The sequence below is a fragment of the Agelaius phoeniceus genome, chromosome 16 (assembly GCF_051311805.1).
Source record: "Agelaius phoeniceus isolate bAgePho1 chromosome 16, bAgePho1.hap1, whole genome shotgun sequence".
NCBI classification, from domain to species: Eukaryota; Metazoa; Chordata; class Aves; order Passeriformes; family Icteridae; genus Agelaius; species Agelaius phoeniceus.
Genome location: NC_135280.1, coordinates 11,137,526 through 11,274,908, shown reverse-complemented (window position 1 = coordinate 11,274,908; position 137,383 = coordinate 11,137,526). Strand labels below are relative to the sequence as shown.

The window sequence follows — 137,383 nt, the reverse complement described above, 5'->3', positions numbered from 1 at the left end:
GGCTGCAGCACCAAGCTGGCTAAGGAAGGGGAACAGGGCACAGAGTTCCCAGGAATGTGGAAACCCATTTGGCATTGTCCTTGTGCATCAGCTTTGGTTTTGTGTGAGTGGCTGATGAGTGACTCTGTCAGGAGTGTAAGAGGCTTAAATCAACATTTCCTGCCTTTGTCCTGGAAGTGATTTATTCCCAGAGGATGCCACTGGACAGGGCACTGATAACCAACCCTTCCAGATCAGCTGGGTGGGACAGAATTTTTCACACTTTTTGTGTGTTTGAGTGTTTGCTGCTTTAGTTCCAGTAATTCCTCTGCACAAAGCACATCACAGGCAGGCACAGGCCAGGACACTCCTGCCAGCAGATCCTGCTACAGCCCCTCCCCAGGAGACACTGAGAGCCAGACCTGAGCTCCCTGACTCTGCTGCCCAGGGAATGTTTCAGAGCAGAGCAGGAAGCTGACAGCTCAGGCAGAATGTGACTGCTCAGCCCCTACAAAAGCATGGATGAGGCAACTCTGGGTCTTTCTCTGTCATTTGGGTTTTGTCAACAATGCTGATTAATGCTGTTACAACAATCCAGAGACTTACAAAGGCAGATGGGAAAGTGTCATAGCTGACAGACAAAAAAGGAAAAAAAACCAGTATTTCTGAGCTTCTTAATGCACTGCTCTGACTGCTCTAGGAAACTCTGAGCCCTTTTGCCATGAGCCACTGAGAGCAGCACTCAACCAACAGCACAGCAAGAGAAATACTCCATTCGCTCTGCAGAAAAATTTCTGTATTTCACAGCATTAATCAATTAATCTGTAATTTGACCATTTTCTGAGAAATAAAATGAAATGGATGCCAGGAGAAAAGGGGGGTCAAGGAAAAAGACTAGGTTCAGCCATGAAAGGTTTTATCATCTTTTAATTTCTTGCATAATGTCATTGCTCCTAATTGATAGAGGCACCATGAAACAGATGAGTTATATTTCTCTGACCAGTAATTTTGCAAGAGCTAATGAGAGACAGAGCAGTGCAAAGCATATCCAGAGGTACATAATCTAACTCACTCTTGTTTAATTATTATTTTTTGAGAAGAAACACTTCCCCTCCAAGCAGGGCTGCTCAAGAGAAGCACACTGTGCTCAAATTAATCTGCTCTCTGACCTGTCACTTGCATGAGTTCCTCATGCTCTGAAAGTGAAATCATTTGGTTAGGAGCACCAATGTGTCTCTTGATCTTTCAGTGCATAATCACTGGGCATCTTGCCTGGCAAAATATCTGAGAAGCAAATAGAGCAGCTCATGTGCAGCACTGAAATCCTCCTGAAACCAGTGTCCAGTGAAATACAGCTGGCCCAGGTCAGAGTTTTGTGCTGAAGGAGTCCTCTGTATCTTCTCTTTCAGCCTAACATACTCAAAACCACTTTAAAATTAAAAGTGGCATTACAGAACTTCAGACACTTCAAAACTAAGCTGAACTCACAACTGAAGCACTCAGCTGGTGCTCAAGACACCCTGTGCTGGCACAAAGTCATCATCTCTCTCCCACAGTGCCTCCTGACAACACTCACACAAATTAGCTTTGGATGTGCTCTGCTGGAGTTATCCCCATCTTCCTGGGTCAGGATTTTAAGAACCCTCCACAAGAACAGCCCAAGGAGTTTAGAGCACAATAACTCTTTCTTTGACATATTCTTTTGTCTTATTCTCTTTTCCTTCTGTGCACATAGCTCACACACATAGCCAGGAGAATTCCCAGTTCCTGCACTTTTGGATTACCCAGCCTGGTCAGCTCACCTGAGTGCCTCACTTCTGGTCCTTGGGGAGGTTTAGTTATTTTGCTGTCAGCAAATGCAGGGATGTTGCATGGCTCACCCAGCAGCTGGAACAGCTGCCATCCAGCTGAGGGACACAGCAGCCCAGGCAGCTGGTACCCACAAGAGTAAACAGGGGCAGAGTTTGTCTCTTCAGGCCAGGAAAAACAAAGCTGGATCAGTGTGGTTTTCACTTGCCCACAGTGATCACAGCTACCAACATCTGCAGGGCACCTGGCTGCTTTTTCACAGGGCTTGCAGAACGAGGACTGCATTAGAAAGGGCGGAATTTCAGCAGTTTTTTGGGACTGAAACCTGAAATAGCAGAAAATGGCTTTAAACTGAGCAGAAGTGACTTGTGAATTAGAAGGGACATACCCCAGCATAAAGATGTGGTTTCACAGCCTGACAGGAGAGCATTAGGCAAATTCTACAGTACAGTAAGGACCTTAACAACCATCCTGCTTACAGCTGATTTCAGGATAATTCCCTCCCTGATCTCCTGGACTACCTGTGCACACCTTTAACTCTCTACAAGTCCCTCTTGACATAGTTTCAAGACAGATAAACACAGACTGATAAACATTTGGACATTGCTGGACAAGTTTCAGAGAATTGTTCTGGCCACAAGACCAACTTCCTGCTGTGACTTTTGTTTCTGTCAGAAAAAGCACTGCACACAAAGTAGAAGGGATCACTTCAATAAGGTCTTGATACCTCAGCTGCTGCCCAAGGCTCAACAACAGGGTCATTCAGATAGGAGAGGGCACCTGGAGCAAGGCCAAAAATAACTTTAAAGGTACCTAAACTGTGAGGAAGGGATTATGGAGGGCTGCAGGTTCTGGCCCCAACTTCAGCTACAGAAGAAAATCCCATTATCCTGTCCCCACACAGATCTTTGAGTGGCCTACTTTGAACTCATGGAAAGGATTCATTGCTTTTAAGCTGTAATCTCCATGTAAGAGATCCTAGGCTACAGACCTTGTGAGTGACCATTAATAGGCAATATTATTTCTTGTTTTATTTCTGATGGAATAGATGATAAAAGATCCAAGTAAATGGCTCTGGGTTTTTCATTACTTCTGTTTGGTTTTGTAATTCCCTAATTTTGTTAACTATTCTGTAAAACTACTTGGAGGCAGATATTTTGGGATATCAAATACAAATACATTTTAACCTGAGGCTTGTAAAAGCAAGCAGCAGATGGGCCAGAGGTGCCCTGGTTCTGTCAGCGCCGCCGTCCCGAGCTCTGGAGCTCTGCAGGCTGCAGAGGGCAGCAGCCTCTCACCAACCCCAGCAGGGCAGGACACACCAGGAGCTGCCGTGTGTGCCCCTGGGCTGGATCCACTCCTGCACACCGGCTGCTGGGCTGGCTGAACGGTTCCAGCCAGAGCTTTCCATCTTAGCACAGCCTGCTCATGGAACACTCACGTGCATCCTAGTTTTTGGTTTTATGACATTGCTGTCTACATATCACACTCACAATCTCAACAACTGGAGTTGTACATAGTTAAATTTACATGGAACTTGTGTAAATTGCTCTTTGGCCAGCACCATCTTCATCAAGACACCAGGCACACAGAAAAGCTGCTTTGTCCTTTGTGCAAGTCAGAGCACAGGGAATGCTGCTTTCTCTAAGTGCAACCTCTTTTCTGGCAGATTTTTTGTTAAGTGCTCTAGAAGTTCAATGAAGGGAAAGAGGTAAGAAAAGACATGATTGTGAACTATAAAAGAGGAATATATGTTCTCTTATAAAATGTCATTCTTTACCTACCAGGCAGGTGAAGCGATCTTCCAAGAAAATCTCAGTGTATAAATTCCAAGAACACTTTGCATTTCCAGGGATTTACTGGCTGGGATTTGTATGGCAGTAATTCAGCCATTAACCTGCCACAACTACCAGCAGCTGTGCTGAGCTCTTCCCATCCTTTCTCTCACAGGAACGATGTTCTACCCAGCTGCTCCTTGCAAATGAGGAAATTGAAGCAAGGTCCAGGTGCTCAAGATTTAAATTTAATTCTCTTGGAAAGAAAAAGAAAAAAGCCTAATTTTCAGATAATTTTGTTTGCTTCCAGAAGCTGACACAGAATATTGCAGGTTGGAAGTGAACTATGAGGATCATCAAATCCAGCTCTCTGCTCTTCACAGGACTGCCTAAAATTAAACCTAGGAATCACAGACCTAAAAAAAATCAAACCAAAAAGTCCATCTCAACTCATAAACTATGGATGCTCAAAATAAACAAAAGGGTGCATTTGCCATTGCAGAGCCCCACGCAGGGACTAAGGTTAATTACTGCCCCAGTTAATTAGAGCCCTCCAGAGTCTTTGGGAGCCTCCCCCAGGCTGAACCCGCTGCAGCTCCCTTAGCTCAGGCTCCTCCTGGCTGCAGGAACTTGCAGCCCCTCTGCTGAGAGGGATCAGGCACTGGCACTCTGTGGTTTGAGCCTTTTGCATCCTTAGAGCTTGTGGTGGAAGACAGGAGTGCACTCACCCCTCTGTGTACAGCAGCATTCCCTGGGGGAAGCAGCCTTTAAAACATTTGGATTACACTTGCAAAGGCTGTGCAAAGTCAGCACAGTCACATCTTGGCCTGTTTGAACTGTGCTCAATCTCCTTTCCACGTTGTCCACTTGTATAATTAAAATAAAACAGAGTTCTAGGGACAGCTGGAATCCTGAGATTCTTATTCCTGTGGTGCACCAAAGTGTGCAATTAGACAATAATTCAGGCCTCTGACCACACACTGTTTCTTACATCAGAAACATCCCAGACTTGCAAGCCAGCTGTGCTGATCAGCTCCTTCCAGCATCTCAGCCCTCACCACTGAAGTTAATTAGCTGGATGTGGATAACGAACTTCCCAAATGACCCTGAGGGTTAAGGGTCCACTGCTCTTCCTTCCCAGATCAGCATGATGATCTAGAAGGTGTTTTTGTCATGTGCACCATGCAGGTGGCAATCCTGTGGATTCCCATTGTTAGAGAAATCTGAAATCCCTTTAATTCAAGCAGAAAATGTGACACCTCTTGGACATGCCAGGCACAGCCCAGCTGTATAATCAGCACTGTCAGCACCACAGTCACGTCAGCAGAGCAGCCTTTGTTCTCCCTGCATGAAATTTCACAATTCCCCTTTTTTTTTTCCAGTCTGTGAGTCTAATCCTTCATGATTCTGGCTCTAGCAGTTGTTAAGGTGTGATAATAACCAGGAGATGCAATCCCAGGCTGTGGCAGGGTGGCTGCTGGGGTTTCACACTGTGCTCCATCACTCCAGGGCTCAGCAGTGACCTCGCAGCTCCCACTGCAGCTCTGCCTGCCCTGCCCACACCAAACTCTGCTCCAGGCTGAAAGCACAAGAATTTCTCTCAGTGGCAGGGGTGTATTTGCAGAAAATTAGAATTTGTTATGAGTGCAAGGGCTTCTCACATAACAGAACAGTCTCCACTTGAAAACCATTAACAGCCATGGTGGTCAAAAACAGCAAAAAATTTTTTTAAATTAATAAATTTTGAAATGTTCTCACTGACTTTTCCCATGTATTGTTTCAAAACTTTTCAAATACCAAGATAGGATTGTGGATTTTTTTCAAAATCCAAAATAAAAATAAGAAAACAATGATTTTCATAAAGGTATTCCTTGCAAACCAAGAGGGACATTCACTCATTTCCCTTTGATTCAATGATTAATTTTGAATTAAACTGTTAAGTGTTTTCTGCCTCACATAATCAATGAGCAAGACTACATGGATGTATAACCATCCTTCTGACACCAAGCTCAGAGCTTTTAAAACTGTTATTTTAAAAGGAACAAAAAAAAAACAAAAAGAAAAAAAAAAAAAAAAAAAAAAAAAAAAAAAAAAAAAAGAAGGAACCCATGACAGTTGTGCTGTTAATAAAACTGGCCAATGGCTGAGGTCTCAGATCAGATGAGTTGCAGAGGGTAAGATAAGAGGGTACAGTGATTTTTCAGATTCCTGCACGACGTCATGATGTGCTGTAGGTGCTCTTTCTACATCTTATTTCAGTAAGCAAATTACCAGAAGAAGCCAGCACCCAATTTGTCATGCTGGAGATAATTTTTCATGTGGAAAGCATTGCACAGAAGTGGTTTCTGCTTTAAGCTCTGTGCCACGTGTCACCCAAATATTTACTTTGCACATTAAAGTGACTCATCTCTAGATCTTATCAGAGAAGAATAGTGTTTCATATTTGAGTCACTCTTACCCTTCTTGTGTAATCAGTGCTCCAAGAAAATGCTGCATTCAGATCCTGAGCAGGACAGGTGAGTTCCAGCCAGGGGCAGCTGGGTTCACCTGTACTGAACTGCATTTTACCTGGGAAAGGAATTCTTCCTCCCTGCACTGTATTTATGGCAGACAATAGCAGGGATATTCACAGACACTGAATTTCTTGAATTACAAAACACAGCTCCAGATCCCAGTGGCTGCACACAAATACCTGCTGGTGTAAGCAGGGGGGAATTGCACAAGGGCTCTGCTTTCTGTAACTGGAAAAGTGGTTCAGATTTTTCTCCAAGCTTTATTAGCTGAAGACCTGTACCCATTGTTAGTTTTCCAGTAACAGAGAAGCCTTATCAAAACATGAGTTATCTGTAATAAGATCTCTATTCAACTTTATTTTTGTCATGCTTTAACACAAGATGCAGTCAGCTGGGCTAGACCTGAGCACAAAACAGCAAGAAAGAGGCAATCTCACTTCAAAGAATATATGAACTATTTAATGGGATCAAAGAGGGAATTAAATCTCAGTTTCACCCACCTACAAGTCAGAAGCACAGCATGAGCCACTTGTCTGAGGCCCCCCTTAAAGTCAATGGAGAGCCACAAAAATCTCCTCACAAAGGAGGAGGTTTTGCACAGATTTCTGCACAGGTGGGTGATCAGGCCCTGTCCTGCCCTGGGCCAGGTTCCAAACCTCCCAGAGCCTCCCCAGGGGCAGCTTCCCCTCCCTGGGTTGGGTAGGGGTTGATATCCAGCCGTGCTCTGCAGCAATCCCCAGGTGAGAATTGACAATTGTCAGTCTTTATCTCACACTGAGATCCTTCTATCTTAACTCCACAGTTACAATATCCACAGTCAGAAACAGGGCTACCAACTTCATGCAAGAAAACAAACAAACAAACAAACATAAAAAATCTCGAATCCAGTTTTCCCATCCTATGAGAAACTGTAAGCAAAAAAGGGAAAGAAGCCACCAATAATGGTGAACAGCTCCTAGATGCAGTGGTTTGGGTTTTTTACAAGGATAGGAAAAGCAGTCATCACTTGATGGACTAATTTATAATGATCATTGCACCCTGGTTTGTCCCTGACAGCACACATGATATTCAGGGGGCTGATAGCATCTCTCCCCTCCCAAGCCTCACAGTGTTTCTCCCAGAGCAAGCACTGTAATCAGGGTTGGGAAACAAAGCCAGTGATACACATGTAAACCAAAGTTTAAAACCCCCACTTCCCCCACAGGCTGGGGCATCACTGGCAGGGCAGCACAGAGGGACAAAAGCAGCTTGGCAGGAGGATCTCTGCACCCTCCAGCTCAGCTGCACCCTAGGCTGGGGTGACAGAGCAGCCAGGGCCACCAGGAGCAGGGCACAGAGCTGGCACCGCCCCTGCACCAAAGGCTGGGGGTGACAGAGCAGCCAGGGCCACCAGGAGCAGGGCACAGAGCTGGCACTGCCCCTGCACCAAAGGCTGGGGGTGACAGAGCAGCCAGGGCCACCAGGAGCAGGGCACAGAGCTGGCACTGCCCCTGCACAGAGCCCTGGGAGCTGCAGCCAGGGCAGGGCCTTGCCCAGGTGCCAGCTGGGCAGCAGACTGAGGGAATTAAAGCTGCTGGAAATATTTAAGCACTTAAACCATCCTACATCAGAGCCAGAATTTCTTGTGCATGAGTACTTCTGGATGCACTCATGGTTTCATCATTTCTTCTCCTCTGCTGTTCAAGGACAAGGAAAGACACCCATCCCCTAAGAAATGGCCCCTTTCCCCCACACTGATTTCCTGATAAATAAATATATAAAAGGACTCTTCTTAAATCCATTTTTTTCTACAGATATTACTATTTTGACACTTCTCCCTTTTTTTTTCTTCCTGTTTTCCCTAGACCTTAAAGCACCTCTTTAAGAAATTGTAGTATGAACATGCAGTGACTTTCCTAAGAAAATATTGTCAAAATAAAGCCTTTCCACAAAGTGAGTTTCAATAAAGCAGCATCTTAACACCTCTACTGAAATTGATTTATTACAATCAGTCTATTATTTTTCTTTCTATGAAGACAACACAGAGGAGTGAATAACTTGCCCAATATCACATAAGAAACCTATGAAAGAGCAAAGATCTGAAAGGCAGAAATGGGATCAGCCACAGCTACTGTCAGCCATGCTTTCATATTTTTGGTTTAGCCTGGAGATGTGACTCTTGGGAGGTGAGTCTGCAGCTGCTCTGATGATGTGTGCTGTGCACTGAGTGCTGAGCCTCCTCTTTGGCAGGGAAGCAAATCTGAGTAAGGGCTCTGTACCTGTCCTTCGTGTCTGGGGAGAGGCAGGTGATGTGCTGTCACCATCAGCAGCCTCCAAACCCACCAAAACATCCACAACAACAACAAAAAATCTGTTTCCAGAGTGTCCAAGTTGTGGTGACAAAAGGGACATGAAAACTTGGAGTCCACAGCAGTTCCCTCTCTTCCTCCTGTTCCCATGACAGTTTCCCAGCTGTACTGGGAAATATAAAATTCTATTTTGCTAATTATTGTGCAATCCTGACTTTCCAAGCTCAGGGGCTTCCTGCACTGCTGCAGCCCTTTCTTAAACAGGATTTTACCCACATTCTGTGCTGGAGATGTGAGTCTGCCAGACAAACCCAGGGCATCCTGCTCCATCCTTGCAGGGAGCTCTGGGGATGGGCTCCTGCTGTGGAGGAAGATCTTTGTGCAAAACAGTTCTGCAGGAGGTTCAGATGAATAAAAACAATTCTTACTGAGAGGGTCACAGGCCACTTTATACTTGGAGGTGCCAGATGTGTGGCATCTGAGGGAGATGGTTTTGTCTCTGTTTCTTGCCTTTCAAATCTATTTTAACTGGTAATAAATTCAATTAGTTTTCCTCAAGTCAAGTCTGCTTTGCCCGGGATGGGGATTGGTATGTGACTCCATCTCACCTGAAGAGCATTTCCATCTTATTTTCACTGAAGAACATTTCCATCTTATTTTCACTGTTGAAGAGGAGAACAAGAGCATCTGGGTGGGCATCTGGCAACCTAGCACAAAGCATCTATTTAACAAAAACCCAGTTCAGCCACAGACCTGGTTACCAAGAAGATCCCAGCTAAAATATCAATATTTACCAGCCTGCCCAGAGATCCTTGCTGATCTAAGCACACTTAATTGGTCAGAAATTTAAAGTGATCACTGATCTCAGTAATAAAATACCAGAGCCCCAGATCCACCTGTACCTGTGGTTTTTCATCCTTCTTTTCTCATAGAGATGTACACACACTTTTCTCTCCCATTCCCTCAAGTTATTTCTCTGCTGCTTCTCAGCATCTCCTTCAGCTTAGCACAAAGGGAAATTTCTGGGATATTGGGAATAAAACCAACCAACAAAAACAACCTCTGGTGGAAGCCAGTCCCACAGCATTCCTTGTGTGACAGAGCAGGTGTGAGCAGAGGCTGGGGCAGTGACAAACTGGGCTAATTACAGCCTGTGCAGGGCTGGCTGTCACAGCACAGTGGGGCCATGTCCCTGCCCTGCTGTGGCTCTGTCCCCACGCACAGCCAGGCACAGACATGGCTGGAGTGAGCCCCTTCTGAAGCTTTCCCCTCCCTGGATTTGCCAGAGCTGCAGAAAGGTAAGAGCTGCCAGATGGGCTGGGATTATCCTGTGCTTGCTCCTGGGGAGGCAGAGGAGGGGAGGCACAGGGCTGGGGCAGGCACTGAGCTGGGCATTGTGGCACCTCTGGCTCTCCCTTGTCGCTGTTCACTTTTCCTGATTAAATTGGCAAGCTCTGAAAATCTACAATCTCTTGTTCCTGAAATCTGGAGGCAAAGATTTTTCTCAGGATATTGTCTCTTTCTCCTAGAACAGATCAGAGATGGAAGGGAGGAAAAGGAGCTTTTCTGAGAAGGTGGAAATGAGCAGTAATAAGGATAGAAATTCAAACTAATGCACCATAGGAAAGATCTTAGCTCACGCCTAAAAGCAGGGCACACACCTGCTTGCTTTAAGTGGATTTATTCATAATAACTTTGTAAGAGTTGCTAAACCAGCTCCGGATGCTGTAGGACACATGACTTGGGCTGCTCTATCAGCTTTCATTTGAAGGACAAGTTATGGACATTATTTTTAAAAGGGTGTAAATGAAATGCTGGCTGCCCATGAGTCAATGCTGCTGGTAAGGGAATGTTCATCTATAAGGGAATTAAATTAAAAGTTGGCAAACATCAAGTTTTAAAGTAATGATGAAGTGCTGGAAACAACTGTGTGAGGCTGCCCTCAACTTTGAAAGCTAAAAGGGAACGTGAAAGACAAAATCGTGTTCATAGAGGACAAAGGCTGAATCTAAACTCAGCATTTCCCATCTTCTGTTGGGTCCAGCTTTAAGGCATAACCAAATGTGACCATGTCACAGCAGAATTGATGTAGTATCTCCCCAAAACAGCATTTCTGTCCCCAACAGAGCTAAGGAAAACCAGGATTAATTAACTGTTAAACGTCACTGTGGCAGAACAGGAACTGAGCCCATTTTTTTTCTCCAGTCCAGGTTAATGCACAAACCACTGGACAATACTTCCCTTTGGTGGTTATTACTCTATTTTTGGAATGGTAATTAGGGAGGGACCAGTTCTAATGCAATCCCAGAGCTCAGCTGTGCTCACCCTTCACAGCAAGTGCCCTTTAAATGTGAATAAAGTTGGTCATCTCAAGGGAACAAGGGATTATACTTCAAACAGTAAACTAAGGAACAAGGTTTAATAGATAAACCTGGCTGGCATCAAAGGTTAGCACAGGAAGCAGTGATGGATCTTATTCAGTATTTTAATTAATAACCTTGGCAGAAATACAGGAGTGGCTAATAAAATGTATGACTTGAGAAACAAATTATGGAAGCAGAAAATCTATAACACAGAACAAGAAAAGTCAGAGACCTGCTGTGGCAGTATTTGTGTGCATTATAATGCAACAAAGCAGCCCACTTAAAAAACTACCCCAAATTTCAGCTGCAAGCTGGGAGTTCATTAGTACAGAATGACATTGGAGGAGAAGGACCTGCTGCTGGTTAATGACAACTTAAATACAAACGACCAGCGTGAGGTGGCTGGGAAAAGGAAATAAGTGCTGCTGGGTTATTCTGCAGACAACTTTTCCATTAAACACAAGATGACATTCATGCCATTCCATGGGCTGAGGACAGAGGTCACCAATCACTCATGGACAAGAAGGATGAATTCACTGTACAGAAATGAAAAGGACTCAAACCTTGCTCATTCCTGTGAGGGACAGGAATGTTCTCTGGGCAGGCTCGAGGGGAGGAGGTTTTCTGTAAAAGCATGATGCTGGCACAAAAGCACACAGCAAGAAACTACTATTAATAATTCCAGACTAGAAGGCTTGTGAAAGTTTACAGTGGTTTGAATTGCTTTAAGGAGAGAGCAACAGGAGCAGTAAATGTGCTGAATTATAGACCAGGGCTCCTTTTGTGAGGGACTAACATAACACAAACATCTGATGTGGGACAGGACTGGAAAACCCAGGCAGTGCCTGCCTTTGCAGAGCCCTGGGAATGCACATAGCAGGGAGAGAGCCAAGGCAGTCAGCAGACAAGGACAGGGAAGCAGGTGAAGGGTTTGCACCAGGAAATATGGTGCATATTCAGCCAGTCCCCCTCAGCTACATCCTCTCCATTTGAAGAGGCTGGTAACCTGATTCAGGCTTAAAAGCCAGAATAAATGTAATATTAAAAAATTAATTTCATGAGTAAAGAATGGGGAATTGGCAGAGTGTTCATCTCCTTGAAAAGCTTGTCTACTCCAGATACAATGAATGCTTTCTAAAGTCAAAATTCTCATTTGCTGCCAGCAGTCCTCTCTTTTAGCTTCTATTTAAGAAGGAAAATAGGCAAATACCTGAGTCCTGCTCCCCAATTATGTTTGTCTGTATGAGAGCTGGAACTATTCCTTTTTGAACATCTGAAAACCCTCAGCACATTGTGAATGTTACCTGAAATGACCAACTCTGGACTAAAGGGAAAAGATCTCTCCACTGAGGAATTCAGTGTTTCATTGCTAGCCAAAAACTGCTTCAATCAGGTGAAACAGGCCCTTGATATTGTTCAAGCCCTGAATGCAATTGCATGCCAGCAATGGCATTTTATGGCCACTCTTCAAAATAGCAGAAATTTAAATTGCCTCATAAACACAGCTGGAAGGGCTAAATGCCCAGGAAAACATTAAACTAGTGATGGCAGGAGAACCAGAACACATTCAGCAAACTGAAAGCCTTTGGGCCAGTGTCCTGGAAGCCAACAGGAGAAAACTGCTATTCCTCCACACGTCCATGAAATGTGGAGATCATTTACTATAATCTTTTAATACTAATCTTCCAAAATACCAAACTTTTGAATGTAGCACCCTATATCCTTCAAACACCCGAATGTTAGAGTTTCCTCCCAAATTCCATGCTCCCTTTTTTCTGTCTCTGAACACCAAATCCCACAGTGACAGCAGATGAAGCTGGAATGGAGATCAAACCCTTCTGATAAAGCCACTGCTGGCTGAGATGCCATCCTTGCCAGCCAGGTATGACCCTGGAAGAAGGATGAGCACTGCAGGGAACTTTGGTTTTCAAATGAAACCCCTTTCCAAGCAGAGATGACTCTGAGTGAATCCCGTGCGGGGTCATTGAGCCAGCAGGGGCATCCAGGGGGGACTGCAGAGCTGCGGGTGGAGGCAGAGCGGGGCTGAGACCTGGAATTTCACAGCTCATCAGCCTCGCCTGCCTGCACCAGGCTGCTCCCCACACCCCACACCAGATCCTGGAGCAAATCAGAGGAAGGTGATGGAAACTGCCCGCCCATCCTTCCCTGGGGTCTCTCCTTCCCGAACAGAGAGGAGAGATCGGCGCTTGCTTGCTCTGAGCTGGCTCTTTGTGCACATCCCTCGGGCTGTGAGTTACTTCTTGTTTTAAATACTGATTTGCACAGGACTTAAAGTCAGCTTCATTTTCCCGTGCAAACCGGTTTATATCCGTGTGTAGACAAGATTAAAACTTGAGAGAACACCGGGAACTGTTTGAGTGCCCCTGGACTATGCAGCTCTGCCGCAAATCGAGCAGTTTGCAGGAGTTTGAGTCAATCTGTTGGACAAACCCAGGCCCACGCCAGGAGAGCCCCAGGGGCTCTGCCCTTGCTCTGTTTGCTCAGGGTGACTGCAGAGAGGGAGCTCACATCACCCTGAGCCGTCCATTGTGACCCTCCTGGCTGTCACTGCAGGCCAGTTTAGAGGGCATTTTCCTGCTCTTCAGGAACTGCTACCTGGTATTTCCCCTTATGAGCTTTTTTCTGGGGCTACTCACACTGTTCTCTCTCGTATCTTCCTCTCCAACATCTGAAAAAGAGGGAAATCCCTTTCTCTAATTTATGGCAACAACAGCTGCAGGTCTGGGAGTCACAGCCCTGAAGGGGCTCTCGGGCACTTTGTGCACGGCTGGGGCCAAGAGCTGTGAAAGCTGTGTGAGCGCTTCTATGGCAAATCAAAGGGTCTGCAGAGCTGCATAAACAACCCTAAAAATGCCTTTCCCGACCTCTGGACACTCAGCATTCAGGCCCAGAGGGTGCCCGAGCCCCTGGTGCTGTCTGAGCCCTCCCAGCTCACAGAGCTGCTGCAGAGGAACAAGGCAGCGAAAGGAGCGAATTCAAATACAGCCTCAGCCCCTGTCCCTGTGCTCGGCAGCTCCAACAGCTCCAACACAAACCCGGCACCCCCAGCATTCCCCGCTCTACTGCCGGCTCCTTTTGCACCTCGTGTCCTGCACATTCCCCCGTGGTGTTGTCCCATCCCTGCCGGGTGGAGCCGGGATTGCTCCGAGTTGTGCTTGCCAGGCTCTCACCGTGTGAGCCGTCATTACCGCCTCCTACCCCTGCCTCTTGCAGGCTCCTGCCTGGGCTCACAGCCACTGGATGCAATTCAAAAGCTCTTCCCTCTTTTTCCTGTTTCGCAGCGAGAGGAATTCTGCAAAAGTGTCACCCAAATGGACACCACCCAGTATTTAGCGCACCAAGATAGGAATAAGACAAAAACTTGGAGACTCCCTGTAATTTTCCCCACTAATCCCTGTCCCAGGGGAGCAGCTCTTGGCCAACACCGGATAATGTAACATTCATTATCTATCGCTGCTGACAAACTCCTTCTCTTCTCCCTTGCTTCTCACAGCTTCATCCTACCCAAATTCTCTTGACTCGCCTTTTTTCTTCTCGGTGGGATCCTCACGAAGCTTCATCAATGGCCTGTTAACGCCTCTGCCATTCCCAACGCCCTGGTTTAGCTCCTTTGTAACAATTATAATGAGATGCACCTTTGTCCAGCCATCCTCTCCAGTCCATGTATTTACAATTTCCTTTGGTATCTTTGGCCTTATCATGGCCAATGCTTTATTTCTGATTTTTTCTCCACACCATCCTACCTATTCCCTCGGTGATTCATTCTGCTACCATTTTTCATATCACCTGCAATTCATTCAGATTTGTGAAAATTAGGGCACATCTTCCCTGGTGATATTTTCAAATCCCTTTTTGTTTGTTTTTTTTCTTCTCCCTGAGGGGCTGATGCTTTAACTCAGCACTACTGATCCTCCCTGTTTTGTCCTGCCCCTCCAACACCCCTTGCAAACAGACCTGTTGGCACCATCCTGCCTTGCCCAGCCATTCCTCTGCTGCTTTTCTTTGATCTCACACATTCGGGCAGTTTGTGCATCTGTGCTCCTTTTTCTCCCCAAAACTTCCCTTTTCCCCCAGAACACTCACTGACTTGTGCAAAAAGGCTGTCCCTTTTTTCTGCAAAGGCCTCTTCCAGTAAATATTGATTAGTAGGAAATCAACCAGTTAATACTGCTTGAAGGGGCAGCTAGGAATAATTATCGCCTTTCCGCTGGCAGGGATACAAACACACATCTCTGTCCCTGTCCTCTTCCTCCCACCCGCATTTATTGCGAGGATCAGCTCCTGCTAACACCTGCAAAACACACATTTTGTGGTTTCATCCTGCTCAGAGCCTCAGGCAGCGCAGTCACCCATAATAAGGATGTTTCCCAACAAAAGCCTGTCACCTACCGATGAGACAATAGTTTCACAGGACAAAACTGGTCACGATAACAACGCTGATAAGTTTGCACAACAACCCGAAGAAAGACGGATCCAAATTGCCGCTGATTGCGCTGACTTAATCACACGTGAAGGTTTTTCACAGGGGCTCCAAGTGTGCTCTTCCCTTTTTTTGATTACTTGAAAAAAAAATCTTCTTTTCTGCACAGGTAACTCTTTCAGTCCCGAGTTTGCACTCTTTGAATAGCGTTTTCTGGGGAAACACCCTTAGCTTCCCAGCACAAAGAAATGCTGATATTTCTTTTATTAAGATGGTATTTTCTGCCTTCCACCTTCCTCATCACGAAGTGTTACAGGAGCTGACTGCTCTCTCTCCACCCTACAAAAAACCAGTGTGAGAACTGCTAATTCCCCTCTGAGCACCACCCGAGTGTGAGAAGCAGGAGCTACAGGAGCACTGGCAAACCTAGAGCAGGGAGAATCAGGCAGGGAAGATTTTCTTTTGCCCTTCTCTAGCAGGTGAGCCTCAGGGGAGGTTTTCTTTTGCCCCTCTCTGGCAGGTGAGCCTCAGGGAAGGTTTTCTTTTGCCCTTCTCTGGCAGGTGAGCCTCAGGGGAGGTTTTCTTTTGCCCTTCTCTGGCAGGAGAGCCGCGGGATGGCGGCGGAGAAGCAGCGGCCGCAGGTGCCCGTGGTGATGTACGAGCCGCACCCCGAGCGGTACCCGGAGCCCTCGGCGCCGCCGCTGGGCCAGGACGGTGAGCGGGGCTGGGAGGGGATCCCAGGGGCTCCCTGGGGTTGGTGTCCAGTGTTGGCATTCCATTGCAAGGGTTCCATTGCCATTACATTGCAAGGGTTCCGTATTGCTGGAGTTTTGTACCTCTGTGATGTTTCTTGTAGGCAGCTCCTCCAGGCACTGACTCTTCCTCATCCTCACAGCACCCAACTGGCTCCAGTTCCCCCTTGGCCAACCAATCCACTCTTTTATACCACTCTTCTTATTGGCTACAGCTGTGGCCTGTTAACATCAGGCCTGCTCCTAATCTTTAGTAATTGGTTCAGCTGCAACTCTTTAGGGGATAAGATTACATTCTATACCACCTTCATTTACCCCTACTGTACCCCCCTACATTCCAGCTCATCACTGAGCACATCTGGGGCCCAGCCTTGCCAGGATGTGATGATTTAGAAAGTGCCTGTGCCAGCATATAAACCCCCGGGTGGGGATAGGGTCTGCTAATAGAAACATCATTAAAATGTTCCTGTGCCTTTAAAGTTCAAAATTCTCAGCATCCACAGTTCCAACTAATGGCAATAAATATTTTTGTTGGTTCAGTTAATATTTTTTTTTAAACCACGTGCTTTATTGCAGCTGTATCACTACCATATTTTCATATTTCTAACGTGCAAGTGTTCAGCCAGCAAACTCTGTACGTGGATGGGCTGTGTCCTGCTTAAATTGTCATCTAGTTTTAGAGTTCTGGCCTTTTCCCTACTGTCCCTGCTGCCCTCCCCAGGTTCCTACAGGGATGAAGAGCCCCTGCCCAGGGGGATGCCCAGGGATATTTCAGCTCCTGGGCTGCAGGAGGTGCCAGGAGCTGCTGCTCTCCTGGGTGGGCTTTTCCTTCTGAACCCCAGGCACTGCTCTCACACCCACACAAGCACCTCACAACACTCCCCATCCTCAGTGATTGTACCTTTGTTACCTTCCTGCTGCTGAGGAAATTGTCATTTACTGGACAGAGCTGGAGAAAAAATCCAAATGGGAGATGAGGCAGTAACCAATAATGATGGATGTGTCAGCCGTGGGCCTCTAAACCTGACTAATTTTCAGATATTTCATTTGGATCAGCTCTCTCTGTAAATATTTTTGTCCTCAAAGATCTCTCAGGCCTTTTTCTAAGCTCAGCAGAGCTTGCAAGAGGCTCTGGAGGAGTCTCACTTGGAGCCACTCAGGCAAGGCACAGGCAGTGCCCACACCCAGCCCTGACTGCAGATCCTCCACTAACACACAGCAAGTGGGAGCTCACCTGTACTAAGCACATTCCTTTTCTAAATCAGAAGGAAATTATTTCAGATTTTTTTTTTTTTACATTTTTTTCCTTACAAATAACACCCCCTTAAAAACTAAACAAAAAAACCAAACAGAAAACTCCTCAAAACCAAAAACTAAACACCAGCCAACCACCACAAACCCCAAATGCCATTGCAAATCTCTACCACTTCTGGCAAGCCATTCAAGAAAATATTGCTAACATTTTTTTTCACCTTTGCCACTATATTTTATCCCACTCTGGAAAATCCTGGTTTTATGTTCCATTGTATCCCTGTGGGCTCATTCATTCCCTGGTTGCACCCACATCCTTTGTGAAAGGTTTGAGCACAGGCTGGATTTAGGGCTGCTCTGCCTTGGGGTGAGAGTTTCTCCAATGCTGTCCAGGCTTGACCAACCAAGATTTCTCTCAGATTTTGTCCTCCTGTCCCAGAGCAGCCCTGTTTGGTACCACATCCACGCCAGCTGGCTGTAAAGCTTTTTACTTAGATTTATTTTGAATGTATTCATGAATGTATTTTTTTAATACAGTCATTTATTTCACCTCAGGTAGGCTGATTGCATTCTTAATTTGAAAGATTAGCAAAAGAACTGAAAAAGCTTGAGGTGTCTTAGTCACCAGCTTCCCTTCTCCCAAAGCAAAAGGAAAAAGATATTTTAACTTTTTTTTTCTTTCTAGAACAGAGTGTGAGGAAATATCTTTGTTGAAAGCTGATTAAGTTTGAACTAGTAAAAAGGCTCTAAATACTAAATAAGGGTAATTACCACTGAAGGTAGAAGTGGTAATTCTACCACTAGAAGGTAGGCTGTGGGTCCTTTATCAGTGGAATCCTTAAATTAAGTTTGAATATCATGACAGTGTTATGCTGCAATGATGGAGTTGCTGCCTTTCATAAGAAATCATTTGGTTTCTCAGCTTTTATAAAAGTGAGGCCAGCAGCCACTGCAGCTCTTCTGTGGCTGCTTCCCCCTGTGCTGGACTTGGCACTCCCTGCAGGCCCCTCTTGTCTCACCCCAAGGGTTTTTGGGAGCCAGAAGCTGCTGTTCCTTACACATTTTGCCCGGTTTTTCTTTGCACAGGGAGCTATGAGTATCCTTCTCCCCCACCTTACTCCTACCGAGAAACCACCATCGTGGAGGAGCCGGGTAAGGCCAGGGCTGTGCTCTGACAGGGCAGGACAGCAGGAGGGAAATGGGCTTGGTGTGAACATCCACACACAGGGTGGGACTTTGCTGACACAACCACAACCTCATAAGCTGGAAAATTTCCACAGAAATGTCAAAAGATAAGCTAAGGATAATAATGCAAGGAATTCAGACTTGATTGTCCAGCATTAGCCAATCTACACAAGTACCCAAAAACCCCAAAAACAAACCAAACCAAAAAGGCCAGAAGCCAGGGCTCTCAGAACAAATAATTTTAAGGCCAATGTTCCTGTTCTAGTCACTTTTATGAAGTGGAGAATCTCAAAGGATTTGCTGAGGAGAGGCTTTGAAGAACAGTCAGTAACACCTCATACAGGAGGAAAGGAGACACATTTTTAAATATCCCTAAAACCAGAAGGCACTTGAACTCAGACATGCTCTATCCTATCTATCTAACAGATACCTTCCCACTCCTCACATTTTGCCTCAGGCTACAGTGTGAAGTTGTACCCTAAACATGATTTAGGATCCTTAAAATGGTATTTTTTTACTGAAAACATTTCTGAAAAAAATATCCTTCATGTATCTACAAGGGGTGTGCCCCTCAGGGAATAAGACAGTCAAGTCTAGACTGCAAAAACATGAGCTAGAGACTAAGTGAGAACAGCACCAGCAGCTGTAGCTACAAACACCTACAGCTGTTTTGTAGGTGTAAGAGAAACTGCTTTGATGACTTTCTCATAACTACTGAAAAGCTGATCCAGAAAGTTCCCCAACCTCCTTCAAATCTCTTCTTCAGGGAGAACAAGGATTTTCATTTCATTTTAAATATCAGAAGAGAAACCCTCAGAGTCAGAGTACATCCACAGAGGGTGGTGGGGACACACAGAAACAGCACAGTGGTTCTTAGAAATACACCTGAAATCAACAATAATAACATGGATGCCACGTTAAGAACCCACATTCTCTGAATTTAGGCTTTTTAACTTGCAAAATATTTCCTGTGCTTCTAATTTGGCTGCTTCTCCTCTCCTCCTGAACTCAGTTTATTTGGTGCCCCAGCCTCCCATCATCGTGGCAGGGATCTTCTCCAGCAAACCAACATCCACAATCTGTCCTTCCTGCCGCCAGCACATCACCACCCAGGTCACCTACAGACTGGGCAAGCTCTCCTACCTCCTGTGCACCAGCCTCTGCATGGTTGGGTAAGTTTTCACGGTCACTGTGCAGATTCAGCACAGCAGAAGGTTAAAAATGAGTAATTAAAAATCAAAGTTCTAGTTAGTGCCTATACAGACAGTTTGCCCTTCTCCACTTGATGAGAAGCCATCCTGTCCTTTCTAGATACAGTGATCATGGCTACAGGGGATGCAAACTTGCTAAATTTATCCCAGTATGTTTCACTTTTCATAAAACAAGCAGAAATTAGTACAACACTGTCTCCTTCCCAACTGTAATTTAGAATCAGGCTCAGGAACAGACTCATGAATACGTCAGAAGCGAAGATAAATTTTTTGGAAGATATTTTAAACCTTAATAGACTTGGGAAAGAAGAGGATTCACACAGTGAAAAGGCAGACAGAACAAGGCAGGGGGAAATCACAGCTGTGGCCAGCAGGAAAGGGAAGGCAGAAATCATTCTGTGCATGTCCATCTCCCCTTTGGCTCCAGGTGCTGCTTCGGATGCTGCTTCGTCCCTCTCTTCATCAAGATCTTCAAGGATGCAGATCATTACTGTCCATACTGCCAATTTCACATTTATAGATACAAAAGACTATAGAAACAAACTTTATGCAACCAGATGCTGTAAAGCCTCTATTTCCTAATGGCATAAGATTCTGCACATAAAACTACTGCTAGGAAACTCCCAGGACTATGCTTAGGTTCTGCAGCTCCCTTGCTGGTGAACCCACCTGGTAAACTCCAGTTTAGCACCATATGGTTGGACTGGCTATAAAACAAAAAAACACTTCAAGACTAATTTGCACTATCATTTAATTTATGCTCTGTTTGATTCGCTGCCCTGTGCTGTGAAGTTTCCAGCTGGTGAGTTCTTCAGATCCTCTCAAATCTCCCACCCAGCTGGGACACAGACTCCTCTGGACCTCCCAGCCCACCACTACCCAAAGTTTGGACATGGATGTTTCAGAGAAGCTTTTACCTTCTCTGCACTGGAACTGACTGGCTGGGATTTCATTTCTCTCTGCTCTTCTCCCTGCAGGATCTACCCCTGCAGGGCTGTGGGTGGTACAGTGTAGCTGATTATTTATTAACAAAACACTAAGTTATGAGACTGTCTTTACTCTGTTATGTATGAGGTAAGAAAATAAACCTGTTATTGTTCACAACACTGGCAAATCTGCTGTGTGCATTGCTGCCATGCCCTGCTGCACCCAGAGCAGAGATGCAGGTCACTGGGACACCCCCTTCACATTAACAAGGTACAATGCAAAAGGCAAACACACAAAGAAGAAAAATCAGCAAGCACAGCTTAAAAAAAGTCACCACAACACAAGGTCTTTATTTTACCTCTCAGCCTTCTCACTGCAGTGCATCATCTCCCAAAGCAGGATTTATTAGACTTCACCTTCACACAGAACTTCACAGTCCCTTACCTTGTGCAATCAAATACCTGCAATTACAATGCCCAGGAGGTGCCCAGACCCTTCTCACCACTGACAGCAGCAGCAGCTGCTGCAGCTTATTGCTGGCTGGAAAAATAAACAGAGGAAGAGAAGAAACTCGTGCACTTCCATGTTATAACATCATCAGTGCTTTCACATTGGCACACATGAGGGCAAGGGCATGCAGGGCAGCAGCACCGGGGCTGCTCCCCAACCCTGCACTACGGGCACCTAAAGAGCTGAAAGAGATCCTAATCCAAACTGTGCAGGTGTGTGACCACGCTCCCTGTGCTGTGATCGGTGCCCGGTCCCTGGTGTGACCAGTGTCCCTGTCCCTGTGCTGTGATCAGTGCCCTGTCCCTGGTGTGACCAGTGTCCCTGCAATGGCCAGTGTCCCTGTCCCTGTGCAGGGTCCCTGTGCAGGGACCAGTGTCCCTGTCCCTGCGCAGTGTCCCTGTGCACTGCCCCTGTCCCTGCACAGTGTCGCTGTCCCTGTGCACTGCCCCTGTTCCTGTGCAGTGTCCCTGTGCAGTGCCCCTGTTCCTGTGCAGTGTCCCTGTGGAGTGACCAGTGCCCCTGCCCCTGTCCAGTGTCCCTGTCCCTGTGCAGTGTCCCTGTGCAGTGTCCCTGTCCCTGTGCAGTGCCCCTGTCCCTGTGCAGTGCCCCTGTCCCTGGGCAGGGTCCCTGTCCCTGTCCGGTCACTCACTGACCGTGGCCGCCGTCCCGGGGCACCGCCTGCCACCGCCCCCTGCTGGGCACGGGGCGCACTGCGCGCTCCACCCGCGGGACACCGGGACAGGAACAGGGACAGGGACACCGGGACAGGGACACCGGGACAGGGTCAAGGACAAGGGCAGGGACACCGGGAAAGGGGCAGGAACACCGAGTCAGGTCAGAGCCCCCAGCGGCTCCTCCGGCGGCTGGCACAGGACACAGCAAAGGCAAGGTCTGGCTGCTGGACACTGGGGTTGAAGGCAACTGTTAGAAAAGAGCTTCAGGAACGGCGCTGCCACCAGTCCTGTGACCCTAAGCCATCTGTCACAGCCTGCACCACAAACTGCCCCTACTGAGCTGATCCCAGCTCCCTTAAACTGGGCTGGGCATATGCACGATTTTTATTTCAACACCTGCACCACTGCAGCCTTTAGACCACAGAAACCCCAGACTTCAGACAGTGAGAGGTGAAAAACCATAACCAATACATGTAAAAACTGTTTAACAACGTTTTCCCAGCCCTACATGAAACCCAGAGCCAACATTCCACAGCCCCCTCAACACCCAGCCATCCCCAGAGCAGCTGCCACAGATTTCCCTCCTCTGTACCAAGGTCAGGGACTGTCCCCCACAGCCACCCAACCTGCTGTGACCTGATGGAACACAAACCCTCAAGGATGGAAGGCACACAGATGGCAGCACAACAGGTTTTACCAATTCACACATTTTTTTAGGATGTTAAGATTTTTCTCTATTTTAAAATGTGGCTGTGAAACCACAAGTGTTGCTGTTAATTAGTGGTAAATAATGCACCAAGTCAGTGACATAATCAGGAAAGGTGCAAACCCCAAATCCACACGTACATACATACAGCAAAGAAATTACATAAATATATGACTTGAGATGTGCAAGAGGTATTTAACAGAAGTAGCCAGGACATTTTTACACCACTATTTATAAGTACAATAGTTTTACACAACTATTTAATAAAAAATAAAAGCTCCCAGCATAGCAAATTTAATTTAATTAACCTGGGACAGAAATTAAATAGAACACAGATTTGGAGCCGGATTAGGACATATCACATGTGAACATTTCCCCCTTTTTCTGATCCCTAAGACCAGGCAGGTTTAACAGCCAACAATCAATGACACTTGCTGCTCTCACACCAAACAGTGACACTCTGCACCGCAGTACCAAAATGCTTCAGGAAAAACACAGGCTCAAAATGTGGAAGCTGAAGTACAAGTCAGAATTTACCTTCTTGTAGGGGCATAGAATATAAGTAAATAAAGGTAATACAGCAAGTAATCTTACCTGCTAAAGAGTTGCAGCTGGGTTAATTATTAAAGATTAGGAGGCCTGACTTTAACAGGCCACAGCTGTAGCCAATAAGAAGAGTGTTATAAAAGAGTGGGGATTGGTGGGTTGAGGGGAACTGGAGTCAGTTGGATACTGTGAGAAGAAGGAAGAGTCAGTGCCCAGAGCTGCCTACAAGAAACATCACAGAGGTATGAAACTCCAGCAATATGGAACCTCTGCAATAAAATGACAATAGAACCCTTGCAATGGAATGACAACACCTTCTGGCCAGCACACCTTACATTATTAATGCCACTCCTAACACACAATTGAGCTGAATTTTGTAAACTTCATCTACTCGATCTAACCAAAATCTCCCTGAGTTCTGAGCGACCCAAGAGCTGTAACTCCCACTCCTGTACAGAACGAAGAGCCAAGACACCAAAGCAGTGCTTACCCCGGGCTATTTTATTTACAATATGTACAGTTCCTACAGAAAACGATTGCTCACAGAGGATTTCACACAGCAACCCCCCGGCGTGGCTCCGATGGGCGCTGCCGCCAGCGCAGCCCCACGCTCCGGGGCCGGGTGGGGACACTGCTGGCACAGGTGGGGACGCTGCTGGCACGGGTGGGGACGCCGCTGGCATGGGTGGGGACGCCGCTGGCACGGGGATCCTGGAGGAGCTGGAGGGCAGCAGCTGAGGTAGATCCGGGGTGCGGGAGGCGCTCGCTCTGCTCGTCCTGCCCGGGTGGCTGTGCTAGCCTGGGCCAGCCTGGGCGGGTGAAGGGGCTGGGGCTGGCAGCACTCTCTGGTCAGCAACTCTCACTGGTGTGATCTGCTCAGATTGCACAGAATGCTTTGGACTCCTTTAGGATAAAAGGCACTATGTAAATCTACAGGAACCACGCTCTGTTTTGCTAGGGAGAATTTGGATGGGCTGTTAACATGTTGCTCTGATGCTGTGTACCATGAAATTACATCCTTATTGCTTAATACTTATATTACCATTACCTTAATTTAATGCATTCACTGTCTACTATCCAGATAATTCCAAAATCTAAATAAAGAAATGGAAAGCATGGCAATTTTGAAGAATGTATTCTTGTAAATTTTTTTCAATGAACTAAACAAACATACTGCACCTGAGAAACCCTCCTGTCCTCCTCTTCATAGGTATTTCCACAAGTTACTTCAGTAACAAGTACAATGTGCTCCAAAACATTTTTTTTTCCAGAAAATCCTTCAGTAATTGAAAACTGCATATGGAATGCCTCAAAGTATGGACATCACCAAACTAGCATAGGAATAGCACAAATACTGAAGCACATAAAATCCAGTCATCTAAAACCCAAAAGGCACCCAAAATCTACTGTTTTTTCTTCTGAAACAGGAAGGATTACGTTTCTTAAGATAGTCCCTAAAAACTGCCACCATCCCATAAATGAATGTGAAAACTTAGTGACATTCAGATACAAGCTCAATTTCCTATCAGTCTAAACAATGCTAAATAGAATTAGGGCTTACTACTGCTGACCAGAGCCTCTGATTCACAGGAACAGTTTGGAAACCAATCCTGACATTTACTGAAAGCCTGCAGAGACAATCCAAGTACCAGTAAAACCAGCCCTGGGATGGTGCAGTTGTCACCAGCCTGTGGAAATGCAAAGCAAAGAAAGCTTTCTCACTTAAGGCATGCCAGATAAGCACTTCCCTCTATGCTAACCTACACACACAGACAGCAAAACAAAAGTAAACAACTAGTTTGCCTTGACTGGAAATAAGAGACAGTTAAAAGCACTGCAAGAAACAAACTAAAACAAGAATCAAACATTCCTAGAACTTGCACCTTCTGTTTTGGTTATGAATACAGGGAACACGTTACAGAGGGAATCTATTACTCTATGAAGTGACCTTACCTTTAGAGACTCCAGATTTCACTTTACACCATTTATAATATTAGACTTGAGAATCTGGACCACAAAATTTTTTACAGGCAGGCAGAGTCCAGTCTACCACAAAGACTCTACTACAAGCTTTACAAACAAACTAGTAAAATAATTTTTCCATTTGTCTTTTTTGTACATGGCTCCTTTCCTGGAAAACCTTTTATTTGTTAAACTCAAATGTGACTAGTTAGGATGTAAAAAAGCCAAACCCCACAAAAACCTCCAAACCCCAAAACTATTAAACAGAAACCCCCACAAAGTTTCCCCAAAACAACAAATGAGAATTATACAATTGTCAACACTTAAGGAAAAAGAAAACCACACCTTTAGCAAAATCTCATTAATGAAAACGTTTCCCAAAACTCTATTTCCAAGGAGAGGAGAAATCTTCTTCAATGTCCATGTCATCACTCATCAAAAAAAATTTTATAGAAAATTTTATTCAACATACAACATTTTCCAGCAAAAAAAGGCAATATACAGGAAGAGGAGTTGTACACTGCGGCTACAGAAACAAAATAAAATACTGGAAAAGAATGTAAAATTAAGTGTGAATTGCTGATTCTATCTTTACTGCACTCAAAACTAGACACGCGGCTGGCATTAGCTCCAAAGAAAAGGAAGCAGTCTGGGGACTGAAATAAAACTACACACAATGAATATCAACATCAGTGAAATTCACTTGCAGACTCACCCAATAAAATTAACCTCCAAGTGTTAAATTGTACATGTTCATTCATTAAATATACAATTGCTTTTTTCAGTTTTTTTTTCTTCTTTTTTCGTTTTTTTTCCTCCTTTTTTATACAAAGTCAACAGCTTACTAAACACTAGTGAGCATGCCCTCTGTGCTAAAAGGCTAGTTCTTGTGTTTTCCCCATCTCTTCCCATGGTAACTAAATTAATGATATTTATAATCTTTTCACTTGCTTTTGCCAACTTTTGAGTGTCATTCTATTTGCCAGGAGATGGCATAATCAATCACAACGGTATTTCTCAGTGGTTGGAAATTTCATAAAAAGACCCAAATATCTCTTTTTAGGACTCGGGGCATCCACTTGGTAAAACGGGATGCACAGTATTGACTAAATTAAATGAAAACTAGTTTATTAAAAAAGATTCTATGAAGCTGGAGGAGACAAAAATCCCGAATAAGTGCCAACAATGTACACAATAAAGTAGAGATTGCTATTTATTGATGATGTGAGTTTTTCTTTTGCATTTACAAATGCACAAAAATGTCATTTAAAGTATAACTGAAGGAAATAAATCTGATGTGAGTCTAAACATAAGACTTACTAGCTGCAGTGATGGTGAACACCACATGGGAAGGGCAGCCAGTCAGCTTATGCCATCTATAAACGTACTACAGACAAATAATTTTGCCAATGTCAACTGTTCTACTAAACTCTTCCCTCATTATGCTGACAATTGCCTTGCATTACGTTTACCATAAAATAACTCTCATTGGCATCCAAGCTTTTATAAAAACACCTTCATTTTGCTCAAAAAGGGCAGTCAATAGATACAGAGAAGCCAAACTGAACAGCCTCAACAAAATAAAATTAACATCAGCAGCAAATCCTCTTGCTGAAGACTTCAGATATAGTGCACGTGTACCAAAGTTCTACAGTTGTTAAAAAGGTGCACACACACACTTATTTTTGTCCCTTGCCTTGACAATCTGGTTAAGTAAGTCAGTTATGGATTTTAATAGCTTTTTCAAGGTAAGTGTAGCGACTTCTCTTTGGGGCTTTATTGAAATGGTCAAGCCCTAGCCATGGCCTTGGATGAGACATGTTGCCTAGAAAAGAAAAGAGAAAAAAATAATGAAGTTTTAAGACTAAATTGGAAAAATGTTTCCATTACACAACCTAGTCCTGTGTGCCCTGCCCACAGTGTCCACAGGGAGGGCAGAGGAGTGCGCAGCCAGAGGGGCAGGGTTTTCCTTCCAGCAGCACATTCACAGCTCCTTCTGCAGCAGGTACCTGCTTTTTGTCTTCTTAGTCACCTACAGGACTTCACAGCAGTGAAGGCTGTGCTAAAGCAAGATAAGCACTGTTATGGCCAGAGGCACATCACAGTACCAGCTCTCACCAAAGTGCTGAGCCTGTTTCAAACAGGGAGGATCTGCCATTGAAACAGCATTTGACAACCAACAGTATTTGCCATAATCTCTGCTATCCCTATCATCTGGTTTTAGTGGAAATATCTGTTTAATTCATGTAAAATGCAAATAATGCTAATTAAGAAATCATGAAACTGACCCTCCTCTTTATTTTCTAAGAAAAAACCCTAGTCACTTAGATTGCAAAGAAAATATACAGATTTTTTTTCATTTGTTCAACCCAATATTATTTATTCTACTGCTAATTTTAATGAAAAACCACAGTCCACATACTTCTTGCAAATGGGAGAAATTCTCTTTTAAGATGTTCTCAATGCAGAGCATCCAATGTTCTTTGAAGTGAAATGATAAAGGCAGAAACCAAAGAGGCCCCCAGCAAAGAAAGTACATTCTACATTCAAAGCCATCAGCTGCAACCACTAAAGCATAAAACATGTGACCTTGTTGGTTGCCTGCATCTGCATTTTGTGATATATTTTCTTCAATCAAAATTATTTTGGGGTTTTTTTTCTTGTTTGACATAATGGTCAATATCAAATTAAAAGAGAACTGCCAATCTTAGTGGGAGAATTTGAATGTTTCTGAAGAAAGAAATGAGATCCTACATGGTTGGTGCCAGCACAGTCACAGCTATACTTGGTGTACCTTGGCAACAGCAGAGGGACACTACTGACATCAGCTACACCAATCAAACTGTGCAGTGCCCCAGCTTTGGTTCCATCAGTCCAGTGTGTGCTAAAAGCTGGCATTTGGAGAAATTAATTCTATCAAAGCAATATTTTCTCACAGGGGTGAATTCCATGAACTCTCAAATAAAAACCTTTTGCTCTTACATTCCTTACAATTCCTACAAACAGTTCAAGTTCTCCCTTCTCCACATTCTGTGCCTCTGACCTGGTCACTGGTTGGTTTTTCAAGCTGTTTTGGCACCACTGGCTCTGCCTTGCTCACCAAGGCCAGCAGCTCATTCCAGACTATTGCCTTTCCCTCCCTGACCCATGAGGGATGGATAAAATCAGGACTCTGCCTGCTCTGACCACAGCAGAGAGAGTTTGTCTGTCTGGAGAAATGCCCATCTCCAAGCTGACCATCCAGAGAGCCTCCACCAGCAGTGCCCAGAGGTGACTGTGACACACTCCTGGGCTCTGGGGTGACTTGTGCAGCTGCAGACACTCAGCTCTGGAAGCCAAAGCCTGCCTGTGCTACCCACACAACAAAAGGACTGTTTGCTAGGCTCCTGCAAGTAATAACACATGTCTAACTCTCTGCAGGTTTTGAAATAAATGGACAGTTACAGGATTTCTTTACAGCTGTTACACCAAACCAGAGCACAGCTGGGGAAAAATAGAGAAAGCTCAACCCTAGCAAAACCTGCCAATAAAAAATCAGAATTCCTAATTGTCAGAAAAACAGAACAGCAGAGAGTCAGTGCAACTCACAGAGAGGAACACTCAGCTAAGCTGGCAGAAGAAACCCCAATGAATTCAAGGGTTTCAATGGATCCCTGATTGTGGATGCAAAGGTGCCATTCCCAAATAGAACTCTCCAAAGAGGAACAGGAGAGATTTGGATTTAGAAGCACTGCTGCAGGTTGCCCAGAGGAGCTGCAGCTGTCCCAGCCCTGGAAGTGTCCAAGGCCAGCTTTGATGGGGCCCTGTGTGACTGGTCTGGTGTGTGGCATCTGGCAGCAGGCTGGAATGGGATGATCTTTAAGGCACCTCCCAGCCCAACCCATGCTATGGCTATGAAAACACTCCTGTGGTGGAACACCTGAAGGATTAACCTGGTTTCTCCCATGTGTAAATATCTAAGAAAACAGAGGTTTAAATGTCAGTCAAGTAAACTAGATGACAGCCAATCCAGAGACAAATTTAGAATGGAGCTGAATTTGTACCTTGGTGACTCATTTCTTATGGAAAAAAAATCTAAACAGCATCTAATTGACATATTTAATGTTCTTATTAGAATCTTCAGGTTCATTGAGGATACAAAGAATAAACAAGAATCAAATATGCAAGGGGGCAGATGAACAATAAAGACAAGGTGCAACTGATGCTGTAAAGTGTGTTATACTGACACTGGACCCATTTGGTGATGCACATGCAATCTCTGAACTCAAAAAGAAACAGATCATTTATCTATATGCCTATAAAATACATTTTCTTGGACTAACACATTCATGTAACACTGCTCAGTGTGCACACTGGTGTATATAAATACTTGCTTGGTCACTACATCTCATGTAATTCATGCAAAAAGAACAAACTCTTCCTGCATCCTGAGTTAAGGATGAACACATTATAACAAGTGGCAGAGCAGCTTCAGCAGGCCAAAAGAAAAGTGAGGTTGTTTGACAACTTACCAGGTTGGGACTCAAAATCTTTCAAGTTCACTTCATACTCATCTTCATTGAGATACTGGTGTCGGCCCATCATTACAATGGCAAATTTAAACTGTGCAAAGAAAAAAAATACTCAAAAACCAAGTGGTAGGATATGACACTAAAATTAAGTCTTCAAGCCTAAGTTCACAGTCTAACTTGCAGCTGGTTATAAGTAGAAAACTTGTAACTTCAATTTATAATTTTCAGCTTCAGGAATTGAAAAAGGCCAATCCTGGTTAAAACCCTCATCAACAACCTGGATAATGGGACAAAATAAATGCTCAGGAAATCATGAACCCACATCCTGGAATACTGTGTCCAGGTTCAAGCCCTCCAGGGAAAGACAGGGCAACAAACTGCAGCAAGTGCAGCAACAGTCCAGTGAGGCTGTGAGAGGACTGGGGGGAACCTGGCATTCAGGAACCTCTGGGAAATGGCTTCTGCTCAGCCCAGAGAAGAAAAGGCTGACAGGATATCTACAGTTTTCCACCACCTGGAGGATGGTGCACAGGAGCAGGCTCTTCTCAAAAAACTGCACAGAGGTGACCTCCACAAGTTGCAAAATGAAACATTCTGATTATTTGCATTTCCTTTGCAAGGAAAGCAAAGGCTTCCCAGTGATAGTGGAATACTCTAAAACACAGTGTCCAGAACAGGGCAGAATTCCCACCCTTGGGAGTTTGCAAATTGCAACTAAAAAGCCCTGCACAACCTGACTGAGTCACGTTCTGCTCTGAACAGGAATGTGATCTGGGGGTGGCTTCTAAAGGTCCCACACCAGCTACACTTTTCTGGGTTACTTTGTTTTGCAGAATATTTCTCTTGATGCAGTACAGAAATACTGATCCTACCCATTCTAACTAATTAGTCCTAGAAAAAGCATTATTTCAGTCAGGCAGCTGTTCTATCCCACAAAATCTACACTTATCCCAAGTCTGGAGTGTTCCAACCTACTACAATAAACTCATTTAGGGTTTACAGTCAGCAATAAAAACTCTCCCAGTTTGAAATTACCTTCTCAAATTCTTTTTCTTGTATGTCCAGCATTGTTTGAATCCGCTTCATAACCTCTCTGAAGTGTTCACCCTAATAATTACAACAAGATTTTTAATGTCAAAAAAATCTAGGAAAAAGAAAGGAAGCTGTTAGTATCTCCTGCTTTAAACTTCATTGAAATAGACTGCCTCAATGTCTCTCCTATTTACAAAATTACACAAGTGTCAACATCATTCTCTACAATATGGAACAACAGCAGGCAACTTGCTCTACATTCAGAAACTTTAAGTTTATTGATCTATCATTATGCAAACTGCCCCATAAATTGGTCAGGCACTGCCACTGATATGTGCAAGTCAGGTTAAAGTAAAGTAGCAAAATCAGAAAATTAGCAGCAAAATAGGAATTTGTAAAAAAAACCCCATATTCTTGCTAAACTTGTTGCTACTTTTTGTATGTTTCTGCTCCCTGTCTATGTAAAGTGCCCAAAAAAGTGACAGATACTGTCAACTTAAAGATGAACAAAATATATTAACTCAGAACAAGGAAATGCAGAACAAATGGTTTTCACCAAAAATCAAACAAGTGTTACTGTCTGATCAAAAATATGGAAATTAGTAAAATTATAATTTGAGAGATAGAGAAATATGGACACAGTTCTCATTCCCAAATTTTTAAAGTACATAATTTTCATACAAAGTAACACACATGAACCAGAAAAAGCTTAGAAGGAAATGGTAACTGCTCCCAGAAATACACTTTGATATTAAGAGAATCAGGGTGACATTCAGCTGGAGCAGCACCACAGGAAAAACTTGAGAATTTAAATTAAGCTTTCAAAATTAGCTTTTGTTCTTGTACCAACTTTCAGCCCTAGAAGATAAAGCACATCAAATTACAGAAGGGATGAAATGCAAAGTCATCTCAGAAAGTGATGGAGAAAGCGACCCCATTTTCCATAACCCTGTCTCAGTGAGAGCAACCATGGCAGGGCCACTTTTGCCAACAACTCTGCACTGCAGATACTCAGGTGCTGTTGGAAATAGGGTTCTGCTTTGTTGGGGGCTTCTGCAGGGGGCAGGGGATGGCAGCTGCTGCCAAGTGACAGCTTTCTAGGTGTTCACAGGCTCCCTGAAACACTGAACAACCTGGATATGCAAAAGGAACTGAGCTGGGAAATGACTGAACCATAAAAAGGCACAGATTGGGCAGAACCTTTGTGTTTTCCTACTCACTTCATACATGAATGCATTTCTTCAACAGTATTTATAGAAAACATCATCAGTATAATCCCACAGAGGAAAAAGGGAGGGATACTGCACCTGGTGTATCCTCAGCAAGAATGGAATTCCAAATGTCCCGAAAACCTCTTTGTGGAAATGTGCCACTGTGATTAGCATCTCATTTTCTTTATCTATATCTACCTGGTCCAGAGGAATTTCCTAGATCCAGACAGAGAATTGTGACTCCAATCAGCTAAACTTGCACAAAAAGAAACTAATGCTTTGAAGTTATTTTTCTAGTTATTAAGAAACTGAAAGCATTATTGATGTACAGTTACTGATTTCAAACAATTCTATTCAAAAACAATTAAAAGAGCCATGTTGTTTGACAGTCTTTTACCAGAGTCCCTCATCCCTGGCATGACAGCACTTCAGCTTCCCCTACTCAGGAAATATTCTCCTGGCTTCCCTGAATGGCTTTTTTGACAAGAAATCTTCTATCAGTGCAGAACTAGCTGACAGTAACACAGGCCTCTTGCCAGCTCCTCATTACAGTTTACACTGGAAACTTTTTTTTTCATTTCTGATCTTTGAAGCAAGTTAGTAGATCTAAATGATGAGATGTTTAGAAAAAACAAATCACATGTTAAGTATCAAATTTGCTTCAAGAACCTCAAGTGTAACAGAAATGGAAACAAAACCTTCTAGAATATTACAGCACAAAAGTGGGTTCTAAGCATAAACACTTCTATCATTAACTCTCAAACAAACCTTGGAATTACTGCCAAGACATTAAATGTCCTTTGGACAGGCTCTTGCAAAGTCTTCACGTATTGTTATAAAAACATTTGTAAAAATGAAATAATGAAACCATTATAGGGAAACAGATGGAACAAAGGATGATCTCTTTAAAAGCATTATCTTAAAATAAATAAATAAATATATATATATAATATTATCATGTAATCTTAATACAAACATCACAGTATTTGAAGAAAAAGAAAATTACCAGTTGAAAGAGTTTTTTCTCTCCAAGTCAGGTTTTAAAGCTTCTCTAAGACAAGCACAACTTACCTCTATTCGAAACGTTCGACTTGTTGCAGGTGACAAACACTCTAACAGCTCATCCTCCTGATGGACACCAATTATTTTGTAACTTACAATTTCTAGCAGCCTTAAAGATAAACAGAAAAGTATTTTTTAAAAGTGAATTTAAAAAATTCAATGCAGCATTTCTTTCTCAAATCTTAAGAGAGATTAGTGTAGAATATACACGGATGCTGCTATTGTATTTATAAAATTCTAAATTCAATCTTTAGTAAAAATTAAGCAGTAAAGTCATAAGAGGGTAAATTATTTCTGGCTCATGGCAAAAAGCTGTGCCATTACAAAATATAGGTTTCTAGTGGAGATTATTTTATATATCCTCTTTAAATGACCTCACTTTTAACCCCTGTAACTCCTGAGAAGTGAATAGCATGAAATGCTTGGATTTGAAACAATTAATAAGTCATGACTAAAAAATGCAATTGATGAAACTCAAGGATGTATTTATTAAATACAAAATAAATAACTGTGTAAAATTATATTTATAGTTAAGAAGAACTCTTAACAGTGACAATCTGGAAGATTTTAACACAATATTACACTTCATCTGTTAATAATGTACAGTATTTAAAATACTGTATCTACAGTATTTTAAATTCTACAGACACTTTGCTGCATAAAATCTACACGTTGACATAGAAGAAATCAGAGTCTTCCAGCTTTACCTTAATTTCCCTGAACCTTTTTCAGAGAGTTCTACAACTTTTTTACATTCTTCTAACAGGTCCCGCACACACCCATGCTTATCTGGATATACTGTTATTTCCTGTGGAATTTGAAACACAAAAATCATTAGAAAAGCTGAAAAAGTAAACAACCACATTAAAGCACAGAACACATTGGATTGTTCCCCTTAACCACCCATCTTGAAAAGATAACTGAAGTCAACACCTATGTCATCTTCAACATTTCTGTTAAGGAATGTGATTTTTTTTAACATCTTTTTGTGCTCTTTGGGGTTTTTTTGCTGTTGTTTTCATTAGGTTTTTTTACATCATGTATAGCTTTGTTCTAATTCTCAGGGGTTACTCAGGGGGAGACCCATATCCACAGCCATAACAGCTCTGACACAGAAATAACAGCAAGTGTGTAATGGCTTCACTCACCTCTTCCCTAAACTGGCTATTTAGCCATATGCATTTAAAACTTCTTCTGTTTTCAAAATCAGTTATCTTCATTTTGAGCTAAAGAAATAAAAGAAAAACACTTTAGGCATACTTTGAATAGGGCAGAATTATTTTTCATAACTCACCCCAATAAAAAGAAAAGACTCTTACCTGTTGATAGTAGAGTTTTTTCGGTTGCCTAGGCTTGAAGAACTGCAGAAGATCTCTTAAAGTACCTTCATAATTATGTCTAAGAGGATTACCAGGGCCATCCCTATAACTACAGAAAGAAAGAAAACATGTTCTTAAAATCCATCTCTTCAAAATCCATTACTGCTCAGCAAATTGAAGCACCAAGAACATTTTTATTACTGGCTTTCAGTTTCACATAATTGCTAACACAGCCTAAGCAGCACAACACCCAGAACTTTAGTGATTTTTAAACACAGCTGGGCTGTGGGAACAGAAAACCATTCAGGTGTGTGTTAACTCTCCTGGATGTTTACAAGCTCACTGATGTCAGTGCTGCAGGCTGGCAGACCTACATTCCTCTGAAATTACTGGCATAGCAGCACATGCTTTAGATTGTGAAAGGTTAATTTGTGGAGCCATATGACACAGCAAATTCCACAGTGACCACAGCACTGCAAACTACAAAGAGCTACTCAAATTCTCACTGATGATGAAGGGAGATAGCCTCAGGTAACTAAAGAGCATTTACACTTGCATGAATACAGAGAGCTGTAAGTTTTGTGTGTGCATTATTCCTGAAGCACATACACAGAGCTATAATACACTACTTTCTGCTCTAGTTTTATACAGATTCAAGACTAGTTTTACATAAACATGTGTAAAACCACCACTTTAACCAGAAATATCCCTTTGAGCAACTGAGAACTTGTTAGATTGTTGTCATCTTCATAAAACCTCATTTGCAGACTTTGAGGGAGGAGAATTCAGTGAAGTAACTCCTGCATTTAAACTTGCAAAATCAGCAAAAATACTGCTTTTATGTGCATTTGTTTCTGCTCTCCTCCATTCTAGAAATCTGCATTCACTGAAACAGCACTTGAATTAGCTTAGCAATTTATCCCATAGCATCAGGCTTTGAAGTAATTAATGATTTTTAAAATGACATTTACTAAAACTCTTCTAAAACATGCAATTCTTTGAGGCTCTAGAGACAGACATTGCAATACTTCAACTGTCAAAGCAACCTGCTGTGCTTGCCAGAAAGGTAACATCTTACTGGTACAGAATTAGTTAATGACCTGGAAAAGGCTAATTTTTGAGGAGCAGCTTAGACAAAGAATACTAAGGAATTTGTCTTACCCTTGGGACTTGAAAAATTGTAATAGCATTGGATCCGTGTTAAGTCTCTGAGCGACTGTCTTTGCAACCTGAAAATAAATTTTTGGTAAGTTCTGAATTGTTTCACACAGTTATGACATTGCTCTACAATCATACAGTCATTATTTCATGAGACTCTAATTTCCCTGACAGAGCAGAATGGTCTACAAAGAAAGAATCCAATTATCAAATAACTAATTTTTAATAATACTGGGGGTTTATAGTATTTTTTCCCCACAAGCCTTAGTGTCTTCCTTAAATTTTTCATCTAAAATGAAATCTACACAACGCAAAAAACACAGGCAGTTTAAGAACTTTTCTAAAAGTATGTATAATGCATTTGTGAGCCAGTGCAAAAATTCCTTTCCAAACAGGGAAACAAAAGAGAAACAGGAGACATGCCTGAAAGTAATTCATCCTATTGGATAAAGTAACAACAAAGCCTGGGTCATTGGGGATGGTTTTGTCACAGAAAATGACATCCACGCGGTGATAGAGGTCTCGGAAGTATTCCTTAGCTGTGGGGAGCTCGCTGTTATCATTTTCTGGGTCATCCCTACAAGAGCAAACAAATGGTGATACCATTACACATCCCATTGTTACACACACAGGCAGCTGGAGCTTTAAAAACATGTTCTACAGTGAGTCAGCAACAGTGAAGAGATACAGAGATGAAGTTTAGAAACCTTCTGCAAGAGCCACCGCTGGCACCCAGTAGGACTGGTGCAGTCAGCAGTGACCCAGAGCCCGCCGTGGCTGTGTGCTGCAGCCCTTGCCTGCTCTGCTGGGCTCCTGGGGGTTCACAGCACCACTGCAGCAGGAGCTGGCCCTCCCTCCCACCCTGCACATCCCTGTGTGTCTGTACTAATGCTGCACAGCTTTCCATGAACCCCTGTATCGACCGCTTTGCACAGAGGACAGATGGACGGCATTCCTTGGCACAGAGAGGCAGAACAGTGGGCACAGGGGCTGGTTTGGGTCACTCCTGACTGGTACCCCAACTTCTCTGCAGAGAAATAGCACCAGGGTACAAGCTGTGCACTTACCCAGGAGTCAGCAGCCAGCCAAGGGTGCATAACACCAACTGGGTCAACTGGGACTGCGAGTTCCAAGGCATGACATGAGAAATACATTCATCTCACATAATCTGGGGTAAGAGTGCTGAAGATAGACTAGCTGGCTTCCACCCACTGTCAGCCCATGGAGAGAAACAGAGCAACACAGTTGGGTGTGACCATCAGGAGTGAGAGCATAGAAATGCTGATTTATAGCCCTGCCAAGCTTATGAAAGATCCCTTCATTGGATACAAGATGCAGGAGCTCCCCTTTTGCCTTGGAGAAATCTCCAGCTGAAGCACCAGTACACCTAGGAGTGGCACCTCAGGCAAACTAGGAGCATCTCATCACTGCAGACCAGTAAGGACCTGACTGTGAGCACAGGGGAGAGGCAAAAAGGGAAAGCAGTTCAGTGTAGTTCTGGGCTGAAAGAGCTCCAAGAGCCTTGTCCAGTGGCCATGGTATCTGCAATGTTGGAAGGCTCTTCAGTATCTGTGTTACAGTGGCTCCAGTACAAAGCTGCACAAATCAGATGCATTGCTGAACACACTCTGGTAATATTATGAACTATTTTACGTTATTGGTTTTCTAAACTAGGAGGACACCTTTTCCTTAATTAATGTGGCACATGATACCCAAACAGGACTGATATTTGCTCATTTCCCCTTTGAATAAACAAATGAGAACTGCAGAGAACACATCTACTATTGGAATGTAATACTTAGCTCTTGATAAAAAAGCTTAAAGGAAGTTCAGCTTTCAAAGTGATTTTTCCAGGTGATAAAATTGCAATAAGGTGCCCCCTTACAATACATACTTCTGAAACACTATGATGTCACCATCCATGAGTTCATCGAGAGCTTTATCAAGAGATACATCATAGTCTTGAATCCTTTCTGTTAAATTGGGTTTAACTTCCTGCAACAAAGAACAAAAATTATTGATCACAAAATAAAAGACAAAAATAAATGTCACAAATAAGTCACCATAGTGAAGAAATCATCAGCTAAGGTAACCTGTACATTCTTTTAACTGAAACAAATGGATAGATGTGTATCTATTCAAATTCAATGCATGTATTATTAAATATCTATATGCATATTACATATTTATACTTGCAGGCTGAGCTTTGGGCTGACCCAGGGATAAAAGCACCTGTGCAAACAAACTGGAATGGCACTGTAACCCTGGCCTGCCCAGAACAAGTACAGCTTTGCTTTTTAGGATAGCTCTGTGTGTGCTGCCCTGGAACCACCAGAGAGAGCAGCAGGACTGCTACCAGAAATTGCAGCAAAAACCAAATTCCTTGTTCTTACTCTAGCAAGGACTTGGCCTTGGCAAGATCTGCATCATCAGCACTCAATAAATGTAGCAGTTATGAAGATTCACTGCTTTGGGCAGAAACAGCCTAGCAGTGTTTGCTGGCTTTGGCTTGGGAAAGGAAGGAGAAGATGCAACATTTTCTCATCCTCACTAAGGTGGGCACTGAAAACACAATGGCCAATAATGTGAGCAGCATCAGCTCTTCTAACTCAGCAACACAAGTCTAGCACAACAAAGCTGCTCATATAGGACTCTCATGGAGACAGTTTTTGGTTTTAAAGCTTTACACTTCTTTCTGTTTAATATAAAATCTGGTTTTTAATCTGCTGCTACTCTTTTGCAGCACTGTAGACTTCAAAGTTACAGATTACAGTATGGATAATTTATAAATTACCATTGTTATGAGCAACTTTTTAAAATTAATTTTTTTTTCTTTACAGTATGCAAAAGACAAAAAAGTTACAAAAAGTCTATCAATCCAAACCTCATAGAGGATAAGGTTAGTTTCTTGTGGAAATCCTGCTCTCTCACACATAACTGGAAGCAAGTCACCTGTTGGAGAAAAAAGAAGGAATGTGAAATGTGTAGCACTAATTGCTAGTGAGACCAACCACAGAAAGGAGAGAATCCCTTTCTTTACCCTGGGTAGGTGGTAAAGATGCCTAAGAAAGAGCCTTCCTTAAGCTTCCCTTGTTGACATTCAACCAGACACACATTTATGGTTCCTTTCCACTTCATCTGAACAACAAAAATATGTGCGAGTTCACTGAAAATCCAAGAGATTAAATAACACTGCTCCATCCCCAGAAAAAAAGGTTTAGTATCTTTAAAAAACCCCAAAAACTAGCTAAAATATAGAATTAAAAATATGTATAGGTTAACAAATGAGACATTCAAAACAAAAAACAAAAATATTTTTAGTCAGTGGGTATTTGCTGAATTCCTTAAATGGACCCATATGAAAATCCAGGCTCACACACAATTCAGGCTGAGCAGCTGCTCAGGCTGCCATAGTGAAAGGCTGTAAAAGAGTTGCATGAAAAGCTGTTGGGAGGGAAATATCACATCCCAAAGCTTTACAACAGGTCTGAAACAGCTGTAACACCTGGTGAGTAGAGCAACAATGAACTGACCACCTGTGGGGTTTTGAGGCTCAGACCTGCAGAAAATGTCACTGACACCACATGGGGGAAAAAAATAAGGATTTGCTTCTCTGGTGTAACTTTGGTTTCAGTGATGGAATTATTATGAAAGGCAAAGTATGTGTCAATCTACTTTTAAAACTTCAGTGATCAGAATGAAATTGAAATTCAGAACTCACGTATTTTACAGGATATAGGGGTGTAGATATGTCCACAATAATTCAAACTCCGAGTTTTCGGATCATACATCTTCAAAAACAACATTACATCATCTACAAAGTAAAAAACAAGATTTAATTTTAAGTAAGGCTTGGGGAGGGGGAAGGAGATCACCTAGATCTTTTTATTTACACAAGAACAAATATGTGTCTTTATTATCAGTGCCCTTAAAATATAGAGAGAAAATTATTCAGTGAGTTTAAAAACATGCAAAGCATGCCTTCCACTTCAAGAGAAATGAAGGAAAAACTGCATGAGAAAAACTAATTTCAGTCCTGTAGTAGTTTGATGGATACATCAATGACATTGTTGAAGAAAAGGAGTGCACAGTGGTTTTGGAGATACACCCAACATAAAAGCATTTTGTATTTTAGAAATGTTTAGCCCATATGCTTACGATCTTTATCAAATTTGGGTAATGTTGCTCCAGTAGCAGCCATCTCTGGATCTACTGTTTCCAAAAATATTGTCCATGGATTCTCATTGTCACTGAGCTCAATCATCTATGTAGAAAGAGAGAAGAAAAAAAAGTCTCTGAAGAACTTAATACAACCTGGTATCAGCATTTTAATCAGATTCAAGAACTTTATGACATTGTACAAATGGGAGAGGCTTTTTTTTTAAGTTGTGTTAAAGGAAGTTTATGAAATTTATTAAGACAAACAAATATGGATATAAAACCACCAAAAACTTTGATGAAGCAGTAACAGTAGGTTTTACTTAAAATGAACCCACTTCTTTATCTTTCACAAGTTTACCTACAGCTATCTTTATAATGGCAAGGCCATGACTCAATTTTAGAATAAAAGGAAGGTGAAACCATCCTGTGGTATTTAGACACATTTTACATTTTAAGCAATAGAATTCCTTAAATCCAGAGGGTTTGCCCCTTTTGTCAAAGGGAAATTTCTGTTTTAATCTACTGTAAGAAATCATGATTACACCTTTTTTTCCACAGCAGAAAAAATATGCACCACAACACTCCTGCTTCCTATCCAAACCAATCCACTAAACACCAAGTCTTCCCCAAGTATCAAACTTCACCAGATACACTGAAATGAATTTTAAATTAAAAGCCTGAAAAATCTTATGTCTCAAAGTTAGATATTCTTCAGGAGAACTAAGAATCTCAGGAGATGTAAGAAGTACTATCATCTCTCAGTGACTGCTTACCGTTTTATTGCCATCTGCTTCATTATCTAACATTGCAGGTCTTTTTGTTCCATTACTTCTAGCTTGCATTGGCCATAATCTGATTTGATCCTGGGGAAATCCCTAAAAAAATAAAAATTGTGACAGGAAACTAAATCAAAACAAGAGAAAAATAGGCTAAGATGTTTTCATGAAACTCAAACAGATATTTTGGTTTAAAATTCTAAATTATGATTGCTGTCAATATGTGGAGAAGGTAAGAGCTAGAACACAACCATAATGTAACAAAATAAATACATGCAGGTATTCAGCTACAGAAAACTCACCATTGTTTGAGAGAGGTTTTGAACAAATTCTGTAAGTGTGGAGTTTTTTAATACTTTGAAAACAGTGTATTTCACTTTTTCTTCATCATACATATCATTGCCTTGGTGACCACAGAACTGATCCTCTGCCACTATCTGAAAAATGACATTTAAAGGTTACTTTTCAGATTAGCCCAGGTAATACCTTCTCAGGATGCTTTACTATGCAACCTCCCTGGCCCTCTGGCACAGTGCTAACACAATTCATGTTCTCAGGGAACAAATTTGCAAGAACACAGATTACAATGAAATTAAAAAATCGTGATTGATAATCTCATCAGTGCAAGTAATTAAAATACATTAATTCTTACAAATCCCGAGCAATTAAAAACCAGTCGTGCTTAGATCCCAAGTCTTGGAATGTGCTCTAACAATCCTGACACTTGGAGAAAATAAAAAGGCTACATAATTCTGTGACTGGGGAATGCAAGGAGGCCACTGAACCCTCTCCCTGTACTTCCCACAGCTCCCCTGCACTCTTTGGTAACAGAAGCACAAACAGTGCAATGCTGCCAGTGTCCCACTGCAAACTCAGTGCAAATGCAGGGCAGAACAAGCTGGGCCTGACCAGTATCTCTGCTTATCAACACCAGAGAGAACAGGCAAGGAAACATGGAGGCACACATGGAAAATGGGTTCTATTTCCCTGTGCCAGATGGGCTCTGGAAAGAGCCATAAACAGGGTTTCTTAAGGCAATTCATAACAATCTTGTCCATCTGGCTTTTCCAAAAAGATAATTGCAAATATAAACACTCTCTCCTCCTGCTTCTACTTGATGAGCTCCATTTGGCAATAGTCCAGACCTGCAGCCTATGGCTAGATACATTCTAATTTTAGAAAATAATTCCTGAAGGAGATAAAAGTGCAGTGGCAGGGCAGCCATTTGAAATAACCTGGTCCTTCTCCCTTTCACCTGAACTTACTATATTTACTCACAAGCATAATAAATTCTAAAGAAAACAGAAATGTTTATAACATACAGTACTGTGTGTTTTATTACAATTTGTTGCATATGTAAATATACCTAAAAGCACTAAAATTATAATTTCTCTTCAAACGCTACTTCAGAAGAAAAATTAAAAAGAAAAAAAGAAAAGAAAAAAAAAAGAAAATCAAGGTTTGCCTCCAGGGTGGTTCAATATTCTAAATTTTCATGGTAAAGTAGCTGTAACTTAATCTGGTTCAAAAGCTGACCTGCACTTGCATATAGAGGTGAGCTTCCTGCCTCTCCTTCCTCTTCTGAGCTTCTATCCTCTTCTCTTCTTGTAGCCTTTCTACAAGTTGTTGAGGAATATCATGGTCGGTTACAGGCTGCAACACTTCACCTATAAAGCAGATTTTATGATGTTATTTCAAGATCTACATCAAACAGTTTCTTCTTCATACACACTTGACTTCCCTCTGATTTGAAGTCAAAACCAACTTTCCTTCATCTTTCACTTAAAAATATGGTTTGATATCATCATACTTTGGCAAAAGAAGCACTTCTACAACAAACCAAAGTGCACTACTCCCATGAAATATGTATCATAGACTTTTGAATGAAATATTCAGTTCAGAATTAAAAAAATATTTTCCACTACTCCCTTTTTAGAGCATCTATGTAGCTACACGTTTACATTCAATTTGACTTAATTCCATTATTGTAAATCAAAGGCGTCTCCAATGAAGGAGAGAGAATGATGCATCTGACTCCATCATCAGAAGGCTAATTAATTACTTTATTATACTATAAACATTTCATCTAAACTGAATCTGCCAAGCACCCACTCTGCACACAACTGCTCACACTGCACTGAATCTTGTGACTGTCACCTGACAGTCCCAACACACACAGAGTTGGCCCTGATAGTCCAAGGAAACAAAACATCCTCACTTTGGATAAAAAATCTCCATATTGCATTCTACTTTGGCACAACACAGGCACAGCAAGTGATAAGAATTGTGGTTCAGAGAATGTGAATCTCAGAAATCCTTGGGAAGAACTGTGCCTTGCTTTTCTCTGTGAAGAGAAATGTGGCAACACTCCATGACCCAAGTCAGTTCACTAAGTCTTCCATCCCATAAAGCAGCCAAGGTTGAAGCTCTTTGCAGGTGCCTTACTGAGCTAAAAGGTGACCCAGAGCAGCACACACTCTCCCCAAGTGAGAGAACGGCAGGCTGATCCTGCAGGACCGCTACCTTCCCTCTGTAAATAAGGCAGCCCTGTTGTGCAGGACCACAGCCAACAATCCAGAGGTCAAGCAGCCCTGCCTGCCAGTGCCCTTGGAGCACAGAGAGGACACGTACTGAGCTTGGACTCCCTGATGTAGACCAGCATGTAGGCGTTGGTGCAGTGCCGCACGGACAGGTCGTCGTCGTGCCCGCCGTAGTTGTGCTCGATCGCCTCCTCCTTCGTGCACCTCGACACGACGTCGTCATCGAATTTACACCACTAGGGAGCAAGTTTTACAGAAAGGTGATTTTACACGTAAAAATATGCTCCTGAATGATAAATTAATCCTATTTCTGGCATGTCTTTCAGCTCTTTGAAGTAACTAAAATTACCTTCGAGGGGCGTGACTTTTAAAAGGAAATCTAGTTCAGTATAATTGGTGCTACCTGCTACTTGTGCTCAGCATAAGGAAGTCCATAAATACCAAACCTTTACTGAACATTTTACAGTGAGAATCAAAAGCACAATAATTATTCCAATTATTCCAATTATTTCTTAAGATTTCAAATATCTAATATTTCTGTAGGAAAGAGAAAATTGATTTTATCTGTTGTAAAATGAAATAAAAAGCAGAGATACACAAGACAACCAGTAATTCTTTGTACATGTAGAGCAATATACATCAAATTTCAAATTAAAACAATAAAGTCAATTAAGAATCAATTACAAATAGCAACAAATCCACAGCAAAATCTGACTTCTACTCTTACTGTGAACAATCATGTACACACAAAACCAGTCAACTCAACGGAAGAGGCACCTGACCTATAAATGTCCAATCCAATCAAGTCACCTAAACCTGGAACAGTGGGACATACACAAACATGCTGAACTTGAGTCACAGGAACACTGGAAATGCTCATATTTGCTTTAGCAAAGTCAGTCTCAAAAAAATGCTGGATAAAATCTGATTGCAGAACTTCAACACATACAAGAGAAGGGATTTCCTCAGTTAAAAAGTCTTTTGTTAAAAGCTAAGTGTGCATGCACTCTTCTTTTAGGGAAAGAAAATACTGAAGATTTGCCCATTATAAAAACTGCAAGTATGCATTTACAACACACAAATACTTTTAGATGCTTTTCAATACTCACTTTGCCATCGCCCTTTGGATTTAAGTAAACAACATAATGTCCACCATGGTTATCTCCACTGTGTACTAGAACTGCATGGAGAATGTAATTTGCAGGATCTTTAGGATCTGTTTTTTGCAAAAATTCATCTAGTGGCAACTGTTCAGGAAATTCAAACCTAGTTTCAAAAAGAATGGAGACAATTGTATTTGTAGTTAAGATAGACACACATTCTTAGGCACTATTATGGAACACTATGTGTATTCTAAAGCAAAGAATAAAAATTGAACATGTTACTGTTACAATGCCACTTCTAACCAGGACATGCTGCATACAGTGGCAGAATTTATACTGTTTAAATATGGAATAAAATAAACTTTTCAAGCAGCTCAGGAAAGCATGCCCGCAGTAACAAAGGCAAGAGCACTTCAACTGAATTAGGGCTGGTTTGGATTCACTGTGTCAAGGCAAAAGCTTTAAAATCTGTTATTTTCTAGCAGACAGATGAGCTTCCCTAGCACAGGTACCACTGGACTGGAACATTACTCTGAAATATCTCACCTTGGTGAGAATGAGATAATTGCAATAAACATTTAGTTTACAACCAACCATGTATCTCCTGGAGAAATTATCAGCCTCTGCCTACAGTGAGGGGGCAAATGGCTCTCTATCCATCCATGGAAACAGAGGGAGGGCAAGCAGGTAACTCCTTACTCATCCTGCTTACTCTGGTGGCAGCCTTGCCACACACTGCACAGAGGAGCTACACAAGCCATTAAAAGATGCAGGCACCTGTTCATGGTCAAAACAATCACTATGGATTACTAAACATTCAATCTGTCATTCTGAACCTCAAAGTTCAACCTGTGCACCTTTAGGGGACCTCTACTGTGTGTGACTGCACATGCCTGCCTCAGAGCTTAGTCAAAAGCAGGATTTTGGGAAGCTATTTTTTGCTAAAATACATTCACAGGTCTAAATTCTCCAAAAAAACGCCAACCCACACAGTAAACCAACCAACCCACTTACCTATCATTTATCTTGATGTTTTGGTCAGTCTGAGGATCATACATAAACCTCATGAGCTGTAGGTGTAATACTGGTGGCAGTGTTAGGAACTTCACACCTTTCTCTGCCTCCTAGACATTTTAAAGGAAATAGAGGGTTGAAATTGTAGGATTTTTAGCAACTCAAAATATTGTTTGTTGTAGACGTTCTTCATATGGACTTTTATAGACTTAACAACACAAAATGCACCAGAATGGTTCAAAATTTGGGTGCAATTTGAGTATCCTAATGCTGCACCAACCTCCTATGAACTACTCCAGTAACACAAAAATTCAAATTAAAATTAGGCCACTGATACAAGGATATGTGGATGCCTCACTGCATTAAGAGCGAGTTACCTGCATAAATAAAATTGGGAGAATATGGAGGCAAAAGCTCATTTTTGATCAATTAAGAATTTCATGTTCATTGCACCCTGCCAACAAGGATTTGGCTACTGTGCTATCCCTTCCTAAGAACAGCTAAAGAATATATAGAACATTACTGACAAAACCTGGTATGTCAAAACTGCAGAAATAAGCTTTAGTAAAACATTATTTATAAAGGACTTCAGTTTACTCCAGTGAGTGCAGCAAAGTGCAACTGAAGAGCTCAGAAACACGTGCACACACATAAATGTTTAATTTCCATGGGTTCACTTGGTTTTCTTGCTGAGAATACAAACATGAGCTCTCCAAAGTTACTTTTAGAGCTATGCTGCTTTTTTACTTGACACATGGAAAAACAAACTACTCATAGAGGAAGAACTTCTCAGTCTTGAGATTGGTGGAAAACTAAACCATTCTAGCAATGGAAGACTTGGACCTATAAAACTCACTACAAATTAAATTGCTATAAAATCTGAGCTCCATTTTAAGAAACCTAACACCAAATAAGAGGAGCTGTATAAAAAGCTTGTCTAAGAAGAAACACCACCAAAATCAATTGATAAAATCTAGAATGGGTTTTGCAACATTGTTATTTTATCAAAGATAAAGAAATAAGATTTAAAACCTGGTTAAAAAAAAATAATACCTGCAAGCCATGTTCTCCTGCATCATACTTGTTATCACCATCCAACTGCTCCACTGCAACGTAGTCAATGAAGGACTCAAAAACTGAAGGAAAAAAGATTGGGGAATTGTACAGAAGAAGGAAAAAATGTAAATTTACTCTAGCCTACAGTATATAAATCAAACAAAATTTTAGTACAGGGGAGTTTGTGTTTGAACATTTCTGTCCTTACTTTAAGTATAATTTTATATTATTTAAGAATATCAAGAAATGCACCATATTGCAAAGGCATATCTAAGAATTCCAGCAGATTTTAAAATCACACAGCTACAGCTGTCTGCCAGAACTCCTCACTTCACAAGCATCCAGCCAATGTCTCTGTCTGCTGGACTCTTACACATCCTTTCCCATGCCCAGTTGCTCAGTAAAGAGATGACAAGGGACTCCTGTTATAAGTAGTTAAGTCTTTTTTTTTCTTATTACTATGGCCAGGTCTAAATAAGAATCTATTTTATCCAAGTTCATCATTATATGTAAATTATAACTACTGTGACAATACCACTGTGATCACCATGGCACAGTCTTATGACACCAGAAAACTCCTGAAGTTCTTAAGAGTTTTATGAAAAGATACCAGTGAGAGAATGAGGGAGAAAGAAGCAGGGAAAGGAAAGGGAATAAGGAAAAAAAAGAAATGTAATGCAGGCAGAAACATTCTCTGCATTGAAAATGTTTTCTATAAGGTGTCCTAAAGCACAGATTTCCAATCACTGTGTACCAGCAAAGCCATTTGAAAACAAGAGGCACTGAATTTGTCCAACATGCTGAAGTATTGGATGGGTGCATATCACAATGTATCACTTACTGTTTTTCTTTCCCTTTATACTTAGCTGGATGTCATAATAATCTTCTATTCGTTCAGATCGATAGTCTACGTGCTTGCACTGGATATAAGACTGCAAACAAAACCAAAACAACAGAGAGTTCAGTTTTACAAAAGTAACAAGAACTAATTTAAATTCTTTTTGAGAAAGGTATAAAATACATACCACCATCTTCCCTCTGAACAATTTAGGGATAGTGCCTTCTACACATGTGCCTTTCATTTTATTTTCCACATTATCAAGCAGCTGAAAGAAAAATCAGTTTTCACACAAGATAAACTTGCAGTTTTTAAATTTATTCATCACACACACATGACTACTTAACTGATTAGAGGCTAAGTCACTTATACAGAAATGAAATGTTAGTCCATTTGTACTGGCATCTCTTTTCTAGCCCTTTAAATCCTCCTCCTTCCCCTAAACTGAGGGCTACTCCAGCTACTGCATTCCTTTGAGTCTGGAAACCCCCACAGATGTAACAATGCATTTCATCTTCAAAAACTGCACTTCTCTCCATGGCTATAAGAGTACCACTAGCACATGTTCCAGCAACTTTCAAGCTTCACTACTCTTTAAAAATTCCTCACCCAAAAGGTCACAAGCAATCCCATTCTTAAAGAGAAACCAGGGCAAAAACTCTGCCTTTGAGACCTAATTTAAATTAATCAGGGCCACTATTAACTCTGATAGTTCCTAAACTATATTACATATATATATATATACACACACACACATACAGAATATCAAGAGAAATGCATAAATCAGAGACCAGCAAGAAATAGTATAAACATACCACTCGACATAATTCCTGGACATCATGTTGCATGAAGCTGTCTAAAGTTTCCCACCTTTGTAAGGCAAATAAATAAAAAATTACTAATTAGGGAAAAAAACCACCTCAATTTGCAGATCAAGAATGTAATACACAGCAAGCTGTACAGACTGAGATTTAGGACTGGCTGATGCACAGGTTCTCTAACTGTGTAGGAAGAAGGGGCAGTGAACTTGTGGGAGATTTTGGCAGCTGTTCTGAGCCCAGCCCACTTCTCCTGGTGGGACTGGGGCAGGGACAGCAAAGGCTCGGGGTGACAAGGCCACAGCCAGGCTGCTGCCTTTCCAGTCTACAACCCAGCCTCAGTTCATGCCAAAAAACCTCTTAAATAAAAGTTTGGGAGCAATTCAATGCCATCAGTTTCCACAGCAGGTTTCCAGCTGCCTCTCTTCTGAGGGCCCTTCAGGTGCAGTCAAGTGGTGTTCAGGGATTATTTCAGCACAGGAAAGGAAGAGAATGGATTTATAGGAAAGACTGGCTCCTTTGTGCTCATCTAAACAGTTAATCCTGGGCATGCAGTAACTCCAAGGAGGCATTCAGCTTTCTGAGCTGTCCATGTGCAAACACAGGCTGTGAAGCAGGGGTGAGGGCAGCAGGATCTAAATGCCTCAAAGCCAGCATGGCACACTGCACTGAGGGTGTTCAGCACTCCTGCCTTCAATAAAACAAGAAGCACAAAGTGTTTCTAGTTCCAGCATTAAATACACCTATGAGAATGTAATTTCAACTCAACAAAGCTTTTTAAATTCTAAGTCTCTGACAACTTTTTTTGCAGCAGTCACCACTCCCAGCTGTATAAAGTAAACTGTGCTGACTGTAGGCTCCAGGTTCAGTGTGATGCTCCACCCTGCCCCTGGAAGCAGCAGCAGGGTGATGAGGAGCAGGGCTGACTTTATCCTCCCTCCTACTCTCTTCTCACTGACTCACCCCCTCTGTCACATGGCAGCAAACTCATCTCCAAAGTGTGCCAACAACTGTGTGGGGTCCACATTAAACAAGCTGAATCAAGTGGCCTGTCAGATAATTAAGAATAGAAAATAATGCCCTGACTCTCTAGGCTTTAAACACTAGCCAGCTCATAGGACAAACCAAAGAAAAAGGTCACACACTAAAATTAGGATAAAGAAGGGCACCTTCAGACATGGCATCATTTTCTACTTAAAGAAGTCAAACCTAGAAATTCACACTCATTAGAAAGTAATACCTGAGCACCTAGGGCTCACAAGGCCAAAAACCCCTCTCTGATTCAATGATGGTGGAAGAGGGAAACCTAAATCTTCAAACACCTTCTAAAATTCTTTTCCAAGAACAAAAGCAGGCATGAACACATTTGTTAAACCCTGCTGTTGGATACAAAATTAAGCACCTGCAACACCCTTGGGAGAGGCCTCTTCAAGCCACTGAATATGACACAGTTGGTATCTTAACTGGAGATGAAATATTTACTTTATCACCAAGTCCTGTCCTGTTACAGGACAGCAGGAGCACTGATACACCAAATATACAGTGTGCTAGTAGGAAGAGTTTATGACCAGACAAACAGACAACACTGAGGCTACTGATTTCCTTTTAAGATTCCCCTAAAGGGGAAGAGTCAAGGTTGCAAAGAGGTTGTTTTGGGACAGAGCACAACTACAGGTTGTAGCAGCAGATGCAGGATGAACAACTGTATGAAAAAGATGATACAAAGTGTGCTTTGAAATAAGATGTGTTCCTAATGTGTTTTGAAATAAAACAGTGCTTGTCAGTATTACTACAAGACTAGCCTATAAATACAGTGAGACAAAATAATACAAAATAATACAAAATAAAGTGTTTTAGAATGGATTTTAATAAAATCCTACTCCACACTTACAAGACATGCAAAGAGAAGACTTGCAAAGGTTATACTAAAGTTAATCTTTCTGTCCTAACTTGTGTCTTCAGTACATTGTAGGAAAATGTTACAGCAGCCATCAGTGTTCAACAGCATGGACATGCAAATTACTGCTATTGCACTAAATCTAAAACAGATTCAATTTTTTAAAGACATTAGCAATACATGAACTGCAATGTTTCAATGACTATTTTCTTTCAATTTTACTTAAGTCAAATGCATCATACAATGTTCAGGTAAATGATTACTCTGCTTTTAGCAGCTCTGTTTCTGTACCATTCCCCTTCCCAAAAAAATCTGACTTTTGGACCAGCTGTCTTAGTACTGGCTACAAATAAGGACCTATGCAAGTAAACTACAGAAAGTTAACAATTAACACCATGTCACATTAACACTTCTCTGCACCTCCTTAAAAGTAACCTTATTTAAACAGTATCTTTTTCAAGAAAAGCTTTATGAAGTCCAAGTTCAATAAATAGTCCAAATTTCTGAAACTTACCCAAATGATTTTGTTAGCTTTTTAGTTCCAACTGGTTTGTCACTATGTTGCAGCTCATAAAACACTCTTTGCAATGCTAAAGGAACACTTTTGGATGAATCATCTCCTTCTGTGGGCATCATGTACACAGCCTGAAAAAGCATTTAGTTCAATTAGTATCAGAAAAGTTTATTGCTCATCCTGTTTAATGCATTCTTTCCTCTTCAGTGACTTCCTTCATAGAACTCAATTTAATCAACACTTCAAAAAAGTCTGAAAAAAATCTTGTACTCTAGTGTAAAAACATTAATTGTCTGGAACAAGTCTTCTTAGAGCACAGTGGTTAGAAAAATGTGAGCAACAGATTCCATTCATAGTTATTTTATCTAAGTAGCTCCCTTATTGCAGCCTAGAACAGTAAATGCACTAAAGCATTTAACACCTTCAAAGACCTTCTCATGCCCAGTATGTCTCTGCAATCATCACAGTAGGACCAGATATAGCAGTCAATACCACAGACTTGAAAATAACTGGTTTTGTGAAAAAGCAACCACATGAAACCATAAAGGGCAACAAGTGAACAAAACCAGAAAGGGTCCACATGGAGAAAGATGTCAGAGGAAGCTCTGAGAGTCCCTGATTCATTCATTCATTCATTCATTCCTACTTAATGTCATTGCTGTCCAGCAAATAAACAGCTTAACAATTCAATTCACTGATTATACTGATCTGGGAAGGATTTGGAACAAAGAAATTACACAAATACACCAAACAAGGATTAGGAGAGTTCAATAGTCACTGAGATGAGATTTACTTTTTAAAAAGTGTACAGCAATACATCTAGGGGAAAGGAAGAGCAAACAAAAGGGAGACGTTCATTTGAGAAGCGTAAATATAAAAAGGAACAGACAGCCCTGGAAGGAGATTAGGCAACAAATGAAACTAAAAAAGACTCCAATATTAAGCAGCATATGAGAAAGTAACCTGCTAAAACCAAAAAAATTGCCATCTGAATTTCTGCCTGTGAAACACCAGGGAATGATCCATTTCTGTGAGGTGGGCAGCACATCTGGCTGACCCTGGGCCCCTGAGGTGGGCAGCACATCTGGCTGACCCTGGGCTCCCGAGGTGGGCAGCACATCTGGCTGACCCTGGGCCCCTGAGGTGGGCAGCACATCTGGCTGACCCTGGGCTCCTGAGGTGGGCAGCACATCTGGCTGACCCTGGGCCCCAGCTCCCCACACACAGCAAGGGCAGCAGTGCCCACAGGCAGCTGGGAACTCTGGGCAGGCACTGCTGCAGGACAGCTCAGGGCACAGGGATGGGAACCACACGGGACAGGCACCAGGGTAAGGAAACACTGACACAAAAACAATACAAGTGTGTGGCAAAAGACAAAATAAGAAAGAAAATGACAAAAGAAGTGCCTAAAATGTTGCCAGGTCAGCTTTCTATTCCAGTTCTGAGGATCCACTACATTTTCCAAAAGTACAGCAACAGAAATACTTCAAAGAATAAAGAATACCATCAGATCGTCTACAGTAAGATGTAATAAGAGAAACAATTTCATTAAGAAGGCAAATCCCTTCTGACAAAAAAAACAATGGTTAATTATGCAAATGCAAACTAATATGATAATTCACATGTCTATATTCACGATTTTTAATTTAATTTTCAGAAGGTACCAATTAATAGAGATGATCTAAACAGAATCATGAACACAAGTAACTTCCAAATTTTATTTCTCCTCAGTTGCGAGCTACACTGTTAGTAGAACTTACACATATTAAAAGGAAGCATAAAAATTCAAAATTTATCAACTTTCTTCTAAAGGACAGGCAACAGAAGTCTTTGCTAGGGTAATTTAAAGAACAATAGCCCAACCTCACCCTAATGACAGCCAAAAAAAAGTTTTCTTTTGCTCCACTTTGAGATTTGTTTAAATTTCTTTTATGAATTTTATGAATTGAAGAAAATTGCACCTTCAATTTTATCACTGGCAACAGGTTTTAACTGTTGAAACTCAAAACCTTCAGTGTGTTAGGCACTGCTTCAAGAGCTTCTAGTGATGCAGTCTGGAAAAGAACTCTGTAGGTTCTGATCTCTGTTTCTGCCTACAGGTGCCAAGGTCAGACTGGGGTGCAGCTGCTCAGGATCAGATCCAGTTAAGCTCTGAGCATCCCCAGGAATGGAGATCCCACCACCTCTCCACACACCCTAATATAAAGCTGGACCACCCTGATTATGAAAATTTCCTTCCTAAAATCAGAACATTCAATCTAAGAACTATCCAAATAAGCTAATAAAGTCAATAATTCCCAACTGCTTTACTTTTATCATCCCAATGCAGAATCCCAGTTAACCAGGTCGATCTGGGCAAACCCAAATATCACTAGATAAGACTTACAGCTTCAATTTCACAAGCCAAAGTTATTTCTTGTTTTAAAATACCAACACCAGAACAAGTCAGCACCTTGAAGAGTCAACCTTAAACCTCTTCCTGCAGCTGTTTTATGAACCTTTTAAAGAGTGGGTGTCACTAGCTAAAGGTAGAAACAGAAGTAGTTGAATGACCAAGTCTCAGATCTTCCAAAATTCTATCATCACCCCCTATTAATTTTTTTGAACATCTTATAAATGCTTTTGTAAAAAACAAATATATAGATACTTGCTATGGCTAAACAAATAGAAACAAGGCATGAAAATCAAGTCATGAAAGAATGCAAATATAGGCAGTGTTGATATATTCAAAAAAATAAATACTAATATGCTAAACCTGCATCAGGCTAAAAATCAATCTTGTGATTGACTCTTCCTTCAAAAATGCATAAACTGGAGTTCAGAATACCTTGATAATTAATAAAGTTCTTTGCTTTTAGTTCCCATTTTTTAAAATGCTTTTCTCATATACCATCTGGACAATTAATTCCCTTCCTATATCTCTCAAGTAACACTCAAATAATAATTTACAATTTACTTATAATTACTATATTCCAGCTGTCATTGAATAAAAACACCAGTTTTATTTCTTTGGAAATTCTACATGCGTTATGACAAAGCAGACATTTAACACAGCCTTTCTTGGCTCTTTATTCTGCTTCTGTATTTAGGTAATATTGGAGCTCATTTCTCTAAGTTTAAGTGTTTCTCCACACTACCACTTTTTAAATATTATTCTCTTCAAATCTTTATTTTTTGCCTTACACCCCCAGATTCTGAAAGCTTGACCTCTTGATAAAGGAGTGAGGCATTCTGATCCATGTAAAAGAGCAGGGTCTCTTATTTAACACCTGAGAAGTTCCCTCAGGAAATGAACATTAAAGAGGGATAGGGACATGTACAGGCATATTGAGAGATATGAGAAAAATTTTAGATATTTATATAATAATAGAATGCTACAGGTAACTTTGAACACATTGCTTAAAAACAGGAATTACTTAAAGAAGGGAAATAAATACTGTGCATGGAATTCTAAGGTTAGGTAAAATATATTGGATAACTTGAGTAGAACCAGGTCAGGGAGAAATGGACAAGCATTTATTATTTTAATGTATTTATATAAACATTCTGTAATGTTCTCATGAGTTGTAGGGACTTTTACAAGGGAACCAGCAGAAAGTTCCAAAAGGTAACAGAGCCCAGGGTCAGACCTGGGCCCTCTGGGAAGTCACCCCTGCCCCTTGCCTACTGGACTGTGATAAAACACACATTTATCACTCCCAAACAACAAATAACAATGTGCTCTAATGTCAAAGTTCCTTTCTTTATTCCCTGCCACTGAAGCCACCTCTTGTTGCTTAAGAGGGAGGTCTCATTTCCAAGCAGAGCCTCCCATGTGCCATGTGGAAGCAGAGCAGAGAAGAAAGGACCTCTCCATCATCCTCACCCACGCTTCCCCAGGGCCTGACTTGCCACAGGTACGTGCCTGCCTTTGCTATTGTTCATTGCTTCCCCAGCTCTGCTCCTGACAGCAGCTTCTCTGTGAACAAAGCTGAAGTAACAGCAACAGGAATCATTGTTTCTTCCAAGGAAGGAGGATTCACTGAAATTATGGAAATGGTGAAAAGCAAACCAAGGATACTGTGCGTTTTGTTTTATTTTACTTTGGTTCAAGAAGAACAAGTTTGGTCAAAGTGAAAACAAAAATGTAAAAAAAATACTTTTTTCAGACAAGGCAACAACTGCTTCTTCCTGATCTGCACCAATGGCAGATAAGTGCTAAAGCTGTCTAAAACTGACACTCTCACCTGTTCTGTTTGGAGGGGCTCTGAAAGCCTGAGGAATGAGCAAGGAATTGAACATTCCAGCTGATGTCCAGGAACACTTCCATAAAGGAAGATGCAGCTACCAACTCTATAAATTAAGTTTTCTCACATGGTCACTAGCCATATACTAAGAGATGCTAAAAGTTGCTTTTATTTTGGGGCTGGGGAAGAAGTGCAGGGGAATGCCTGGTAAGAATAGTTCAGTTGAAACCAATCTGTATTACAAAAAGAATTTCTTCTTCACTACTTCATGGTACATACTGATTTAGTGACTACAAGACAGTCTTGAACAAACTACTCAACTGCATTAGATGGAGCTATTACAAAACCACTTTTTTCTCTTCAGAGCAAAGTGAGTTATCCAAAAGAGTAAAATACACAAACACTGAGTGCTGAGCAAAAAGAACAGGCACTATAATGAATGATAAACTGAATGAGTAAATTCTACCTCCTGCAAAAAAGGAACAGGTGCATCATGTAAAACAAGTCAAGTATTTATCTGTTGTCCATGGCATTAGGAAGATCTCAGTTACATTCTATTCGAGTTTAAAGTGTTATTTTTTTTGCAGTGCTTCAGAGTAAACAGCATTACAAAGAGAAAAAAGAAATGCCAACTGGGACACTTACCACAGGGATACAAAAAGTAAGATGGTGGGAAATTACAAACAGTGGAAAGCAGGTACATCAAAAAGAGAAAAGAAAGCTTAACTGAACTGCAACTAGTCTACATAAGAGAAAGTCCAAGTTAGAACAGTTCATTTGCACTAAGAGACAGTAAGTGCAGAAATGCACAGAAGGATGAATTAGGATCAATAGCAAACTCCAATACACTGAATAATGACAAGTTGTTTTTTTCTCCAAGTACATCCCCTCTTCTAAACAGCCACCTCCAATATCTAGCCATCACCTCTGTTTTTAATCCCAGTAAGGGTATTGCACTGTTTTAAAATGATACTTTATCTAGTGTATTTTATCCTGGCTTTAGATGAGATATTTATTAAAAAGGTATTTAAAGAAGTTCTTTCCAGCAAAGAAATAGCATCTACAGTAAACAAAAAATTCTACTAAAGTAAATATATAATTATGTTGTTTAAACTACTGAAAATACAATGTCTTCCATCACTACAGAATGGCAACCATAATAACAAAAAAATTCCACTGCATAATAGCAATTTCAAGATGGAGCAAATGTGTATCTTTGTGCATTGTTTATGGGCTGAGAAGTCATAATTCCCTATTTTAACTATTTCAGAAAAGGGAAATTGCTTCCATCTTTTATCTGCAAGATTAAACTGCTTCCCCTGCCCCCAGCAATTCCTAGCAATATTAACATATAATACAGAATATAGAAACACCCCCTAAGCTCACTCTTCTTCAGGTGCTCTGCCTGCTTCCACAGAAAACAAAAGCTTGTGTTCCACCAACTACAAAAAGGAGCTTCCTGTACTCTGCCTGCACTAAGACAGGCATCACCATATAAGTCACAACTCCTCTGAAAGGATAAAGGAGGCAAAAGGATCACACAGGTCTGTTTTGAAGCATTTAGAAATGCTAATTAAAACAGCCAATGTTATAATCTCATGTTCTTTCATGTACTGCTTACCTTTCGTAGCTGATTTGTGAAAAATAAAGTCTGTAACAAACTGTTCATGTAACAAGTTGCTCCCTGGTTCTTTAAGCCAACATATCCTGTGTGCTTCTTTGAATCCCACCTAGAAAATAGTTTGTGGTTAAAAACAAGGAAGTTCTGTATTCCAACAATAAAGAGTGTTTGTTCTAAGGTGGTGCTGCTGGTAGGTATCAGCTACTCTCCACTGCTACTTAAGGTTCAAATAAACTCCACTACTGCCTGCCAGTACCAACAGGCTTGCAATTAGATGCTTAGTGATTTTATTACATCTTTTTTTGCAATTAGATGCTTAGTGATTTTATTACCTCTTTTTTAAAAATATGTTCTATATGGCAGAAATATGATGTCCTGTGAGAGTGTCCTGGAGCTCAGAGCTGTACTTTCAAGAGCAAGTCTGCACTTCTGTACAACCCCATTGTTTACAAGTGCCATGAAGGAGAACAACTGAGATGAAGCAGTTTTACAACTGTAAACCAAGGCAAGTTAGCCAGCACTTGGCTGCACATGAAACCCCATCAGCTCCCACACCACAAATGCTCAGGCCACAACTGCAGAGGTGTTCAACCACAAACCAACTCACACAGAAGTTGAGGCTCCACAGCATTTTGCTGACTGATGCAAACAGAAATTTAAGCTATACAAAATCTCTATGTGACTATGAAAAAATTGCCATGTAAGAATTCATCAAAAAGTAGTGACAAAGTGAGAATGTCTGATGGGAGCTACAAATGACAATAACACAGAATACTTGAATGATCACAAGCAACATAAAAATATTAGAATTAAGAATTTTTAACACTGCTCTGTTTTTAATCAAAGATACTTACGCTACTCCGTGTGGAGCATCTGCTTGAACATAGACTTCAAAAGTAACTTTGTCCTCTTCTATAAAGCCTTTTTCAGGATCAGTAACTTCCTGTAAAACACCAATGACACAGGAACATGAAAAGTGGAACATGCAACATGACTGCAGTGAAGCATCCTGTTAGACATCACTTTCTCATTTCCAAGCCTGAGTTATCAGTAGTAATAAACTGAAAAAGAAAAACTGAAGAACATCAAAGCAGTTGCTTTTCAGCTTATTAGATTTTAATTCTTTTTTAGGGTCTCAATGAAGGAAACTTGTTCCTGCCTTCTAAGATTTTGCAGTAGTTTTTTGGTTTTTCGATGATGTAAGAGTTGGTAATCAAATATTCTACTTCTTCTGGACAATATTCCAGAACTTCTGCAAACGCTTAAAAAGCTCTCACAATTCAAAAGAAACGTTAATAGTATTATTAGGGCATTAAATATACATGTACATATACACAAAGAACATATGGAAATGCAAGCAAATTTATGTTGCTTCAGAATGTCAGTGACTATCACTTAGTGATAACAAAACACAAGCACTCAGGCAGAAAATAGTAATGAGGGAATATTTAAATTACAACATAAGTAAAAGCACTCTAAAAAAATCAAATTAACAGAGTAAGAAATTGAAAAGAAATCTACAGCAATGATAGAAAAAAAACAACAGCTTGGGGGAAAAATCCCTTTGCTATCAGCATCTCAGTATGCAGCAGGACAGGTACAAAACTGCTCCTACCTAGCAATAGATTAATATTTGTCCAGTTACTTACACTCCAGGCCATGAAGTTAGAAAAGCCCCAGTCATTCTCCTTATGAAAGAACAAGTGACTAATACGACGACTGAATGATTTTTCATCATCCTTGTAGTTTATTATCTTGAGAACTGCTTGTGCATGACAGGACCATGACCTATAAATACAGAAGAAACACTTGAAACTCTTTCAAAACCAAGCTTAACATAATTTTTTTTGTTCGGGATTTTTGGTACATTACTTTCACACATCTGGGTTTTTTTTCCTTATTAGATGTTAATTGTTATCGAGGGCATGAACCTCTGGGGCTTTCTGAAGCCACAATTATGAACCTGGAATGGAGATTTTCTTATGGCAACAGTGTTGACAAGGAAGTGTGTCAGTGGCTTGCAGGTTGTTTAAAAAGCTGAGGGCTCCCCCAGGTGATTTAGTTCTGATCTGCCTCACTGCAGAGGGATGGGCAGCTCCAAGTGCTCTTGGTGTCCACAGAGTGGGAGGTCTCAGCCTTTGGGAAGCAAAGGATGGGGAGCTTCCACCCTCCCTCCCACAAATAAACTCCCCAACACTAATTGTCCCAGCAGCACTTCTTCATGACCACTGGTGTTCAAAACCACCACTTGTGCAAGGCAATCAGTGTGGACACAGCTCAGAGCAGGTCCTGTCACTGCCTCATGCAGTGGCACTGCTTGCTCAGCTCCACCAGCTGCACCTTGGTTGGTACTTCTGAAGATCACCCTTTTTCTGTAAATGGCTGTCCTGTGACTTGTTAACTTTTTCTTTACATTCTGCCCTCAGCACTCACCTCTAAATTCTAAAAATGATGAAGAAGTGGAATTTATTATTCAGAGTAAACAACCAGCTTTGTGAGATTCAGGGCCAGAATGGATTGACCATATTGGAAAGGACACCTCAGGGGTCTGCACTGTTCCTGGATAAGCTACAGGAATGCTCCAGAAATTTGCAGTTATCTTTTAAATTTTTTCTGTTATTTACAAAAGTGATCAAAGGTAGTCAATGCTGATTAGCATGCAGGACCCTAAGAACACACACATGTTCATGTTCAGATCTTTCTGGATGAGTGATGGACTCCACTTAAGGAGAGCACTCATGCCCTGCTCTGCCTGCACTGTAGCAGTTACCTGCTCACACGCTTCACTGGGCAGCATTTATAGCTTGGCATGGGTAGAGAAGCTCCATTTTCATTAGAAATAAACCCAGAACTTTTTCCATGCCAAGAAAACTGGCAGTCAAGGGCTTCTCCTTCAGCAAGCATATATCTAAATTCTTCCACAAACTTCTAGTCACACAAGCTGATTCTAGTTCATGCTAAAAAGGGGATTATTCTTATGCTTTGAGATTTAGAAAGGTGGGGGGTAAAGGGCACTCAAACCCTTGCAATTCTCTCCTCTTGCAGAAAGCAAGGGTTTGTTTGTGTTTCTTGCAATAGATTAACCCTGTACAAGAATTAAAAGGCTCTTACGTGGAATCAGACTCAGCATTGCACTGAAGGAAGAATCCTACACTCTTCTGGTGTGGTCTGTCCGGGTAGAGCCGAGGCATCACCATGATCTTCCATGGCAAATTCCGAACGAAGCACGGAGGGCTGAGCACTGACTCACTCAACCTGTTGAAGCGTTCCACTGTAAACTGAAATGTTGCTTCTGATCGCCAACTTGTATCTGTAACACATACACACACACCATTGCTTCAAACACCTCACCTTCTTCACTCCAAAATGACCAACAGCATGTAACATGAGCATGTTTCATGTAGTGGAATATTGGCAGCAACAAAAACATCCCCATCCCACAGGACTTAATTACTGACATCTCAATTTTTTCATTTTGAAAAACACTGCAGCTCCATTCAGGCAAACATGGCACTGCAAGACACATTCCTTTTGTACACTATTTCCTTAAATGCTTCTTTAGGATTTGTTACCACTCCAGTTTCTTCTAAAGCAGCAGGTGCAGTAAGACAGAGACATCAAATGCTCTACAACTAAATCACAGCCCACTCTAACTCTTCTTGTTGTGTAGCATCTCCACAGCCCAGTTTAAGTCACTTCTCTGCGTGAACCCATATGCACAATGGAGTTTCACAATCTGTTCAAATGCCCTGTTGTGATATCATGTCACCATTTAGTTGCTTTTGGCTTGCAATAGTAGATTTTAAAACAGATGAATGCCAGAGGATGGTTGTTGGATTTCTGTAAAATCCTATCAGTTTGCTGAAAATCAGCTCAAGTGTAGGGTCTTGTTTCTTTGTGCTACGCAAAGACTTTAGAGATTTTTAGTGGTCTAGCACTATATCAAATGAGACTATTTTTTTTCAAAGAGCTTATTTTGACACACACAATTAAAGTAATTTTGCCTTCTTCCCACATACCCAGTTCTTCACCTACCACAATCTGTTCTGCTTCTGTAGTACACAGCTATAACAGGGTGCTGGAGACTGTGACAGCTTCAGCAAGGCGCAAGGCCAGGCTCTCTTTACTGTGACATGCCTCATATTGCACTCAGAGAAAAAACCTGCAACTTATCCCAATAACTTGACAGGCCAGGGATGCACAAGACAGTCTCATGGTTCCAGTCTGACACTGGTGTAACAGGGAATCCTCCTGGCTCTAAGGAGCTTGGATGAGCACAGGGCAGCAGGCAGCAGCCATGGTCACCCTGCTGCTCTCCCTGCACCCACAGGGGATGCACAACCACACGTGTGTCACACATGCAGTGACACGGAAATCAAACAGCACTGAGGGACAACACCACTGAGGCAGAGGTCAGAGTGTGAGCTGTGACAAGGCACAGAGTACAACAAAGGTGTCCCTGCCATACAGGGAGAGCAGTGGTTTGCTCAGCTTGGCACGGCACCAGACACTGTGCTGAATCATTTTTCCAAAACACAGGTGAGTCCTGATTGCTACCTTAATTTAAAAATGGAACACTCTTGATTACAACATGCAACAGGGTAAAGATTATACATTTCATACAGAAAATTACCAAGTTTTAGCCACAACTGCCAGGGAGCTATGACAGATTTCATTCTTCTCCCTTGTGAAGCAGTTTTTAAGCAGCTGTCCTACTCCTGAACTACAACACACAATATTTTTTTGTGTATGGCCTGACAGCCCCAAGCACTCCAATTACCTCTTGGAGGTACTACAACCCAAATCTGCTTCCTGTCCCCTCCACTCCTGCAAAGACCTTCGTGCTGCCCTGTGCTGTCAGCTTCCTCAGTAACACCAGAGTTCAGAGGATTACTTTCTCCTTTTTCCCTGCCTGGAAGTGCAGCTAACTACAGTCTGTCACCTACTTATAAAATGCTCTCTTCCCAGTTTCACTACTCACTGCCCGTTGACAGAGTGAAGAGCTGATCTTCTACCCCTAAGAACCTGACAGGCTGCAGACAGAGGAGCTCTAACTTGATTTGCAGCCAGGATGAAACAAATCTGTAACACACCTAACAATTTAAAATCAGTCTTGTATCACACGTGTATCTCAAACCAACTTGAGGCCACCTCCCTACTCACAATCATGATATCAGTGCTTCTGGGCTCAGTTTGAGCTTCCAAAAGATGAGCCAAGTTTGCTTTCTGCCTCCTTTGATGCAGCTTTCAAAGCACTTCAGCACAAGGATGCAGCAGTGCTGCTACAGTGTCAGCTAAAAAATGCAGCCCACGCAGCATCTGCAGATGCCTCAGAGAAAGTTTGCCTGTATTTCTTGATTTCTTTTCAGGAAAGCCTGTGCATGAGAGCTCACCAGGGAATGGGAACTCTTCTCTGTAAAATATTGGAGCAAGCACTAGTAACTGCTCCATAAAAATGCAGCCTTGTAACACAGGTCAACCCTAAAATAGAAGTTATTTTAAAAATAACAACCTTCCTTTCCTGTCAGTAAGCCTATTTTTTCTTAGGAAGTATAATGGATTAAAGGATGAATTTTATTAGAAAAAGAAGTTTACATAGCAAATGTGAAAATTATTTTGAGTACCCCAATAAATAAAGCCTTTTTTTGCTATCATGAACATGTCCTCCAGATGCCAGTAAAGTCTGCAACTGGCAGCAGGATAATTTAGTAGTGACTGGCAACTGAGACCTTTCTAAATCCCAGAAATTGAACACAAGGTCAAAAGGACTGATCCAGTTGAAAATACTTGGACAAATTACATGCAATGGACTGTCTTTGCTATGTGGAAAACATTTTTTTCATTGATGTGATGAATGTCACATTCAACATCTTCACAGAAGAAAGATCCTTCAAATCAGAGATCCAAATACTGAATAGGATCCATTTTAAAGCTGAAACACATATTTAAATGTTGATACTTTGGGGAAAAGCAGATTTCTTTCTTCTCTTAGTAAACGTTGCTACCTTGAAAGTGCACTGGAGTTATTAAAATATTCTGAACCTGAATTATTAATGGAGAAACTGGCTGAATATTCTATGAATATTTTAATAATGATCCAAATACAGCATGCAATACCAGCATATGGCTAAGACTGATGCTTCTGAAAGCCTTCTTGCCTCTGCAATTCTTCACAGAAATGAGACTTCAGGAGGCAATGGCAAAGCTGTGAGTTTATGTTCAGCTAGGGACCTTCTGTTTGAACTTTAACTTCTAAGAGAATTTACTCTCTATGTTGCTTTGAATACTGATGCACTTGCAAACAAGTTTTGATCAGAGCCTTGTTTTTAATATTTTTTGCTTTATTTGCAGAGCTGCTATTCCAGCTTTTAAAGTCTGGTTCATTTAAGTCCTTCTCCATACAAAGCACAGCACAGTCCTTCTGCTGGTTTTTTTTAATTGCTAAGACTTCACACAGAGCAGCAACAGGTACTGGTCACAGCCTTGAGAGAACACAGCCTTATCTGAAAGTCCTGCTGCAGGTCCACTGCTGCTCCCATTCCCTGTGCCTCACAATGCCTGCAGCCTGTTGCCTAGCAAAGGGGATGAGAGATGCACTTTTTTTTTCCCAATCTTATCAGTCATTTCTTTATGTGCTAAGCTGGAAGAACAAAACCAGCTCAAAAGTTTCTTGAACTCAGAAAATCACCAAAAAGCCAATTTCTGTGATCCAGCTGGCCACATCAACCTTTCATTTTGCTGTTCATCTCTCTCACAGGAACCATTAAATTCATTAATTTTGCTGAAGAGGTATCTAAATTCTCCTCATGCATTCTGTATCAACTAAGATTGATGCCCCTTGCTATGAGTAACAGCAAAGGAAAACTGCATGTTTATCAGAGAAGCCTATATCTCCCATTTTCCCTGTCTTTGTAATCTCTGAGCTGTCCATTACCCATGCACATCATACTGCAAACCAGGTTAGCAAGAGCACAAACAGCAAGAGAACAATTGCACTGATGTGTAAATAATGCAACAGCAAGCAATTAATCTGATTTACAAGACTTGGAAAAGAGGCACCATCCACTTACATTATGCAAGTCTTCAGGAATGTTTTTGCAACTCTAACATTTTGCAATAACACTCTTCTCTATGTGTGTCAATGCACAGCTGTAGCAGCACCAACATGTAGCCAGACACTCCTTATTCAAATATAATGAGGAACTATTAAGAGGATTGCTTAACAATCACACTTGCAGCCTGAAGGGTGTCCCTCTGCAGAGTGGGGCCAAGCTCCTGACCATGCTGGAAGTCCTTAAAGGCACAAGAAGCTTTCACAAACCTTCTGTCAAACGCCTTCAGATACTTTTTCTCCCTAGTGCAACACCTTCAATACCCAGTTCTGAGAGGAGTCAAACAGTTGGGAATTGATACAAACAGGTTCACAGCAGTTTTTTGACTAATGGGTCAACACTCCTCTGAATGAAGAGGTGAATATCTGATTACTTGCCAGCCCTGACACATCCTGGCTTTCATCAGCTATTCCTGCAGTTTAAGTCCCTCTTTTGGCTAATTTGTACAAGTATATACACACCAACCAGTGGACAAATTATTTTTCTAATTCACCAATGTTTTATGCACTGATTGTATCAACAGCAAACACTATCAGGCTTTATATATATATATATAAACATCCCTACCAAGAACAGAGCTCAAACAGATCTGTTCTAGCCAGTTGGTGTCAACCCATGTGGCCTTCTCTTGCCACCCTCTAAATACCAGGGCCTAACAGACATTTAACATCTTTTATAACAGCTTTTGATAAGAAAAGACTCTGAGCAATAAATCAAAACCCTCTGAATGAGATTAGGTAATCCCACAAATAAAATTCATAGGCTAAGCACATTTTTCTTTAATAGCAAGACTCTGGTCATTGAAAACTTTATCTTTGCCAATGATACAGAGGTGATTCAACCATGATATGCTTTTGTTCTGAATTTAAACCCTATTCTCTTCATGGAACATCACTATTTTCTATAGTATTCTACATTCCTTGAACACATTAAAGTAAGCACTCTTTTGACCTTTAACCTCAAATTCTGATTTTTCTGAAAAAAATCACCCAACATTTTTGCACAAATCTAACTAAAAGTTTAAGCCTAGTCCTAAATGCACTCTCACAAGACAGCACAAAATATGGAACAAATCCCACTCATATGATGTTTCCCTTCTCCCAGCTCAATTTTACTTCATTCTTCAAAATGAGCAGTCCCTGTCCATATCCTTTCCCAAGAAAAGAAATATCACTGCACATTTTTCTCACTAAACAGAACAGATTTACAAACTTGTTACCTTTGTTTAAATATACCCAGAGTTATGGTTATTTGATCCTCTGCAACAAACTGTACACCCTTACTTTCATTTAATGGACCAAGAAAAAGACTTCAAAAACACATGTCCCTTTTATTAACAGGACATTAATACATAATTTTTTTTTTGCTTTTGCAAGTAAAATTAGGTGTCAAAACTGAGAACAAAAGATGTTCATCAACAGAATAGTTACCACTGACTTACCACACAAAGACAAAACCAGATCACAGCTGCCACCTGACAAGAGAGCAGGACAGATAAGGATTCTAAACACCCTGAAGGAATTGCATAACTGATAAAATTACTATTCAGCAAAGCCCAGCTGCAGCACCTTTAAAGGGCTGTATCACAAAACATGACAATGGACAGTAGCACTTTCAGCAATTTTTAAATGAGTACCTAGAAAGAGTACAAGAAAAAAATCCCAAGCCTTCAGAAGTCTAATCTTATTGTACAGCTATGCCAAAAGGATGCCTACACAGAAAACCAGCAGCCATAACTACAGAGGGATTCATTTTTTTTAATGAGCTGCAGATCACAGGACACAGGTAAGAGATGGACTATTTTCTCCTCAAAATCATACAATTAAAGAAGCCAAATAAACCACATGTTTATCAAATATTTACTTACCATCTTCCATGTCTTCCTCAGTGTTGTTATGTCCGTCAGCCATCGCTACATTCCCATTAATGACAGGATTTTGAGTAATTCTTGGAGGATCATCTGTATCTCCAGCTAAGACAGAAAAAAATTACGTAAAAATTAAACATGTAATTAATAATCAGAAATTAACTTTTTTGTCTCAGGTAGTGTTTATGAGACAGATGAATAGTGCACACTTGCACAGATCAATATTTATTTAAATTATTGCTCAAAAGTTGTACTGGTATGTGTCTAAAAAAAATCCCCAGATAGGTGAATATTTATGGATGCAGAAAAAAGTCCACATTAATGTGGAATACAGACACAAAGAACATAAACCGACTTTTAAGTTTCCAGATTGCCTTGCAATCAGTATCTCATAATCAAGTCTCATTAAATAAGAAATTTATATTTACTTTTTCTTGCATTCTTAGAATGCAAGAAATTTTTACACAAGTTCAAGTTTCTAAGAGCAGACTTTCTAAACTAACAAGTTGCTTTAAGACTTCTTCGGTGTTGCTGGTTTTTAAGAAAAAACCTCAATCTCTAATCAAATGTAACTGTAAGATTTAAATCTTGGGTAAAAATTGCAAAGGAAATCTTTTAGGATTAAGGAACATTTTAGACATAACATTTTCCAGTTTCCGGCCAACACTGCCATTATGTTTTGCTCCAGTGACCATTACATATGTAAATGCCACTAAACCAAGAGATATGAGACAACTTGATGAACTGGAACCCCACTATTTCCAAGTTGCATTGCCTTGATTGAACAAGCACATTCCTGATTCCTCCAACAACTGAGCAACACCTCCTTCCATTGCTTCCACACCAAAAGCCAGTGGAGAGCATGACTCCAGCAAAGTGGGTATGTTCTTGGATAAACTAAACTGCCTTGTATCATCAAACTGCAAAACCTATAAGCCCTTGCAACCATCTCAAGGACAAGCACTACTTAAAAGACACTCTAATTTAAAAGGTCTGCTGAGTTTCTCATTGCTGTACAAGTCATGCTATTAACTTATATATTCCACTACCCCTCAAAAGCCCCAAGGTCACTGATTTGTGTAGCCAGGAGCAGTTTTATACCTAAAAGCTCCACACAATATCAATCAGTAACACAAGTTACTGACAATGTGCACTGCTGGGGATGCAGGCAACCTGTGCCACAGCATGGAAAGTGCTCCCAAGGGACACAGCCCGATCCCAGCCCCAGCACAGCAGCCCGGCCGTGCCCTCGCCCGTCAGCACCCTGGACAGAGCCGGCCTGGCCAGCGGCCCTGCCGAGCTCCCGGGCGGCTCCGTGCTCCTCACGGGCACGCAGGGATGGATGGATGGATGCCCACAGACCGGGTGCCACGGGCCGGGGTGCCCGGCTGCTTGCACGAACTGCCAGCCAGCCCGGACACTTGCCTTCTACCAGACTGCAGCTGAGTTTCTCCTGGGCAAAACAAACACAAGCGACGACAGGAATCGCTGTGTGATCGTCTCCGAGTCTTTGAAAAGCCAGCGAGCTCCCACCAAAGGCAAGACAAGGCACGGGATAAGTGCAGCAGGAGCTTCGGAGCGCTCCCTCTCCTCAGAGCACACACCATGCTTCTGCAGCCTCATTCCAATTCACAGCACACAGGAAGACACTTTCACACCCAGCACTTCTATTCTGATTGTTTACTCTCCCAGTAAATCCGCACAAGTAGTAACCTCTGCCCTCAGCACCACAGAAACAGCTCAGGTTAGAGACTTACTCCTGGATTAGAGCTATGCTAGATCACAACTCAATGCTCACCCACGGCTTCTGGACACTTCGTAGGGTGCAGCAGATCTCACTGAGGTACCAGTGAAAAGGGTACTGGGAAACACACGCTGCAGCACTAACACGTGCACTTTGCTAAATTTTCAGCTTTAGAACAAAAGCAAAATCAAGTATGAGTTGAAGTTTTGACTTTGTAAGGAGAAGGTTAGCAGAAGATTGGGTCAGGTGTGGCAGAGCCTCAGGGGTCCCTCAGCAGCAATTGGCACTGGCAATGCTGCAGCAGAACAACAAGTTAAAGATTTACTACAACAAAATTATGGGGGGACAGGTTTGAACTCCTGCAACTTAAGAGTGGGAAAAATGACAAAAATCAAGAGTGAGAAGGAAAGATCTCCAATTTCATTTCAACATCCTGCCTTCCCCCCTGTTTTTTGAACATTTTAACAGCACGTGCTGGTCTAAACAGAAAGCTGTCCTCTGGGTCACTGCATTCTAGAAGCATACAGCATGTTCTCAAAATGCAACAATTGTTTACACTAAATTAATACTAACTTTTTTTAAACTTATTTTTCTTCCTAAAGTTATCATCAGTGCAACTTAGTATCTGGAAACAAACTGAAGCCAACACCTTAGGAATAGTTTTGTTCTTCACTAAAAGCATATCCGATATCATCTTTAAACAGGGAATTTAAGTATTGACACTATGTTTCATGGGGAAGAACTGATCTTAATTAAGAAAATAAAAAGCTTTCTATGAGATACTGCTCTAAATTATCTGAAAGTATGAGGAGTTAGAGATCATAGCAACAGCAATCAACTTAAACAGAGACAGCTTCTGAGATACTGTTTAGTGATAAGACAAATGAACCATGATGAATGCCCCTGCTGCTTCTTCTGACATGGATGGACACAAAGTTTGTGATACAGCTTTCAGATATGGAAACCAGATAACACCAATCAATGTTTCTGGCTACTGTGAACAAAGGAAATGTTTTAACTGCTAATAAAAGTGAAGTAATCCTTTACACAAACAAAACACAACCCCTCTTCAACAGATGTACTAGCAAGCAGTATAACAAAATACATTTTCTAGTAGAGCATTGAAAACCTGTAATTTGTGTTTTTCTCTCTTTTCCTTAAGAGCTCATAGGAAAGAACTGTAAAATTATACCAAGGTTTAATTAAGAAACATGTTTTCCTTTGCCTCAAGCAGAGGCAATGCCAAAGACTTATTCAAATTATACATTACAGGATTAAGAAAAAAGAAAAAATACCTGTCCACACTGGCCAGGAAAACCTTCCTACCAAACATACTACCTAATACACTGCTGTCTTTAATGCAGCTTAAACCAGTGTGTCAACATCACTCCAGTCATGTCATCTGTCCATTCCCACATCAGAATTCCCAGTTTTAATGACAGCCCTGGAATAAATTTGAGATGCAGTCTATGAATCAACTGAAAGTTAACATAAACCACATCAATTAAGGAAGCATCACAACAAAGTGACTTTAGGAATAGGAAATGTTTTTAACTCTTAAAATACATTACTGCAATGTTCAATGAATATAGCTTTCAATAGCAAAATTGTAGACATTAAAAGACTGTTTTGTAAGCATTTATTTTTCACCTCCTCAAAATGCAACACATGAACCTCTGTAGATATTCTTTTGTTACAAAAAGGAATGCAAGGCAACATGAAAAATAGTGATGACAATTTCTTCTGAAACATTTAACATCACATACCTTTTTCTCTTTGCCCATGGCACTGTGTTACAAATGAAAAATACAAAGAGTTTACAGGGGGTCTCTGAGTTTGGAGCTAAGACAACTTCCAAGAAGAGATATTTCAGATATTAGTGAGTTAGTGCACAAAAAAGAGCTTTCACTTAGTTACTGAAATATCATGAATGCTGAAATAAGTCTAAACACTGAGATGCACACTGGAACAAAACTGGAGCGTGATGCCACAGTTTGGGATGCTGATAAGAAGTGTCAGTCATCTTACACAAAAAATTACTGGATTATATATAAGTGACTCTGCAGGTGCACACTCCTCATCCCCCATTGACTAAGTCTGTCACTGAAGTGCTGAGATGAAAACCTGAAAGCAAAATGATTGTGGCAATTGCTGCAGGGGAAAGAGGGGTAGAGAAGGAAAAAACCAATCTATAAACTTGCCATAAACTATATAATGACAGACCCTACAGAAAGTATATATATGAAAAAAAATCTGCTTGTAATGGACTCTGAGATCAGTATCATCATATATAAATACTCACACTATTAAGCAATCAGAATTAAAAGAGCAGCACTGATTTTTAAAATGACCTCTGTATTCAAAAAAAAAGCTTTTCTGATGGATTCAGCCTGTTCAATAATATGAACTCAAGTGTCACAGTACATTGCTCTGTTGTTCTACTGTTCCCAACAATTCAAATCTACAAGGAAGGAATCTCAGTTTGCCATTTTTTTTTCCTACTGATGAGAAAGTGGAAAAAAATTTTGTCAAGTTCATGTGGCTTCTGGCATAACTTAAATGCAGTTCTAGTAGAGGAGCAGAGCAGAGTGCTCTGTCCCTAAGCTGCAGGACAGAGCTCAGCACAAACACGTGTTTGCAGTCACATGTGGCCAAAAGCTACAGAATGACTGCACAAGCACAGCAATTCCACTACAGCAGGAACTGCCTCTATTGAACACGATCACAGCAAGCTATAGCCTCACTAAGCTTTCAGTCATGACTCACATCACAGCCATAGTCAAAGTCTGAAAGCTTATCCATAATGTTTGTCATTAGCTTCTGGAGCTGGCAGCCACAGAGGAGAAACTGAAGCAGTCTGGGCAGCAGGTTATGAAACATTTGTTTCCTTTTGAGGTTAAGGAGACCACAGCGGAGGAGTAATAGTGATACTAAAAACTTGGTTACAGTTATCACACACATCCGCCTCACGCTGGAAATCGCTGGCACTGAGGGCTTTCACAGCCCCTGCACACAGCCTGCACAGCTCCCCATGCAGCAGGGCCACAGCAACCCCAAAACGAGCAGGGAGCTGTCCCAAGGGCATCCTCAGCAGCCTGAAGGGAGTCAGTCATTCACTGCTGGCAGCAGCCTGGAGAATACCATGAACTTTCACATCCAGGGTCTTGCTTTTAGTGAGGGAAAGCAGAAAACAACACAACTTTCTCCTCTTCTGCTGGACTAAATGGACATTCCAGAATCAAAGCCTTCATGGAAGTTTTAAAAGGGCATTTTTCTTTTCAAATACAAATACAACACTATATACAGAGGGGTGTGAATTCCAGTGGATGAGCAAAGCTGCCATAAACACTGGGACAAGAACTTAGTGAGCAAAAATATCAGGTGGCCGGAGATAAGAATAAAGTCAGAGAATGCAAATGAGCAAAATCCATGCTTCAACAGTCGACCTACATCAGCATCAAGGATATCCACTGCATGCTTAATACACAGCCCAGGTCTAGCTTTGCATCTCAGTGTCAGGACCCAAAGCTGTTACACCCCTTCAGGGCAGCCCAGCAAAGCCACGGTCCTCTGCACTCACTACAACATCTACTGTGGAACAAACCATAATCTCTTCAAAAGTTTCTAACAATTATTATTTTTAAATGTAGCAGTATTTTAAATAAATCAATATCTAAAAGTTTACTTCAGTGCTTAGTTTAAAATACCAGCCTAAAATGGATAATACCACACAAGCAAAAAAAAAAATTAAGAAATCATCACTGCTAGAAATCATAATGAATAAACATTCTGTGATTTCAAGTGCTATAATAAATATCACCTCTTCAATCACCAACTTGATCCTTGCTATTGTAGCTATTGGGCAGCATATCAAAATACATAATTGAAAAATTTCTAAAGCAAGCAGTAAATGCCAAGCTTTCCGAAGCAGTTTACCGAACTGTGGTGGTGCAAAAAAGACACTAAAGAGACTCAAACAGAAAGCAAGAAAATTTCTTCTTCAGAGCAAACAAGAAAGTTTGAAAAATATGAAAAAGATGATGAACATATACCTGCCCTGACTGGAAGTAACAATGCCAAGAGGTTACTTCAGCACTCTGGACACAGACTGCCCAGGCCATGCTGGAAGGGGCTGCAGGCACTCCTGTGGAACTGGTTTCCATGTGGCTCTAACAGCTCACAGGAAACTTCTGGGCTCCAGCAGCTTGTTTCTCCCAAAGTCTGGAAAGCACTGCTCTGAAAGCCAGATGAATAGAGTGGCTCCCAGGAGGGTAGGGCAGGGTTTAAAAAGAACAATCAAAAACCAACCAAACAAAAAACCTAATACCCAGGCCAAAAACTAAAACCAAAACAACCACACATACCAAAATAAGCCAAACAAGCTCCCAACTCCACGATCTGAATGGAATTCATTTATAGAAGTCAATCTTTGAACTACTAGAAGTGTTCTGTGCAAAAATTTCCCCTCACTTGCTCTGAAAGAACTCAGCTTTTCCAAAGTAAGAGAAACTATTTGGCCTCTAATCCCTACCTGCAGTTAGAATACAAACAGCACTTATTGCACAAAGGGACTCAAGAGAAAAGGAATTAAATGAAAAGCATTCCACACAGTTTCATTTTTACAAGACACTCCTAGGTTGCTATAACGAAAAATCTGAAGAGGAATCAAGCAATTTCTGTACTGTGGCTGTCTTTCAAAAGGCATCCAAAAATAAAGCAATTTACCTGAAACACTTCAAATGTATCAAATAGGAACAGAGACTGAGATTAGTTTGGCCAGAAGAATGGGAGAAGGGAAAAGGGAAGTACAGAAACCCCCATGATCTTATGGATCAAGATGTAGATAACTGCTGTCGTGGATGTTTCCATTACTTGTAAATATTATTTATCATTTGTCTTAGTTAAAAGTTAATTCTCCCATTAGCAAAGCTGGGGAAAATTTGCTTTGGTTGGTTTCATTTATTATTTTTCTTTTCTTAATGGTTCATTACTTGATCCAGTCAAAAGGTGTACCTAGGAATGTATGTACCTCAACAAGAAAGTTATGAAGGACAATGACTAAGTCTTCAGGGGGAAAAGCTTCTAGAGAAGTATCAGGAGGCAGAGCCAAGCTTACAGACTAAGGGAAAGAGGAATTTAGGGGCATAGGAAGCAAGTGGACTTCTAGCTAGGGAAATGAGGTTTAAAGATCTTCAATCCTTTCAAAATTTGCTCTATCACATTTAGAAAGAAAGGAGAAAAGACATTTATTTACTGAAGAGCAAGCAGTCAACATTACATCTTAAAAAAAACAAACCAAAACAAAAATGAAGCAGTATTATACACAAGTCTCTTGCTCTCTAATTGTCATCCGAAACAAGTAATTATTGCATTATTGACTGGGAATTGCAAGTCTCCCACAGAAGATGATGTTACACAAGACAGCAAATGAAGAACTGGGATGGGACAACTTCCTGGAAGCAGCCTCATCTCTGCCATGCCCACAGAATATGTAGCAATGACTAGACAGACAGTAACAACACTGCAGCCACCACTTATTATCACACTGATCAATCATTATGCTGCTGCTGCCTTGCATTCCCATCACTGGCTCTGCCTGGCCAAAGAGGACATTTTGACAAAGCACAGGATGGCCAGACTGGTTTCTAACTGTGCCAATGTAACTAATGGATGGGAACAAAACTGTATTAATAGAGTACATGATTATTCTATTCTTAGATAAAACAAAGCAGTTACATTCTAAGAAGCCCCTGAACACTGAACAACATGCATGAACAATACCAGTCTGTAAGGTAAAGAGTATCAGAAGCTTCACCCCACTGATACAGTTATCTTCATGGGAAAATAAATGAGAGGTACAATGTAACTTTGTGGACAGAAAACCAGCTGAGAACAAATAGCCTATGCAGAACCTGCTCTATAACTAAGCAGTTTGCTGCAGCAACTTATTTATCTGCTAATCTTCAAAGACAGGAGCAGTCTGATGGCACTTTACAAAACAAAACTCTTAAAATGCCTTAAAAATGTGATTAACTTCCTACTGACACATTAAAAGCATTTAAGGTATTATCAATACAACTTCTCAGTGAACTTTAAGCTGCCATTGAAGAAGTCATCCCAAAAATTTACTGATACCAAGAGTGACTAAATTACCTGCTTTCATTAGCTTAACCCTTTGCTTTATGAATTCATTCAGTGTCAGATGAAAGACTGCATGAACCAGAGTTCAGTTTGGACACTAACAACACACCCATAATTATCCAACAAAATTACAACTTGATGCTCTTGGTGAAGAGTGTGTATAGGCAGCCTTCACATTTCAAAGGATCTTTCAAAAGCTTTTTAAGTCCCAGGTGTTTAATAACTGGGGTAGACAGCAGCACTAGCATGAGCTTTTCTTCAGTACAGTGAAATTATTTAGCAGAAGATACCAACCTGCCTGTCTTATTATCCTGGCTTTATGCAGTGTACAGTGTCACAACCTCTTGGCAGTCATCAGGGCAAGAGAAGGCTTGCTGAAAAATCTTTCACAGTTCCTTTTCTTAGTCTGAAGAGCTTTTTTAGCTTAGGCTATGCTTCTAGAAAACTATCAGATCAGGAAGAAAGGCAGGAAGACTGCTTCTGGCTACCCTGTAATACTCAAAAAACACTAACTAGAACAGTTGACAAGAGAAATTATTTTCTTCCATGATCAGTAAAGGCCGAAACATCAGAAGTGTCATGACCTATTATGGCAGCAGCTCCTGGACTTGCACTACCTTCTCCTGGCTGTATCTAGAGCAGCAAGGCTACAGAAGCAGCTTCCCCAACTCGTCAGGTCTTGTCTCTGCACATTCCAGAGATGGCAGTGTGATTACATCTCTGCTGCGGCTGGGGCACTCGGTCCCAACCCACCGAACACACCCTGAACAATGTGTTTTTCCAGTATCACACCCCTCCTCGTGTTTTACTGCTCTAAGTAATAGCCTTCTCTACTGCAACAACAAAGGCTGCCATCTGTGGCACCACTAGAGAGGCTGCAAAACTACTCCCAGAAAAAATGAAGTTCTGAAAGAGGGAAGAAAAGGATGCAGCCTCAGCTGGAGGCAGGGCAGTCCAAGGGCCACAGAGTATTTACATTTGTGTGACACTATACCCAGCATGCTACAGTGCTGTGGACATGTTCTTGGTGTGTTAAAGACAGACAATTAAAAAGCAATTAAAATGAGTACATTTGGATAATAATATAAGCACGTTATGTAATAATTAGTGATTGTGCTCCCATTAGCACCTCCCTCTCCTTGTGGAAGTCCAGAAAAGCACACCACTTGGACCAGCACAATTTCTATCACTCAGATACAAAAATTTTTCAGAACTCACTTCTGTATCATTTCTGAAGAGTGCAACCCACAGTCTCAGAGAATCTTGGGGTACATCTATTTAATTAAATACAATAACTGAACACTCACCATATGCTTGAGCAGCAAAAAGGTTTTGCACATTTACCAGTAGCACAAAACATTGCCTTACATGGGTATGATCACACACACCACTTGCCCAAACCAGCTCTGAAGGTACACTGCTTCTGCGCAGTAACTTTGCTACAGAGTCAAAATATTATTCATCACAATTCAGATTCTGTAACTCTGTTTTGAGACCAGATTCATCCTTGCAGCAAATGCTAATTGCACTGCTCACTCCTGAACTCAGCCTTGGAGCATGCTGAGTTTTGCTCACGCTAGCAGTAGCACAGGAAGGTAGCTTGAATGTATTTTCCTAATAGTGATGTGATTTTTTAACTGTTGAAACACAGTTGATCTGTCCATGTTGGAGTTAAAAAGCCAAATGAATTTCCTAGTAGAGAAGAACACTGGATAACAATATGGATTTGCACTGGAATTAATTTTATAGGCACTAGGAGCAGAAAATATAAATCACTTACTTTAGCCCCATCTTTTAATTTATCTCTTAACAGAAAAGATCCCTGCAAGCCACAGGAACTGTGCAATGTGCCCAAATCCCTCACATTTAGGGATCTAACACCTCCAGCACTTCTTCCTGTTACTTTCAGTAATGCTTTTAAAGGTCTTCCTTTATTGCTGGAGATTTGCTAATACTGATCTTGTTTTCCCTCTTCTTCCTTATGCTCCCAGCTGTGCAGAGAAATGGATAGATACTTAAGGTATTCCAGGCTCATGGAATCTGACTCAGTGGTTGCAGGTAGCTGGTAGTTCTAGACAGGCTTTGTTGAGAAGAGGGAAAGGCAAATAAATCAGATTCAGGAAAATAACATATAAAACTATATAAAAGTGTAAAAAAGCAGGCAAGCACAGTTAATCATATTTCCTTCTCACCTGACAACACAAACAAGCTTAAATCCAGGCTTCTTTGCTGCATAGTAAAGGAGTCAGCATCAAATACACTCACAAGAAAGTACTCCTTTGAGGATAACTATGGAACATGTTTCAGAGGTGGCTGTTACAGCAAAGCAGCCTGAAATCCCTGGCCAAAGCATCCCCAAAGTTCATCTGGCTAATCCAGAAAAATGCAAACACTGTGTCCCTGAGGAGACAAGGAGTGGTGATCTCTGCCATGCCACTGGACGTGTGTACACTGCCCAGGGGATGCACACCTGGAAGAGCTCAATAGCACAGTACCTTTTATGTTTTCCTTGAGGTGGTGGCTTCTACAGGCTCTACTTAGCACAGTGCACTGAGCAATCTGAAATGCAATATGGAACCAGAAAGGTATTGTTTATACAGAAGAACTGTAAATCAAGACTGTCATGTGTGCTGGTTTGGCTTCTTAATGAGTAGAGGAGGATATGGGATTTTCTACTCCTTGGAATACACAAGGGACTTAGTACTAAATTACCAGAATGCAAGTTTAAAGAAACAAAATCTGCTCTCCAGACTCTTAGCACATCTTTCCTCAGTTATCCAGGACCCTTTCTAGTCTACTCAGATAATACCTCTAATCAGCCACTTGATACCTTGTACCATCTTTATTTTCCTTGTTGAAACTTCTTTACTTCTCCTATATCTTTTCAAGATGGAGAAGGGAAGCAAGCTGTTAACCAGGCTGCACTCAGTGCAGCAGCAGAGTGAACTTACACAAAGCTTTTATTATTCCCAGTTCACTTCCAAAGGCAATGCAGTGAATGGAAGAAGATTCTATGAGGAGCAGTGAAAAGGTACAGAGGCAGTGTGGCCAGGCTCAGACACCCTCAGGGTGTGCAGAGCAGAGAAGGGAACTCACCACCCCTCCCCTGCACTCATGGTTAACATCAGCATCTGCCACTCACACACCTCAACACACCAGGTTAAACAATTTTTGCTCAATCCAGGAGGGCTAATCTTATGCAAATATTCAGGGTTTCCATAAGGAACTTTAGAACAATCATACAAAAAAACTGTTACTAGCCTGAAGTATTAAAAAAAACCCCCAAATTCTTGACTGAGAACAGTTTTGCAGAATCTATAAAACTTTACTGTAGAAAAGAAATGCCTATTGCCAAAGTGTCTGGCACTTTTCATTCAGAACAAAGAGCAGGCCCAAGTCATACTTGTCGTGCACTCCAGGAAAGCCATTCCCAGTTGTGGAGAAGCACGCAGGCAGTGTGGGGCTGGGAGCAGCATCAGCCCCACACTCCAGGTGTGTTTCCTCCTGGTTTGAGCAGGGAACTGCTCCCAGCAGCTGTGCTCTGAAGAAGCACCTCGGCAGTGAAGTGCAGAGCTGAACCAATTAGTGTGGGGTGCCCGGTGCTGATAAATCCTAACCTCACATCAGGGTCGCTTTTACAAGTGTAGATTAACCGTGGGGAAAACGACAACAACAATTAAACCATTCAAGGCCTGAGGTTTGAGGTGGCTTTGTTAAGTCCTTTATGTGAACCGATACACACGCACACGTGCACAGCCTGGTAACACAGGAGCATTTACTGCTTCCTGCCAGCCTTACAGGGAGCACTGCTGACTAAATCATTCTTCTCCACTGCAATTCCTTTTTACTGTGTTTACTAACAGATACATTTCAAATATAATAGTAAACCATGACTTTAAGAGATTCCTACTACAAAAAAAAAATCCACACTTTAGGTTAAATTTAACATTTGTTTTCGATGTAATTAACAAGAAGTAATTATGCTCTCATCTAAAATTAACTGCAAAATAAGCAAAACAAAAAATGTTCCTTTTTTCAAATGGGATGATGTGGAAAAGCAGTTGCTTTCTTGTTCTCTAAGACACAGATCTCAGAGTTCTTATTCTCCCCTAGTTTCCCAAATTCCTAAAAGCCATGTTTCCCAGGAGCTTTTCAGGTTGCTCCTTAACAAGCTCAATTTTCCAGCCTCGCCTGTTAGTGCTGTGCCACATCCTACAAAAGCTTCCCTGACCAAAGAGGACAAGCACAGAATGGCTGTGCATGGAAGAGGTGCCCAGCTGGGATGGGAGATTTGGTGATGTCCCTGCCTTGAACACGAGAAGGGCTCAGGGCTGGTGCCCCAGGGAGCAGAGACTGTGGGGTGCTTTACCCCATTCTGCTCCCATTTGGAAATCCCCTTCCCTCCAACGGTGTCCCCGTTTTGACTGGAGTCTCCATGAAGATTTTTGGGGTCTAGACACTCCCAAGAAACCTCAACTATTAAATTTCTGGCCAGCCTTAATCTACTGAATTGTCTGCCAGGTGGCTGCTTTCTTCTACTTTGTAGCATGAACACTAGCAATCATTAAAATAATTTTAGAAGCCTTAACAGAGCACTGATTCAAGAGTTTTCCTCAGTCTTTAACACAGAACCATTAAATCCCAAAGCAGTTTACACTTTCTTCAGCGTTCGTTTTAACTAAGATTTAACCTTTATTTTCCCTTTCCATTCTGACAGCAACCTTTCTACCCCCAAGTGTTAATGGAAGAAAATTATTACTTAGGCTCTAAGAAAGAGCTGATTATTGTTGTAAAATGTTCTGAAGATCAGCTTCACTTCACTGCTTTGAAGATGAAAGTTACTGTACTGAAAACATCTAAATGTTAGCAGACACCAAAATTAGCACTAAACAGTGTTAATTATTTAATACTGCCTACATGGAGAACAACTTTCTTCAAAGAAATAACACAGCTGAAAAACTGTTTTGTATGGAATCTCGGGTGTCAGTCTCCACTATTTACCATGGAATTCTTAAAAGAATGCAGAACAGGAACTTTATAATCCTCAGTTAAGCACTCCACTGACAATTTTATCACTTTTTCTTTGTCAGCAATTTTAAGTCGCATTCTTTTCTTACTGAAAACAAAAGGAAACTTTTAAGTGACTGAGAAAGCTTTTCCTGTTTAACTATTCAGTGTTAAATAGCCAACCAGCTGTTCTGGTGCCAAACAGGCTGCCATGGGACCTCAGAACCAAGTCCCAGCTTCCCCAGGCCTATTAGTTAAGCAATCACAATCAGGAATGAAGTAATACTCTGTATTCTAGAGAAAACAGCACACAGACCCAGCCATATACAGATTTTGAGGCTAACTTGCTTTTCCAAATTCTAACACAAACACACTGAAATCCACGAGGCAAAGAAACTGCTGTGTACGGCACAGGCACATGAGCTGTGAACAGCCAAATTCACATCTCCAAACCTGAGCAACTGGTAATACAAACAAGAAAAAAGAAAAACCCACTGATATACACTGCAGCACCTCTAAACCAGCAAGTTGTTAGAACCTCATCACAGACAGAGCTTTTTGAACCCTGTACCTCATACAGTAACATCTGCAGCTGCAAACTTCAAAACGACATGGTTTATGCAAACAACTATTTCAGAAACAGAAATTTGAGAAATGCCCTCAAGAAGGAAGACCTCACACCTATGTAATTTTATTTTAATTTCATTTTAAAGAGCAGCTGAATGGCAGGAGTGGAGGGATAATGATGCTTCTGACTGAGTTTATTGCATATGGTGTGGCTCTTGGATATTTCAGTGCTCACAGTAATGTCCTGATGTGTCACCATCCCAAATAATCACTCTAATTACTTTTCCCTTGTAAAGGGAGACAAAACAAGTTGGTCAAAATTCTCCTTTTGCTTTGGAAAACCGAGTTACTTCACATGTGGCAGCAATTATAATTAGCACATTTTTCATCAGAAATACATTCTGAAGAGGAAATTGTATTTCACTGTTCACATGTTTGTTGCATATTTACTTTCTTACTACATATTACATTCATTTTTTGTTTCATGAGCCAAATCCTCAGACAGTATTTCAATAGCTTTCTGGTCAACTATTCTTAGAATATAAAGGCAACAAAACAGACTTGAAAACACATTTTAGGACAGTTGGCTACTGCGTGTCACTCAGTGAATTACATCTTTCTTATGCTTTGTTTCCAGAAACACACTCCCAATCTCAATACCCTATTCTTCCTGGCAAATCTTCCCAACTACTTCTATTTTCACTCCACTGCTGGTGTCACTCATCTGAAGCAAACTTTGAGGACTTCCAAAATTAATTACTGCCTTCCTGCTTTGCCTCTGGCTAGAAGCCGGTATAAACACCATCACTGAACTAAGCTGTATCTCAAATTCCTTATTCTGTTATTGATGAATGATTTTTCCTTTGTCTCGGGACAACACAAAGTCCCTCAAGTTTACTCCACATGCTGTATTTTTGTCTCTTAATAATGCAGTGTTTTGTGGTGTGTGTCATCATCAGCCACTACAACCTCACTCACAGCTGGGATGGAAACCCTCACTACTCACACTTCTTCTGCTCCATTCACATGTCCTGCCACGACTCTCACCCCACAAATGCTCTCACTATTTGGAGTGTACCTTTGGAGCATACAAAAGGAGATTTTTTTGGTCAGTCCTCCCCGGTACTGGATCCTCATTGCCCCTCTTTTTCCTGGACTACTTTTCCACGACTTTAAAACTGCTAACAGTTTTCCTTGAAGGGGTGTGAGCATGGGATAATGCATGGCAGTGGATCACAGGGGAGAAGAGAAAAATAAACCCAAACACAGAGGTACACCACAAACTGTCTAGTATGTAATTCCTGGCACTTCTTATCTCCAGACCTTTTTCACCAAAAAAATTCAATTAAGAAGCCATAAGGATGTTCCTCTTTCAGAAGCAGAGAGGACTTCATTTAAGAGATCTTGCTGAAGAAACAGAATTACATACAAAAAAAAGTATCTGCAATTAATGTGCATTATTTGCAAGTTTTTCCACTGAAAAGTGACTAATTTTTTTTATTCAATAAACTAACTGAACTGAAGCAGAGAGCTCCAATTTAAATGCCACTGCAGTCAGGTCTGACCCAAACCTCAAATAAGCTCCAGATGTTACTGGTCAAAATCAGAATTAGAGCAGGATTTAAGAATTACTGAGACAGTAATAATTTAACTGCAACTGTTATCCCTTCCGGAGGGGGAAACTTTTTCTCTGAAAGAAAGGAAGAGACACACTGTGCCTTTGCAATAAAGAATAAGAAGAGATATAAAAGACTATTTTATCTTCTCCTATTTTAAAATTGACAGGGACTGAAAAGAGAATGGTTACTTTAGTGGTTATTTTGCTGGAGGTTATCAGGGGGGAGAAGCTGCTCTCTGGGACACAGCTCTCAGACCAGCAAAGGAACCAAACCAACCTTTTCAAAGAATATTGAGTTATTTTACCTACAGCAGCCAGATGGCTACAAGTGGCAGCGCTGGGTTTATCTGGGTGGTAACACAACACTGGCACACTTCAAACAGCAAAGCTACACAACAGGAAATTTATCTGTGCACATGTAACAGGAGAGTCTTTACCTGTTTAAGCTTGTTCACAAACCCCATCAGACACAACACAATTGTCTAGATTTTTACCTAGCAGATGTACCTTTTCCCCCCCATTACAACCTTTGACCATAAAAATGTTAAAATAAACATACACTGTTCATTCACATGGCCAAACTCAGGTATTTTCATGTCCCTGTGGATGTTTTATTATTGATGCATTTTCAACAAGCTTTAAGATCTAAGAAACCCCACAAGACCAAAAAGAAACACAGACAAGGGGACAGTGTGAGTACATCTCTGGCTCACTTTGACTTGGACAATCTGGGTAAACAAGGTATTTCACTAAACATCTAGATGATAATCTGTGGGATGCTAGAGATCTCTGGAATTTTATCAGAAAACTTCTGTCAAGCTGTAGGATCCCCCATCTTCTCAAGGCAGGGCCCTGGGATTGAAGCCACTTGCAGCTGAATTGCAGTAGAGAGGAAATGCAGCCCAAGGACCAGGCTGCACACACAGGGAAATACCACATCCACTCTGGCTGGGCTGCACAATGCAAGATAAAAAGGTGCTCCTTCAGTGTTCAAAACACTGCAAATGCCACTCTCTCTTCTTTGAAAATTAAAATATTTACTTCAAAGTACTAACACAGAATAAATGTCCCCAGAACAAAGATAAACACCTTTCAATTAACCTAGAGGTATCTGGTTTTAACTTCTGCTATTGCCATCATACCTAACACATGCAAGTGTTCACAGCCAAATTTGGGGTTGCAATTGGAGGGAAGAGTGTTTTCATTATTTTCTGCAAATCCTATTAGCAATCAACTCCACGAATTTCTCAAGCAAACAGAAAGGCTACAAATGTAAGGATTTCAATGCCAACAGTGCTTATTCCCTCTGCCTAAATACAATCCAGCATCCCTGAATCTGAGCCCCAATCCCTGCAAGCTTCCTTCTCAGGCACTGCTCTGAACTCACCCTGCTGAGCTGTACAGGGAACTCCCACCTGAATGCTGAGCTCCAGCTCCTGGGGAAGAGGAAGGATTAATCCACACCTACCAATAAATGCATCATTTGCACACATGCAGACAAAGTAAGACACTGGTCCCAAGCACTCCATGAGAATCCTGGCACTCCCCTGCAGCTGAGGTGACAAACTCCTGCTACACAGCAGCACTGCCTGCACTGCATGAACTGCATGTTACAACTGCTCTTCCAGGGACAATTATGATTTTTTTTTTTAGGAAAAAAGTCTGCTGGACTTGCAGAGTTTCCATGAGATTTTTGTTATCATTTTTAACAACTATGCAATCAGATTGGCTCAACAAGGTACAGCTTTCACACTTTCTGTTCTGTGAGGATTAAATCAGAAACAGCAGTATTGGTATTATTTATAGAATTTGGGATTATTTTAGTATTACTGGCACTATTATTGTAATACTTGATTTACATAAATATTTTATCTGAGATCAAAGAAATGACCCTACATTTTATTTCATACACTAATGTACTTGATCTGGCCAGATTTTGAACAGGATCAGCAATCCAAGTGCCAGCAATACAGTTTCTCAATATCCAACAATCAGAATCTATGCTTACACAGGTCCAAAACCTTCATGATGCTTTATCTTATGAAACAGAAAGAAAAGCAGGAGTTCTAGGGCATTAAGGGTTTTGAGTTTTGTTCAGAAATACAGAGGATGAGCAGGTACATGATGTGCACACTACAGCTGCTCCTGCCACTGCTGGCTCCTGCTATCTCACTGGTGCTCCATAAACTCTTTAAAATGGTAACATGCACTTCAATATAGCTCCAACAACTTAACTCCAATCCTTGTATTTATCATTGCTTGAAAGAACACATCTCAAAGAGCTGGTAGAAGTCTGTGGAAAGGAGAAAGTATTTCTCACCCCTACAAGTGGCATGTCTACAGCAATTTGTATTTTCTCCCAAACCTTACAACACAGAAAGTGATTAAGCAATCCGGGGAGGCCATAAATCAAATTATTCAGGTATATTCAGGTGCTGGACTACCATTAAAACAGGATCTTAAAATAGGTTTTGCTACTGCTGAAGATTACAGAGACAGTTGAAATTTCCCTGCAGATCAAGGAGGCAGCTGCATACATTTAACCACTACAGGACTTACAGATCTTGGTGAGTGAATCAACATGGGAAAGAAAAACAGTGTGGTGAGGAAAGCATTCCAGCTCCCAGAAAATTCAAGGCCACTCAACACAGCCAAGTATACAGCTATCTTCAGCTATCTTATGAATATAAGCTGAACTTCTGAAGTGAACATATAGCACTAAGAATTCCATGTGAGCTGAGTGCTGGCAGCACTCCCTGCCTGGCAGGCAGCTAACACACCATCTTCTTTCTCTGTGGCAGCAGGAAAGAGGAGCAGGTACCCCTGCAGCCTCTCCTCTATCCAGGCCCAAGGAGCACCTGGACAAGGCTGCAGCCAAGAACAAGGCCCCTCTTCCCAGCTGCCCCCTTCTCCAGGTGTCCTCCTGAGCTGGAGCAGGAGGTGGGCACAGCTTTTCTTCTGGAAGCAGTTACACATTTTCAAAGCTTCTCCTGCCAAGGCAGCCCTTCCTGTCCCTTTGGTGCACCCTGCCCTGGGAAGCACAGAGCAGTGTTCTGTCATCCCAAGGGGTCCCCAGCTGGGACATGGCTCCCCAGGAAGGGAGTGCTGTCAGGAACCAGACTGCTCTGGGCTGCAGTGCATCCCCTCTGCAGAAACAAGGTATCAAATGAATAACCACCCCCCAAATCTCTGAGCAAGATGTAGAAATCAACCCACTACCAGCAGTGGGCTTCCAATACCAAGAGTTTAACTAGCTTCTCACAGAAGGTAGCAGTCCATATTTAGGGTAGAAATCAACCATAATTGCTCAACAACTCCACTTACTTAAAAAAAATTGTTACTCCAGAAAACACAGGTATCTATTTACAAAACTGTATGCTGCCAAAATTTTAAGTACTTCTATTGTACACCCATCCTTTGATTTAATAAACTATGCATCTGAGGTGGTTAATGTGCATTTCAAGGTATATTAAAAACGAGAGATCAAAAATTAGCATTAGCCCAGGTAATCTCTGCCAACATTTTGCTCCAGCTATGCTAACTAGACCCTGTCTAGCATTAAGCTCATCAGTTCTAAGCCACTTTTACCCTCTTAGGTCTAACCTGTGAATGTGATGCTAATAGCAATAGGCACACTTTAAGCTGAATTCAAAATGACAGAAATTTCACGCATCTTCTTCTGCAAACTTTCCAGATCAGGAAGCAGGTTAACTCTGAAACTCTCTGCTTCTAACACACCTGCTAAAAACCTTTATTATCCAACCATCTTCCAGAAATCAGTGTCTCCTGTTTAAATTAGTACCATTACACTGGCCAGAAACCTTGGCTGATCAAACAGCTGCAGTAAACACCAAATACAGGTCTGAATGCAAGCTGAAAATTTTCATCCCACACAAAAGGACAACTTGGACAGGAGACTAAAACCATCACAAATACATTTAGATCATTATTTAATTTAAGTTATTATTTAAATTTATAATATTAATTGGGTAACTGTTTGACTTTTTAATGTGTACTTGAATCAGAAAATAGTAACCCACTTTATACAGGTGAAAAAACTGAAGACCCTTCAGATGTATCTCCAAGCTGGAAAATGCAAGAAACTATACAAAGGCACAAGGAATACCCTTGTGGGAAGAAAAGAAAAAAATAAGTAAAAGAAATGAAGACATGCAGAAGCAGACCTGTAAGAGGAACAACTCCATCCCCAGAAGTGGTTTGCATCTGAACAACATTCAATTTTTATAATGGTAAAACCATGTGTCTGCACCAAGAGCTCTGTAAACTTGGATTTTATACCTTTGGAACTTTGCTACAGCCCTGCAATACATTTTTGGGGGGAGACAGGCCCAGGTGTCCAATAAAGGGTCTTGGGTATGTTTTAAAAACAAATTCTAGAAGCCATTAATGGCTTAAGATTTTTCTCATCCTCCTCCCTCCTCAGTACAGTTGACCCACTTGTCTGTGGGGCCAAACAATAAAGCAGACCAGTGAACTGAGCTAGGTTAAAAATAAACACAAAATAAGGAAGTTATTTTAAATTCAGATCTCTTCATTCATCTCCTTATGAGCAAGGAGACAAAAGGGAAGCACAGAGTCAAAACCCTGCTCTAGAAGACAACCTCTTCTCTGCAGCAACACTGAAGTGAATTAGACACAACTCTTCCCCTGGCTCTCAGCAGCAGGTAAAAGTCATCTGAGATCATGAAGTCTGGTGCCCAGACCAAAATCAAGGACCTTCTGTGCAGCTTTTGGGTGCTCAATTTTGGGTTAAGCTCCTCTTTCTTGCAGGCATTATCCTCAGCTGGACTGCTGCACAGCCACCTGACACTGCAGCAGCCAAGAGACTCCTGGGATGGGGGAGATGTTCGATGCCTCTGGCTCCACAGAGGTCGAGCACACACACCTGCTAAGTGGGCTTCTGCTGGACTAATTTAAATAAAAGCCAGGTGACAATAATAATAATAATAATAATAATAATAATAATAATAATAATAATAATAATAATAATCTCAAACAAAATGGGCCTTCAAGATGCAGTTCTGTGCTGAATTCAGTGCTACTGGTACAACTTCAGCAGCAAAATCACATGTTTACACATTTGGATAAGTAAGGCTCCCATGGCTCATGTTCAGATCTTGAGTAACCTTCACTTCAAGCAATCACACACTACTCTTGGAATTGACCTCAGTTTTGTTCTTCAAATGTGGCATAAAGTATCTAAATTTTTATTCATCTTAATTATTAGTTGAAATACAGATTTACACAAACACTGCTGGGGTATGTATGAACTGAAAGACAACAAACAGATAAACATACTGAGGGAACCACTTGAGGCATGGGCTCTCACTGCACTCAGTTCATTGTAACTGCAGGATGCTCAAAGGTCTTTTAGAATTAGTTGGAATGTTTTCTTAATCCAGCAAGAGAGGTCACTGACCAATAAAGCTGAATGGTTTTATCCCGAGTTGAAAAGCCTGAAGAGAGATGCTGAGGTTACACACACCCTTCTGCAGTGGCAATGCCACAGTCCCACCTCCAACCTGCCCCAGAGCCAGCTCAGCTCCTGCTCAGCTGCAGGGACTGGAGAGCTCCTGGCTCTGAGTCCTGATCTCAGCACAGGGGACACAGCAGCCATGGCTCATCAACAACGAGATCCATTCTTGTGAAACTTTCTAATTACTTTCCCATTAATCTGTGCTATTATCAAAATCAAGAGGGTTTCCCCAGCAGAGCTCTGCTGATAAGCAAAGGAGCTGCACAGCTTTCCCTCCTTCAGAGGAAGCCACAAGAATCCTTTCCAGTCAGGATCACATCCTTCCCACACCACCCTCTCTCCTGCTTTGGGTAATACACTCCAGGGCACAGTATTAGGTCAAAGCATAAGCCTGATGAACAAAGTAAGTTGAAAAAACAAGACAAACCTGCTGAGGATAAGGAAATACTTTAAAATCAATATGGAACTGAAGCAGTATATTTGAAGGAAAAAAACAATTATTATAAAATTCTGTGGTTAAGCTTTCAGAACTAACTACTTTTAAAGAAATTATAAGTCAGTTTTTAGTTCTGGCAGATTTGGGGTTGATTTTACTGTTGCTCATTTTTAAATCCTCAGCCATAAGGACACTTTTAGGAAGAAGAAGGAAAAAAAAAAGAAAAAAACCGAACACTTAAGCTTATGGCTACCTTTGTGGCATGACAGAAATACTACAAAGTGTTAAATTAGTTTTCAAGGGAACTGGTTTTTTGATGCAGAGTGCAAGAAGTATTTGAAGCAGTCTGAAATAGAGGAGGTGAAAGCCACACAGGAAGAATGAGAAGGAGAGGAAAGCAGATGAAAACTGAAACACCACCACTCTAATTGCTATTAGCAGGGAGGGTTTTGCATGTGCCTTGTGACCCACTATTTCATTCCTACCATATACAGACACATTCGAGTTATCTCTGTGTTCAACTTCTAAGAGTTTCTCCTGTTCTCTAGAATTAGGTTCACCCCTTGATATTATTAAGCAACTAACACTAAACCAGGTGAAAAATTCTTTAGAAGAGGTCAGTTCCTTGCTATTCCCAATGGAGAAGGAAATATAACTAATCCTTAGCTTGATTTAATGAACAATAAAAGGTTCACACAGACTCTGCTTATGCAAATTTCCTTTTACAACAAGTACACCTGACACTGTCTTAGGACCTGAAGCCTGTATCCCCACACAGCAGCATGTGAGTGTCCAGTCAGCTCCATCTGAAGCTGAATTAAGAAGCAAATTAATCATTTATCTAACTGGAAAAATTAAGATATGCTCTGAAGGAAAACTTGTGCCTAAAAAATTGTTACCTGATTGCAGTTACCAGAAATATCTGGTGATAAGTAACTGAGACACATTTCACACTACTGAGCAGCAAAGAGGCAGCTGCACCAAGGGAACTGCCTGGATTTGTGAGCAGGGAGAATCCAAGTTCTGCCCCAACTCCAAATGAAGTCATCTCTGGTCTTGAAAAAACCAATGAAGCAGAAATCACCATGGCCCTGTACCAGGATTCAGAATTCCACCTTGACTAAGACAATATGCATTTTTAGATGGGAGGGGAAGGAAAGAAATAATAAAAAATAAATGTTCACTCCCCAAACATTTCTTAATCTCTTCATTCTTTTCCAGCAGAGACTGTCAAGACTAAAAAATGCAACAGGTTACAGTCCAAACCAGCATACTGCTGAGGAGCACAGTCATACAGGGGCTGAGGCAGTCTGGTAGGACTGAATTTATAATGCTCCCTTATCCCAGCTGATGGGCAAAACAGCAATGAAAAGAAACAAAGATGCCAGGCACAGGGGGGCCACCTTTAGACCCCAATCCCTGCACACTGGAACACAACATTGCTGGTAAACCAGCCTCTGTCACTGCCACAGCCATGTCCAGCACAGTGGGAGAACAGCAGAACATGGGCAAGTTCAAAGCACCTCCCCAGAAGTCCTCCTCCTCCTCCTCTTCCTCTTCCTCTGCTGAGGGATGAGGGCTCAGCTGCACACAGCAGCAACAAGAGGGGGTGGCACAGCTGCCCCAGTGCCTGGACAGGGTGGCTTCCTCCCACAACAATGGGTTGGCTGTATATTGAGAAGTCTGTTTCTCCCTTCTTAAATGTTATATATTAAAATAAATAACATAATTTATTACCTTATCTACTAAAGAGAGATGTAACATCTGTACATTTCTGATTCACTGTCTAGGTATTTTATGAAACCAATTTACACCACTAATGTCTGATCTATTTATCAGAAAGAAAATTAACCTCCTAAGCTGTATTTGGAGTTTAAAACCCTCACCAAGTTTTAATGTACTCTCACATTTAATCAAAATCTCCAAAGTTCTGCTGAACAATATCAGGAATATCAGAAAACTCACTGAAATGCACAGGGAGGAAAATCTCTGTTGTGGGAATACACAACCATTCCTTGTTTTAAACGGGGCAGAAATTAACCCAATTGTTGCATTAGAGTAACATCACAATTAGAACCCTAAACCAGAACTGTCCTTAGACCTTTACCAAAACACACATGCACAGCTGGAGATGCCATATGCTTAAAAACATCCTTACATTGAACCTGTGAAATCATCAGATGATCAAGATTAGAGCTCAGTGAACACCAATGATACTCCTACACACCCTTTGCTATTTACACTAGGAAAAGGGAAATTATGAAAAGTGACCTTAATAATTTTCACAGATTTCTGCATTTAAATCATGTTCTACTGGAATGCATTAAATCACTTAACACACAACATATAGAGCTCCAGGTTCTGTTTCCCAGCAATTTTATGTTTCATATCAAAGAGATGCGACTATATTAAAAAAAACACATCACCTCTCCTCAGCTTCAAAATACTGCAGTACTGCTAAAAAAAAATTCTATTTTGAACTTTCTCCTCATACAACATCCCAGCTCACTATCCACATCATCTTCCTCTGGCTTGCAATATGCTTTGGAGTGCCAGCTGAGGGGCTGGTTCTGCTGCAGAGGACCTGGAAGGACTGTCTAGACCCACACAGCAGCACATATGCAAGAACAGGCTGAGGGAACAGTGGTTTTCCTTCCCCAAGTTCAGTAGGATGCTCCTGGCACACCTTCTCTGAGTGGCATCGCTCTGGAGCTCACTGTACAGCTGCAGTCAGGGAGAACTCAGGTTTGCAGACAGTGAACATCCTGTTCTCCTAAGACATTTGATGCTACAGAGCATGATGGTTTTGTTTAAATCCTCACTATTATATGGGTCAGGAATGACTTGTTTTGGTCATGTTTCAAACAGCTGCCAAACAGCAGCTAAAAACACTAATTGAGCTATGCTGTATTGATTGCAGCATGGAATTTAAATTTTCTCAAAATTTATCACTTAATCTCCATATTTTTAATAGATTTTGCCTAACAAATATGCCCATGCTGTTACACTGGGCAATCAAATGGTGATATTCTAGATTATATCAAGTCCAATATAAAACAGTTTTCAAATGTATTTTTTAGTTCTGAAGAAAATACCCAAGACTCTTAGACACTACAGTAACAGTGTCTTCCCCAAACTGGAAATAGTTAGCACAGTATTTTCAGAATCCATCTACTAATTTCCAGAAGCCTAATTATTTCTAGTGGAGAAAATCTCAGCCTTCTAGAGAATCCAGGCAAATCAAAGTCAGAATAGGACACTATTTCCAAGCTGACCATTCTTCATTTTGCCAGAAAGTCACATAAACCCTATTCAATGTTTCTAAACTTATAGAAGTAGTTTTACTACAATCAGCAAGGCAAGATGAAAAATAAATGGATTAGCAGAAATGTTAAAATGCACAGATTGTGCTACAGCCATTGCCACTGATTAGGTGCACTTTCACTCTTTTTGCTACTATATGAAATTAAAATGCTATAACCACTGCAACAAAATACATTAGAATGACCAATGGAAATGTTTCAGAAAACAACACTATATATTTAATAACTTGATAAATAAGATAGCCCATCTCCAGCCCCCCTTCTATTTGTCAGAACACTTTTTAATAACTGTTAATCTTGTTGCTGGTAATGTCAAATCAGTATGTAGCAGATTTTGAATATATTAATACACATATGTATTTCAGGGGGAAAAGCATACTTGCTATGGATTACTAATAACTTGTATTGGAAGCCACCCAGTATTTTACTCCCTCACAATCAACAGCCCTGAGCCCTACAGCCCCAAGATACAAAGTCAAACTAAAGCAACTGATCTGAGCCACCTCAAAGCACAAACTAAAGCAAACAATGCCCTATTTTAAATTTATTATCATTCAAGAAGAATGGGATGCTTCACAAGCTTTAAACCAGTTCATTTTCACCCTTACCCCAAATATCAGATGATGTCATGCAAGATGTACTGGCTAAACTGGTTTAACTGCTACAAGCTGGATGCACTGTTTAGATTTTCTTGTGATAAATTACTTTGCAGCAATGAAACTGATTCAGTTAGTTTTAAACAACTATCTTCACCTGCTTTTTTAAAGTAGCTTGGGCTGGTATTGCTCCTCCTCACACAACTTGACAGCTTGCTACTTTACTTTGTTTAACTCCCTAGGAACAACAGGGAGCAGTTTTCACCACTTCTGAATTCAGTCCACAGCATGAACAACTGGAGTGCTGTAAGGAAGTCTGAGATACACAGCTCATCCTGAGGAGTGTGGGATCTGCACTTCCCTCTGAAGCTTGCACACATTTTCCACTATTCCACTATTTCCACTTCTTCCCAGAGAATTTACTAAATCTGACAACTTACAGAGAATCCACAGTGGAGATTTATGGAGGATGCACAGAAGGAACTCCAGACGTAGCCTGCACTCTGCAGAAGCCACCAAGGCTGTTCTCCTGGTCGGCATGAAGTGGCTACTTGAGAATGATCAATGCACATCTTCTCCTAAGGCCAAGCAAGCTGTTTCCAGAGCTACCAAACATGATCATTATTGCAAGTAAGAGGCCAGGCCTGGTTCTCTGCTCTAGGTATAACCCCAGAATTAACCTAATTTTGCTCGTTGTCCACTGCATCAGCATTTTTATACTTCCTTGCTTGACCATCATCTCTTTCATGGAAAATGCTGGAGAGGGGAAGGGGCAGGAAGAACACATAAACAAGCAGATACCTACAGCTGTATAATGAAATTAGTCTGCATTTTCTCCTCTCAAACACACAGCCTCATTTTATCACCACCTGGCTAAAGGCAACATAGAAGACAGCAAAGGAACACAGGGAAAGAGAGGGATACAGGTCTTCAGGAGGAAGGCATAGAAGCAAGCAGAAAAGTGAACACTGGATTATGTATGCAAATGACATTAAATTGCCAGGAATTGAGAATACTAACGAGGACAAAATATGAGAGGGAAGCAAGCATTCAGAAGTCAGGCAAAAATAAGTTAAGTATTTGAGACCAGTATTCCACAGTGGGACTGAAATCTAGCAAATTCTGTCAGTAATGAGCAAAACAGGAATGAACAAGGAGCACAAACTTTCAGCTGCATGGAAACAGCAAAATAGTGTGATTTTAAACTTTTCACATACTCACAGACATGTTGGGTTTTTCCCGGCTTTTTTTTTTTGTACAAATGCTGCATTATTTCATCTGCAATTCAAGTCTCAATTTTAAATTGCCCAAACTAAGGGAAAACTCAAAAGATGGCATTGCCTGAGAGGCTGCAGAGCTGACACAAGGACAGAACACAACAATGCAACCTGAACAACCAGTCACTGCATGTTCCCTGCCTGTGACACTGTGTAGCTAAGCCTGCACTGGCTACTTTAGGAAAGAAACTTCCCTAATGAGAAACACACCTACCTATGGAACTATGGGCAGAGGCTGAACCTACAAAAAACCAGATTCAAATTATAAACAAGGCAAACTTACAGTTATTAAGCTGCAAATGAGACTTTTCATGAAAGAACTCTATGCAACATGTAACTGTAGATTTGTATTAAGCAGAGTTCTTTGAAGCTCAGGCATTTGTGAAAAGATGTTACAGAGGAAGCATATATAAAGTATCAGACTTGGATTCAATTACACTTTATAGAGCAACTCACTAGCAACGCTACAGACCTAATTCCTTGCACGATAAAGCAAACTACACACCCTACTTACAGTACAGAAAAAACTATTATTTCTTTCTTCCACTAAATTTATTTAGCATACAAATAAACTTCAAAATTTCCACAGGATAATTTACTAATCACCACCCCAAACTGTTAATTTATCTAATACCCAGGCACCAACGGCTCATCTGCACACTCCCACTCTGTTTCGGCCCAAAGGCAGCCAAGGCAGCCAGAATCACATGCTCTTGTGCAGCAGAAAATAAATGAGTGGTGCACACAGAATGCAGGAGCAGTGACAGAATTTGGCCAGGTAACTGTCACCACCTGTGCCACCTCAAGCTGCCCGTCTTGTTCCTTCCTGCCCCAATGCCCCCGCCACATTCACACAGCACTAAATGGGACTGCAAGGTGAACCCAATTAACAACCTGAACTACATCTTAACCCCCCACTTTCTGTTTGTAATAGTCCCAGGGAGGTGCAGTAGCCCAGCAGCTGCTGTGTCACCTGAGGGGACAGTCAGAAGCAGCAAACACTGTGCTGTCCAAGTGTCCCCTCAGCTGTGGCAGTAGCTGCCTTCAGCTAGAGGGACACAACCCCTACTAAGCTCTGAAATTTAAAGTTTCCCTGTCCACATATCACCAGTGCCAAGCCCCAGTAAGGCTAAAGCTGATTACTGACACCCACGTTAACAGGACTAAATGCACAGGGGGGTGACAGGTGACACACAGCACTGCAGGCAGCTGAGGCTGCATCCATGCCCTGGTGCTGCTGAGCCTGTACCTGGCCCTTACCGTGGCTGGCACTGCTGCTTTCCTCCCTCATGCAGAGATTAAGGTTCCTTTCTAAAGCAAATGTCTTCATCCCTTGTGAAGCCCAAAAGCCCTGTCCAGTAGTACTTTCACTTACACAGAGTGTCCATAAGGTCATCAAGGAAAAGCAAATTAGTCATAAGGGAAAGGAGAGAGGAAAAAAATAGGGACATGAGAGCAAACACTCAAAATACCATATCTGATTCAACCCTGAAGAGTTTAATTCCACACTTCGATTACTACATCTAAAATTGTTATTTCACTCTTTAAAAATTGTTCATCTAGTGTAGCTGTACACAGACTGAGCAAACCTTCAAGTAATTTCAAATCAAGATGTGCAATTTTCCACTGTGCATTCTTCACATGCCTCCTAAATCTAATGTGATCACTCACTGAAGAATGGCATCCAATACTGCTCTGTGCATGTTAAAATTAAGCTAACTACATGTTATTAAGCATTTTCCTCACTGCTTGAAAACATCTCTAAAGAAAACACTAACACCCATATATTAAGATGACAAACATTGTTTTACACATTAAATTAATGTATACCCATGATGTCAACTTTTATTAAAAGTTAGCAATAAGCTGATCTGTGCATTCCAGTAAAATTAACATGTTTCTCTAAGAAAAATCAAGTATGGGAAAAAACCTCCACAGGCTAAACTTTTCTGGCTTTGTTTTTATATAAATGGACAATTCTGTAAAGTCTCAAAAATTACCAAGTTTGTCATATCAGTTGGAATCAGCTGTGTGTGTTCTAATAGATTACAAATAGATTTCTGAGACAATGATGTATTCTTAGTGTCACTGTGTTGACATGTGCAGAGACTCTTTCCTCCAATGGAAGTGGTCCTCAGCATGATTTTCACAACCATCAGTGATTTCTGCATGTATTTTGGACTCCTGTATTCCCAGTGGCAGAGGGGGCGCAATCCAGAGAAGTTCAGAACATCCTTAAACTGCATAAAAATGTCCAGCATGTCACAGTGAGTCCAGAATGGCAGAGCATCCAGCCCACAAAATTCAAAATAAACACAGTAAATACAGTCAATATTCTAAAGGACTTAAAAAGGACACTGAGAAAATAGAGATTACTAATGACTGTCAAACAATCTGCTGGAAGCTGTAACCCACAAGACACCAATACTTGTATGTATACAAATAAGAGGTATATTTCCAATCAACTCCTTTTACTTATTCGTCTCATTGTATAGAAACATCACTCTGGAGATTTTACTAAAACAGAACCTAAGAGTAACTTAGATAGTAAATAACTTCTAGCCATTATTGTATGAAATAGACATCTATGTTTTAAAAAGTCAGGCTTTATGTAATGACCTTCTAAAATTGAAATGTAATCTCACAGTCACTGTGACAAACTTCCACTGAAGCACCTTCACTCCTCCCAATTTCAGTGGTTATTATTTACCAGAAAGGTCCATGTGCCAAGTCGATTGTCCCGTTTTCAAGCAAAATATCCTGTGCTAGTGGGTATTTATGTCAGGCTGAATGAGAATTGTCATCTTCACAGCCAGGCTTTCTAAACGATATTTAGGTACTTGGTGATTTTGACCTCCAAGTCAATCGGTACGAGTAGCTAGCTCACTGTGGCCGTCCTTCCTTTGGGAACGAAACCCCGCCGTACGTTTGCCCAAAATAATTTTACAGCGTTGAATTCAGATGGAAGGTGTTGTTCAGAGGAGGGGAGGGCGTGCAAAAACAACACCACAACGCAAAAAAGAGAAAGAAAAAAATAAAAAAAAGGCCCCGCTAAAGGCACCACTGGAGACTACACCGGACGGGGGTAGGGAACATGCAAACGTAGTGCCTCCTTTATGGAACCAGCGCAACTGCATGACGGTGCAGGATGCGGGCCGCGGGCTGTGCAGGCGCTACACATGGCCAGCGCTGCCCGCCGACCCGCGCAGGCCCGGCCGGCAGCGGGTTCTGTAAATAACCCTCGGAGGAGGGTTAATTAAAAATGGCGAGCAGCGTAGCTGCCTGCATACAATGAGCGGCCGGGCAGGGCAGGGCTGCAGCCCCCAGCCCGCCCCGCCGGGGAGCCCCGCGACAGCCGCGTCCCCTTCGCCCGCCCCAGGCAAAACCCTGCCCCGGAATCACGGCAACTACTTTGCCCGGACCCCCCGTGCCCCCCCCCGGCTCGCCCCACGCCCGGCGGGAGGCTCCGAGGGTCCGGGGGCGCGGGGCTCCTTTTGTAGCGGCGCTTCCCCCGCGCCCTCCCCCTCCCGCGGTGCGAATTCCTGCGGAGCCCCCCGAGCCGTCTCCCCCCGGCCCCGCACCGCAACTTTCCCCGGCGTCCCCCCGCAGCCCCGCCGAGCAGCGCTCCCCGCGCCCCGGAGCCAGCAGGAGCGGCCCGGGCAGAGCGTGTTTACCGCGGAGAGCGGCCCAGGATCCCCGAGGGGACGCGGCGGTGGGGGAGCCCCGGGAGCGGGGCAGAGGAGCGAGGGGGAAACTCTCCGCGGAGTTGAGGGCGCGGGCCCTGGCCGGCTTTACCTTCCATCTCCATGTCCTCGGGCTCGCTCAGCTGCTGCTCCCCGGGCTTCTGGTGCTGCTGCTGCTGCTGATGGTGGTTCATGTCGGGCTGGGGCTGGGGCTCGGCGGCGGCGGGCTGGGCCTTTCCCGCGGGGGGCTGCGGGCCTGTGTCGGGAGGGGAAGGGGCGGAGGAGCGGCGGGGCCTCGGCAGCGGCCGGGACTGAGCGCCCGGCTCGAGGGGCTGCGGCGGGGCTCCGGCGAGTAGGGAGCGGGGCGCCGGCGGAGGCAGCGAGACGCGCACGTATTTACTCGCTATTCGCCCAATCTCGGCGGCGGCACCCGGTCGGGGAAAAGGGGCTGGGAGGAGGGTCCGGCCGGGGGCGGCGGCTTCCCCGGGGGCCGGAGGGGAGGGGACCGGGAGGGGGGGACGGGAGACCCGGAGTCAGGGCCCGGCGGCGCCCGGCGCTTCCCCTTCCCCCGGCGAGGTGTCCGCGGCGCTGCGAAGTCGGGGAGGCGCCGCGGGGCCCCTGCCGTGCCCTCCCGCCCCCCCCGGCGCCCCGGCACCGCCGCTGGCCGACGCCCGGCTCGCCGCTCCCGGCCCGCGGGCCGCCCCCGTCGCCCGAGCCCCGGCGCGCTGCTGCCGCTCCGCCGCCGCCAGCGCTCTGTGCCTCAAAATGGCGGCTGCGGTAACGCCGTGAAATGTCACATCCGCATGAGGGGGAACAGCCCGCAGCCGGGGAGGGAGGGAGCGAGCGAGAGAGGGAGGGGAAAGCGCCGCGGCCGCCGCCGCCGCCCCAGGAGGCCGGAGGGGCGGGGACAGGGGCCGGGCGCCGCTGCCGCCGCGGCCTCCCCGCAGGGCCGCCGCCGCCACCTGCGCGGGGAGCGCTGCGGCCGCCGCTCTGCGCTGCCCGCCGGGCCCTTCGCGGCCGCTGCGCCGGGCTGAGACCCTGCTGCTCGCCCCGGCTCTGGCTGGCGGGTGTCGCGCCCCGTGCTCGCCGTGCGGGCCCGGGCGGGGAGCGGAGGGAGCCCCGCACGGCCGCGCACCGACACCGGCCGGCTCGCGCGGGACCGCGGGGCCCGTGGGCTCGGTTGCCTCTTGCGCCCGGGCCCGCGGGTGTGTGGCTGTGCGGGGCTCATGGCGAACCTGCCCCGCCCGGGGCTGCAGCCGGAGCCGGGCTGGCCGGGCCGGGGGCTCTGGACCGGGGGCTCTGGACCGGGGTGGGCCCGTCCCGTCCCCGGCGGGCACTCACTGCTTGTGCGGCATGGGCCGGCGGGTAAAGGACGGGTTTGTGGCATGTGTGGGAAGGGAAGAATCTGCTGTAAACAAGACTGTTCCTCGCCTGTATGCCGCTGTTTTATCATGGGCCTTGTCCGGAGGATGTAGTGGCTCCCAGGGAAGAGACCTGTCTGTTTTCCCAGGATGGATGGAGAAAGCAGGGGTGCGGGTGGATCAATAATATCTGCTCCGTTCAGGCTGCGGTTAGAGCAATGAAGGAAGCAACTTCATTTCAGGATGAAAGTGTAGTTGGAAGGTCGTGCAGAGTTCCATTAAACAGTCCAGTGTTTACTTCAGGCTCCTGGGAAACAGGCAACAGGACAGGCTCCAAAGGGAAGGACTCAGAACATGCACAACTGGGACTCCTGAAGGGACTGAAAATGTTCCTAAGCAGACAGTGCTGGTCTGCCTGCAAGTAGATAAATGAATTTTTTAAAATTACTTTTTTTTTTTTTTTTTTTTTTTTTTTTTTTTTTTTTTTTTTAGTTTATAGAATGAGCGAAGCAAAACCGTTCTGAGGGGAACATTCAACATTGGCTTCTCAGCAGCACAGGAGTCTAGAGGGGTGGGCAGGGGAGGAAATTAATTTCCAACTGTGGTGTGTGAAACCCTGCCTTAAGAAGTAAATTCTAGGTCTAGAAAATGGAAAAATAAGGAAAGACAAGGATAGTAGTGGGAGGATCAGGTTTTACAAGCACTTCATTTGATAGTTTGCTTCTCAAAAAGTATATTCTGACTTTCCCTGTTCCTCTGAATTTTCAAAAGCTTTTTAAAGGAAAGTGAATTCCAGATCTGGAAGTTATTTGTTGGTATTGATCCAGTCAAAAAACATGACAAATCTGCCAAATCTGGGTTTACAGTGTCTCAGCAAAAGAGGGAGATTAGGACAGATGTTCAGACAGAGATTGATGCACGTATCTTTAGTCTCATGTCCTAAACTTTGAATTCCCCACTGCCAGGCTTTCCCTATAATTACCTCTCAGAAGAATTACTCTTTCCTAATGACTTCCATTCCAACCTCCTAAATCATACACAGGTTTAAACTCATCCCTCCATCCTCCCTTCCAAGTGATCCCCAATACAGGATGAACCAGTATGTCACAACAGGAAGGTGGCTACAGGTTATTATCTGATTTTTCAGCCACGGACACTGGGCTTGTGGGCAAGAATGAGTCCCTAAAATTAACTGTAGGCTGATGTTAACATGAACCTTAAAAACATTATTTTGTATGCAAAAACTTCTCTGAGCTTCTGTTCATTCTAAGGTAGATATTTTTCCAAAATTGTTGAAATAATGTTCCAAAAATCCTCCTGTTTTAGGGGAGTAAAAATTGTGCAAAATTCATCTGTACAAATCCTTTACTGTGGAAAAGTGTAAAATGTAGTATTGAAGAGAGAGGCAGGAATTTTCCTGTCATTAACTGTGTGTGAGAGCAATGCATCATCAGTTTGCGAAGGCAAAATATCAAAATCCAGCACTTGACTCTGTATTCCTAATTTAAGTCAACTTTATCTTTTGAGAGTCCAGCTACAATAAGGTCTAAAGTACCTTAAGATGTTTTGAAAAGATATATGAAAATGTGTCATTTATATTGTGCAAAAATAGCAAAATTATATTAAGAATTGATTCAAATATTTATATTTAAGAGGGAATAAATTTTGAGCATATAGTAATGTTAAATGCATTTATGAAATAATTAAAAAGTCATTTTATACCTCATCAGCCAGTGATTGTAGCAGTGTGATTTGATTGTTTCTAAGCAGGAAATAGAAATCTTATTAACTGTTGAGCCTAAGGTGAAGTCCAGATCTCAACATATGCTAACACTTTATCCTAAATACATGAATAATATGTCTGCTGAATGTTCCTGGCCCTTTAGCACTCCCTCCTGAAATTTTCTGCTCTCCAGCACAGGACACAAAGGCTCTGTCCTTTGAAGGAAAGGATGGTCACCTTCGTACAACCACCTGACTATGTCACTGCTGCCAGCACTTCACACTGCCTCCATTCCAGCACTGATTCCAAATCACTCATCCAGCTGATCCAGAAATTCCTCCTGTTTTCTTACAAATCTGTTTCTGCACTGCACACCACATCCTCCAGTGACTCCTGTCCACTCTAGTTCTGATGGCAAATTCCTTGTGCAGGAAAGTTGGGCAAATCTCTGACATTGGTTAGTGATACTTAAAAAAACTAAATACTACTAGCAGGAATATTGTGATTAGAGTCTAGGTATCCATTCCTTTCATTCTTGTCCTTGATTTCGCACTCCTTCCTTTCATTTCTTACTCCCATAACAGAATCTTCTCTAAAGTTTGGCCTCTATCCTGTCTCCCAGTGCTGTCCCTCTTGGCCAGGTGCCCTGCAGAGCACTGGGCCATCTGGTGAAGCTGCACCTGAGCATGGGATTTCATTTCCCCCATCCAGGCATGGGGCAGCAGGCAAAGGGGATTTCATCTCCTCCATCCAGGCATGGGGCAGCAGGCAAAGGGAATTTCATTTCCCCTGTCCAGGCCATGGGGCAGCAGGCAAAGGGAATTTCATCTCCTCCATCCAGGCATGGGGCAGCAGGCAAAGGGGATTTCATCTCCCAGGTCCAGGCCAGGGGCAGCAGGCAAAGGGGATTTCATCTCCCCCATCCAGGCATGGGGCAGCAGGCAAAGGGGATTTCATCTCCCCCATCCAGGTGTGGGGCAGCAGGCAAAGGGGATTTTATTTCCCCCATCCAGGCATGGGGCAGCAGGCAAAGGGGATTTCATTTCCCCCATCCAGGCATGGGGCAGCAGGCAAAGGGGATTTCATCTCCCCCATCCAGGCATGGGGCAGCAGGCAAAGGGGATTTCATCTCCCCCATCCAGGTGTGGGGCAGCAGGCAAAGGGGGTTTCATCTCTCCCATCCAGGCATGGGGCATCAGGCAAAGGGAATTTCATCTCCCCCATCCAGGCATGGGGCAGCAGGCAAAGGGAATTTCATCTCCTCCATCCAGGCATGGGGCAGCAGGCAAAGGGGATTTCATCTCCCCCATCCAGGCATGGGGCAGCAGGCAAAGGGGATTTCATCTCCCCTGTCCAGGCCATGGGGCAGCAGGCAAAGGGGATTTCATCTCCCCCATCCAGGTGTGGGGCAGCAGGCAAAGGGGATCCCCATGTGTGCCTGGGTCAGGAGGGCTGGGGCTGGCTGCAGCCTCTCCACATTCCCTCCACATTACTCATCCTAATGAGATGGAGTTAGAGGTGCTAGCGTCTTTAAAATGCCATTGAAGAGATGGGCTTTGTTTTGTGAGGCTGACCTGCTCCCCAACCTCCCTGAAATGTAAAAATAAACTCAAGTCGGGCTGTTTATTTTTAAAACACTCACAAGCCATGGCTGTGCACCAGGCTGAGCCTTCAGGACCCAGAGAGAGCCCCGTGTGTCCCTGTGCCTCTGCCCTCCAGGAGAGATCCTGACTGTGGCAGAGCCAGAGAGGTTCATCCTGTCCTGCTCTGGGGTACCCCCATCCTCAGCAGGGCCTGATGGCCACAGCTTGGGAAACCGTGGGAGGGAACTGCAGAAAACTGGAGGAAAGGAGGAGGGTGCTCAGCCCATCCTGTGGCCCGTGGCAGAATCAGGCAGACCAGGCGTGTTTCTGCCAGCTTGTTTCCTCCCTGCTGCAGGAAACCTTGCTTCCCACTTGGCTCCCTTTGCTGCCCTGGCTCCAGCCTAGAGATGGCCTCTCCTGGCCAGTGCAGAGCTCATTTCCAGCACCACGGATGGTGCTCCATGATGTGTGCAGGTGGCTGTGTCTATAATTAAGAAGATGTATAGCCATTTAATGACAGAAAGGCAATTACACCAGCACACACCCTTAATACAGATTCACTAAACCAGCAGAACTGGGGTTGCTGCTTGTGCAGCTTATTCTGCTATGTGTGTGGATGAATATCCATTAATGCAGACATGCCTCTGTGCCAGCAGGCCCTGACACACTCATGCCACTGAGTGTGCCCCACTCAGGCAGCCTCTTCTGGTCTCTCATAGTTTTTCTCCTCCATCTCACATCAGACACATCACAATCAGACACTTGCTGCCACAGTGATAAAAGTAGTTTGAATTATCTCATGGTGGCCAGAAGCCCCCCATTCCATTGTTCTACTGCTTTAACCCATTGCCTTTGCTGCCTGGGTTGCTTTGTACTTGGAAAGAGTGAAAGGAACCTTTATTTAGGGACCCAAAGAACCATATCCATTTTCCCAGATGCTCTAGATCAACAGAATGGCAAACCAGAGACTTTCCAGCTGACACAGGTGATCAGTGGCTCTTGCAAACACCTTCAAGCTGAGTGTGGAGAAAGAAACAATCACAAGCCTCCTGCAGCACATGAGACAGGAAGCCAACAGGCAAAAGCCATAAAATGCTGTTAAAGGTTCAAAATGAGCAGGGAAAACTAGGTTATTTGTTTGACTGCAGTGTATGGATTTAGCGATAGCAACTTGTTCCACAAGTAGTGGGATGGATGGAGTTTCATGCCCTGTAAATGTATTTTCTACATTTTGTAACACTCAGTATCCTGCAATAACCTCAGTCTTTTATGGCTTTTCTTTCCAGTGGCAAATGGCTCTGAATAACCCCAGTCTTTCTCTGAGCAAGGGCTGGACTCAGTGACCTCTGAAAGTTGCTCCAAGCTGCAATAATTCCATGGTTCTTTAATGTGCCAGCAATTTCCACAAAGTATGCAGGTATTTCCCACTTCAGTTTTTTGCCCCTTTACTGGTTGGTGGTTTTTTTGAGACTGATGGACAGGAAGACAGTGCAATAACTTAAGCCTTGTTCCCTCAGAAAACTAGGGTAAAATACATAATTTTCAGGGATGTTCTCAATACAGAGATCTTTGGTTTGATGATTTCTCTTTGATCACACAAACATATTTTAAGGAGAGATATAAATCCTTATTCCTTAGTAATAAAAGGTGGTGAACCCATTACAACTGAGTACACCATAATTCAAGATTTATATTATTTAAAGTATATTTCATAGTAGTTTTGCAAAGTCAGAATTTTTATATGGCTTTCACAGGCAATCGAGATGTATAATGTCATAACTATTCAAAAAAAGAACTGATACACTTTAATTCTCACAATAAAACCAGGACTGTTTTGCTGAAAACTTGAATGTTTACACCTAAGCTGGTAGGTAGTGATCAGTCTCTGTTTACCATCTTTGAAAAGTCCAATGATTCTTTTTTCTCATCATATTTTATTGGACACTGTAAAGTATAAAGTCAAGTATTACAGCAATAGACATCCAAAGTAAAAAGGGAATGGAAGGTACTTTACCAGTCCAGAATGTGAGCTGTGTGTATATTAAAGTGAGTTAGTGGCCTTTTTGGAAAGAATAATGGTTTGTGTGTTCTGTCCATCCCTGTATCGCACACTCCAACAGAGTAGTGGCATCAAAATGAGGTACATTCTTCATTTAGCATAGCAATTGATCACTCTACTGCTAAAAATTTTTTAATTTTTTATTTTCCTGATTTTTGACATTAAAAGCAAGGGTCACCTGTGGCATTTGGCCACTTTTCTATTCAACTGAGAATACCAAAGAATTTCTGTGCATTTTGCCAGAGAGTTCTTGAACACAAGAAGAACAGAAACTTTCAGGTTAAGGTAGCACACTGAGACTTAAGAGATGGTGCTTCAATTCTTGTCTTTGTCACACCTGTGACACCTGTGACACCTGCTCTGTCAAGCACCAAACTGCTGACCCAGAAGACCACAGCACACATTTAAGTTGGCTTTGCCATCTAGAGGCATTAGTTGTGTGTCCACAAATGTATTTCTCTGCTTTGATTGCAGGAAAGGGACACTGAGATAGGCAGGTACTGTCTCTGCTAAACAAAATGCAATTTTTTCTGCCAGGTACTGCTAGGCAAACAAATTATGAAGGAAACTACTATGTTAAAATGAAAATTAATATAAAATAAACCATGAAAAATCTGAGGTTTTAAAATTTGAGCCATTTCTTCTCCCTGAAATGATCTCCCTTCGTCTGACTGCACATCACATCCCAACCTGGGTGCTGAGTTTACCTTTTGTGTACTGTGAAGCTGATGGCAGCCCAGGCACCAGCCTGAGACTCACCCTGCCATCTAACTCCAGCAATTTCCTTATCTCCTTCCTATGCATTCTTCCTCAGAAGAAAAACCTGCCTTCACAAATCCCTTCCTACTGTCAAGGCTCCACATTAACGATGACCTCCCCTCTGACTGCTTCCTCTTCACCCTGCTCTTCACTTCATGCCCACACTTTAACAAACCAATGCAGGCCAAGGACAGCATAACCAGGGGATGCCATGGCTACATCCAGTCTGTATCTGTCATATTAGAATAATCTGTTGTACACTGAGGGGTAGATTTGATTTCTTTTCCAATGTGTTATTTACAATCTGGCAGAGTTCAGTACAAATGTAGGAACTGATCCTGCAATCTGATCAGCCCCTGCAGACCCAGTGAAGTCAGTGGAGTCTGCATGGATGGATCAGATTCCAGTATTGAAGATTATTCTTGTAAACTGTTTCACAAGCAAACCTCACAAAATCTTATACATACATTCACAAAATGACTAAATAAACAAGGCAAGTGACATCTGTAGCTGGCATTTTTACTTCATCTGAGTGTCACAGCATTGGCTGAATTGATCCATTTTTAAGTGGCAGAGAAAAGACCCTAGAGAGAATAAAATAGAAGAAGTGAAACTGGTAACAGAGAGAAACTTTTAAAAGATAAGATTGGGAAGGCACACCTTTTGCTTTGAAGTGCATAAAACTAGGTCCTAGAAGACAGAACTCTCTTTCTATCACTTTGAAATGAGAGCCCTGATCCTGCAGGGAGCTCTGGGCAGGAAGATCCAAGAATCAATGCAGTGTCCTTCAGAGTCTCAAGTTTGTATTTCAGGTCAGAAATTCCCAGTAAAATGAACAAAAGTATTTTCCTTTTTTTTTTTTTTTTTTTTTAATCAGAGTTATGAAGCTTCATAATTCCTACAAGAAACTCATGAAGTAAAAGCCTTTTGGCTTTTGATAAAGATGTGACTGCTGAATTTAACCCAGAGTAAGTTCTCCTATTATTAAAAATTAGAGTTCAGTAGGAAAAGTAGTTTGATTAGAACCCCCTGCCCTCTGATTGTTCAGATATCAGCCTTATTGCCACTGTCACCCTCCTGTTTTTCCTATGCTGTCTGCCAGCCAGCAAAGCTGGAGATCTCAAAGTGCAAGGCAGCCAAAAACCCAGGACAGAATAAAAAATGGTATCTTTAGTCTTTTGTCATAAAGGCTTAGAGAAACAAATGATTTTTTTTTTTTGCCACCTCCTCCTTAAGGTAATTTTCAGAGGTAGATGCTACAGACATTTGAGCAGGAATCGAGCACTAATTCCTAGAAAACTGCTCCTGATGTGTTTTTTGAGGAGGAGTTTCTCACCCCAGCAATGCCTGGGTTTTGCAGCATGTTGCAGAGAGGAGGAAGATACCAATTAGAGTAATAGAGAGAGCAGGGCTTGGAGCACAGAGATAAACATCTGGAGAGCTCCTTCAGGCAATTGCATTTGAAGACTTGAAAATAGGAGGAATTCATTTAACTGCGATTCTGAAATGGAACTGAAACTGGAGTTGTTTGCTGGTGGAATCACATAATTGTACTTCTTCCTACTGTCAGTGGCAGTTTACATTCAGAGGAATTTGGGAAGTTGGGCTTTCAAGAACAAAGGAGAACTGACAATAGTGTGGGAAGCAAGAATTAAGCATGAATTAACATTTCCACGTGGTGAAGTCAAAGCCAACCATGGGATCTGGCTACCTTTATTTGTCCTCAATATTTTTCCATGAATATGAATTGTATTTAATCAAGCTGGTTTGTTACCTGACTAGGAGACATCACAGCTGAGAGCAGGCTGCACTGTTTCAGCAACCCTGCTTTCTGGGCAACCCCTCCTATGGCCACCAGAGAGGGAGTGAAGTGGCCTTTCACTCAGGCTACATTTTGGTTGAGCTTGGGTTTTAACAATAAAAAAAATTTGATTCTATTGAGAAAACTTGTGGGGAGGGTCAGAGGAAGATATCTGGAGCAGTTTTAGATATACTGTATTTGAAACACTTCTCATGGTGTGGTCAGTAGAAGGCAAGGAAAAAGAATTACCACTTTTATTTTTCAGATTTGCTATGCACAGAAAACAAATTGATAATTTTTTCAGTATAAGTCACTTCTTATTCTGGGATCTTTAGGACAAGATACTTTTCAATAACTTCTTGGCTTGATCCTGCAGTTGCTGCATTAAACAAAAAGCAGTATTCCTGTGATTCCTATACTCTTTCCAGCAAGCATGTGTACATGTATAGGTGTCTGTATATGTATATGAAAATTTCATGTCCTCATAATTTCTTCCTGACTGTGCCTGGCAAGGAAGGGCTCACTGTATCACCACAGCTTTGCCAGTGGTGCAGGCTGTTGCCTGGAGTCTTATGATGCATGCAGGAACCTGCTTGGACACTTGATTTCCCTGCCTGCTCTGGAGGCTGCTCTGGTGGTTTTTGGCAGACTGGTGGTGCTCATTGTACCTCTTGCCTCAATGCTCAGAGTGCATTGATACTTCAAAAAGCTTTTCTTTAATAGCTTAACAATCAGAATCTTCTACAAAGCCTTAGTTTGGTGCTTCTAAAGGCTCAGTAGCACAGCTTTTCATGGTTTGATCCATAGGCCAAATAAACTCTCACCATCAAACTGGATGTTTCTGCCAAGGATTTACTCACAGAGTCATCTGAATGCTCAGGGACAGGGGTTCTTGCTTATTAATAGGATTTTATACTTCTGAGTAGCTTCAAGGATATCAGTCTCAGGGATCCTCCACAGCAGAAGCTGAAGGAGCAAAAGCCATCTTTCAGCACAGCCCAAGCCCCAGGAGGCTGGGATATTTGAAGTTCTTGTCAGGAGAGTTCTATCAAACACAAACCTTTTGCTTCTGCCCTTTGATCAGAATGAGAAGATTTTTGAGTGGTGATCAGCTGGGTTTCAAACTTGGGAAGACTACAGCTGCAAGTGAAGAAGAACTGGTGCTCTCATTTGATGATTCCTAGGTGATTTAGCCCATCACAGCACAAAGTTAAGGCACTGACCTTCCCCAGTGCATGTGGGAAGCAGTCCAGGCAGTCTGGCTCCTTGATGTAAAAATGCCAACAACTTTTACCTGAACTGAATTACTCCAAGGTGGACTCTTAAGACTTGTTGTGAGTTCATATGGCAATGGGTATTTTTGAAACCTCCTACACAAAGCTCTGTTCTAGGGTCTTTATGAGGGTCTGCTATTGCTGACTTCCTTGGATCCAATCATTGTCTGGTTTCTCAAAGAGTTTTTTGCTGACAGCAAGTGAGTTTCATGCATTAGTCACTCCTTTATCACCTTTCAGATTTTAAATGGTAGAGTGCTGCAGAGAACTCATCTGAGAGTCCCTGCAAAGAGGAGAATTGAAACACTTTGCCATTTTTACCCTGAAATAAGATTCAGGGTATAGTGAAGCCCTGTTCTAAATTTTTGTTAACAACCAGAGGTAAAGTTGTAAAGGCCACTGAAGCTGAGCTATGTGGACTTTCTCCATGCCTCTACAAAACCATTATGCTTTAGATTTGGTTTACAGCAAGAAATCCTATTTTAGTCTGATTATAGAAATCAAGCTTTTCAAGCCAGTAGAAACTTCATCTGCTTCAGGATAACATTCCTTATCTCTGAGTTGCTTTTGCTGTAACCTTGCATGCATCTTTCAGAGAATGCAATGCTGTGATGGAAATCTCTCTGAGCTACCACACCTTTTGTTTCAAATATGACTTGGCTTCTTTAGCTATCCCTTTCTCCCAAAAACTCCATCCTGACATGGTTTTTCTCACAGTTGTAGCTTCTTTTTTGTCACCTCCTGATACTGCAGGGGTGAGAGTCCAGCAGCCCTCTGGAAAGAGCAGCCACTCACTAGAGCTGAGCTCCCTGAAGAGGCTCTTCACTCCTATCCTTTAGCAACAGGAGAGCCTGATAAGATACTGATTTTGTAACTTCTGTATTGTTCTGTCAGGTTCCCTTCCCACTCTCACCCTCTTTTATTTTTTGCCCTCTGATTTATTTCTCTGGTAAAACATTGACTCCTGCTCAGACTGGGAGCTGCATGGAGCAGCTGATCCAGCTGTGGAGGGCACCAGTTTGTGCTTGGCACTTGTGCCCAGCCACCACCTCTCTGGGTTGTAAAGGCTTGTGTTTATCTATTCTGAGAAATAGAGGTATAGAACTGAGAATCTTCACTGAAATAAGGATCTGAATGTTCTCCTCCAACAGTAAGTTTTTTCTTAAGGAGTTGATATTCCACAGTCAATATTGTTTGGGTGTTGCTAGTGCACTATAAGATTTCACTAGTCATTCACAGCACTAATACTTAACCAGAATTAAAGAACAAACCAATAATTAGGAAAAAAAACATGCATACATTAATTTAGAAATGGGTTATTCTATGGAATATTTCATATTTTCACAGGTACAAAATTAAAAAGAGCTATTATTTGTTCTGGGAATTTGAGTGAAGGTAAGAGAGGAGAAAGAATATTTTCAAAAACTTTAGAATGAGTATATAAAAATGCCTTATTACTGCTAGGTACTAAATCATGGACATACCTTTCCAGGAAAAAGGTGGAACCCCTTGCCTAAAGGGGTTTAAAATAGTAGGAAGCAGTCCTGCACAGGTTACTCAGCCACTCAGGACCTGAGGAAGGCAGACAATGCCTCAGCCAGCACAGGTACAGATGGAAGAGGGTGAGCCCTGATGCCCTCAGGCTCACACAGCTTTCCAAAGGGGATATTCCTGTGCATAACTTCACACATGGCCATTTGCAGACCTGCAAATCCCCTGCAATTGATTTCTTCCTCTCTGTAGCCTATAATTTGAGAGCTGAAAATTACTTATAGTACAGGGAGTGCTGTCTAAATATGAGAGCAACTTGGTGTGTAAATAGGTTGTTTTTTCAAAGATGCTTCCAACTTGCTACTGAGTTGATTGAGACTGATCATCTCCCAGTCCAACAGCTCAGCACTGGTTTCAAGGGAGCAGGACACTTTTTCCAGTGCAATGTCCTCATTTCCTCTGTGTCTGAATAATAATTTATAGCAGTGTCACACAACCCCAGAAATATTACATTGCCAAGGTCAGTATGTTTAAAGATGTCACCACTGTGCTCACCTTTCCTATCCTCTTGCCAGGTGTCACTGCCCTTAAAACAAGGACAGCTTTTTGTGAGTCAGCACTGGGGCTGCTGCAATTCTGTATTAAGGCAAATCCAGGCTGGAGTTATTTTCCTTCAGTATATTGGGCTGACAGTGACAATCTAGGACCTGGCTCCCCAGGGGATCAGATATCTCTGCCTTGGAGAGGAGCAAGGCTGAAAATGGTGTAACCTCAGATGCTGATTTAATCTGCTGGCCCAAGCGTGCCAGAGCCTGGTTCAGCATCAGATGGTGGCAGTGATGGAGAGGTTCTGGACAATGTGGCAGGGAATAGAGGCCAGGTAGATTGTTGGTCTCTTTGGCTGGTTGTGGAGAGCTTGTGCATGATGATAAGCCAGTTTTGAATCCTGCCAGGCAAAAGCTTGAGGAGTGGCTGGAAATCCATGGGACACCCTCAGTCTTCTGCCCCAATGGAGAGACAGAAGAGTGAAGCAGAAACACACAGCAGCACGACAGCAAGGAAACGTGGAGGAGTCACAGCTGGAAGGACTCCAGCTGACTCCTGAGGGCTTGTAGGAGCAGCTGTGACTTTGGGAACTGGTGGCTGAGCAAGGGGAGCTGCATCTTGGTGTGGAGGTGGAAGGAGGCAGGAGTGGAAGCCCAGGCCTGAAGGGAAGAGAATCTCCAAGGTTAGGCTGAGGTCCTGGTGTGGATGGGCTGCTGAGAGCAGGGCAGCCCAGGCAGTGCCCAGGGGCTGTGCCAGGGTGCAGCTCCAGGAGGGATCTGTCTGTCTGTCTGTCTGTCATGTCCCTCCTGTGGCCACTGGGCAGTGTGTGCTCTCTGCCTCTGGTGGGGCTGGGCACTGCCAGGGAGCTCCACAGGACACCTGTGCCAGCACATGTGCTTTGAGCACTGCCACTGTCACCTTCTCCTCTTTCTCTGTCACACAAAATTCAGGCTCATTACTTTTCTTTCCCTGTTATTTTGGTTAAAGATCACTTTTTTGATTAAAAAAAAAATGCAACATTTTGTTACTGTCAAGGAAGCTTTTCAAAGCTTAACTCTTCAGAGCACTTTGGAAATTCCCACCAGAAAACATCGTATGAGGCAGCTGGAGGGAGCCAAGACTGGTTTGGGAGTCATTTCTTGGACTTCAAGGAAAACAAAATAGCAATAACCTGTGAGAAGGACAAAGGCCCATTGTTCCTCCTGTTCTGGCTCCACCAGCTCTCTGACTGTTCCTGCCCAAAGGAGCTTCCTTGTTTTTTCACAGTTATTTTTCAATCCACTTCTTTCCATTTCCAAAAGACAGAATGTGAGGTGGATCAATTAAAAAATAACAAATCTCAGGTTTTCTGACACCAAGCAAATACTGCCAGAGCCCATCTGACAATGCCCAGGACTGGAAGATCCCTTTGGGAGCAGCAGCTGGCACAGAGGGGAGCAGGAGATGACCAGACCCAGCAGCAGCAAGGCTGGCAGAGCTCTCTGTCTCTCTCCTCTTGAGACTGGGGGAATTAAGTCTTTTTACAAAACTTTGTGGAGAGAATCTTATTTTCATTTGTTTTCCTAGATTGATGGTGTGTGATTCTTCCTGCTTTATTTATGGAGAGATGATTTAGCCACATGATTAACTAACAGAACAACCAATTACACACATATTGTAGTAATTGTGTGTTTGCATACAGAAAACTCACCATGGAAATTACATGAAACAGGCTCATGTCAGTGAAAAGGAGGAAGACTGGCTGTTAGAGCAGGAAGAGTGTCGACCACATCCTCCCATACAGACCTGTCACCTTGCTTTACTTTAGCACTCAGGGGGATTCTTTTCCCAAAACCACTTTAGGTGACATTTTAAACCCCCTGCAGTTTAATAGATGCTCACGTTTGACATTTATTGTGTCGGACAGTGACTCACATAAACTCCTTGTGACCTCATTGCTAAATGCTTTTACTGTGCAAAAGACACTTGAATGGGGATGTTACAAATGGGAGGTGTTTGTGTGGTGGCTTGCAGCCAGCAGAGCCAGTGTGGCCTCTGCTGCTTGGGACACTTCCTTAACCCTTGCACTGGAAATAAATAAATACATAAAGGTATTGCAGAGGCCCTGTAGATCAGCTGCTCCTTAGAAATACAAGTCTTTGAATATCAATGGCATCCCTGTTAGGAAGTTTGAATCATTCTTTGAAGGACTGGATAGCTTAATGGTTGAATCCAGGAAGCAGAAAAATAGGTTAAGTAAGTGAAAGAAGCACAAAATGATAGCAGTAACCTGTAGGCAATCTCAGTTTGTCCCAGAGGAATATTGTCACAGAAAGGCAAAATGGTTCTGAGATATATCTGGAATTAAAAATTCACAAATTCAGAGTACCTACACCCACTCCCAGATTAATTTGCTGTAAGGTTTATCATCATCTCAGCACACTGATGGTGAGCTAGGAAAAATGCCAGCTAATTCATGAACAGAGGGGACTGGGCAGGAGCATAAAGAAAATTAAGAGTTCTGTGATTCGTATCTCACTCTAATGAAAAAGCCAACACCAAAATAGCAGTTGTAAGTCTAATTTTTCTTTATGGATTTAAAGTCATTGTTGTACACCAAGGGGGCAAATACATCTGTGTATCTACACTTTTACTGTCAGTGATACTGAGAGAAGGAAAAGCATTTGTTACAGTCACCAGAAATATAAATATATAATTAAGGTTAAAGATGGATGGTGAAAACTGATAAAGGGAACCAATAAAATTACTAGAGCATGTCCTCTGAATATCCTGGTCTTTCACAGAGAGCACAGGCTGGAGCAGCAGAGCAGAGGATCACACAGCAGCTGCTCATCCTGCAGGAGAGCCCAGGACAGCCATGGGTGGGCACAATCCCCCTCCCAGGAGCTACAGGAGACTGATAACAAAATAAATGCAAAGCTCACATAGCTAACATGCTGTGCAAGAGACATCCTCAAGTTCTGTGGCAGGAGCAGCTCAGCACAGCCCATGCATTAATTCAGTGCACTGGAGGCTCTGGGGCTGTTACACACCCCTGGATGCATCTGGCAAATCTCAGGTGGCCCCACATTGCTGGAGAAGCACAGCAAAGGGAAAAACAACGTGCCATAAACCATGGTCATGTTCAGCCTTGGGTGGCTTTTCATGCAGCCTTTACAGCAGCCACAAAGCAGGGCTGTGTCACCCACCCTGCTGTGGGACCTGTGGGGACACTGACACCTTCCCTGCAGAGCCAGCCCTGCCCTTTGGGTGTTTATTTGCACAGTCAGGAGTGATCTGTTCACTCAGAGCCTTACCAGGGTATGTGCTGGGGTTCTCACTGGGTGACCTGGGTGTTCTCAGTAGTGTGGGATGAACCAGGAGTGCTGGGAAGGGCTCCCTGCCTCCCTGGCCATGCAAGCTCTGCGTGCTTGGAGAAGGGCCATGGGAAACCTGTTAGGGAAAAGCTTCCTGTTTGCCTTGTAAAAGCACAGGTGAGCCCATGTTTGGCATGTGCTGTCACTTGGTATTGCCTGCAACCAAGGTCGGGTGTGCCACCCTCTTGCAGCAGTGAGGAAGTGCCCTCTGTGCTGGTCCTCAGCGTGCCTGTGAGGGGTCAGGCTGTGCCCTACACATTTGTCATTTTCTCCAAAAGCAGCAAGGAGATTAGCTCCCAAATGAATGCATCCAGAGTGCTCCATGTGCCACTCCAATAGTGTGCTGTGCAGGGGAGAAACCCACCATGCCTCCCCAAGGATAAAAGCTGCAAGGAGAGCACAACTGTGCTGTCAGACCTCAGAGAATCTGATCTGCACGGGACAGCGTGCAGAAACCATGTCTCATCATTTCTGGTGTTCCTAGAGCATTGCTTATTAGCAACATTTCTCCCTTTTGTAGAGTCCTTAGACATAATTGATTGCATTTTATCAAGTTTCTTGTCTGTCTTGCCTTGTTTCTCAATGGGTTGCCTTGCTGAGAGCAGAGGAAGCAGCCTCCTCCATTCCTTTCCCTCCTGCTCCCCTGGGGATCTTTCCCTCCCCAAATTGCAAGCAGATTGAGACGTCTGGCATCCAGAGAAGTGGGAAAACAAACGACTCTCTCACAGTCCCCATTGCACTCCCTGTGAGCCCATCTGGGCTGTGTGTGCTGGCTGTGCACAGGCCATGAGCTGCTGCAGCCAGCCAGCCCTGCAGGGCCCTGTGGAGCTTTGTCCCAGTGCTCCTGTGAGAGACACGTGCTTTGACACTCAGTCTGGCCCCTGGGAGAGAGCTCAGACTCCTGAAAAACTGCCTACCTTAACTTTACTACTTTTTATTTTTTCCTGTTCAACAGGCTGCAGCATGGTGGATTAAACATCCAGAAAATAGTGCTGTTGGAATTTTTTACAGCTCTCAGTGGTTCAGATGAGACAAGCAATCAAAGGGCAAAGCAGAGGCATGGCTTTTCATTGCTGCTATAAACAATCAAACTCAGACTTTGCACCATGTAGAAGGCTGTGTTATAAACAAGCATGGCTGCTATCATATTACCATCCCCAGGCTGATTTATTTAAACTGCCTTCTGAGCTCTGATTAGCTTCAAACACACGTGCTCTATAGGCACAGCAGATTGCTGGAATAAAATTTTCAATAAGACTTCTAATTATTCAGGTGCCTACTAGTGAGAAATCTCTGTTCTAGGGAAGTTGCATGCAGTTTCTGAAGTGTTTTAGGGGGAAGGTGGTTAAGCAAATGAAGATGGAGTGGTATTTCTCTCTGAGGAGGCTGGATCTCCGTGCTGTTCAGGCTGTACACCAGTCAGGAGCAGTAATTGTTCTGTAGATTGCTGGAGGGGCAAATAAATGCGTTGTAAAGCTAAGGTAGAATGCAAACATCTGCATCAGACCCTTTTAATTTATTCTATGAAAGGAATATTTACAGCTAGTGAAATCCAAGGAGTTTTCAGGCATTTGTTCAGAGGTCATGATCAGGACTGCTGTAAGTGAACATGCACAGCTCAAACTCCACTACAAAAAGACTTTCTGTCAAGGCATGTCATAGAAAGAACACTGTTCCTTCCACTCAGGAGTTCAGAAATCACACAAGCCCTCGATTATAGACTTATATCCCGTGATATAAACCCCTCTTCCCCATAAAGATTTCTGAGGCAAAGACTCCCTCTGTTTTTATGTGCAGAGCCAGACCTACCTATGGTCGGCAATATATAAACTCCTGCCTGTTCAAATGGCAGTGCAGTGAGGCTGGGGGCACAAGAATTAAGCATTATAGTGGAGGGGTAGATGCTTAGAAAAGTGCTGCAAATGGCTAGGAAACAGCTGTCCCAAAATAAACTGGGGAAGGTGCAGTGCAGCGCTGCAGCTGAGCCCTGCGCTAGCAGAGCAGCGCAAATGTGCGAAATGGGCGAGCCTTTATCAGGCAGAGGTCCCCGCTGGCCTGGATTCCCCTGCAATTGAAAGCAGAGTCATCTGCAACAATGGGAGCTTTATTTATCCCGCACAATCGCTGCCAAAGCAGTCCTGGGACGTCCATGAGCCCGCTATGAATATGTTTGGAGCGGGATGGATCTGGCAGCGCTGCGAAACTGCTGCATCACCAGTCTCAGGGCTGCCGGCTGGCTGCACTCACTGGCAGCTTTTGGGCAGGGCTGCCGAGGAAATGTTAAAGCTTTTAGGAGCCTGCAATGGCACAGTTCAGCCTGCCTGCCCCTGTGCAGACTCATGATTGCTCTACCCTCTAGAGGCAGTGGCGAGGATGCAATCGCTGCTGCTCTGGGAGATGATGGAGCCTGGCAGTGGGGCTGGGGATGTGCCCGGCCCGCAGCGCTCCCAGCTCCCGCTCTGCTGCCGGCTGTTTCCAGCAGTAATGCAGAAAGAGACAAGTCAAGGGTAAAACGGGAGTCGTTTTACATCCTTTGTCTGAGGGCTCCCCGGATCCCATCGTGAGATTGCCCGGTTTTGTTCTTTATTCAAGGTAGAAGTAGGTATGTACCAAAGGAAGGAGCATTTAAGTTTTTCCTTTGTTAGGGATGTTTGGTGCTCCTGATGCGCTGCCAGCAGGGCAGAAATCCGTGGCCATCTGAGTGTCCTACTGAACTGTGCTTAATCCTGTTAGCCTCGCTAATACGACCTACTTCTTCCCAGGACTAAGAGTCATCCGGGCTTCATGGGAAACAATCATGAAACTAAATCTGCTTCCAACATGGAGCACTCCTGAAAGAAGAGTCTGACTTACTGGCAAGCCAGGACTCGGTACCAGGGAGGCAGCAGGAGTGATCAGCTCACACCAGAGAGCAGCTCAGCAGGTTGGAAGACTTTTCACTGGACATTATTACCAAGTTTGCAGGGCCTAGGGAGCAGAGAGAATTTGGGAGCATCAAACTGATAACTTATCTGAAAGACCACTGATTGCATCAGGAAAGATGGAGCCCTTACAGCAGAAGGACTCAATGTTCTACAAGAGCTTGGGAAGAGACTTGGGAAAATACTTCACTGCCTCGTGGCCGGGGTCTTTCTGTAGGAGAATTTTCAAATCTTTTTTCTCTGAAAATAAAGTAACATGAAGAATTTAAAGGGGAATAACCTTTCCTGTTTTGTGAGTGTGCCTTTTCTTTATGCAGTCTTCCTGGCTCCTCACTATGCGAACCCTCCAGATGTGAGGGCTGAGGCAAAGCTCAGACAAGATCAGGATGGCTTTTGGTGAACAATAAGAAGTAGGGGACAGCAAAACAGCATGACAGGTACTCTCTGAGGTCATGCTGACCTTATTTCCTAATGGGCTGAAAAGAGAGAGGCAATAAGCAAATATAAAAGGATGAAAGGAAGTTTTATATTAACTGTCTACTTGATCTCTTCCCAGAGTGAAGGTGAGAACCTTCTTGGCAGCTTCCAAGTACCCGGGGTTCTGCTCCTGGCTAAATGTAAGTGATGCATTGTGGAAAAGCCACTCAATTCCAAGGTTTGAATGTGGCTAATTAGAGGAAGCCTGTTTCTTAACGTGTGACCCTTCGCATGAGAGGGGCACACTCAGAACTGGTACAGCAGAGCAAATGCAGATGCCGGGTACAGCCTGAACCTGAGACCCAGTCCCCAGTGCGTGGTTACCCTGCTCCTCAGGAGAAAGGCTTCTGTCCTGCACTGCAGCCCAAGCACAGCCGGGGGGATGGAAAGGCAAACCTGGAGATTACTGCCCGAGCACAAGGAGCTTGGATAGACCCGGAATTAGAGCCCAGAGTACTGCAGTGGCAAGCCCCTAACATTCCAGATGTCACACACCTCTCACAATGCTCAGAGATGTCACCAAGGTTTCTGTGCAATGTTCAGTTGTCATTTCTCTCTGGAGACATGCAGGAGGACACTGTCACAGCCTGCAGGGCCACCAATGTGAGCTGTGCAGGGCATGGGAGACCATGGAAGAGTCTCCCTCGTTATCAGAGGCTTGAGAGAGTCTTTGTCATCCTGATACCAAGAGCAATAAATTGATAAATCAATGGAAAGCAAAGCTTGTAGGTTGACGGTGGCTCAAAAAATATCTGGCAGCCCCCAAAGTGTTCATCTTCCCCTCCCATCATCACCTCCAGTTTGCTTAGTGCTGGTTAATTCTGAGTTTGGTTTAACCTTCCATTAGCTCTGGCATTGTGGCAAACTGTGGGGCCATTCCAAACCAACCTTACCTCTTGCCTGGGCTCCTAGATCCCAAACTGTGAGGCATCCTGCAGGGGGAAGAACAAAATGTGCTGCTTTATGGGGAGGCTGTAGGGATCCACAGTGCTGCAGGGAAAAAATGAGAGGCAAAGCTCAGCAGTGGAGGAGGGTGGAAGGGCTGGCAGGAGTTTGGGGGAAGGCTCAATAGCAGAGAGCAGAGCCCATCTCTGCCCCCTTGTTTTAGGCAAATCACTCTCTAAATGTGTGCTGCAGGACTGTCCTGAGCAGCTCAGTCTGTGCCACAGGCAGCTGTGAAACAACACTCAGATATCGAGGTGGTTGCTGGACAGTGGTAACACAGCTCAGTGGTGGGAAATGGATTTGTGGAGGGAATGGCAGGGGAGATAAAAGGTCCTGAATGCTGAACTAGAAATGCTGCTCTTGGTGTGCAAAAGGATATAAACCAATCTCTTAATATGAAAACATGATAAAAGAATGTAATTTTCATTGAGCAAAGTAACACAGGGACCTATTTGGAACTTCTCTTCAGTCCCCCCAGATTCAGAAGTATTAGACAAGTAATTTCATTTCCCTGTCACAGCTCATTATGAGAGGACATGGCATGCTCTGTACCCTCTCTGGTTCTAAGTTTGGTCTTTATCTCATAATGTTCTGTATGTGAAAGTATCCTGATCTTTGATCAGCATTAGACCTACACAAATAAAGTTAGAGCAATTTCACTGGACGTTATCTCCAGAGAAGGCAGGATTAGGAACAAAAGATCAATTTAAGGTGCAGTGACAGAGCTGGATGCTGAGCTGTGTCTGAGTGTTTCTCTGAACTCTGAACAAGAGCAACACATGGCTTCTGTGCTGTTTTCCAGCTGGTTCTGCTCTGCCTGGTGACTAATGTTACACTGATCTGGTGGAATAACATCGAGGATCATATGAAAATATTAAATCCTTGAAGTACAGTTTGCTACCAATCAAGTGGCAAATGGGGTGAAAAGCTTGAAAGAAACATTGACTCACCAAGCCAAAGCTGTTTGGGCTTCGCCCAAAAGTTCCTTTAAAAACAAAAACTGCTTGAAGAGTCCTCAAATCTCTACCAGTGTGCCCCAAATCAAGAAAGTGTGCAGAGTGATAGAGACTGTGCAGTAGCAGGATTGCTTGTGTGTGTCACTGCTGCCCAGCAGCCAGATTGGGTCTGCTCCTCCAGAGGCTGCCCCTGGGCTCCTTTGGAGCTCTGCTCTGCATCAGGGATGCTGCCCAGGGCCTCAGGGGCTGCTGTCAGGCACTGGTGAGATAACTGGGATGACTCACTCCTCTGCTCTGCTCAAGAAGGGTGTAAATATTATACAGCTTCTCTCGAGTCTAAAAGAAAGAAAAGGAGATTTTATGGGGTTTCTGAGCAGAGCACATGGCAGAGCCACAGGCAGACTGCATTGCATCCCTGTGAACTCAGATTCACTTCTATTTTATGGGAGATATCTTTCATTTCCTCCACCAAGTCAGGGGAGAATCATCTTCCTGTCCACCTCCCATTCAGTCCTCCTCCCATTCTGTCCTCCACAAAAACGTTTCACTAGAACTTTTCTGATGCTGCCAAAACCTGATAAATGGCACATAAAATGCAGCACTATCAAAATATGAATCAGTCACAAAGCACCTCACTCACAGTGAGGTGACACAGATTAAAAACCAGGCTGGGGAATTCCTGATGGATTTTCTGGAGCTTCATCTGGAGCTTCAAACTTCTTTTACTGTTATGCAAAGAATAAAACAAAGAATATCTTTATTTGTGGAACATATCAAATTGCTTCAAACAATACAAACAAATGAAAACACAGCACTGCCTCCTTTTTTTAGTAAGTTTGCAAACCAGCATGGTCTAGCCATTCATCCAAGAAAATTCAGGAATTTGAAACCCATTCCCTTGGCAGCAGAATGGAGGACTGAATTAAATAGGAAAGGCAGCTCCTGACAGCAGAGGAGCTCCCTTCTGGTATGAGACATAAAGCTCACATCCTCAGCTGCTGAAACAGGTTTATACTACACCAGGAACTTTCTTTCTTTCTCAGGTTGGCTCCAAAAGTGAAGATGAAAGAAAATAGGAACCAAAATACAAATATTGTTATTTAAGCACTGGCCTATGACTGATTTGGACAAATAAACTGCTGTCACCAGATGTCCTGGTGTGTGAAGGTGCCAGGTGCCAGTGAAAGGCTTTGGGCTGGGGCTCTTTGTAACCAGAGGCACAAGAAGGCACCCAAGAGACCCTGGGCACCCCTAAAGCAGAGCCCTTGGCCCCTCTGCAGGTGCCAGGGGACACAGTGGGCAGGAGGGAGCTGCTGAGGTCCCCTGGCTGTGTGCAGCCTGGCAGGACAGCCTGGCCAGGCACTCACTGTGCCCTGCACCAGCCTGGGGCACTGGGAACAGCCAGGCTGGGCTGTCTGGGCAGACTGGGAGGGTGGGGATCCACCTCAGCCTCCTTCCAGTCCCCTCTCCTCTCCAAAATCTCACCCATGGGTGGCCCAGTGCATGGCAGCCGTCAGGCCAGGGATCCTGACTCACTCCTGTGCAGTTAGAATCTGACTGATTTCCATCTGGTGATTTCAGAAGTGGTTGCCATACCCAGATTGCCTCAGGTCACGCATTTTGTTATTTATATCCTTGCAAAGGAGAAATAAATACAGGTAGATGACATGGGAAAGTGCCCTGAACTGAGCAGAAAGCTTTAGTGATGGCATTTCTGTCATGTCTAATGATAATATTGCAGCAAATGCTAAAAGGGAGAAGAAATGAAAACAATTTGTATCTTTGTGGATGAACTGTAAACTACAACACCAGGGCAGCTCTATCCAGAGAACAAACCCCACCTCCCTCCCTGGTTTCTGTTTCACTCAATGGTTAAAGAGGATGCTGGTAGCAAATCTGGCTGCAGACAGAATCCAGCATGGCCCAGCTGCAGTGCAGAGCTTGTTTCCCTGTCTGTGTGTGCACAGCAGGGCACTCTCTGTAATGAAGGATAATTGTGTCAGTACATAATTAGAGATAAAAAAGCAGGGGGTGAGATGCCAGTGATGAGATCAGCATGGCAATCCTCCTAAAGAGATGGATATCTACTTGCCACGTGTTTTGGGGGCAGCATGGGACCAGGGTCAAGGAACTGCACCTCTCTCTAGGCTGTTGATGAACCTGAGGGGAGCATCTAACTTTTCCTTGTCCCATTTCCCACGTGGTGCCAATGAAAGCTGATTGTTCCAATGGATGTCCCCTCTCTGCAGAGCAGCCATGAAAAATTCGGGCAATAATTGCATCATTTAAAGGTTCTTTCCAAGATACACTGGAGCAAAGTTTACAGAGTAGTTCTAAGACTTGCAAAAAGAGTTTAAAGGGATTATTTATGACTTAGCTAAGCATTGATTAATGGACAGTGAGTCTGGAGGCAGCCAGGATCCATGTCTACAGGGGAAGAGGGAATGGGCAGCAGTGAAAGCATCAGTTGTCTTCTCATAGGTCAGGCTGTGACACAATGGCTGGGAGAAGTCTCAGCTGCTCTGTAAATTGTGGTATTGAACATGAGACCTTATTCTAGAGACACAGTGTCAGAAGGGTTAAGGCAGGGAGAGGGATTTGGGAAGAAAAGGGGTTTGCAGAGGAGGATGAGGTGGGAGAAAGGATAAAGGAGACAGTAAGAGACAGCAGGGGCAGAGTTGGTAGAGGCTCTCCCTGGGCATCAAGGATTGCAGAAATCTCTTCAGCCATGCTGGAGGTGGTGGGAGCTCAGAGGTGAGACCCCAGCAGGGCTGGGATGGTCCCTCCTCTCCCTCCTCTGTGACTGCAGTGAGATATAAATGCTTGGTCTGGGCAGCAGCTGGGTCTAAAGGTAAGGTGCTGCCAGGTAAGGACCACCAGTGCTGGAGCCCCAGACAAAGGGGGCTTTGCAGTGCAGGTGTTCCCATGGTCAGTGCCACGAACAGGAGGAAGCCCTGATGGGCAGCACTGCTCTGACTCATGAGGAGTGCTCAGCTGAGAGCCACAGAGCACTCGTTAAAACCACTTCTTTGTGGGACATGCCTTCTTTTAAAGGCCATTCATTTAATCTGGAACAAGAATGGGAAATGCCTTGTCTGGGGCTTCCTGTTGTCAGAGCAAAGAATGATCCAATATCCTCCAAAATCCTGGGCTGGCCCGGGCCCAGAGCTGGGCTGGGGCTGCTCCTCCTGCCCATGGGCACCGTGCCTCCTCCTCCAGCTCGTGTTTCACTTTTAATTCAGCTGCTCAGAGGGATGCAGAGAGGAAGAGGCGGGTGCTGCCCTGGGTGGAAGAAGTCCAAGAGCATTGTTTTCTCATTATGAGCATTGTGTTGCCATCATGGATAATTATAATCTTACATCTCCTTTCATTTTTTGGGTTTTTTTTTTTTTTTTTTTGAAAACCACACAAAAGCACTGAAGCCAGAAACTTCTTGGTGACAACCTAGGAGATGTCTGTTGTTCTTCCTGACTGTATTTTATCTTATGGGGATTTGAGAGTATTGCTGTGGAAATGCCAGATATTAAAACCTCATTATAGTTCTGTTTGCAAAACAGATCTTAATCACTCGCCATCCTAAACAATTACCCTGGCAGGCAAATTCTGGAAAAATTAACAGCCAAGAAGGATGAAAAATCTTTTCTTTTTACTTTGTTGAAACAGCAAAATCTGCATGTAAATTCACTTAATCAGCCAAAACACCCTGCTAATGCAGCCCTATTCCCAAGGAGGCACTTTTCCAATTTTCTAAAGTGGAGCTACTTTTGTTTCCTAAACCTTGTTCCAGCTATAGCTGTAAAATAAAGTTCAATGTTTTTCTGCAACCTGTCCCAGCATATGGAGCTGTGCTATGAGGCAGAGGGGTGCTCTCCATCCTTGCCCTCCCTGCCTTTCCTGTGCAGCTCCCAGGAGAAGAGGGATGTGCAGAGCCCCACTGGTCAGCACTGCAGGTCAGCACAATCCTGGCACTAAGGAACAGCAGGGCAGCACTGCTGATTTCTGCTTTCTCCTTGTCCAACAGCAAAAAAATCCTGTGCACTTTTGCTGAGGCTCCTGAGTGATTCCCACTTCCAAAAATGATGTGGTAGGACTGCCATGGATTCACTGAGAAATAAGTAGGGAAGTCCAATAGGATTGTCTTGGTTTCATGGGGATTCCAGTCCTGGAATTCCTGTTCTTGTGTTTGACTGAGTTCCCTGTGGTCTCTGTTACCCCTTGGGGTCCCAGTTACATCAGCCACAGGTCTCCTAATTGTCAGTTCAGGCTGTGCTTGAAGCAAAACCACTCTCATGAGGTTCAGAGGGTATTGCTTTAATGGCAGCCATTTCACTAAGTGATGAATTTTATTTGAATGCTTCCGTGCCTCGAAGAAGATTAATCTCTTTGGCTCTTTCCCCCTGTAGAGAGCAGCCATTCCTCCACTGTGGAGATCTGACTCCTAAAAAGATTGGAGTGCACGGTCTGAGTGCTGCTGCTCCCAGGCAGGCCTGGGGCACCAGGAAATTGCTGTGTCCCCTCCAGGTGAGCTCCCCCAGCATCTCTGGGAGGGCTGAGGTGAGTTGCAGCCCCTCCCTGGGCTCAGGCAGAGCTCAGCCCCTTTCTGGGGGGCTCCAGAGGAGCCTGGGGTGCCCTGCAGCCCCCGAGGAGAGGCACAGTGTGCTCTCACTGCCCATCCAGCAGCATTCTGCAATCAAGTACACACACTGCTGGAATCCCTGAGAACTGAGAGTGCAGGACCCCATGCAGGTCTAGGCCTTGGGCTGGCTTTGGTTCAGCCACACCTTGAGGCTGATGTAGGGGTGACAGAGGGAGTGATGTGGGGGTGACATAGGGATGACGTAGGGGTGACAGAGGGAGTGGTGTAGGGGTGACAGAGGGAGTGATGAGGGATGGCAGAGGGTGTGATGTGGGGGTGACAGAGGGGCTGTGTAGGGGTGACAGAGGGAGTGATGTGGGGGTGACAGAGGGAGTGGTGCAGAGATTACAGAGGGGCTGATGTAACTCCTCTGTCAGACCCTTCTCGCTTCGTCAAGGCTGCACTTCAGCAGGGCACTGACCCTGGGGGTTAGGGAATTTCTGAGATCACTCTGCTTTAGGGGCTGTAACTATTGAAAAATGCCAAAAGATAAATGAACATTACGAATTGTGGAACTTGATGTTTCATGTCTCAGTGCCCGCTGGCCAATATTTATTTCTTTAAAGAGTGAACGTTTAGTACCTTGGTGGGAAAGTGGGGGCAGGTGTGAGTGTTCCAAGCACAGAGCCAGGACCTCTGTGGCTGCTGAAGGCTCCGGGGGGAGCTGGAGCTGGGCACAGGGAGCTGGGGCAGGAGCTGGATGCGGGGAGGAAGGATCTGGATGCTGGATGCTGGGAGCAGGGAGCTGGGGACAAGGAGCTGGATGCTGGGAGCAGGGAGCTGGATGCTGGATGCTGGGCTCTGGGGGCAGGGATCTGGATGCAGATACCTCTCCGCCCCGCTCTGAGCTCCGGGCGCTGCTCAGGGCAGCGATTTAATGCTAATTTGAGCTGATGGCCGCAATTTCCAAAGCACTCAGCGTTATTGTGCGCACCTTTTCAATCTCCTCCCTGCGCTCAAGCCACAGGCTGCGGTTTGCATCGGCTCCCAGCTAATCCCGCCGGCCCTGGAGGGGCAGACAGGGCCCAGGAGGCTGCACAGGGAGAAGGAGCCAGAGCAGGAACAGGAGCGGGAGCAGGAGAAAAGAGAAGGAGAAGGAGAAGGAGAAGAGAAGGAGAAGGAGAAGGAGAAGGAGAAGGAGAAGGAGAAGGAGAAGGAGAAGGAGAAGGAGAAGGAGAAGGAGAAGAGAAGGAGAAGGAGAAGGAGAAGGAGAAGGAGAAGGAGAAGGAGAAGGAGAAGGAGAAGAGAAGGAGAAGGAGAAGGAGAAGGAGAAGGAGAAGGAGAAGGAGAAGGAGAAGGAGAAGGAGAAGGAGAAGGAGAAGGAGAAGGAGGAGAAGGAGCTGAGCCGAGCCAGGCCAGCTCATCCATCCCCTCTCCCTGCACCCTGACCTCCTCCCCACCTCAGGGCAGATTCTGCTCCCCTGAACAGGTGTTAGACAGAGGTTTTATGTGAAATTGCAGCATGAAGGTCTCTGAAAATTATTTCTACCCAGGAAGAAACACATTCACTGGTTATCCCGGGAACGTCTGCTCCTGAAGCATTTACCACGACATTGGTTATTCAGGGTCTGGTTTGGTTTTCTTGTTTCATTAGAAAGACACAGCTGTAAAGCTGCACAATGAAAAAAACCAAACCAAGCCCAGTTAGGACCATAAGGTGCTCCATTCGAATTCGGGATGTTGCACCTTAAATCTGTGGATCCCTCTCTGATGTCAGACAGACAGGAGCTCACAGAGGGGCATCTCTGCTCCCGCTTCTGGAGAAAAGGAAATTTCATTGTTTTGCCCACAGGCGATGGCACTGACACAAACAGTTAGTGTGCACAATGACAAATACTCTATATCTGAGCACATGCATACTTCAAGAGTCACCAAGAGGGATTTAAGCACATCTGAGCGCTCAGCAGGAATGGGAAGGACAGAACGCTGTGCTTAAAACTTGGCAGCCTTGCCTTGACAAGAATTTCTGACAGTCAGAGTCAGCCTGCAAGGAGCTCCTGCCAGGTGTTGTGTGCGAGTCCCCCTTGCTGCAGGAGGATTTTAGCAAAAAAAAAAAAAAAAAAAAAAAAAAAAAAAAGTCCCTTTATATCAAGCGAGGGGATGCTGCCAGTGGGAACAGAAGGACGAGGCACAGCGCGGGCACAGGGACGCAATCTCAGGAGCGAGTAAAGCACGATCCATCTCGGTGGAAGCTGAAAACAATGCAGAGCTAAAGCTCTGTAAAGGCCGCGGGTCCGAGGGGAGCTTTGGGGCTGGAAAGGTGAATTTTGTGTGGGAAGGGCGCCGGGGGGAGGGCAGCTGCTGGCCCAGCCCCCAGCCAGGATGGATGGGAGATGTCTGCTTAACAGCCCACATTCCTGCCTCTGCCAGCTCCCCCTAATCTCCCCATTTGAACAACAACCAACTATTTGTCCCTAAAGTGGGCTGGCAGGGGACAGAAAAGGCCTTTCAGGTACACGGATTCCTGCGGCGTTGCTAATTCTCAATTATTATATGGGGTATTTAGCAATATTTGTGTAATTGTTTGCCTTATTTTTTTTTAAAGCTTCACACACTGGAATTGTGTAAACGTGAGCATTTCAGCCCAAATTTTAGATAATTTTTTTCGTAACCCGCATCTTCCTCTTTCAGAGGTAGGCGAGGTGATTTGGGAACCTTTGTGCTTTTAGAGGCAGTGCCCGAACAAAGTGCTCCTAATCACGGGCTGAGCTCGGGATCAGCCCGAAGAGCAAATTCCCCAAGAGCCGGGAGTCTGATGAGGCGGGCACACAGAGCACGGTGTCTGACAGAGATAGGAGGGAAAAGCCCCGCAGCTTCCCCTGCATCCTGCAGGGTGGAGGATGGAGCCGAGCCGGGCTGTGCGGGCTGCCCTGGGCTGGGCAGAGCCCTCCCTGTGCCCCCAAAGGGCAGCAGCCCATTATTCTGTCGTGTCCGGAGTGAGTGTGCTGGTAGGAGTGCAAGCCTCCTTACACCCAGAGGAATTCGGTATTTGGAAAAACTGATTTGGCATCGTCCCATAGAAAAGGCGCTGCCCGCGCATTTCCAGCGTGCGGAGCCAAAGGCGCCGCGGCACCGGCTGGAACGAGAGGGGTGACAGCAACAGCTTGGAATAAGATGCAAAATAAGCGTGGGCCAGAACCTGTGCTAAGATTGCTCCCAACTGCAAATGCCAGGGAACGAGGGGATGCTGGAGATGCCTGCGGGACCCTGCGGGACTCTCCCTCTGCCCACCCTCACAAGCACTAACGATGCCAATCGAGTGCTAAAGTGCAGCCCCATCCTTTCTGTGCCCCACACAAAAGCCGCTGACCTTCCCTCATTAACAGCTGAGAGGGGCTGGATGGCCCCGCCAGTAACCTGGAGCAGTGATGGATGCTCCGGGATTCCTCTCTGTAGTATTTCTCTAAGTCACTCCTTACACAACTCGTTATTTTAACTCCAAAAGGCTTTTCTTTCCTGGAAACAAACACTCTTAAACAGGTTCCCGAAGTTAGAGCTGCGTTAGTGTTTAATAATCTTTGCGGGTAAATTGAATTCCCCCCCTTAAAACAGCAGGGAGAATTTAATCTGATGGTTTCTATTCAAGGAAAAGGTTCCCTGAGAAATTTTGCCGATGCGTTCAGTGGAGTGCGAGAGTCACATTTGTGGTTAGTTATTCGTGTTTTCACTTTGAAGTGTGGGGTGATGGTGTGGTAAACCCCGCAGCGCTGGGAAGCGTTTATTTTGGACGAGAAGTTATTTGTTGGAATTTCTAAATATATTTGGGGTAGATCTTAAAATAATTGACCCTCCCTGGAAGGTCAGTCGGTGAAGCCTGCGGGGAAGCGCGGCCACCCTTCCCCTGCCCCGTGGGTGGGCGCTAAGCTAAAGAAAGGAGGAAATGTTGCTTAGACTGAAGTTAGATTAAATAATTTCGAAGTCACCAGAGAAAAACTCTTGTCACAGGCAGCGTGTGCCTTCGGGGACAGGAGCCATCCCTGGGAGCTGGGGAAGATGGGACCGGGCTGGGACACGGGGCTGGCCTCGGGCAGGGGACAGAGGGGACAATAGCGAGGGACTGGAGCGACGGGCAGGGGACAGCAGCGACAGACAGGAGCTGGCAGCAGCGGGAAGGGGACAACAGGGGCAGTAGGGACAGCAGTGATGGGCAGGGGACAGCAGGGGACAGCAGCGGGCTGCAGGGGACAAGAGGGACAGCAGGGGACAGCAGTGACGGGCAGGGGACAGCGGCGGGCAGCAGGGGACAGCAGAGGACAGTCAGTGCCCTGCCATTCACCTTCCCAGATCTCTTCCCGTGGGTTGTGTGAGCACAGCTGCCATTCCCAGCCTTCCCTGCCCTCCTCCCCGCTGGGCGCTCCGGCTCCCGGGGCAGCTCCGCTCGCTCGTGTTTTACCCACCCGGGAATCGCCTCTGAGCACCGAACATCGATGGACAATTTCTAAACTGGGGCAATAATGATTTATTGCTGGTTCCCCGGAGCGCTGTGGGCCCGGAGGGAGCAGGACAGGAGGGCCCGGGGGTGCCACACCGGCCGCGGTCACGGCTGTGTCCTGGGGGACACCAACGGGGTGCAAATTAACTTAAATTCCCAACTTAACTTAAATTGCTCTGGCTTCACCTCCCTGAGAGCCGAGAGCGTCCCTGCATCCAGCCTGGCGACCTAAGGCAGCGGCACAGCGGGCAGAGTGTCAGGTGTGCCAGCCCCAGGTGTCCCAGGTGTGCCAGCCCAGGTGTGCCAGGTGTCCCAGGTGTGCCTGCCCCAGGTGTCCCAGGTGTGCCAGCCCAGGTGTGCCCAGCCCCAGGTGTGCCAGCCTAGGTGTGCCAGGTGTCCCAGGTGTGCCAGCCCAGGTGTGCCAGCCCAGGTGTGCCAGCCCCAGGTGTCCCAGGTGTGCCAGCCCAGGTGTGCCAGCCCCAGGTGTCCCAGGTGTGCCACCCCAGGTGTGCCAGCCCAGGTGTGCCAGCCCAGGTGTGCCAGCCCAGGTGTGCCCCCGGAGCTGGGCGCGCTGTCCGGGCTGGCAGCTGCAGGGACACACCCGGGAGCCTCTGCCGTCCCCCAGCTGGGGCTGGCACCTGAGCACTCCCTGACTGTTAAACAGGCCAGGTAATCCTCAGCACCGTGTGTCACATCAGACCTTCCCAGGCAGATTTATTTACAGCCACAGACACAGGTACAGAGATGCAGACTGTGCCTCCACCAGGAGTGGCTGCTCCTCCTTAGACCCTTGGACCCAATTTCCTCCAGGATGTCTCATCTTTAAGCATTGTCAGAGATTTATGGATTGTATCCAGATAGAAGGTGACAAGCACTATACCACCAAATTATCAAATGAATCAAGCCAGTTGTTATTTGAAAGAAAAAATGCTTCTCCCAGGGCTCATAATTTATTAAAATCTGAAATCAAGAGCTGAATATTTATAGTTTACTTTTGTTGCTCTTTCTGGAGCTCTCTAGACAGACATTTTGTTAAGTTGGCCTAAAAAATTAGATCTGTGTTCAGAATGAAGAAATCTGAGGTGCTCACACAGATTTCTTTCCTTCTGGAAGATATTAAGAGTTTTGCCCATGATTTTTCCATTTAACAAACCCTCTGGCCTTTAGTGACTTTGGGTATGTCCAAAGCACAGCTCACAATGTCATGCCATATCTGTTTTAAATTGCCAACATTGTCCAAAGCACAGCTCACAATGTCATGCCATATCTGTTTTAAATTGCCAACATTGTCCAAAGCACAGATCACAATGTCATGCCATAACTCTTTTAAATTGCAGTGGTAGAAAGAACAATTATTTCTAGATTATCACCTAAATTGGCATCTGCCTAAGAAATGGGCTTATTTGTTTAAAAATCTCTTTCAGGAGGTTTTTTTCCCAAAGCACAAAGAATAAATCAACACCCACTACAGAAACAGATCACCTACTATCATAAGCACATCTGGGTTTATTACTAAAGCCTGCTTATTCAAATTATGCTCACAAGTAGTTCCTTAAGGAAATGGACTGAAACTAAATCCAGGTAAGATAGTTACAGCAACCCAAACTTCTTGTCTTTCTGCTATTTTAAAGCTTAAACACTAGCAGATCCCCTCCAAAGTCAGCTTGTGTTCAAGGGTGGGAAGCAGCTTTATTCCTCCCATCCCAGTGAAATCCCTACTGAGGAATGAAGCAGATTATATTGAATCCATGGATTTTATACTCACTTTCAAATTAATGGACATGTACCTTTACATGGGACAAAATGAACCCATCCTAATTTTTAACCCTGAGTTGAGGGGTTTGCATACATGGGGTGAGACACACACACACAGCCCTGGCTCTGCAGAGGAGCAGCACAATTCTAAAAGTGAGGTGGAAGTTTTGATAAAATTGGTATGGTGTGGGGCAGAAGGCCAAATCAGTAGGAATTCATCTCAGCACAGGCTGGTGCTTGGAGCAGGTCCTACAGATGTTCTTTAGCAGTAAATATTTTATATCTTTTGGTGCATTTCAAAGCCTCCTGACACAGCTGGGAAGTTTAAACCAGAACTCTCTGTAAAGGCACCTGCTCAGGAAAAAAAAACAGTGGCAAAAGTGACAGCTGAACCAGCCCCTCTCTGCACTGCTGCAGCTCAGGAATTCTAGTGCAAACATTGGGAAAAAGCTGTTCTATTGACACAGACAGAAGGGCAAAGCCCTGGCTGGGCTGTGTCTGGTGTCCTCAGGGGCAGGACAGCAGGGAGGGCACCAGCCCTGAAGGCAGGGGCAAGCACAGCAGGATCCTGGCTCTTGTGTGAGACCCAGTGCCCAGTTTCCTCACTGCTGGACAGGTTGTTTGGCAGGGTTTGGTATTATGTGACAGCTGAGAGTCATCCAGGGGCTGGCCTTCCAGCTGGACATGGGAGGAGTGCAGGGCTGACAAAATGCAGGCAAGGACTGCACTCCTTCTCTGGGACACAGATACCCCAGTGGCAAGCTCTTCATCCTGATGGAGACACACTCAAAGTATGGTGTTTTCTCCCTGCTGTTGAGATTGTTGCTGACTTGGACAGATTTTTCTCTGTTTAAATAATATCTTAAGTCAGAAGACAGCACTAGGAAAAGCTGCTTAGCACTCAGCAGCAAACTTCTACCCCCAAGTTTTACGCAAGGCAGCATGAACTGCCCAGAAACGCAGAGGATCCACACTTATGCTCCAGGGTAACTGGATTTTCCTCCCAGCACTAAAATGCTCATTTGCCCATGGGTTATTCAGCAGGGAGGCAGCCATGGGCTCCCTGCAGCCTCTGCAATTATCCAGCAGAGCAGAGCTGTGCAATTACACAGCCTCTGCCATTCTAATGCCACAAATCATTTTGCAAGCACTCATTAAATAACTTGCACAACAACCTTGCTGATAAAGTACACATGCTAATCATGCCTGAGCATCACGGGCTGAGGCACAGAGGATTCAAGGACTTGCTCAGGGTCACACTTTGAGGATCAATAGAAGTCACTGGTGACTTCCCTCTCATTACCCAATGCCAGTTCTTATATGTAACATCCTCCATTTGGATTTTAAATACACATGACTGATGCCTTCTTTCTATTCCTGCTGGAAGGAATCTGAGTGTAAAAATACCATATTTTGATACAAATATATGCCATAAAAGGAGATCATGCTAGTAGAGCTTGCAAATTCATAGCTCTTTTAGTCCTGAAGCATCTCAAGGAGCTCTTCCTGAGTATTTATGTGATTTTCACTTTACCACCTCTCAAGTGGAACATAACATTCCCTTAATAGCACACAGCAATACCCAGTTTTTAGAAAGTGAAGAACCACATCCAAGGATAGGTCTGAAAATAAGGAGGGATTTAAATCCAGAAATAAGGTAGTGCTTCAACAAAAAGCTTGATCTAGAATTCCAATTTATTTTCCCTGCTTACCAGAAACTCTATTATGAAAGTCTAATTTTCTGCCTGTGACAGAGTAGAGGATCTCAACCACAAAGTTTTGGCCCAGGGGAGTGTCACGTGTGCTGAAGGGTGGGGTCCACATACTCATACCTTGGCACCACAGCATCCTTCTGCATCATCAAATTGCACTCACTCCTGGGTCAAACAGAAGGAAACAAGGCTGCTTACAGTCTGGTTTGCTGAAAATGGTCCCACACTATATAACTTCCCAACAGTTTTGTTTTTATTTATAAAGGGGCAGATGAGCATTATTATTATTATTATTGGAAGTGGATGGAGCCATGGACTCAGGAAGCCCACAAACCATTGCTGTGGGAGTGTGAGCCAGGGAAGGGCTGCTCTGTACCTGCCTCTCTGCTGAAGATGGTTGCCAAATTCCTGGTAGGCTTTGTAGTGGGAACCTGGGGAATCCCTAAGTCAGAAGCATCCAGACCACTGTGATGCTGCTAATGAATCCATGAATTTCTTTAATCTCTTTATTTTGTTTCTCTTGTACTCCTGATGAGAGCCTGGCAGTTTGCACCTCCCCTGACTGCAGGAGCAGCCTCTCCCAGGGGAGCTGTGGCTGCACAGGGCAGGGCAGCCCCAGGGCTAGGGCACCCAGGAGGGCCAGGCTCAGTGCCCAGCTGTGCCCCCTGTGAGTGCCAGGGAATTCCAGCCTGCCTTTGTCTGGTGGGTAGGGCTGAAGGGTGTGCACACCGAGGTGATGGGAGGATCAGGGAAGGTGGGAGAGAACATCTGGAGGGAACACCTGGAGATCCAACTGCTCTGCAGCTGTCAGCCTTGCACAGAGCTCAAATCTCAGTTCTCAAATCTATTTGAGAAAGAGAAAATGAGCTCAAAGCTGGTTCAGAAGCTGTGCAGAAACAACCCCTGCTGTCAGTGACAGGGAGGAGCATTTACTGTCAGCTGTGTGACTTGCACCATGTAAAGCAAGGACACAGCCCTGCTCAGAGCAGAGGTGAGGCCCCATCACAGCCAGGGCTGAGCCTCCTGTCACTGCCTGAGGCTCTGCAGGAGCAGCCTCTCTGCCTTCCACTCCCTTCTCCCCCCTAGATGTCCTTTCCCAACACCTCTGCCTTCCTGGCCTTCCTGGGGAGCAGCACCTTCCACAGACAGGCTTTAGGGGTGGGAGGGAGCTGCCCACAGACAGAGATCTTCCCCCTTGGAGCTTCTTGTCACTGTGATATTTTCTGAAAAGTCCCTTCACCGGGATTTCTTCTCCTGGGAAGCTGGGACGCTTCAGCTTCTCCATGTTTTGCTGCTTTGAAATGTGATTTGGAGAATTGTTTATCAAGCATGTGAATTGTTTTAATTCAATGACCAATCACAGCCAGCTGTGTCAGACTCTCTGGTCAGTCACAGGTTTTTATTATTGATTCTTTTCTAGCCTTCTGTCTGTATCCTTTCTCTATAGTTTAGTATAGTTTTAGTATATAATTTCTTATCATATATTATAATAAATATAATAAATATGATATAATATGATGATACAATATAATGATACAATATAATGATACAATATGATATGATATAATGTAATGTAATGTCATTAATATAATATAATATAATATAATATAATATATCAGCCTTCTGAGAACTGGAGTCAAATTCTCATCTCTCACCTCATTCTAGAATCCTCCCAACACCACAGCTTCTCCTGCCAGGGCTGCTCCTGCCATGCAAAGCCTTGGAGTGCTCCCTGCTCCAGGAGTGCAGCACAGGGGGAGGAGGCACCACTGCTCCCTTCTGCCTCCCACACAGCCTTGGTGTAAATGGGGAGTTTCTGTTCTGTTTTTTTAATCTGGTGTCCTCCTGTGAATGCCACTGGGAGTAGAAATTCAGGAAACCAAGTTTTAAATGTTTGGATGTTCAGATCCTGTTAATCAAGGCTGGAGTTTCTTAATGAAGGAAAAAGAGCAGCACATTCATTTCGTTTTCATTTCTGTGCAGAGAAGAGGGCTCCAGAAATTAAGTGATAATTTCATTAAACTATTATCCATAGAAATACACCCAGATTAGTGTGATAACTCAGCTAATGGCATCTGTAATTATTTGATTACACACGCTGAATGATGGATCTATGAATATTAAATATATTAGATACTAATATAAAGCCAAGGGATAAATCTAACTGTCATGAATTCAGATAAAACAGCTGTAAAAAGCATATGTGCAGTATTAAGCCCCCCAAATGAAAACCAGCAGTACATCCCTTCCCAGCTCTAACTCAATGTGATGCTTCTAGGCTATTTGGAGAAACATATTGCTTTTTAAAACAGAATAATTATCTTTTCCCCCAAATATTTGAACATCTGTGCACTGACACACACCTTCTCCTCCATCCTCAGCCCCAACATCCCTTGAACTGCCAGCTGTGGCACAACATGAGCCAAGACACCGAGTCTGCTCCAGAGAAGAAAATGTTAATACATATCCCATATGTATTTTTACAATCTGTTTCCACTGATTCAGAGGGAAGGACCTGGCACACTGACCTTACGTTGACAGAAATAAATACAAATGAAGCTTTTGAAAGGAATATATGATGATATATGATGGTCGCTCCCCCCAAAATGGAGAAAACATTATGTAGAAAACATGATGTGCCATGTGGAGTTAACAAAGCAACAAAAGAGGGGGCAGCAGGAAAGCACAGCTTCAGAGGAAGAATAGTAAGGATTCCTGGGAAGAAGGGAAATGTATCAATAGCTGATCTGAGTGCTGTGCTCTGTGACAGCTGTTGGGTTTTGGGTACAGGAAAACCCCAGACCTAAAAACACTTTATAAAATATCCAACAAGACCCATCTGCTGCCCCTGAAAACACATCATAGGTACCTTGCAGCTGAACTCACTGCAAAGGTACCAAAACTGCTCTGAGTGGGCAAATTCAGTCCCTTCAAACCTGTGGCAGACTTGAGGCAGCACAGGGAACCAAGCCAGTGCTCCAAGGATGATCCAGCCCAGGAATTCCCAGCCTGAGCAGATCCCACAGGCTCTTGTCCCTCTGGCACCCAGCACCCACCCACAGACAGCACCTTCTGCCTGGCTGAGGGTGCTTTATTCCAGATAAACCACCTGGATGGATGACATGACACCCTGGGCAGGCAGGGCTGCAGCGGACACCGCCTGCTACTGCCAGGGTGTGCCAGTGGGGGCACAGGGACTTCAAAACAAATTTCAGCTGACTTTTAGAATGCCTTATTTGTTCTACAAGTTGTGCTGGGGTTATTTATGACTTTTCCTCACCATTTCAGCAGACATTTTTACCTCAGGGAAGGCTGATGTTTAAAAAACTCTCCTTCCCTTAGCTTATTCCTTCTTCTTTCCTCCCAAAAGACAAGCTAAAGGTGAAGGCATTTGGCAGCTAATATTTCACCTGCAGAAGAGAAGAATGACTTAGAACACAGTATTTAGCTGCTGTTGCTTGATGACTTTATATTGATTCATGTCTGCTCTGTCCCTGTAATGTGTCTCAGCAGCCCCACACTGCATGAGGCCAATGACCAGCTTGGGGAACCAATATGACTAAAAACCAGTTCTTTTACAATCACATTAAGATGAAAAAAATGCCTTCAATCTGATCAGTTTTGGCATGTGATGGACCATTGGGGATGCTGACATAAAAGAAATGGAGGGAAACTTCTGGCTGAGGACCTTTTGGTGAGTGCCTGTGCTTTGTCCCTGTTTGGCTGACACTGCCCACAATGAAATGGGGTGAGCTGGAGCAGCAAAGTAGGCTGAGATGACCCAAAATGCTTTGATCTGCAAGGCCAGAACAAGAACTTCAGATCTGGAGTAAAAGGCAAAGAGAATATAAGGAAAAAAAGAAGTTTTTAGAGAAAGCATACTCCATTTCCATGTTTATTGGACTTTAGGGTTTGTTTCTGTCTGTTCCCAGGAGTAAAATACAGGAAGAGTTACAGAACATTTGTTGACAACAACTGACTATAGCAATTGGGGGAGAAAAATGTGCTTTGGAGTAAGTGCTTCAGCATCCTCATAAATCTGCACTGGAATAGACTCTGGCCATTGTGTTTCTGAGGCTGTTACAACAGAGCTCAGCGTGGTGGTTGCTCTCACCATGGCAACCCAGAAAACTGCCCCATCACAGAAGGTTTGCACTCTGCAACACCCATCTCTCCCTGCCCCTGCTTCTCAAAGGAGCCTGATGCTTTCAGCACTTGAAGCACCACTTGAAGCCCGAGCCCCAGCTCCAGTGGCACTTAAAGTCTCCTGCACTCCATCCAACAGCAGCCACTGGGAACAGGAGCAGCAGCTCTCTCATCTGCAGAGAGCTATTGAAAAATGGGGTCAAACCTGGGAAAGAGTATTTTCAATTTCTTCAATACACAGCAACCTTTTGGGGCCCAGCACTCACTCTTTGTGGAGAGCATTGGAGAGGTTTGATGACCTGAGCTGAGGTTTTGGTTGGGTTCCTCACAACATTGCCCTTTACCACTGCACCACTACCCCACTATGAAGAAGGGGGCTCAGGTCATGGCCTGAGCCCTGGGGGAAGTGATTTTAGGCTGCTCTGGGGGAGCTGGAGCTGAGGCTCCTGCCACCCCTGCCACAGCCCTGCCACCCCTGCTGTTCTAGCTGAGCCTTCTGGCAAGCACCAGCCAGGCAGCCAGAGGTGATAATGTCACATTATATCTACAAACCAGAATTTGTCTGTTAAACTTTGTGTTCTTTAGTATTTCCATTCTGTTTCATTTGAAACATTTTATTAACACCTCATGGCAAAAATCTTATGCAGTCTGCCTGATGAGACAAGGTATTTCATTAAACACTTCTGGAGTCAGTAGGACATCACCCTCTGTTTCCCTCAGCTAGAAAAGCAGCCACTGCAGAGGAGAAATCACATACATTATCCACTGAGACTGAATGACTCCACTACCTTCCCCAGCTCATGTTCTGCTTGCTCAGGACAAATTGTTAAAAGATTTTCAAGAACTGACACTATGAGGATCCCTGAAGTGCAGGTATTATTCCATACTTTTGATGGAACAGAAGTATTATCTCCTCTGTATAGGTGGAGAATTGAGCAGAGAAGCCAGAAGACCCATTTTGGGAAGTTTTATGCATCCTACTCCCATACAAACTAAATGAAGTCTTCCCTGGCCAGGGTTCCAAGAGATTACTGGTATTCCAACTGCTCTTGAATCCTCCAATAGCTGAACTGCAGGACTGCAAATAATATATTTAGTACTTGAAATTCTTTAAACTTGAGCAGTCAGTCATTACACACATAACAACATGGGAGTAGGTGGTTTGGATTTTTCCTACTCAGTTGATTAGAAGAGTGTGGGGTGAGATGCACTTTTTGAAAGAAATAATTTGGTGAAGAACTGAAAGGGCATTGAAGTTGGTTCCAAAATCCCATGTCTAACCTCTGTTCATATTACTGCCCACAACTGTGCACAATATATCCACTTGCTCTTTTAAAGAAAACCTTCATATTCATTTGTCCTTGAGCAAGCAAAATGTTCAGTAGCTTCAGTGGGGGTTCTGCTGAGCCTCAGAGGCCGGATCAGGGAGCTGGCTGTCCAGCTCAGCCATCTAATCCTGCTCAAATCACTCCCTACAGAGCTCCAGGGGTACAAGAGAATCAGCCTGCAGCACTCCTGTTGGTGTGTGTCTAGGCCAGTGTGGAAGAGGTTTTACAGTGACTTCTGGAGCTAGAGAGAAGTTTGATAAGAGGATCCATGTTTACTCCTGAAAGAATCTCCTACCAAGATTGTTGACATAGAAAGCAAGAAAAACAGAAGGATAAATAAGAAAAACCTGCAACTGTCTATTCCAATAAGCACTTTGTCTCTTCTGACCAATGAGTAAAGTGTGAACTTATGAGCTTTGTAAGAATGTATAAAAAGCATGCATGCTAAAATCAAAACAGGTTTTGAAGCCTTCTGTAAATGGAGTGTGTTATTTTGTATTGTCTCCATTTCAAACATGACCACCTCAACCACGACAGGCCAGTGTGAGTCAGTGAGCCAGGCTGAGGCAGGCTCTGCTCTAGCACTGCTGTGGGTACCACAGAAAAGGAAGGCATTTGTTCTCTTTGCAACAGTATCAGGTATGAGAAGATGCTGCTCTCCAAAGCCAACTCCAGCAGCACAAAATGAGTGTTTGCATGACTGCACCCAGCAAAGCAAGCAATAAACTCGTGCTCTATGACCCCATTTCTCAGTTTCAGAATGGTGGGTTATGTGACCTTACTGGCAGTGTGGAGGTTTGCTGACAGCTCAGAGAGAAAGCCCTTGGATGGAGACTTCCTGCCAACAAACAAACAAACAAACAAACAAACAAACAAACCCACCTCAGCACAGGGTTAGCTTTAGAAACCCTCTTGCCATCTGCAATTCCAAAACACTCTGCAAAAGGTGATACAGCAAACTATGTTTTCTTTCATAGCCTGTGATGCTCTATGAAAAGAGAGCAGCTAAATGTTGCAGTGACTCAGAACTGCCTTTGGGAGTTTGCAAAGACCTGCTGGAGACCTCTGGCATCCTGCTCCTCCTTCAACTAACACATGACAGAAAGTGCTGAAACACCTGCCAGCTGCAGTAATTTGCACAGTGCCAAATATCCCAACACCCCACCACGAATTCACATGCAGAAATTCTGCTTTCACTAAGGTTTTTTAAAACCCCCTGGTTTCCTGTCTCATGAAGATACTGGAGCAAATAATCTACTCTACTAGCAAAGGAAACACTTACATGACCTCCACATTGGTTTTTCCCAAAGACTTTATTATTTTTTTTTCCCAAACCAAATATGTAGTGATGTACTTACCCAGTAAAACTGAAAACTGTGTCTCCTACTCTTTTTGGTAGAGTTTGAACTCACACAATGATCTGCATCTCATAGGAGTCATGTGGTCTCTGCTGCAAAAGGACAGTCTTTCTCCTTGTCTGATTGTTAAATGATTTTGAGATCAGAGCCCTGACATGAGGTTTGGAGAATCTTGTTCTCATAGAGTAAAACTGCTTTCCTTCTCAAACTGAGAACAGATTTTGGGCAAAGTCCCTGGATCACTACTTTAGGCAAAACCAAATTGACCAAGAGTTACTCAAATTGCTTTTATGTGACACCATTTTGATCACGGTCTTAGAAGCGTTGTTACTGAAGTGCTCAGGAAATTGCAGGAATGATGCAGATGCTGTTGATACATCTTTTATTTAAAGTTATCAACATTTTAGAATCCAAAACAGCATACAACCAACCTTTTTGCAGTGCTTACCAAGTCTTATTTTTTCAGAGCAAACCATTACCTAGGAACACATATTAGAAAAAAAATCCTTTAATCCTATTTCTTTGCTTTTCTACTTCCCTGACTCAAACCCAGAAGAATATGAAGCTCTTGCACCCATAAGGAACCCTGATGCTTTGATGCTCTCAACCTTTGTCAGTTGGTTTCTGTTTCAGACTGATCAAGTGTTTGCACTAAGGGTGCTCTATCATCACATTTTTCAGTTGGGAACAGCAGTAACAGCCAGCAGACATAAAAACTCATCTGAGCACATCAGGAGCAGCCTAAACTGTCTTGATTATGTGCTATACAACAGTCAGTGCATGGCTGTTCTCTGTGAGCCACACTTCTCATAAATGCCTGCTGCTTGCTTGCTCAGCCACACTGTGTTGGACTTCCCCAGGATGAAAAATTTTGTCTGATAAACATTGCAATTTGCAGCTGAGTATCCACCTTCCCTGCTGACCTGCTTTTCTGGAGGGCAGCATACTGAGAGTCTGATCCCAAAGGACAAAATGGTGAAGAGAAATGAAAATATTGTCACTCAGATGTTTTTTTCCTTTGGTGAAATGAATACCTACTCCCTTCAGTTTCTCCTCATAAAATATCATGAAAGTTCTCTTATTCAAGTGTCCAAGTTTGGCTGTAGCACTGTGAAAATATTCCCATGTCTATATTCAGCCATCTACACATTCAGATAATTTAAAATGTTAGTGTTCACTTTGGGTAGATTGTATTATCAATAAACCTTTTTCTTCCCCCATTCAATATTTTCATATTTAAAAAAAAATTGTTTTCCCTTATTTATCATTAAATTCAACTCCCAGTAAGAGCCTGCAGAAGGGAATGAAACAAGTCTTCAGAGCCTTCTACAATTAGCATATTCTCATCATGCTCCAGTAATTATCTCCCTTGATAGTTCAGTTGGGATGCCACACTGCTCTCATCACTACAGCATTCCCATGAGGGAAATTAAGAGGCAAAACACCAAGATTACTCAGATTCCACATTTGCCATGTGCATATCAGTGCCCTCGTGGTCTTTGTGCATCTGACTCTCCTACAAATTCCCCACCAGCAACCAAAACCAGCACAGTTGTGTTTGTGCCAGTCCACTGCCAGTGGGTCAAAAGCACAAAACTTGTTCTTTATTTCTGGGGAGAAAAGATTCTTTATTGAATCAGTGCTGCTCAGAGCTGCTTAGGAGGTGTCAGGGAGAAGAGTGTTTGGGTGCATTAAAGGGTTTTGCGCACAGTGCTTTTGTTCGTTTTTCTTCTTTGCTGCCTCCTCCACAAATAACCTCAAAAAGTCAATCAATATTGTCTTCATTCTCCATTTAATTCTCCTTCTCTGCTTGCAGGACTCATTTTGGGTACATTATTCTTCTACTCCCAGAAAGTGCTTGGCTCCTTTCCCAAGGCCCTAACACCCTTTTTATCTTCAGGTGGCATAAAGAAGTCTGTAGACCAAATTAAATTTCTTTATTCTACCAAAAAATGACATTTTTCTAATTTCAAAATTCAGTATCCCTATGTTCTCAGTGATGCCTCTCTCCATTACTATCCCAGAGATCACCAATGGCCACTTCACAAAACTATAAAAACAATTCATACAACTCCAACATTACCCACGCCATCTGGTGTAAGGTGTGAAAGGAAAACAACCCTCAGAATTCCAGCAGTTTCTATCAG

The 137,383-nt window shown here is 43.2% G+C and overlaps 2 protein-coding genes across 4 annotated transcripts; one reads left to right on the top strand and one right to left on the bottom strand.

Annotated features, from left to right (window-relative positions):
• Nucleotides 1–15,782: 15,782 nt before the first annotated feature.
• LITAFD (LITAF domain containing) lies at nt 15,783–20,103 on the top strand. The gene is made up of 4 exons (XM_054644087.2): nt 15,783–15,882; nt 18,258–18,323; nt 19,369–19,528; nt 19,995–20,103. Exons 1-4 carry the CDS (start codon nt 15,783–15,785, stop codon nt 20,101–20,103), a joined length of 435 nt encoding a protein of 144 aa, XP_054500062.1.
• A 5,230-nt stretch (nt 20,104–25,333) lies between these two features.
• On the bottom strand, nt 25,334–95,407 carry USP7 (ubiquitin specific peptidase 7). Of its 3 annotated transcripts, XM_054643818.2 has the most exons (32): nt 94,730–95,404; nt 64,729–64,833; nt 64,303–64,335; nt 58,861–59,059; nt 57,399–57,537; nt 56,604–56,692; nt 55,750–55,858; nt 49,903–50,033; nt 47,489–47,543; nt 46,861–46,941; nt 46,677–46,767; nt 45,833–45,915; nt 44,780–44,889; nt 43,772–43,928; nt 42,754–42,898; nt 41,659–41,789; nt 40,425–40,559; nt 40,120–40,221; nt 39,344–39,449; nt 38,907–38,999; nt 38,070–38,137; nt 37,080–37,180; nt 35,609–35,762; nt 35,189–35,256; nt 34,028–34,136; nt 33,857–33,934; nt 33,416–33,516; nt 32,718–32,817; nt 31,743–31,862; nt 30,439–30,510; nt 29,404–29,494; nt 25,334–26,717 (listed from the first exon to the last, which is right to left on the bottom strand). In XM_054643818.2, the coding sequence occupies exons 1-32, from the start codon at nt 94,809–94,811 to the stop codon at nt 26,611–26,613; spliced, it is 3,345 nt and encodes a 1,114-aa protein (XP_054499793.1). In that variant the 5' UTR covers nt 94,812–95,404; the 3' UTR covers nt 25,334–26,610. The 3 variants fall into 3 exon arrangements, with proteins under 3 accessions (XP_054499793.1, XP_054499796.1, XP_054499794.1); XM_054643821.2 differs by lacking the exon at nt 31,743–31,862 and having other exon boundaries at nt 94,730–95,407; XM_054643819.2 differs by lacking the exon at nt 64,303–64,335 and having other exon boundaries at nt 94,730–95,403.
• Nucleotides 95,408–137,383: the final 41,976 nt, after the last annotated feature.

Coding starts and splice junctions, on each gene's coding strand:
- USP7 (XM_054643818.2), bottom strand. CDS start 94,811: ATGAACCACCATCAGCAGCAGCAGCAGCACCAGAAGCCCGGGGAGCAG. Junction 43,929..44,779: donor AACATCAAGATAAATGATAG/GTAAGTGGGTTG, acceptor TTTTGAAACTAG/GTTTGAATTTCCTGAACAGT. Junction 30,511..31,742: donor TCTTGCTGAGGATACACCAG/GTGCAGTATCCC, acceptor TGTAATTATTAG/GGTGAACACTTCAGAGAGGT.
- LITAFD (XM_054644087.2), top strand. CDS start 15,783: ATGGCGGCGGAGAAGCAGCGGCCGCAGGTGCCCGTGGTGATGTACGAG. Junction 15,883..18,257: donor GCCGCCGCTGGGCCAGGACG/GTGAGCGGGGCT, acceptor TTCTTTGCACAG/GGAGCTATGAGTATCCTTCT. Junction 18,324..19,368: donor CACCATCGTGGAGGAGCCGG/GTAAGGCCAGGG, acceptor TCCTGAACTCAG/TTTATTTGGTGCCCCAGCCT.